This window comes from Hyperolius riggenbachi, chromosome 10 (assembly GCF_040937935.1).
Source record: "Hyperolius riggenbachi isolate aHypRig1 chromosome 10, aHypRig1.pri, whole genome shotgun sequence".
Classification (NCBI taxonomy): Eukaryota; Metazoa; Chordata; class Amphibia; order Anura; family Hyperoliidae; genus Hyperolius; species Hyperolius riggenbachi.
In genome coordinates this window covers 209,933,339-210,077,517 of record NC_090655.1, presented here as the reverse complement: position 1 = coordinate 210,077,517, position 144,179 = coordinate 209,933,339, and the positions used below count along the sequence as shown (strand labels likewise).

General features: G+C 45.5%; 3 protein-coding genes across 6 annotated transcripts in view; all 3 read left to right on the top strand.

The window, feature by feature from the left end:
* Nucleotides 1–7,757, top strand: part of LOC137534333 (zinc finger protein 260-like) — a 21,908-nt gene extending 14,151 nt beyond the window's left edge. The window contains exon 5 of the mRNA XM_068255784.1: nucleotides 3,982–7,757. Within this exon, the coding sequence (XP_068111885.1) occupies nucleotides 3,982–5,702 (1,721 nt within the window). The 3' untranslated portion in view covers nucleotides 5,703–7,757. The remainder of the gene's footprint in view (nucleotides 1–3,981) is intronic.
* A 13,553-nt stretch (nucleotides 7,758–21,310) lies between these two features.
* Nucleotides 21,311–44,525, top strand: LOC137534367 (gastrula zinc finger protein XlCGF57.1-like). 4 transcript variants are annotated; one of them, XM_068255843.1, is made up of 7 exons: nucleotides 21,311–21,395; nucleotides 21,800–21,933; nucleotides 23,538–23,647; nucleotides 24,136–24,269; nucleotides 28,119–28,259; nucleotides 40,631–40,754; nucleotides 43,084–44,525. In XM_068255843.1, the coding sequence occupies exons 4-7, from the start codon at nucleotides 24,201–24,203 to the stop codon at nucleotides 44,106–44,108; spliced, it is 1,359 nt and encodes a 452-aa protein (XP_068111944.1). In that variant the 5' UTR covers nucleotides 21,311–21,395; nucleotides 21,800–21,933; nucleotides 23,538–23,647; nucleotides 24,136–24,200; the 3' UTR covers nucleotides 44,109–44,525. The 4 variants fall into 4 exon arrangements, with proteins under 4 accessions (XP_068111944.1, XP_068111946.1, XP_068111947.1 ...); XM_068255844.1 differs by having other exon boundaries at nucleotides 21,336–21,395; nucleotides 21,805–21,933; XM_068255845.1 differs by lacking the exon at nucleotides 21,800–21,933 and having other exon boundaries at nucleotides 21,312–21,395.
* Nucleotides 44,526–69,690: 25,165 nt separating this feature from the next.
* LOC137536781 (zinc finger protein 658B-like) lies at nucleotides 69,691–142,776 on the top strand. The gene is made up of 10 exons (XM_068258984.1): nucleotides 69,691–69,767; nucleotides 81,900–82,019; nucleotides 86,069–86,251; nucleotides 86,338–86,455; nucleotides 94,532–96,046; nucleotides 108,709–109,322; nucleotides 130,940–131,059; nucleotides 135,424–135,606; nucleotides 135,693–135,810; nucleotides 139,674–142,776. The coding sequence occupies exons 2-10, from the start codon at nucleotides 81,942–81,944 to the stop codon at nucleotides 141,170–141,172; spliced, it is 4,428 nt and encodes a 1,475-aa protein (XP_068115085.1). The 5' UTR covers nucleotides 69,691–69,767; nucleotides 81,900–81,941; the 3' UTR covers nucleotides 141,173–142,776.
* Nucleotides 142,777–144,179: the final 1,403 nt, after the last annotated feature.

Below are 144,179 nucleotides of genomic sequence, written 5' to 3'. Positions count from 1 at the left end.
GAGGAAGTGAGTCACAGTGTTCCAGCAGAGCGGCAGGACAGGGTGCTGTGGACAAGCGCTACTACATCAAGGAGGCCATTCAACTCATCCTAATCGCGGCTGCCAAAGGGGTGAGCAGGGGGAGGGGGTGACATTGGGAAATGTTAAATAGCTCCCACCTGTCCCTCTTTGGGAGTCCTGTCCCTCTTTCCTCCTCATTTGTCCCTCTTTCAGGCCTATATACCTCTCGACTAAAAATGTGTTTGACTGTAAATTTTATTCCCATACTTTAAATTGATATATCACGAACGGTAAAATGTTACTATGAAACATGAGGAACATGAAGGAAAATGAACCAGGATAAAAAGGACCAGGGTGGTTTGAATTATAAAACAACGTATTTTTCTTATGAAATCTTTATAGTATGCATGAATAGGGTTGTGATGGGGTTGTGGCAGGGGCGTGGCTTAAGTGTCCCTCTTCCTCATCTCAAAAAGTTGGGAGGTATGGTTTTGGGGGGTAGGAAGCGGTGCTAAAGTGCAAGCATACTGGATCAGGGCAGAGGGGTACCCTATACTGCAGGGTGTAATAATCATAGAATGGTTGTGTATTTATAAATAGAATGGTTGTAGTAATGCTGCAATGTATGTGCTGTAAGAAGGGTGATGGGATCACTAATAAGCTGTAGGTCGGTGCAATCATGTGGAGTGTGGCGGGTGATGTAAGGGAGCATACTGAAGTGCAGTGATATGTGGAATGTGATAGTGGTACAGTATTGTATGAAATGTGTCAGAGTGCAATAACCTATGTTATAAGGAAATAGTATTGTTTGAGTTGTCTATTGGGAGATAGGTGGAGCTGCAGTAAAGTATTAGGTGAGAGTAATGGGGGTGAAGGGACGCATGGTGATAGGGAGTGCAGTAATGCATGGGATGTGATAGGGGTGCAGGGATGAATGTGATGTGATAGGGGGTGCAGGAATGCATGGGCCGTGATAGGGGTTGCAGAGGACGTGATAGGGGGTACATCCCTGTATGCTGGGTCCTATGCTGTAAGCAGAGTTGCCGGCCCTGCTTTCCCCTGGTTGCAACCCACCCGGCTACCTTTTCATGCCACCCGGCTGGAAAAAAATTCTGGGGAGAACACTGGGGTCGTTTGTAAAAATCCGATGTGTGTATGTACCTTAAAGGTATGTACACACATCTGATATTTCTGAACGACTTGTCGTTTGAACAATGGTTTGACGTGTGTACAAACGATCGTTAGACTGATAGCAGCAGTTTTGACTGATCCGCTTGGCGGATCTGTGAACTAACATTCAAATGACAGTTAGGTCTGTACAAATGACTTGTTGTTTGAAAGTCTATTAGTTTGACACTAAAGGTACATTCACACGTTGGATTTTCGCAAACCCCCCGATGTGTGTATGTACCTTTAAAAGGCATTCAAACAACAAGTTGTTTGATCAGTCATTTAATCTAGTACATTGTTTTATCCAGTCCATTGTCCATTTTCCATTATCAAGTTGGTTAAACGACATGCACATTAGGTAAATTAGCATATCAAACGACTTGTTGTTCAGTATGTACATGATGTCTGAACTACAAGTTGTTCAGAAATATCAGATGTGTGTATGCACCTTCATACACACCTACCAACTATCTGTCCAACTATCTGGCAAACTTGTCCTGTTAAGCCCCATTCACACGCTCAACAGCGGTCTTTTATGCAGCACAACTGTCAAACAGCTTTTGTTGTGAAGCAAGTTGAAACTACTATAACAAGTCTTTTGCTATTGTTCAAAAAGCTGGTAAGACTGATAAGAAGTCAATCCAACTGTTGAACAATAGCAAAAGACTTGTTATAGTAGTTTCAACTTGTTTCACAACAAAAGTTGTATGGGGCTTAACAGACAAGTTTGCCAGATAGTTGGTAGGTGTGTATGAACATTAAGTATTAACTGGTAGGTTAAAGGTAGAACTGATTTTCTTGAAATAGTAGAATTGTCTTTAGTATAATGTGGGTGTTTTGCATCTCTTTAATAAGGCACAGTAGTGACCTATATTAGACTGCATTAAACTATTCAGGATACCCACTTTATTAGTATGTAACCTCGCCTTCCCAGTGAGGTTTAGCCATGTAGAGCCACCTTCCCAGAGCAGTAGGGAGACAGATGAGGTATATTTTAACCAGTTCGGCCTATCTGGACGAGCTTTCTCGTCCAGATAGGCACTGCATCTTCCCCGCGATCGGGCGCGCGCCCGCGCGCGTACCCGCCGCCCCCCGCTAGCCCTCCGATCAGTGAATGGGAATATAATTCCCATTCACCGATCTAACCTCCCCGCAGAAATACCGACGCTTTCTCTCCAGAGAGCGCGGTATTTCTGCCCCCAGGAAACAACTCCTCTGATCTTTAGTTCCTCTATGCGAAATCGTTCGCATCTAGGAATTTTTTCACTGTGGCCATCTTGTGGCCAAATAGTAAACTGCACCCACATACATTTTTAATTAAAGAAAACTATTATTTTACATGTAAAACAAACAGTTTCCCTCCCACACCAAAAATTACCCACATACATTTTTTATTAAAAAAAAAATAAAAAAAAATACAATAAAAAAAACAAAAACAACATAAATAGTTACCCAAGGGTCTGAACTTTTTAAATATGCACGTCAAGAGAGTATGTTATTATATTATTTAAAATTATAAGCTTATAAATAGTGATGGACGCAAATTGAAAAAATGCACCTTTATTTCTAAATGAAATATCGGCACCATAAATTGTGATAGGGACATCGTTTAAACGGTGTAATAACCAAGACAGATGGGCATATAAAATACATGAGTTTTAATTACAGTAGCGTATATTAATTTCAAACTATAATGGCCTAAAACTGAGAAATAATGAATTTTTTTCATTTCTTTCTTAATCTTCCTGTTAAAATGGATTTAGAAAAAAATAATTCTTAGCAAAATGTAGCACCCAAAGAAAGCCTAATTAGTGGCGGAAAAAACAAGATCTAGATCAATTCATTGTGATAAGTAGCAATAAAGTTATAGGCGAATGAATGGGAGGTGAACGTTGCTCGGATGCATGAGATTTTCGGACTGCGGCGCTGAACCGGTTAAACTGGCTTTAGAGCACTCTGTAAACAAACATTCCACAGAAATCTCCTGACAGGACTAAAGATTTTTCCTGTGGAATGTACATTTTAGAATCTAAAGAGGAAAGGGTTTAAAAACAATGCAGTTATACCCGTTATGTAGGCTACCGTTGCTCTTTAAAGTAATCCTAAAGAAAAAACAGGAGTCAGCAGAGACAGATAACCACCCTTCCAGAACCTGTATTCTTCATTATTTACCGTTGTCCTATGAAAATCTTGGTTTTGTGGCTATTCTTGGGCCAAAACAGTTGGTCACTCAGCATGTCACTTTGTGCCATACAGGATTAAGAAAATGTAGTATCTGATGGGGCTGGACAAAGGGTTCAAACACTGGAAATATTTACCCGTATTTTACAGACTATAAGATGCACCTAGGTTTAGAGGACAAAATCAGGGGAAAATCTATACTAAACCTGGTGCATCCATGGTGAAGGGGCATCTTGTGGATTATGCCCCCTTTGTACCTCATGCCCCCTTGTACCTCTCCTGTCTCCCTGTGTCCTCATCTGTCCCCCTTGTCGTCCTGAGTACCCCATATGTATCCCTCTATCCTCCTTGTGTCCTCCTCTATGCCTCTTTGTGCCTCCCTCCCCCCCCCCCCCTCTGCATTGACACAGTACAGAGAGTCCCCGACATTGCAGCAGGTTGGAGGTTCATATTGGCAGGTGTTCACAAGTCAGGAACTCCCTGCATTTGGACTATAAGATGCAGTGACTTTTTTTTTCCCCACTTTTGGGGGAGAAAAGGTGAGTCTTAGTCCAAAAAATACAGTAACTCCACTTTACTTTTAATATCCTATTTATGTGAATTCATAATACTGTATATTTTTTTCAACAGATTGCTCTGTGGCCAGGAGCATGATGCGGTTTCATATTTGCAAAACCTCGGATTGTGTAGACCAAGCTTCAGAAGTCGTCATTGAAGAAGAACTTTCAACTGTATACATATTGAAAAATGGTATCTCAGTGACAGAAACCAATCCCCTAGATTGTGTGGTTTCTAAGTTGTGGAAACAAACTCAGACAGAAAGTGTTGATAGTCTCAGTATAGACAAGTTAAGCTCATATAAAGATGGTTGGACACAGACCGAATGTGAATCTACTTATATTTTACTGTGTGACACCGAGAATCCTGATCTCCTATATGATCAGGCAACAGTGAATACACTAAACACAGCCATTCAAGTTTTTGACAAGACATTGACTAGTCTGTCTGAACAAAAAACACACATTGACTCTACAACTGCTACAATTTTAAATTGTAATTCTGTGCTTGGTAACCACCAAGAAAACATTTCAGCGAAAGTGATAACTTGTAAACCAAGTGTTGAGAAATATATGAGAATAAACCCGGAGGAGAGGCTGAGTAATTTCCAGAGTACAAAATCTCCTGGTTCATCAAATTCTGATATCCATCAGGCAGACAGTCAAGTGAAGATATCTTGTGGTGACTGCGGAAGAAAATTTAGTTGTAAATCACACCTAGTTAAACATCAAAGAACGCACAATGAAAAGGCATTATGTAATTCATCTAGACCTCCAAAAACGTCTTGTTCTACTTTTGAACTTCGGAAGCATCATTTAGACCCCCAAGAACCTCAGGTGGGAAACTGTAATCTTGGTAGCAATCAAGAAAACATTCAAGAAGCTTGTCCTGACTGTGGAAAGAAATTCACCAGGAACTCTGGTTTTGGTGAACATCAGGGAACCAATGGGGTCATGTCTTGTCTTGACTGCAGGAAGAGGCTAAATGATAATCCTAACCATGATGGAGACCAGGAATTGCTGCAGGAAAAGGACTTTGCTTGCGTTGACTGTGGGAAGTTATTTTCTTACAAATCACACCTGGCTAGACATACAAAAATTCACAGTGGTGAAAAACTTTTTCTCTGCTCGGAATGCGGAAAGTGTTTTGGTCTTAAGTCAGCTCTTTTCAGGCACCAGATGATTCACACTGGTGAAAGACCCTTTGTTTGTACCGTATGCGGGAAATGCTTCAATCAACGCTCCCATTACATCAGACACCAAATAAGCCATAATGGTAAAAAGCCATTTTCTTGCTTGGACTGTGGGAAAAGCTTCATTCAGAAATCAGACCTTGTAAAGCATCAGGCAGGTCACAAAGGAGACAAATGGTCTTGTCTAGTGTGTGGCAAAGAATTCTGCTCAAAAACGGTCTTCATCAAACACCGGAAGAGCCATGGGGTGGTTGACAAAGCCATCTGCTCCGAGTGTGGAAAATGCTTTTCACAAAAATCTGCTCTCAGGGTTCACCAAAGGATACACACTGGGGAGAAACCGTTTACCTGCAGAGCTTGTGGGAATGTGTTTAACAGGAAGTCACTTCTGGTGAGACATCAGAGGATTCACACGGGTGAAAAGCCTTTTTCATGCCGGGATTGTGGTAAAAGTTTTACACGCACCACAAATCTCATCATACACCAGAGGACTCACTCGGGAGAGAAGCCTTTCTCTTGCACCACGTGTGCAAAATCGTTCAACAGTAACGCTGCACTGATAAAACATCAGAGAACACATGGACAGGATCCAAAGGTTTAGTTAACTTAAATCAAACCTGGCTTGCAACAAAAGGCAGATGGTAACTGACTCCATGGCGTCCCTAAACATGCTGTTGCTTCATGTGGCTGCCCTCATAATGAGCATTGGTCAGGTGGGAAGAGCGTATTTTAGTATGGCTTTGCCTGTTATAAGTTATACACAACACTATTGTTTTGTGTAAGCCCCTTTAGGTGCATTTATATCAGCTGCAAGCACATTTTTGTGATGACAGGTACAACCATAGATCATAACACGCATTGCGGACAACATCACAAGGCTTTCTCCCACAAATGCAATTACAGGTGGTCCCATTTTACACCTAGCTCATGCTGTCTCTGTCTTAGCAAGTCTCCATATGTACACTCCCTCGGATGAGCACTATACAGTCTAATCTCGTTATAGTAAACTCCAAGGGACCAGGAAAAGTAGTTTACTATATCGGAATTGTTCATACATTGAATATTTATACAAGCGCAGTTGCTGGGACCTGAGAATTGAGTTAACTATATCTAGAGGTTTACTATTTCAGCGTTTACTACAATGAGATTCTACTGTATAGTGCAGAGCACAAGAATGCTGGGATTGATTTAGGAAGGTCCAGCGAGCCATGAAAAAAAAAAAAAATATGCAACTTGGCTTGGATATACTAAACTGTGTCCACTATTGAGTGCCAAATATATAACTACCACTTGAGTCATATCAGACTATTGCAAAGGTTGGTGAACGGATAGTGAACAAATGATTTGTGCAGCTGCAGTAATGTGCACAAGCTTGCATTGAAAACTTTCTGGACTTGCACAGCATGTTCTGGTGTTTTCATGCACTAACTTTTCAGCAACCCTCTCTGTGGTTCATCATAACCTATACAAAGCTTGCTGGATTTTTAGCACTTAACGGTGGATACATTTTAAAGTAATCCTGTAAGTTTGTAAAACCTAAAATGTGGATACTTCAGGAGAGGAAAACCTCTGGATCAGTCAGAAGCTTCCCTTGTCCTCTTCTGCCTGTTCCAGCACTGAGATTCCCGAAGATCACAGGCGCTGTGCTTGCACTGTAGCACAGACCCACTCGGGCTCTGGTAAAAAAAAAAAAAAAAAAAAGCCGACCTGGATTGGGTCCGTGCAGATGGCTCATGCATGCGCAGTAGCACAGGCCTCAGCAGGCTTGCCTTTTCCCATTGAAGCCTGAGTGGATCTGTGCTACTGTCCATGCGCAAGGGTCAACAAGCGGCTTTGCAGAGGGAACAGTGACGGAATGGGCTGGTGGAGGAGGATTGGGGAAGCCTCTGGAGAACCCAGAGGTTACCTTCTCCTCAGGTGAGCAACCATTTGGAGGGTTATTTTCCCTAAAGGTTTGCTTCAATAATTCCAGGAGAGGTTTGCAGGACCTCTTATTTCCCAATGTTTAGAAGCTCAGGCCCTGTATGTTTGCAGAACCAGTTTGTGCCTTCATGAAGTTTACTGAGGCCCACTATGTCATTTGCCTTCTAGTGGATTCTCTGCAGAATTATATGAAGAATTTACTTACACAAGACCTGTGTAGTTAGAACACAGAGCCAACCTCCCCACTCAGTTATGCTACTGTAAGATAGATGCTTGTTTGGCTATTGGGCAGCTGAGATAACCGGGAGCACTACTGACACCGCGCTAGTTTTCTCCACCAGTGACAAACATAGATTTGCTGGAAGTATCTCAGGCATTCTGTTCTTGTATCTGATGGCTATAGCAACACATGAGCCCGCAGCCCAACAAAATGCAGTAAAATCCACAAACTTTATAGTAGCACATCGTCAAAAAGCTATGGACTTTGATTAAAGGGGAACTGAAGAGAGAGGTATATGGAGGCTGTCATGTTTATTTCCTTTTAATCAATACCAGTTGCCTGGCAGCCCTGCTGGTCTATTTCTCTGCAGTAGTATCTGATTAAAACCAGAAACAAGCATGCAGCTAGTCTTGTCAGATCAGACTTATAAGTCTGAACCACTGAAACACCTGATCTGCTGCATGCTTGTTCAGGGGCTATGGCTAATAGTATTAGAGGCAGAGGATCAGCAGGGCTGCCAGGCAACTGGTATTGTCTAAAAGGAAATAAACATGATAGCCTCCAGATACCTCTCTCTTCAGTTCCCCTTTAAGGACCGGCATGTCTGAAATGTGTCAACTGCCTTTCTTGTCTTTGTGGGTGTGCTACAATAAAGTTTTTGATTGTACTTCATTATGGTATGCTGCGGGCTCTTTATGCCGAACATGTGGAGTGATTGCCAGGCACCACCAGTGAGTAAGGTGGATGAAACGGTCAACTTCTGCAAACTTCAGCAATGCATGGGCATGTAAAAATAAAAACATTTACAGACTGCTGCCCTGTGGGCAAGTCATTTGTTTGTTTTGCATAGATTTTAAGTAAACCAAGTTGATTCATTTTGGACGAATGTAATAGAGGTTGTTAATCCAAGACCATGATTAGAACCAGGGCTGTGGAGTCGGTACAAAAATGTTCCGACTCTGACTCCTCAGTTTATGGAACCACGACTCTGACTCCGGGTACCTAAAATGGCTCCGACTCCTTAGTCTAATACTTAACAGGGCTGTGGATTTTTTACAAAAATCATCTGACTCCTCAGTTTTATGAAATCAATGACTCCAACTCCGGGTGCCCAAAATTGCCCTGACTCCGACTCCTCAACTCCGACTCCAACTCCGACTCCACAGCCCTGATTAGAACAAGGGTTTGTAGCAACTCTTCATCTATTAATATACATATTGATCAGTGACAACAACAAACTGAACATTTAATGCACATGAAGATTTACTAATCTGCTCACCTGAATCTCAATTTTCACTTATTAATGTCTCTTGATGGGTGGGGGTCCCTATTTGTGTCTTACTTGTATGGGGAACTCAGTGATGAGATGTCTTACGAGGCTGTCATATCAGTAATACACCCAAGAAGGAGCATGAGCTCTCCATTGAAATGGGTGCAGTAGGCTGTGACATCAGGTAAGTGCAGAGACCTCCGCACTAAAGGAGAGATCACACGCTGCTTAATAATTCAGCCTTATTCTTTCTACTCCCATTAAAAAAATATTGGTGGCCTTATATTGTATGTGCTACAAACAAATATATTTTTGTTTATGTGTTATAACTTATGGATGTGTGTTTTAATAAATTTATTCATTCCACGTACACAGTATAAATGATGCTTTATTAATGTGCCTTTGGGGGAAGAAAGGAGATGATATAGAATTTTTAAAAAGGGTAAAATATAAGGCTGGGTTCACACTGTACCAAAAACTCAACAGTGCGCTCACAGCTTATGTGTGCAGGACACAACGTGAGCCGTGCAGTGTCTGTGCGGGACATGCATCGGTCCGTGCAGTGTCTGTGCGGGACACGCAGTGTTTGCATGCCATCTGTGCGAGACACGCAGTGGTCGCATACTGTGGTTTGTGCAGTGTCTGTGCGGGACACGCAGTGGTCCGTGCAGTGTTTGCACGCCGTGCTCCGTGCAGTGTCTGTGCAGGACATGCCATGGTCTATGCAGTGTCTGAAAGAAAGGTTTAACACAATGCTGGATCATGAATAAGGCATAGTCTTCAGTGTAATAAACCTCAATAAAACCTCAACCCATGTGATTCAAGGCCTGTATCACATAAGTAGTAGCAGTAGAGTGTTGTACCGTGTTAGCCATCAGTAAAAGCAGGACAGCTCTCGGCTAATTTATTTGCAAAAAAAAAAATCTCTGAACATCAGAAGAAGGTACAAATATATATATTATTCAAATATAAGCTGTGTGTTCCATCGTGTCAGTATACAGGATTAAAAGTCTGAGGAAGGCTTATTAGCCAAAAACTTACTTTTTTTTGTTTGTTTTACGTTAGCTAATAAATGGTATCATCCTGTTTTGGCATGGTACAGTAAAGCCCCCATTATGCGGCGATTGGCTGATGCCAGATTAGCGCAGTCTCTGGTTGCTTGAGGGTCCGTGTTAAAATAGGCCTCGCTAAAAAACAGTGCTATACCTCACTCTATATACATACCACAAACTCTGTATTAACCGCCTTAGCGGTATGCCCGACACTGTGTCGGGCATACCGCCGGCTGTCCCCAGGAGTTCCCCATTATAATTTAAAGTGATTGTGTAGTTGTAATATCTTCAGCTAGCACTAGGCTTGCTAGCAATGGTGGCCGGCATCCCCTGATTACTTCTGATTCCCCCCCCCCGATCGCCACTAAATACATTACCCCTGGATCCAGCGATGGCGCAGCCGCCCTGCACATCTCCGGTCATCTCTATGGGGAGGATCTGAGTGCGACATGACGTCATGTTCTCCCCATAGAGAAGAGCGGAGCTGTCCAGGGAGGCTGCGCCATCGCTGGATCCAGGCGGGTAATGTATTTAGTGGCGATCGGGGGGATCAGACGTAATCAGGGGGATGCCGGCCACCATTGCTAGCTAGCCTAGTGCTAGCTGAAGATATTACAACTACACGATCACTTAAAATTATAATGGGGGACTGTCGGCTGCAAACTCTGGCGTGCGTAACGCCCAGGAGGTTAATGTTGAAATGCAGTATTAAAATACAAATTAAGACAAAGAACAGGCTTAAAGTGACACTGAAGTGAAAAAAAACTTACGAGATAATGAATTGTATGTGTAGTACAGAAAATTAATAGAACATTAGTAGCAAAGAAAAGTCTCATTTTTATTTTCAGTTATACAGCTGTTCTATAACATTGCATCATTCTCTAATATTTGCAATTTACAAATTACACTCTGTATTTTAAAGAGACTCTGTATAAAAAAAAAAAGTGCCCCTGGGGGTACTTACCTTGGGAGGGGGAAGCCTCTGGATCCGATTGAGGCTTCCCCTGTCCTCCTCCATCCCACGGTGGTCTTGCTGGACCCCTCCGAAGCCACAGCCAACAATATGTAGTGCCTGCAATATTTACCTTCCCCGGCTCCAGGGCAGGCGCAGTAGCAGCTTCCCGATGGGCTAAGGCGGAAATAGCCGATCCCATTTGGGTCCCGTGTACTGCGCAGGCGACATTTCCTCCTGATACGGAGCCGAGAGCCGCTACTGCGTCTGCATGGAGCGGGAAGGTAAATATTTACATGCCTGCCATTTGGAGGGGCCCAGCGCGACCACCGTGGGATGGAGGAGGACAGGGGAAGCCTCGATAGGATCCAGAGGCTTCCCCATCCCGAGGTAAGTACCCCCCAGGACACTTTTTTTTTTTTTTTTTTTTAACATTACAGGTTTTCTTTAAATGATGAAACAGAGCATGACCCTTTGAACTTCCTGGCAGAAAAAAATCTTTAACAAACAAGAAACAGTGAGAGACAGGTTGAGAAAAGTGCTTCAGAAAACAGCACTGTAGCTGACCCAAGTTGGGTCGGAGAGCTCAGAGAACCGCTTTTGCATAGATAACTGAAGTTTCTTAAAGTGTACCAGAGACATTAAAAAAGAAAGATTACTTACCTAGGGCTTCCTCCAGCCCCTTAAGCACTGCTGAGTCCCTCGCTGTTCTCCCACGGTCTGCCGTTCAGCCGCAATCAGCCCCGGTAACTGGCTAAGTCATGTCAGTCGGGGTCTTCTGTGGAAACGTGGGGGTCCGTGCATGCGCAGAAGACCCCGACTGACATGACTGAGCCAGTTACCGGGGCTGATTGCGGCTAAATGGCAGACTGCAGGATTACAGCGAGAGACTCGCATGCTTATGGGGCTGGAGGAAGCCCTGGGTTAGTATCAAATCTTTATTTTTTTAACATCTCTGGTTTCCTTTAACTCTTCCTGTACTGGAAATAATGTGACTCATATTTGTGCTACTAATGTTCTATTTCTTAGCTTTACTACACATACACACCATTATATCATAAGTTTATTTTCCTTTCAGGTTCCCTTTACCTTAATGTAGGAGAGGTTTACTACTGTAAAAGTAGATTGATACATCATGCAAGGCCAGGATTTTTGTTCTGGTTGCTTAAGAATTCTGGTTAACTGAGTAATGGGGGTTTTACTGTACAATAATACATGGTGACTTTAACATTTTTTCAAGGCACCCACACTGGAGAATGAAGTTGGCAAATTCACTGTCAGCTACCCTGTGCTGAGCTGAACACTTGCTATCCCTTGGCATGGGTGGTGGAGAGGTGGACATTGAAAATGGCCGTTGAAATGCTCACACATGACATGTTACTTCATTTGCCATTGGGTAACCCCACTGTGTGTCAAACCCTGCAAGGTGTGTGGGTGCAAATGTAGCTATTCAGCGGCATTAGGGCCTAGTTCACACTCAGGACCGCAAATCACAATTGCAATTTTGAATTAAAGGATACCCGAAGTGACATGATGAGATAGACATGTGTATGTACAGTGCCAAGCACACAAATAACTAGGCTGTGTTCTTTTTTTTTTCTTTCTCTGCCTGAAAGAGTTAAATATCAGGTATGTAAGTGGCTGACTCAGTCCTAACTCAGACAGGAAGTGACTACAGTGTGACCCTCACTGATAAGCAATTCCAACTATAAAACACTTTCCTAGCAGAAAATGGCTTCTGAGAGCAAGAAAGAGGAAAATAGGGGAATTTCTTATCAGTGAGGGTCACACTATAGTCACTTCTTGTCTGAGTCTGGACTTGGTCAGCTACTTACATACCTGATATTTAACTCTTTTAGGCAGAGAAAAAAAAAAAGGAACACAGCATAGTTATTTGTGTGCTAGGCACTGTACAAACACGTCTATCTCATCATGTCACATGTCAGTTTTGGTATCCTTTAAGTTGTTTGACGCAATTGCATTTGGGATTCCTAGGCAGTGGATAGGTAGAAACCCCTGTTAGGCAGGAAGTGATCTACTTTAAATTGGCAGTTTCCCCCCTTTAGGTAGATAGTATAACCCTTTTGACACGCTTCTATTGCTTAGCTGTGTCCCGATTCGGTGAAGTATTACCTTCAGGTAGACAGTGCAGTGACACCCCCCCTCCCCCAATAAGGAAACACCCCCTCCCTCCTAAGGCCTGGTTCACACTGTAAAAGCTTTTTTTGCGCTAGCGAGTTGAAAAGCTCTTGCTAATCTAAAGCTATTATTAGTTATTTTTTATAAAATCACATTGCTCAAGTGAGAACAAACTCCTAGCATTACTTTAGCAAGAGCTTTTAAAATCACAAGCACTAAGGCCTTGTTCACATTGCGTTCCAATAGCATGTCCGTTCACGTTGGCATTTTTTTTCCTTTCCCGGCGCTTGGGTGGGCAATGCGGTTTTGTTAAAAGCGCTTTTCCAGAGCGGTTTTTAACTGCCTAAGGACTGCTCCATGCCGATTGGCGTGAATGGCCTGGAATGGAGATAGCAGGGGCTCGTGTGCGCATCCCCATTTGAATGACGGAGCTCCGCTCTGCCTTCAGCCTTCCAGCGGTGATCGCCGCTTGGAGACTGTTAGACGGTGAAACTGCTGTCTAATTACTCTGTACAGCGCTGCGAACTAAGGCAGCGCTGTCACACGGCTGTTCCCCAGGGGGACATAGGAGCGATCCGCTGTGATAGGCTGACTGGGGGGGGGAGGGAAAAATAATAAAAATTTATTAAAAGAAAAAAAAAAAGAAAAATATTTGTAAAAAAAAAAACAAAACAAAACAAAAAAAAAACATTGGGAGAGTGATCAGACCCCACCAACAGAAATCTCTGTTGGTGGGGAAAAAAGGGAGGGGGACTCACTTGGGTGCTGAGTTGTGCGGCCCTGCAGCGAGGCCTTGAAGTTGCAGCGGCCCATTTACGAAAAAATGGCCTTGTCACTAGAGGGGTGTAACACTGTGGTCCTCAAAAGGTTAATTCTCCCCGGCACAAGTCAGGAAGTAAACTCTTTGACTTGTGTCAGGAAGTGAAAAAACAAATTGCTCTGCAAATGCCAGCGTTTTGCGATTTCCTGAGTGATTTTTTTTTTCCCGCTCCCAGTGCTTAACTGCGCGCTACAATTTTTTGTAAAGTGCTTTTTTCAAAGCGCTTTACAAAAAATAGAAGTGCGCAGGTAAGATGTGTAAGATGCAGGTTAGATGTGAACAAAGCCTTAGAAAAAGCTTTTGGAATGGGAACCAGCCCTTGAAGAAGAACTTAACAGTTTTTTTTTTCCAACTGCCAAGTGAGCAATATCTCCCTCTGGGCTGGTGCACACCGAGCGGCTTTTTGGGCGTTTTCAGATCCGCTTGCGGCTGCGGATCTGCTTGGTCAATGTATCTCAATGGGGTGGTGCACACCAGAGCGGGAGGCATTTTGCAGAAACGAAAAATGCCTGGGTGAGGCATTTTTTGGATTGTGGATGCGTTTCTGCCTCAATGTTAAGTATAGGAAAAACGCAAACCGCTCTGAAAAACGGCACTTCAGAGCGGTTTGCCAGGCGTTTTTTGTTACAGTAGCTGTTCAGTAACAGCTTTACTGTAAAAATACAGGAAATCTACTACACCAAAACCGCTAGACAAAACCGCAAAATGCTAGCTAAAACGCTACAGAAAAATAAGAAAAAGCGTTTCAAAATCTGCTAGCATTTTGCGGATCTGCTAGCGGTTTTTGGTGTGCACCAGGCCTCTGTGCATAAAACTCTCAGTAACAAACATTCCTTACAGATCACCTGGCAGAACTAAAAATGTCACCACAAGTGATAAATTTCAGTTTGTAAATCAAGAAATATTTTACTATGGGCAAACACTTATCTAAAAATTAATATTGTAAAAAAAAAAAAAAACAACCATTTTATTAATTGTTATTTGCACTACAGTTTCTCTTTAAAGAGAACCTGAACTGAAAATGAGAAGTCAAAATAACCATACATAGGTCATACTTACCTCCTGTGTAATCTACTCCTCAATCCTCTTACTACTCTCCTGCGTCCTGTTTGTCCACTGTGATCAATTGAATTCTCTGTCCTACATTTTCAAAATGGCCATTACCCCATAACCGCTTCCTGGTCAGCACACTGTTAAACTGTAATATCACCCACTTGAGCCATAGGGAAATATGAACATTACCTTGCACAGTCAGTTGTAACTGACAGCTGCTGATATATAACTGACAGCAACTGGTATATTTCAGTTCTGAAAGGGATCGCTGTAAGAAGAAAATGGTGAGCTTCTGAGAGTACCTGATGGTGAGGTTAGTATGTAGTATTCATTTGCAGCTACGTCATGTGTTTATTGTAAATAATTTTACTCACTTCAGGTTCCCTTTAATATAGCCAGTGACTCCCACTGGGTAGCCTCCTCCACTCCAAGTATCCAGTGACCATGGTATACCACACCCATAGCAGCTATCACTTACCAGTACAGACTTTGGGCCTGTTCTTCAGCCACAAAATTGAGCTCCAATCGTCTTCCTCCTGCCACTCTTCTCTTTCCACTGCTCCCTTGTGCCAATCCACCCCTCCCCTGTCCTTCTCATGCCTCTTGACTAATATGTTGTTGGTACCGGCTTCCAGGACTGTGAAACTAATTGCATAAAAGTGCATTAGTAACTAATGCAAAAAAGTGTCATTAGTACTGGTAATATTGCACTCAGCACATGGCAGTTTTACCTGAGCTACGTGAAACGAGGCCAATGTTTCTTGATAATAAGTAATGACCCTTTTGCACCTTATGTGCTTGTCTTTGCAATAGGAATTCGCCAATCGCAGTGACACTTAGGGCTCGTTCACAGTGCAGGCGTTATCTCAATTTTTTGCTCCCGCATGCGCTTTTTAACCACTTTAGCATTTAGGACATAGCTCCTACGTCCAAATATGCATGCTGGACGTAAGAGCTACGTCCACGAAAAAACGGAGCCGCGGGGGTTCACAGGGCCACAACCGCCGGGTTACACTGGCCACCCGGTAGCCCGGACATCAATGAATGGGAACGCAGTTTCCATTTCATTGATCTAAGTCCCGTTAGAAGGATTGCTGGCTTTTATGGAGAAGCTGACATCCTTCTGTTACACATCCCCTCTTTACTTTCTGTAAGTACGCTTACAGGAAGCCAAAAAAAAGACTGTTGCCATCTTGTGGCCAAATAGCAACACTACATCTACATACATTTTTTTTTTTTCAAATGAATAGACATTTTTACATTTAAAATTAACTTTTTATCTCCCACACACCCAAAAATACTCAACATTTTTAATTTAAAAAATTACAATAATAAAAATAAACATAAATAGTTATCTAAGGGTCTGAACTTTTTTTAATATGCATGTCAAGAGGTTATATTGCTAATATATTTTAAATTCTAAGCTTGTAAATAGTGATGGATGCAAAACTGAAAAAAATGCACCTTTATTTCCAAATAAAATATTGGCACCATGCATTGTGATAGGGACATAATTTAAATGGTGTAATAACCAGGACAAATAAAATACGTGGGTTTTAATTATGGTAGCATGTATCATTTTAAAGCTATAATGGACGAAAACTGACAAATAATGATTTTTTTCCCTCTTTTTTCTTAATATTCCCATTAAAATGCATTTAGAATAAAATGGTTCTTAGCAAACTGTACCCCCTAAAGAAGGCCTGATTGGTGGCGGAAAAAACAAGATATAGATAATTTCATTGTGAGTAGTAGTGATAAAGTTATTGGCGAATGAATGGGAGGTGAAAATTGCTTGGATGCATAAAGGTGGCCATACACTCGTTAGATTAGCAGCAGATAGATCATCAGATAGATTTTCTGATCTATCTGATGTGTTTAGGAACATTTTTTTACTAGGAACAGATTTCCAATAGATTTCTGTATGAAATCTATTGAAAATCGATCTGATGGCATTTTTTTGCCAGCAGATTTCCATTAGGTCCAATGCAAATTGATAAGCAATCTCATCAGATCGACCTAGATTTTCCAACATGTCAGATCGATTGAAATCAATCGAAATCGGCCGCTAATCGATCGGGCAATTGATTTGCGATCTTTCGATCGATCAGCCGCCAATCGGCAGAGTGTATGGGCCCCTTAAGGTTTTGAGGCGATTTTGCCGCAATCAAAGGTATAGGAAAATCGCTTTGTGCAGTGATTGCTTTTTTAAGAATAAATACATTGTATTTATTCTTTCTGGGCCAAAGAGTTCACTTCCTGACTTGCATCAAAGAGTGAATTCAAAAAACCCTTGGAAAAACACGTAGAAATGCGCTTTGCACAAAAACGAATCGCCCACCTGAGCGCCAGGAGGAGAAAGAAAAAACCTTCAAAAAACGGCCAATGCGAGTGGCCACGCAAGCGGAACGCAATGTGAACAAAGCATTAAAAAGTGATGAGAATCGCAGTACTCTGTTTCCATCAGTGTGATGTTATTCCTGTGGTGTCACTATTGAACTGCCTGTCGCACTTTTTGATTAATTTCAATTCTGCACCATAAAGGAGTATTTTTCACAATGTTGTTTTTTAGATAATTTAGTCAGTATTTGTCCATTGTAAAATCCGGTACCGCAACGCATGCCTTGCAGATTCCGATGTGAACGTAAGTACGCCACAAACATTCCATAAGGCTACCTTCACAGTAGTCCCTAATGCATGCGCTATAATGAATGCAAACTGCAATGGAGGTGATGTGAGTTAGAATAACGTGATCCCTTGCAACACTGTACAACGCAACACTGCTACTGCGCATGCACAGTGATAGAGTGGTGCAGCGCGGAAGGTCCTTAGATTTGTATGGGCAGTGAGTTGACATGCAATTATTCTGCAACCAACTGAGTACTGTAAACTAGCCCTAAGGCCACATACACACATCAGACCATAGTCTTTTGAAAATGAAAGATCACAGACCAATCTTACCACCCTTCATGTAGTATGAGAGCCACGCCTACACAGTCTATTCTATGGAGCTGAACTCCCCACCAGAAAAAAAATCTTTGCAAGATGCTGCACACACACATGCTGTATAGACACAAAAGATCAGTATCTGCAAAAGATCTGTTCCTGCCAAGAATCCATTCCTGCAAATTGCAATGATAGTCTATGAGATCTGCAGATCATCATACACACATGATTTAACTGACATTCATCTGCAGATCAGATTCACCAGGATGGATTTTCAGATCTGCGGATGATTGCTTGATCTGCAGATGAATGTCAGTTAAATCATGTGTGTATGATGATCTGCAGATCTCATAGACTATCATTGCAATTTGCAGGAACGGATATTTGACAGGAACAGATCTTTTGCAGATACTGATCTTTTGTGTCTGTACAGCATCTGTGTGTGCAGCATCTTGCAAAGATTTTTTTCTGATGTGGAGTTCAGCTCCATAGAAAAGACTGTGTAGAGTATGGCTCTCATACTACATGAAGGGTGGTAAGATTGGTCTGTGATCTTTCATTTTCCAAAGACTATGGTCTGATGTGTGTATGAGCCTTTAGCTTCATTCTTGTTCTCAGGGCCTTTTTCCACTGCAAGTCAGCAAATGCAGAGTGAAAAGACAATCCTCTGTGTTTGTAATGCCTTTTTTCATACCTCCCAACTTTTTCAGATGAAAAAGAGGGACACCTTAAAGAGGAACTCCAGTGAAAATAATGTAATAAAAAAAGTGCTTCATTTTTTACAATAATTATGTATACATGATTTAGTCAGTGTTTGCTCATTGTAAAATCTTTCCTCTCCCAGATTCACATTCTGACTTGTATTACATGGTGACATTGTTACTGTGGGCAGATTATGGAGCTGTTTCTAGCTGGTCTGGCTTTAACAGACAGCTATTTCCTGTCTGAACATTGTTACATTGTGACAGTTTGCCCAGAGTACCGTACGGTACCAGAGCCTCTTGTGGGAGGGGTTTCAGCACAAAATCAGTCATACAGCGCCCCCTGATGGTCTGTTTGTGAAAATCATTATTTTTCTCATGTAAAAGTGGGTATCAGCTACTGATTGGGATAAAGTTCAATTCTTGGTCGGAGTTTCTCTTTAAAGCAGGGATGTCAAACCGGTCTGACGAGGGCCTCACACATTTTTTATACCGCTCAAATTAATTGATTGGTCTGAATCAGGAAAGGTGTGGTCCGTCAGGTAGAACACATTACTCTCTTTGGGCTGGTGCACACCGAGCGGCTTTTTCAGCGTTTCTGCAGCTGCTTGCGGCTGCGGATCTGCTTGGTCAATGTATCTCAATGGGGTGGTGCACACCAGAGCGGGAGGCGTTTTGCAGAAACGAAAAATGCCGGGGTGAGGCATTTTTTGGATTTCGGATGCGTTTCTGCCTCAATGTTAAGTATAGGAAAAACGCAAACCGCTCTGAAAAACGCCTGTTCAGAACGGTTTTGCCGGCGTTTTTGTTACAGAAGCTGTTCAGTAACAGCTTTACTGTAACAATATATGAAATGTACTATACTGAAATCCGCTGCAGCAATCCGCAAAACGCTAGCAAAACGCCATAGAAAAATAAGAAAAAGTGTTTCAAAATCTGCTAGCATTTTGTGGATCTGCTAGCGGTTTTTGGTGTGCACCAGGCTTAACTCAGTCCATCCTAAACACTGACATGAATTTGGCCCTCCAGGCCTGGAGTTCGACACATGTGCCTTAAGGATACCTGAGGTGACGTGACATGATGAGATAGACACAAAAATAACTATGCTGTGTTCCTTTTTTTTTCTTTCTCTGCCTGAAAGAGTTAAACATCAGGTATGAGCAGAAAAGAGATAAAAAAAAGTCAATAGTTCATAGATTTTAGCTTTGGCATACTTCAATGAATGTGTCATTGAGCAAAAACAGTAAAAACTTAAAAAGTATATTTAAATATAATATAAAACTGGAATATCTTAAAAAGTCATTTTTAGGAGAAGGGAGGATAGATACAATTGTTTATTTAATTGGTTAATTTTCACCTCAGATGTCCTTTGAAGAGAATCTGTAAACCAAAAAACAGCCCATGGGGGAATTCTTACCTTGGGAGGGAGAAGCCTCTGGATCCTAATAAAGCTTCCCCGTCCTCTTTATCCTCTGGGATCCTGCGCTGGCAACCCCTGAACAGCAGAAATGTAAATATTAACCTTCCTGGCTCCAGTGCAGGCGCAGTAGCGGCTTTCCAATGGGCTCTGACGTAAATAGCCGAGCCTGATCAGGTTTGCCCCACTGCGTGGGCACAGGCGGCTCGCACCTTCGCAGTAGAGTGAACCCAATTGTGCTTGGCTATTTATGCCGGAACCCATCAGAAAGCCGCTAATGCGTCTGCGCTGGAGCCAGGAAGGTGAATATAGCACCTGCGCCACCGCCAACAAGCTTGTCTGCATTTTCGGGGGCTGCCAGTGCTGAATTCTGGATAGTGAAGAGGATGGAGGAAGCCTCATTAGAATCAGAATCCAGAGGTTTCCCCCTCCCAAGTTAACCTCCTGAGCGATAATCCCGAGCTGAGCTCGGGGTATATCGCGCAGGAGGATTTCTCAGGCCCTGGTGGGCCGATTTGCATAATTTTTTTTTGTTACACGCAGCTAGCACTTTGCTAGCTGCATGTAACTTCTGATCGCCGCCGCTCGCCGCTACCCGCCGTGCCGCGCAGCCCCCCCCCTCCCCGACCCCTTGCGCAGCCTGGCCAATCAGTGCCAGGCAGCGCTGAGGAGTGGATCGGAACTCCCTCTGACGCATGACGTCGGTGACGTCATCCCGCCCCGTCGCCATGGCGACCGGGGAAGCCCAGCAGGAAATCCCGTTCTGAACGGGATTTCCTGCTTACTCTGATCGCCGAAGGCGATCGGAGTGGGTGGGGGGATGCCGCTGCGCTGCGGCTATCATGTAGCGAGCCCTAGGCTCGCTACATGATTTAAAAAATTAAAAATAAAAAAAAAAATAGTGCTGCGCCACCTCCTGGGAGATATAATTGTATCGCCCAGAGGGTTAACTACTCCCCATGGTCTGTTTTGTTACATTTGTATGCCCAGTCAGTCACACCCCCAATCACTCCCCCAGCCATGCATACCACAAAAATGTATAAGTAAAAGCTTTCATTTTATAATTCATACCACACTGGTCCTTTATATCATCTCTTGTTTTGTTTCTTTTTCATATTAACATTTTACATTAATACATCAATTTAAAGGATGGGAACAAGTGTGGCGTCAATTAGGCACATTTTCAGGATAAAAATACACAGATCTGCACGAGTCCTGAAAGAGTGACACATGAGGGAGAAAGTGGGGCAGGAGGTTCTTGTCCCTCAGAAAAAGGGACATTTGGGCGCTGTGCTTTTTATATATTGCACCCCTCCGTTGCACGCAGTCCTGCTTTTCCTGTACAATATCACGCCTCAGAATGAAACTAGCCTAAAATCTCATCATGAAAAAGAAAAAATTCCAAAGACGAGCGTTGTACTTGTGTCTTATAAACACGTAAATATAAGTTTTAAAACGGTAAAATTACACTCTGCACTTCTCATCCTATTAAAATCACGTTATGTCAATTTACTAATATGAAAATATGCATATTAGCGTTGCTTATTAGAAAATGACATAACGTGATTTTAATAGAAGAGAGCCGTCGTGCAATCCAATCTTCTCCATCACTCTCCCGTGCACGCCTCTCGGGAACGCAACGCAGCTGCTCTGAACATTCTGCGCACGCGCCCTCTACAGAATTCCCAGTCTCGGGGACGCGCACGCACGTTGGGTAATCTCTTCCATGGAGAAGTGGTCCAGATTTTCTGCACAACAAAGAGCTGGATCGTGTGCCGAGAGTGCCTGTCGGTGCTGCTGGGTATGTGTATGATGCTGGAGCATGCAGAATCCCTATCTTATGTCCATTACAGCGGTGCTATATATCTGTGAATTCACCAATGTTTTACACTGATGCAGTTTGTATGTAAATGTGATGGAAATGGATGCATCATTCATAGGAGGGCCAGTTTATGCTCCTGTATACAGTATACACAGCTCAGAAGGGTGTCAGTAACCTGTGCCTATGATTGATTCAGATATTGCAGTATTATCCATTTAAATTACACTAACAAGCATTATGGTCATTATCACTTGATCATCATTCTTTGATCTGTTAACTATGTTTGTACTCCATCCTTCAAAACTTTAAGGATCTTCTCATTTTGCATGCTTCCAGATGTAAAACTGCTTAAGTCTAATAAAAGTTTTCTGCACATATCCCAGTGTAGGAGTCGCAGCATTTTGGCAGTGTAGGAGTTGCAGCAGAGAAGGCTAGCAGCTATCTGATATGCTGGCAGAACACAGGCTGCTTCTGGTATTTCTGATACCATCGGAAACAAGTTCCAGCAAGATCACATGTAAGTTGTGAAAAAGAAAAACATGGCTTCACTAGAATCCTGATTATATCAGTGATTAAAATCTAAATTAAACTCTGGGAGCATGCACTGGATTTAATGTCTGGTGCACTATGCAATTTCCCATCAGACAGATATGTCACATGAATTATTTCCAACAGGTCCGATTGACGGGTTGAATCGATTATTTACAACAGGTCCGGTTATTTTTCTGATGGATTCTATACAAAACTGATCAGAAATTAGTTTGGACCTCTTCGAAATGATCGTTCCGACCCGTCTATATGACGGGAAATTGCATGTTGTGTACCAGGCATAAAGGCTCATACACACATCAGACCATAGTCTTTGGATAATGAAAGATCACAGACCAATCTTACCACCCTTCATGTAGTATGAGAGCCACACCTTCAGTCTTTTCTATGGAGCTGAACTCCACATCAGAAAAAAATCTTTGCAAGATGCTGCACACACAGATGCTGTACAGACACAAAAGATCAGTATCTGCAAAAGATCTGTTCCTGCCAAAAATCCGTTCCTGCAAATTGCAATGATAGTCTATGAGATCTGCAGATCATCATACACACATGATTTAACTGACATTCATCTGCAGATCAAGCAATCACCTGCAGATCTGAAAATCCATCCTGGTGGATCTGATCTGCAGATGAATGTCAGTTAAATCATGTGTGTATGATGATCTGCAGAGCTCATAGACTATCATTGCAATTTGCAGGAATGGATTTTTGGCAGGAACAGATCTTTTGCAGATACTGATCTTTTGTGTCTGTACAGCATCTGTGTGTGCAGCATCTTGCAAAGATTTCTATCTGATGGGGAGTTCAGCTCCATAGAAAAGACTGTGTAGACAGAGTATGGCTCTCATACTACATGAAGGGTGGTAAGATTGGTCTGTGATCTTTCATTATCCAAAGACTATAGTCTGATGTGTGTATGCACCTTTAGATTGCATGTGCTCACTGTGCATTGCAGCTAGCACTCATACAGCTACGGCAACCATACATCTACCAATTTTTGGTGGCTGGTCGACTAATAAACAGATCTCTCTCTGTTTAGAGAGAGATCTGTGGCTGCTTTAAAGGGAAGGTCCAAGCAAAATAAAAAAATGAGTTTCACTTACCTGGGGCTTCTCCCAGCCCCCTGCAGCCATCCTGTGCTCTCGTAGTCACTCACTGCTGCTCCAGTCCCCGGCTGGCAGCTTGCCGACCTCGGAGGTCGGCGGGACACATTGCGTACATTTTTACGCATTCCCGCTAGTGCAGGAACATTAACGCATACATTTTTACGCATTACTAGTTCAATGCGTAAATTTTTACGCATTAAGCCAGTAATGCATAAAAATGTATGTGTTAATGTTCCTGCACTAGCGGGAATGCGTAAAAATGTACGCAATGCGTCCTGCCGACCTCCGAGGTCGGCAAGCTGCCAGCCGGGGACTGGAGCAGCAGTGAGTGACTACGACAGCACAGGATGGCTGCAGGAGGCTGGGAGAAGCCCCAGGTAAGTGAAACTCCTTTTTTTATTTTGCTTGAACCTTCCCTTTAAACCGCAGGCTGATTCCTGACCGATTTTTTTTTTTTTTTTAGCATGAAATCTTGCAGCAATCGGCCTTGTGACGTCGCCTTGCTGCCCTTTGAAGCCCAACTCCAGACAAAAGTTTTAAAGGACTGCTAACATGAGAAATTGTAAAATTAATGTAAGTCACTGTTCAGTGGTTTGTTGCATTGCAGAATAATTATGCATGTGAACAATACAGTACTATGGGCCTGTTCACATTTGTGTTATTAGAATAAAAACACAGATGTGAACAGGCCCATAGAACTGTATTGTGAATGTGTATTGCCCATAGCACTGTGAATGTGGCCGTTTTTAATCACTATACATTTTGTCACTATAACTATTATATTGTCTACCATTCTCTATTATGTACCAATCTCTGTATTTTCATGCACCCATGTTTATCTTAGTACAGTTCCTCTAAAGATGATGGTGCCATATATATATCATCAATACTAATAGTTAATGAATTATTACTGTGAGAGTAAATGTGCAACTGCAATTGTACACCTGCTAATTTACTAACCTTTCAGTAACCTCACTATGTTTTGATATGACCAAGGTGAGATTTGAAAAGCTTTCAGGTCTAATATCAGGGGTTTCTTTTCTTTTTCTTTTTTTTTCCAGGTTGCATGTTTTGTGGCCCATAAGTGAGGAGTTCTTTTTTTGGCTGGTATTTTAATAACTATATCATGGAACATCTCTTGCCAGAAAAAATCTTAAATATCACTATGGAGATTGTCTTTCTCCTCACCGGAGAGGTAAGCAGCAGTTCTTTAGGTGTGCTGTTATGCTGCCTGTTATTTGAATGCTATAGAGTAACCACAGAAAGTGCGCGCGCGACGGTCGAGCGGTGCATGCGTGCGGCAGGCGCACGAAGACTAGTAATAAAAACAATAACATAAATATGTCCACAAGTGTATGTAGTGTAGTGGGGGTGTCTCAGCACCTTGCAGGAAAAAAATATAGGAGACAAATACGGGAGACCAATAGTGTAGTATATTAGTATGCAATTGAAAAAAGGAATTTCAATAAATTACTACTCACAAAAGGAGGTTGCAAGGGCAACCAACCGTAGGAAGCAGGTGGAGACCATAAACCCGACTCCACTCGGGGTAGTCCCAGCCGGGACATGGATGTGGTCGCTCTCCTTGAAAAAGTAGGGACAGGTGTCCACTGTGGGGCACCCACAGGTGGTCTGTCACCACCCCTCAAACACAGATTGTTTGGGGGTATAGCTATGCACAATTGAAGGTAAAGAGGCGCCCTGGTTGAAATAAAAGCATCTAAAAACAGCTTAAAATCGAGGAAATAATATGAGGTGGCTTACCTCAATAACGAAATCCTTGTATATGACAAAAGATTTTTATTTAGCACAAGCAACGCGTTTCGCGGGTCCAAGCCCGCTTCATCAGGCCAATAAAAGTGCCTACAATAGTGAAAGAGCTCCTCAGTATAACTGTATCGACAGCGTTATAGGTTAATACAATGAATACTTATGCATTATACATTTATATCCTAATAGTATACATACCATTATGTTTAAATGAAAAACGATCAAATGATTCGATAGATCCATCAATCAGAAAAATGATTTTTCAAAAAAGTAAATATAACCTAATTTAAGGATCTGGACTGCTGATCTAAAATGGGAGATGGTAAATATGCAAATGCAGTGTTCAGCTGCATGTGAAGGTATGTATATAATGTTCAAAAAGGATCAACAGTCCGTGGGCCTGATTCACAAAGCCACGGCAGGCGCACGAAGACTAGTAATAAAAACAATAACATAAATATGTCCACAAGTGCATTAGTAAAGAAGACCTGACTCAGAGCTTCCTCTCTGCTCTAAAAAATACCCAACAGCTTAATAACCTTTAAAGATAAACATTTTTTTGTTACAGCTGATACAAATCCTGCAATAAACCTGCAGTGTGTCTACTTCCTGCTTTCACGGAAGCAGCCATGGGGTTAACATCTTGTGTTTACAAATTACCTGCACACCTACACAGCTGAAAGATCAAATTACACTCTGGATTAGGTACAGATAAGGGGAAATTGGAAAGGCTAAACTCTCTAAATACATACAGGGTGCATTTCTCTGTTTTCCTTCTGTCCTGTGCAAGAGTTCAGGTCCTGTTTTTAAAGGGATCTAAGCAGGGATTTTTGCATTTTAGAAAATGAATCTCCCCATAAGAGAGAGCTTCTGCTTCCTGTGAGCATTTGTACTTCCTGGTTGAGGTCGCACGTACACTGCAATGCATGTCAGATGTAGTCTGGGAGATGCGGCATGCATTGACCCCCGCTGGGAATTATACACTGAAGCGAGAAGAGTATGGAGGCTGCCATATTTATTTCCTTTAAACAATACCTGGCGGCCCTGATGATCTATTTGGCTGCACTAGTGTCTGAATAACACTAGAAATGAGCATGCAAGCTAATCTTGTCAGATCTGACAATATTGTCAGAAACACCTGATCTGCTGCATGCTTGTTCAGGGTCTGTGGCTAAAAGTATTAGAGGCAGAGGATCAGCAGTATGCAGAGAAGCCTCGATATCCATCTAGTTTTGGTTGTCTTTCAGAATGCAAATATCACTGCTCAAATCCCTTTAAAGTGTACCTGAAGTGAATTTCAGCACTGTAAATTTTCTCCTAGGCTTACTCATTGATGTGGTCCAATCTCTTTTGCCCCCAAATGCCATCCATAGATGTCACTGTTCGCCATTATAATAGCAGTAAATATCCTTGTCAATGGTTTGTTGATTCTAAAATAGGAAGAGGAGGCATCAGCTGCAATAAGGATGCTTAGTGCACGCCCACTACAGTCAAAGACACTTCCCCTCAAGCCTGCAACAACATGCACACTCCTGTTTGGGCACCACAAAAAAACCATACTACTGGAATCCTGGTGTCTTCGAGGGATACTCGGGTCTCCCTCTATCCTGTTTTTGCTGCTTACCGGCACTGATTTTATTTTTTTCCTTTCTTTTCTTTCTTTTTTTTTTTTTCTTTTTTTTTTTTTAAAGGATCGCTCCTGCAAAAACAGTAAACAGTTAAAATCTGACAGAACCGACAGGCTTTGGACTGGTCCATCTCCTCATGGGGGGATTCTTAGTATTTTCCTTGTTTTCAAAAGCATTCCCATAACGGCAGTTGTTAAGTCTAACTGACAAAATAGTAAGATATCGGCCAGCCTCTCTACTTACTATTTTGTCAGTTAGACTTGCTTGACATTTAGGAAATGCTTTTGAAAACAAAGAAAACCCTGAGAATCCCCCATGAAGAGATGTACTAGTCCAAAAGCTGTCGGTTTTGTCAAAATTTTAACTGATTTCTTTTTTCAATGGAGTGGTCCTTTAAAGGGACCATGAGCTCTGCATAAAATCGCAATATGGACTTACCTGGGGCTTCCTCCAGCCCCTTGTAGCCCGTGAGGTCCCCGGGCTTCCTCCTGGAAAGACATGGCAAGGCTCATAGGCATCCTCATAGTCACCCTCCCTCCTGTATTGCCCAGTGGAGGAATTGTGGCATTCAGGCAGCCAAGCTCTCATAGAGTCGTAGGCAAATCATTTTTCAACTTCTGTTTAAAGTAAGGTTTCAGCACTCTGCAATTGAAAAAGTTCCATCAAGTAGATTAAAAAAGTAATGACAAATGAAATGTGTTTTCCTGGTTACTGGTGGCTTAAAGGGAAACAGAGACGAAGCACCCTCATGTATTTTACCATATATATCAGTGGGAACATAAGAGAAAACACCTACCCTGCTCCGTTTCATTTTTAACTGTTCAGCTTGCTTCTAATCAGCCCTGATAAAATCCCCGACTGAGCATTCAGTCTGGCTTTGCTCAGGAATTATTATAGCTGAGTCTGTGATCTCTGGTGTCTTTTCAAGCCCAAGCCTGCCCCCTTGTGGCTCTGCTCAGGAGTCATTATAGCTGAGTCATTATAGCAAAGCCAGACTGAATGCTCAGTCGGGGATTTTATCAGGGCTGATTAGAAGCAAGCTGAACCGTTAAAAATGAAACAGACAACAGGGTAGGTGTTCTCTCTAATGTTCCCACTGATATATATGGTAAAATACATGAGGGTGCTTCGTCTCTGGTTCACTTTAAAAGGTATTTTATTGATAAGGAGGAAAAATACCACCTAGGAGAAAAAAGTGAATTGAATAAGATATATATATATATATATATATATATATATATATATATATATATATATATATATATATATATATATATATGTCACACCTGCAGCAAGGATGCAGCCAGTGGAGTCAGACCAGAGTCACAGCACCTGCTCTGCATGCTCATTCTGGGCCAGTGACTTGTAGTATTAGAGGCAGGGGATCGGCACAGAAGTCGGCCAACTGCCATTGTTTATTACAGAATGAAGATGGCAGCCAACGTATTCCTCTCAGGTCAGGTTCCATTTAAAGCCCAGTTCAAGGAGAGCAATAGTATTTTAGTTTTGGATGGTGTCCAGAAATAGGGATCGAGGAGATTGTAATTTGCGGATTGCTATGCAAGCTGGAGAACAGAAAACCAACAAAAACAGTCGTATGAATTGCTTTTGTTCAGCTTGTGCCTTTATTCTTTTGTTAATTCAAGGAATATATTCTGGTGAAGAAGCCAAGTGACCCTGTCAGTTGTGTTCCTGAACATTCCAACATGGATCCACCAATCAAGAAAGACAATGAGATGAAGATTCTAGAGCTCACTAGCAAGCTTGTACAGCTTCTTACGGGAGAGGTGAGGAATGCTGGGGGATTACGGGCAGGTTGGCCACTGACTTATTGCCCTGGGTCTGTGTTTAGTCTCCGCTATGAGCTTCCCATTTCCAATAAAGTTAGAGCAGCAAAAAACAGAATGTTATATATTTGAAAATCATTTAACCACTTCAGGACCACAGGCTTTACCCCCCCCCCCCCGCAAAGACCAGGCTATTTTTTGTCAAATGGGCCACTGCAGCTTTAAGGCCAAGCTGCAGGGCCGCACAACACGGCACACAAGTAATTGCGCAGCCTGCGCACGATCTATTGTAAACTGCAGCCCCAGGACTTTACAGCGATCTGCGTTAGGTGGTCCTGGGGCTGCCTCCCGTGGCCACGCCTATCTCCGTGACGCGGCCGTGAACAAGTTAAGCTCTATATTTAATTGAAAATTAATTACAAATATTGAAACTTGGATTTTCTTATGTTTTCATGTAAACTATGTAATGTATTTTTAATGCCAGCACCACATTTCAAAAAAAGTTGGGACATGGGCCGCAAAAAACTGGGGAAAAAATGACTTATTAAGCATCTTGTAACTAATTAAGCTAACTGGCAAGGGGTAGACGTTTTTGGTAAGATTAGATCCACTATTTGCCAGAGAAGTAGTTTCCTTAAAGTAACATTTCTAAGGCCCCATACACACATCAGACCATAGTCTTTTGAAAATGAAAGATCACAGACCAATCTTACCACCCTTCATGTAGTATGAGAGCCATACTCTACACAGTCTTTTCTATGGAGCTGAACTCCACATCAGAAAAAAATCTTTGCAAGATGCTGCACAGACACAAAAGATCAGTATCTGCAAAAGTCTGTTCCTGCCAAAAATCCATTCCTGCAAATTGCAATGATAGTCTATGAGATCTGCAGATCATCATACACACATGATTTAACTGACATTCATCTGCAGATCAAGCAATCATCCGCAGATCTGAAAATCCATCCTGGTGGATCTGATCTGCAGATGAATGTCAGTTAAATCATGTGTGTATGATGATCTGCAGATCTCATAGACTATCATTGCAATTTGCAGGAATGGATTTTTGGCAGGAACAGATCTTTTGCAGATACTGATCTTTTGTGTCTGTGCAGCATCTTGCAAAGATTTTTTTTCTGATGTGGAGTTCAGCTCCATAGAATACACTGTGTAGAGTATGGCTCTCATACTACATGAAGGGTGGTAAGATTGGTCCGTGATCTTTCATTTTCAAAAGACTATGGTCTGATGTGTGTATGGGGCCTTAGATTCAGAGAACCTGGAGAAATCTCTGCATGCAAGAGACAAGGCTGAAAGCCAATATTGGATGGCCATGATATTTGAGCATTCAGGAATTGCCATATAAATATGTGATTCTGCAGTGAGGTCACTGGGCTTCAGAATACACACAAGTCCAAATTAACTGCACCATGCAGGGAAGATATCCTATATGGCCTGGTGCACACCAAAAACCGCTAGCAGATCCGCAAAATGCTAGCAGATTTTGAAACGCTTTTTCTTCTTTTTCAGCAGCGTTTCAGCTAGCATTTTGCGGTTTTGTGAAGCGTTTTTGATGTAGTAGATTTCATGTATTGTTACAGTAAAGCTGTTACTGAACAGCTACTTTAACAAAAAACGCCTGGCAAACCGCTCTGAAGTGCCGTTTTTCAGAGCGGTTTGCGTTTTTCCTATACTTAACATTGAGGCAGAAACGCATCCGCAATCCAAAATCTGCAGCAGCCCGGGAGTATGCGTTTCTGCAAAACGCCTCCCGCTCTGGTGTGAACCAGCCCATTGTGGGATCGCAAACCGCAGCGGAAACGCTCTGGTGTGCACTAGGCCTATGAACACAATCTCGCCACATTCTCTGGGAAAAAGCTCATTCAAGATGACAGAGGTGAAGTGTCCTGTTATCTGAAGAAACAAAATGTGTAATTTTGGGGAGAAATAATGGATGCAGTGTCCTCCAGGCTAAGAGGGTTAACCATCCAACTTATCTCAGCCAAGGGATTGATGACATGGGTTGCATTAGTACATACTGTATGGCAAATGTAGCTTGCACATTTAATTGAATTAAATGAAGATCTATATATATATTACTAGTAAAAAGGCCCGCCTGTTAAACGAGCGCTAGGTCACAGCCGCTACCCCCCGCAATGCGCGTACATACGCATCCCGCTTGCTCGTTCCCCACCACTGTCTGAAGTATATGCACACAGGGAGCTGCTTGCTTGGCAGTTGGAAAAAGCTGTTATTTCCCACAATGCAATGAGAACCTCCTGTGAACCACACACAGCAAACTGTCAGATCCGGCCCTGTGTCCTAACTGCCCTGGCTGTGCACATGCTAAGTACAAAAAGCCAGGGACACACAACTTATTCAGTTGATGACGCAGTGACACTTGCATTATATTGTATAGGATATATTAGAGCCGTATATGCAGCCACTCAGACTAAATTTCTTTATGAAAGATCAGTAGAATTTTAGTAAGACAATGCTAAACCTCATTCCTCATGTACCACAATCAAGATGCTCTACTGACCAGTCTGTCACCTTTTAACCATTTAAGTCTATCTGGGTGGATATATCCGTTTAGATAGCTTGCCCTGCTGCCGCTGAGCCGGGTGCGCTACCGCCGCCTTCCATTAGCCCGGAGATCAATGAATGGGAACACAGTTCCCATTCATTGATCTAAGTCCCCGTATGAAAGACCGACACCGTCAGCGAGACTGCTCCATCTTTCATAAATGCCCTTCTGCTTGCGTAGTAATACTACGTGTGCAGAAATGAGATCCGGCCAAATAGTAAAATTACATCTGGAAATAAAAATTTCCAAATAATTACATTTTTTTTTTACTGTTAAAATTAGTCCCTTATCTCCTACACTCCCCAATGTCTACACACACACATTTTTGTTAAAAAAAAAACTACACTTTTCTAATATGTATGTCAGCCTTTCTCAACCTTTTTACCTTGGAGGAACCCTGTAAATAACTTTTGGATCTCAAGAAACCCCTGCAAACAATTTTTTGGTCTCGAGGAACCCCTACATTTATTTTTCAGGAGGCATGGTCTTTAAATAGGTTAGGCTGCTAATTTCACTATCTCCTATCACACTGCCACTCATTATACTGTCTCCTGACCCCCCAATTTAGTGCTTCTTGTTACAGTACCACCTATTATAGTGTGCTCTATTATACTTCCCCAACGATGGGGGAAAATGCCAAGGAACCCCTGCCGAGTCCTCAAGGAACCCTGGGGTTCCAGGGTACCCTGGTTGAGAAAGCCTGATGTATGTAGTAAGGTATATTGCTTGTAATAAGTGATGGACGCAAAACTGAAAAAATGCACTTTTATTTCCAAAATAAAATATCGGCGCCATACATTGTGATAGGGACATAATTTAAACGGTGTAATAACCGGGACAAATGGGCAAATAAAATACATGGGTTTTATTTACTGTAGCATGTATTAAATTCAAACTATAATGGCCAAAAACTGGGAAAAAATGAATTTTTTCCATTTCTTTCTCAATCTTCCTGTTAACATGGATTTAGAATAAAATAATTCTTAGCAAAATGTACCACCCAAAGAAAGCCTAATTGGTGGCGGAAAAAACAAGATATAGATCATTTCAGTGTGATAAGTAGTGATAAAGTTATTGGCGAATGAATGGGAGGTGAAAGTTGCTCAGATGCATAAGGGGAAACACTGTAGGCTGAAGTGGTTAAAGGACTTCCAAGGTGACAAAAGAAATGCAGTTTTACCAGTGGGGTACCTACTATAGGTCTGCAGGTGCTCACAGCACCGGGTGTAGCCATGGCTAGGGGTACTGCTGAAAAGCGGAAATTTATTTTAAAGTGTCACTTTCCGCTAACTTGTGACAAAAAATTAAATCTTCTATGAACTCACCGTACTCCTAACAGAATACCTTGGGGTGTCTTCTTTCTAAAATGGGGTCATTTGTGGGGTTCCTATACTGTCCTGGCATTTTAGGGGCCCTAAACCGTGAGGAGTTGTCTGGAAATCAAATGCCGCAAAATGACCTGTGAAATCCTAAAGGTACTCATTGGACTTTGGGCCCCTTAGAACAGTTAGGGTGCAAAAAAGTGCCACACGTGGTATCGCCGTACTCGGGAGAAGTAGTATAATGTGTTTTGGGGTGTATTTGTACATATACTCATGCTGGGTGGGAGAAATATCTCTTGGGTGTAAAAAAATCAATAAAATTGTCATTTAGAGATATTTCTCCCACCCAGCATGGGTATGTGTAAAAATACACCCCAAAACAAATTATACTACTTCTCCTGAGTACGGCGATACCACATGTGTGGCATTTTTTTGCACCCTAACTGCGCTAAGGGGCCCAAAGTCCAAGGAGTACCTTTAGGATTTCAAGGGTCATTTTGCGGCATTTGGTTTCCAGACTACTCCTCACGGTTTAGGGCCCCTAAAATGCCAGGGCAGTATAGGAACGCCACCTGCGGTCTAACGACATAGGGTCTGGTACGCCTGGCTCTAGCCGGGACCAAAACCTCGTCATCACTTTCGGTCAGAGAACCACTGCTTTCCACAGGTTCAAATTCGGACCCGGATGATTCGTCGGCTGAGTCTTCCCAAACGCTCTCATCCGACTGGTCCATGTACTGTATATTCCTGCGTATAAGACTACTTTTTAACCCTTGAAAATCTTCTGAAAAGTTGGGGGTCGTCTTATACGCCGGGTATCATTGATGCTGGGTGATACCCCCTATCCTGTTACCGTCTCTCAGATCTTGCTGCTGAGGACTGTAGTAAAGCGGCGCAGGCGCATATGTGTGAGATCTGAGAGGCAGAGAGGGAGGTAAATAGGATACAAGGGTGGGCCAGAGGGGTGAAAGAGGCGTATTTTATGGGCACAGCGCGATCTATTCTTCCATACTGCTCTGATAAACAAGGAGACAGGGAGAGCTGACCAATCCACTTAGGGAGAGGGAGAGTTGACCAGTCCAACTAATCAATTGACTATATACTGTTATATACTGGGTACCACATACAGTACAGCACCAGTATATGATTTTTTTCAAATTTGGTGTACGTTGGAAGAGGGGTAGTCTTATATGGTGAGTATATCACAAACTCTATATTTTAACTGAAAAAGTTGGGGGGTCGTCTTATACGCCGGAATATACGGTACCTGTATACCTCCCTCATTGGAAATCTCCCTTCTTGCCATTGTGGACTGCTAAATTTATGGAGAAAAAGAGCACCTACCTAGCAAAAGGGAGTATTTGAGAGGTAGAAAGCTGTGGTCACTGAGTTTTGATAAAAAAAAAAAAAAAATCAAAACTGATCTTTACAGCGCCACAGCTTGTGTACAGTGTTTTTGCAGTGATCAGAAAAAAAATCTGTCACTACAGTGGGGCTGCTGAACGCAAGTGCGGACGAACGATCAGGCCAGATTGGGTAAACACTGCATTTTTAGTGGAGCCTACACTAAGGTGACCCTAATGTACTGCTATAGATCTGTCTGCGATCAACAACAACAACAACAAATAACATTTGTAGAGCGCTTTTCTCCCATAGGACTCAAAGAGCCTAAGCATGGCTCAGACCATTGTGGTACAGAGGAAGAATTTTATAAGTCCGGAAATGCCAGGCTAAACAGGTGGCTTTTCAGTCTGGATTTGAATAGCTCCAGGGATGGTGCTGTCTTTACTGGGTGTGGCAGGGAGTTCCAAAGAGTAGGGGCAGCATGACAGAAGGCTCTATCTCCAGATTTTTTGAGGTGCACTCTGAGAGTGACCAAGTTTATAGAACTAGCTGATCTGAGGTTGTGAGAGGTGTGGTACAGCTTCAGCAAGTCCTTCATGTATCCAGGGCCCAGATTGTGCAGGGATTTGAATGTCAGCAGTCCAATCTTGAAGAGTATTCTCCATTCTACTGGTAGCCAGTGCAGTGAGCGAAGGATCGGTGTAATGTGACAGTGGCGAGGCTGGTTTGTTAGCAATCTGGCAGCAGCATTCTGCACTAATTGCAGGCGACGCAGGTCCTTTTTGGGGAGGCCTGCATAAAGGGCATTGCAGTAGTCCAGCCGTGATGTGATGAAGGCGTGAATTAGGGTTGGAAGATCCTCTGGGGGAATCAGATGTTTAATCTTTGCAATGTTCTTCAGATGAAAGTAGGAAGATTTAACTACAGATGAAATTTGGTTTTTGAAACTTAAATCCCCATCGATTAGTACGCCAAGGCTGCGCACAAGGTTGGAGCTGTTTATGTCTGAATTCCCAATCCTGATTGGTGTTGCTTTAGGATAGGGCTGTTTTGATGGTGAGCACTGGCTTTGGACAAAGAGGACCTCAGTTTTGTCAGCATTCAGTTTCAACCAGTTATCATTCATCCATGCCTGTAGCTCAGCTAAGCAATAGTTTATTTTTGGAGTAGGGTCTGTTCCTCCAGGTTTGAAGGACAGGTATAGCTGTGTGTCATCGGCGTAGCAGTGGTACGTCAGGCCATGTCGTTGGATAAGTGTACCGAGTGGCAACATGTAGATTGTAAACAGCAGAGGGGATAGGATTGATCCTTGTGGCACTCCGAATTGTAGAGGTGCAGATTTGGACATTATAAGTCCTAGGGATACTCTCTGTGTTCTGTCAGTCAGGAATGATCTGAAACACTGGAGGACTGATCCACTGATGCCACAGTACTCCTGCAGTCTGTTAAGCAGGATTTCATGGTCAACTGTATCAAAAGCCGCTGAGACATCCAACAGGATTAGGATGGAACATTCCCCTCTGTCCCTTGCCATGAGCAGATTGTTGCAGACTTGGATGAGAGCTGTTTCACAGCTGTGGTGTTTCTTAAAGCCAGATTGTAGAGGGTCCAGGATGTTGTTTACTGACAGCCTGGTTTCAAGTAGCAGATAGACAGCCTTTTCAATAACTTTACCTAAGAAGGGGAGGTTGGAGACAGGTCTGTAGCTGCTCATTGCATCTGGATCCATGGAAGGTTTTTTAAGAAGGGGCTTGATGATTCCTTCTTTTAAAGAGGTAGGAAACCTCCCTGCTTGCAGAGAGCAATTTACTATTTTGTGAAATGCTGGACCAAGCAGGTCAGGACATTCAGCATATGTTTAGTTGGTCCAGGGTCCAGGTCGCAGGTTGTCTGGCGGAGGCGGCGGAGGATGTCTGAGATCTCTTCCTCACTAATACTTTTGAAGTCAGTCCAGGGTGTTAGGTTATTTTTGCAGCTATTTCCAGGAGTTGCATGAGTCTTGGGTGCTGTGGACTGAATGAGAGACCGAATAGAGGATACTTTGTCAGCAAAGTAGCACGCAAATTTCTCACATAGCTCCTTTGAGGAAGTTATAGTAGGCTTTAGGCAGGATGGGTTACATAGTCTATCAACTGTGAGGAATAGCTGGGCTGGTCTGTTGGCGGCCTTTGCGATCAGGAATGATCACTAGATATTATATAGTACCAATGCTGATTAGCGACAGTGATGGCACTAATCGGCGACTAATCGGTGAATGCGGTGCAGTGGGCTGGGCACTAACTGACCCTAACAAAGGGGCCTAGCTAACTGGCCTAACTGCTAACACTAGTGATACTAAAAAAGTGTCAGTTTTTACTGATCACTGTTTTTAGATCACTAGGATAGTAACAGGGGGATGATCTGGGGTGGGGGGGTTTGGGAGTGGCGGGGGTTTGGGGGTGTTGGCGAGTGGGGTCTCAGAGGCAATCAAACAATCCCGGGACAATCAAAGCTGATCACAGGACAATCAAATACAATTACAGCACAATCGAATCCAATCACAGCACAAGCAAATCTGATGCACTCGGAAGGTGGTGGTTGGAGGTGGTGGGGGGGAGGGTGGGGTTGGGGGTGGCGGGAAGTGGGGTCTCAGAGGCATTCAAACAATCACGGGACAATTGAAGCAGATCACGGGACAATCAAATACAATTGCAGCACAATCGAATACAATCACAGCACAGTCAAATACAATGCACTCGGAAGGTGATTAGGGGGGGGGGGGGGTCTGAGGGCAATTTGAGGGGATGGGGGGTTGATCAGGAGCCCGCACGGGGCAGACTGAGTCTTGATCTGATGAGAGGCAGACACAGGGGGTTACTGATCGAAGATCAGTTAGTGATTGCTGGGGAGGACAGATGTAAACAATGCGCAGGGGATGTAATCAGGAGGGGGGTCTGAGGGCAATCGAGGGTCTGGGCAGGTGATCGGTTGCCTCCGCGGGGCAGTTAGGGTCTGCTCTGATGGGTGGGGGTGATGGACAGGTGATAGAAAGGTGATCAGAGGGGGATCAGGGGGTAAGCTAGCTGTATACAGTATACAGGGGGGTAGTCTGGGATGGGGTCTGGGGGTGATCTAAAGGTAGGGAGACCTAATCTAGGGGATAGCGTCGATAGTTAGTGACAGGGAGGGGGGGGGGGGGGGGGGTTAGAGGGGTGCAAGGGTGCTGGCAGGGGTCTGCTGGGGTGATCAGGGGGGATCTGAAGGCTGGGGTGGGAGATCAGGGGGGCTGTGTGGGGAAAAAAAGTGTGGTGTATACTTACTAGTGCTTCCTCCTCGCTGGTGGTCTCTGGAACAAAGAGACCACGAGGCGAGGAGGAAGCGTGTATAAGGCACTTTGTTTACCTAACATAGTGCCTTATACACTTTCATTGGCGGAATTTGTGTATTCCTCCGCCCACCGGCGCTGCTAATTGGCCGGGGGGCTGGAGTCTAAGTGCCCGGCCATCGATCCCCGGCGGAGTATCGCGTCACGGATGACGCGATTGCTCCGCCCATGCCCCTAAAAGGACCACCGCCTCTGTGCGTTAGCCGGTCCTTAGGGCTTCCACTTTCCGACCGCCCCTGTGCAGTGGGCGGTCGTTAAGTGGTTAAAGGGGTTCTGTGGAGTCCTGCAATAAACAAAAACTGACACTTACCTGAGGCTTCTGTCAGCCCCCTTTAGCTGTAATGTCCCGCGCCGTCCTCCTCCGATCACTCGCTCCCCGCCGTCGGTCCCGGTCTAATTACGCGTGTCACGCAGCTGCGCGGCTCTGGCCGCTCATGTCTCCGGGAGCTTACTGCACGGGCACAGTACAAGAAAAACTTGTACCGCGGCTTCGCAGTAAGCTCCCGGAGACGCGAGCGGGAGCACGCATTATTCGTCTTGTTAGACGAATAATTGACTGGTGCCGGCGGCGGGGAATGGGTGATCAGAAGAGGATGGCGCGGGACATTACGACTACAGGGGACTGATAGAAGCCCCAGGTAAGTGTCTGTTTTTGTTTATTGCGGGACTCCACAGAACTAATTTAAGCAACATTTGGGAAAATTGCAGCAGGCAGTGCAGAGGACTGTACTACTTCCTGCACTAGATGTAGCACCCCTCCTCTTCCTGTCCCGTGGGCAATGTGTCTCCTCGCTCTCTAAACACAACCTGCAGATTGAGAGGTGGTAGGATGTGTTTAGTGCTTCAGAAGTTGCCTATCCTTAGTAGCCATGTCCACTGGCTGCTGTAATATCAGAGTGCCCTGGACTATTGATTATTTATCCTGATCAGAGTAATTAACCAATAATGCAGGGCAATCTACTGAAGCCAGTGATACATGTGTGGACAGGCGACTTCTGTAGTGAGCAGAAAAGCAAGCTCCAGGCAACTTAGATTAGCTTGATTGCAGGTAATCTTGTCTCTTTTCCTAGCTCCCCCTCCCACCCTGTTGTCTTCCCCCATGACCCTTTCCACTTTTCAGATTTTTGTGGCTTCTTTTAATAGCATGTCCCTGCCAAACAGCTCTGGAGATGTCTGCAGTCCTGGTGAGAGGTCTTTCTGCCATTAATCCTCTCCCACCATGCGCTCTGTCTTGTGCCTCAAACTCTTTATCCCCCCTCCTCCTATGCATCCCCTCTTACATTTGTCCTTCTTGTCTGACTGTCCTCAGAGGAGCTCACAATCTAATCGTACCATAGTCGTAGTCTAATGTCCTACCATATTATTTTTGTGTATTTATATAGCACTGACATCTTCTGCACCACTGTATAGAGTACAGAGTTTCATAACGCCTAGCTCCGTCCACATCCTGACGACTCCCATTCCCCAAAAATCCCCCAAAATTTGCAGCGGCACGCTCTGCGTCCCCCTACCTGTCAACCCTTCCACAAAAAAAATAAATTGGTTGTTTTTGTTGGGGGGGGGGGGGGTGTTATATGGCAGAGGAAGGGTGTGCCTGTAAATATTCAGCACCAGGTGTCAAATTCCCTAGGCACGCCACTGAGTTTTACTTACCTGGGACTTTTTCCAGCCCCTAGAAGGTATTTGTGTCCCTCGCCACAGCTTTAGTCTTCTCCGAAGTCCTGCTGGCAATCTCTAAGGATTGCTGACCGCAGCTGGGTCGTTGTCTTCAGCCCATGTGTAGGCGCTTGCAAATAAGTTCACAGGCACAGTATACTCCCGGTGTCGTGGGCACATTCTCACACGGGGCGGGTGCACGTCCGCACATGCGCAGAAGACGTAGACCTGTCGGGGTTGCTGAACCATAGAGGCTGCAGTGGGACCCAGAAGAAGACTGGAGCTGTGGCGAGGGACACACATGGCTTCTACGGGCTGGAAGAAGCTTCAGGTAAGTAAAACTACATTTATTTTTTCGCCTTGGAAATCCTTTAGGGCTATGTCTCCTTATATTTCATGATGTCCTGTGGACACACTCATAAACTGGTAACATTCCTTTTACATACATATCTTACAAAGAAGAAAAGGGAGGTGAATGTGTGAAAACACTGGGAGCCAATATAGTGTAGTATGTTAATGAACCACAGGTCTTACCTCCTCTCAGGGAAAACACTCAAGAGTGAAATAAATAATTATAGCTTTAATATTCAGAAAAACAACTCTCATAGAATGCAACACATTTCTCAGGGCTAGGTTCCTGCTTCGTCAGGCAAATATTGAGAGCAAAATCTCAAAAAGAGCTGTAAGCAAGCCCAGCGGCTCAGTCCGAGGTGCTGGGTTTGCTAACAGATATTTTTGAGATTATGCTCTCAATATTTGCCTCACACTTGAGACTTTTACATATATAACTTTGCAAGATGCTATAAACTGTTAAGATGTAGATAATGATATACCACAAATGAATGCATCTGCGTATACAGTATGTCACAAGACTTTGTCAAGATCTGTTGTTCCACACTATGGCTGATAATGGTATTTTGGGCTTTTCTGAGTAATAAGTGTTTAGTGTCTTTGTGTCTTTGTGCCCATACATTCTCCTGTCACATCTGCTTTCTGCAGTGAGGCGGCAGGGAATTTTCTGGGAGCTTCCTATTGGTCACTCTGCATTATGTGAAGTAAGCAAACCTCTAATAATTCAGAGTAAATCAGCTGTAATGAAACATGCACCATGCTACACAGTGCTATGCACAGTTGATGCATTATGACTGTATTGTGGAGTCCTGCAGCAGGCACCAGTTTGTGTACTGTAAGTATCTCTCTGAAGTTATGTACAGACCCTCGAAGGAACACGGCCATTTAGGTCATCTCTGCACAAATTCTGGCATGTGCACAGGTGTTCCTGATGGGCTGTAAACATACCTGACGCTGGAATATAATATATGAAGATAGATACGGTACTTAACATCAGTCTCTCGATAGTCCAGAGCAGGGATGTCAAACCGGTCCTTCGAGGGCTGAGGTCCTCACACATTTTTGACACAGCTCAAATTTATCGATGGGTCTGAATCAGGAAAGGGGTGGTCCATCAGGTAGAACACATTCCTCTTTCTCAGTCCATTCTAAACACTGGCATGTATCTGGCCCTCCAGGCCTGGAGTTCGACACCTGTGGTCCAGAGGTTTTCAAGATCCCCATAGTGCCCACCGTTCCAGCCCTGGAACCCTCTGAGCATATTCCACAAGAGTTTGTTGAATATGTTCTCGTGGTCGTGCTTCTGTCTGTGTAGAAGCATGGCCTACTGCACATGTCTGAGTAAGGTCCGTGTAATATTGCGCTCACTCTATAAAAATGTATTGGGCACACTGGTAAAAACCCTTATAGACGCTTCTTATTTATTTTGCTTATTACTGTAAATGCCGATCCTGCAGACATAGGTTCAGTAAGTCTTGCCACATCCCTATGTTCACCAGTGTAGTTTCACAGCGTCTTTCACACTTACATTCTGCCCTACGAGTTTCATCACCGGATGTGACTCCTCAGGGGTTGACCAAGTGCCATACAAACTTTTTATGTAAGCTAAGGGCCAAAGGAATGATTGTAATGTGAATTGTATTGGTAATCCTGCTACAACATTGCACAGTAACTGTACAATTAGATTAAGTGTCTGAGCAGGTAAAGCCGTAGTTTACCTTTATAGTAACTGTTCTTAATGCTTTAGGTCCCAGTTAAATATGGTGATGTCGCAGTTTACCTTACTACAGATGAATGGGAGTATTATAAAGAACACGAACATCTCTACACTGAAAAGCCAGACCTAACGCCAAGATCTATGCGATTACAGCGTAAGTTTGCACCTATTTACTGCTGTGTCCACTGCAAGGTGAAAATCACAGTAAACATATCTGAGAAGTAGTATGCTACTGATGTGTGACGTAATTTTCAAATGTAGTGGTTTACTGAAAGGCATGCAGCAAATCGTAATAAAAGGTATAATAGGTTAATTGAAACATCTGGTAAAAAGCAATGGTTGGATTGGCTTTCCTGGATGAACATATCATTCAGGCTGAGAAGGAAAAGATTAAACAACACACAATGCTCCACCATGGCGTAGTATCCTAATTGATATTTCGCCATGGTGTCGCGCTATGTGATTATTTTTTTTTTGTAATCTAATGTTTTATTAGTCGCCTGCCAGTTTCTAACGCTGCCGCCTGGCTGGTAATGAAGGGCTGTGACATCAGCTGTAACTTTATTTAGTGGCCGTGATTTAGTCCTGTTGTGGCTGTAGGAACTCTGGTGGGTGAACTCTAGCGCTGGTTGGTTGGTTAAAAATGTTTGAGAATTTAAAGAGAACATGAGGTGTCAAATGTAAAAAAATTTTTTTTAAAAAAAGTACTTGCCTAAGGTGTTAGGCGACTTGCTTGAACTTTGCCCCGGATATTTGTGCTGCGTGTGAGCTCCATTACACCAAGCGTCACATGATTAGCATGTGACGCTCTGTGAAATGGAGCGCACACGCAGCACAGAGGGGATAGCGTGCTTCTGAGCCTCGCATTATGCGCCGGCCAGAAGTGAAGGGGGGAAGGACATACGGCGCGCACAGGGCGCAGTATGTCCGGGGCAAAGTTCAAGCAAGTCGCACAACACCGGCATGTATAGAGTGAGAACGGCACAAGACGGAGGGGGGCTGGAGGGACAGGAGGTATGTGCTGCTTACTACCAACACGGTGATGCAATCATTTTTACCACAACCCTTCGGTTGTGGTATCCTTTTAAATCAAGGTGGTTTATTCAAATCTTCCTTGAAAAATTTTGGAATATCTGTGTCCCTTTCTCAAGGAAATGCAATAGTGATCCGGAATGTAAATCTGACACACAGTAGAGTACTTGCCAACAGTCAATGTATACGCTTCTAGAGCTGTAAACCGCACTGGGAGCATGTATATCGCCTGTTGGCGAGTGCTATACTGTATGTCTGATTCACATTCCGAGTCACTTTTGCATTTCCTCGAAAAAGGAGGCATAGACATTCCGAAACGTTGGATTATTTAGAAAGGGGTTCTTTACAATAAGAGTGGCTGAAATGGGGAATACAGTATCTTACAACAGTGGCTTTAGCAACTTTATATCTGCATTTTAAAGGGGGCTTGGATGCTTTCCTTGCATTGAAGGACATCCATGGCTTTAGTTACTAGGTAATTCCTGCAGGCATTTATTTTATTTTATTTTTCAACCGAACAAGAACACATCAAGTTTTAATTGGCCACGAGAGGTGCATACACACACCCAATTTTAATTGGACAATGTTAACATTTGCATGCTGTACGAGGGTTTACCCACACAATCTGTCCATAGTATTCAAAACCTATTGGCCCTCATATTGCATGGAAATGCCAAACTTGAGCCTGGTACACACCATACAATTTCTCTTTAGATAGATAGATCATTTCCAACCGGTCCAATATGAATTCCGATCGTTTTTCTGATCCATTTTGATAGAGGTGATCAGAAAAACGATCGGAAATCAGATCGGACTTGTTGGAAATTATCTGTTCGACCCATCTATCTGAAGAGAAATTTTATGGTGTGTACCAGGCTTTGGCCAGTGATTGACCAATCAAATGTAGATGTATGTACCAAGCTTCACTATGTATGGTGATCAATGAGCAGGGTGTAGTTGGCAGTAGAAGGATTACAGATAACGCTTATCAGACCTGATTAGAATATAACTATTCACAAATGCCAGTAATCCTGTCATATATTATATTCCCACAATGGAAATTGTAATGCTAGGTACACACCATAAGATAGTTTGGCAGATAGATGGTTTGATAAATAATTTCCCTCACGTCCGATCTTATTTTGGATCGTTTTTCTGATCGATTTCTCATAGAAGTGAATGGAAATTGATAAGATAAGAAAATCATTTGGAAAATCGAAATTGGCTGAAAAATCTCATTGTGTGTACCTAGCATAAGGCATGGCAGTGGAGACGGTGAGACAGGCAAGAGTGCAATTTATTATTTAGGGGCAATATGGAGTTGATATGGCTTATCTATAAATAAGTTTCGATGATTTTTTTCCATTGCACTTAGGCATTGACAAAATGCCACCATAGGCTTTACTGTGTTCCATAACCTTTACTAATTTTTTTGAACTGTGACTTTTTAGGTCGAACAGTACTCAAAGAAGCTGCCAAGGATCAATCAAAGCTCCCAAAGGTGAAAAAAACTAAGCTCCCAAAAGCTCCAAAAGTGAAAAAACCACGGAAAAGCCGATATGTGCGGAAGAAAGACAGGATTGCTGGAGATGGTGGCCCTGAAGCCAACAAGTTGCAGAACGATAGTCAGGAAAGTTTTGATGGCCCATTTACCATGAAATGCAAAGAGTGCGGCAGAAAGTGCCAAAACAAGGCAGCATACATATCTCACCTCAAGGCTCATGCGCGGGTGTATAAATGTAATATCTGCAACACGTTTTTATTGAACAAATCCCTTCTTATCCAACACAAGAAAAAACACATTGAATCCAAGCCGTTTATTTGTGCCCAGTGCGGCAGACGCTTTGAGCGCTTGGTCAACCTGGAAATACACAAACGATTGCATAGCGGGGAGCGTCCCTTTCCATGCACTGAATGCGGAAAACGTTTTGCCTGCGATGCAAACCTTATTAAACACAGACGGATCCACACAGGAGAAAAACCGTTCACGTGCACCGAGTGCGGCAAATCATTCACCAAGAGCTCGCACCTGTCACGGCATAAGCGCATCCACACTGGAGAAAAACCATATACGTGTGAACAGTGTGGCAAGCCATTTACAAACAAGGAGAATTTGGTGACGCATCGGCGGTATCATACTGGAGAGAAGCCTTTTTCGTGTGGCGAATGTGACAAAAGGTTCTCCTTTAAATCGCACCTCACTATCCACCAGCGCATGCATACAGGTGAAAAGCCATTCTCATGTGCTGATTGCAGTCGGAGCTTTGCTGACCGCTCTCACCTGCTGAAACACACACTTTGTCACACAGGGGAAAAGCCTTATCCTTGTAAACACTGCGGCAAATGCTTCTCCCGGAGCTCGCACTGCGCAAACCATGAAAAGACTCACCTGCGCGAAAAGAAATTCAAGTGCCCTGATTGTGGCAAGAGTTTTGGCCTGAAGAGCCAGTTGAACAAGCATTGGAAAACCCACTGAAAGGAAAAACATATTTAGATCATTTCTACAGGACTTTATAGGAGCTGGACTGTAATTTTTCAGGAAGTTGTAGATAAAATATCTAGCTGGTTGGACTGTGGCAAAACTGATAGTATAAGGCAGGGATGTGGAATTGCTTTGGCTCTCCGACTTCACAGCCTTTGCAAGGCTATGGAGAGGGTACAAAAATAAATCATCCGACAACTCAGTTTATGAAACCACCGACTCCTGGTACCCAAAAATTGCTCCGACTCCTCAACTCCACACCCCTGGTATAAAAACAGACCCCTATAAAACGTCTGGTTTGGTTTCAGTAGAGACTAATGCTGTAGATGTGATCCTTTTTATCAAGTGTCTCCCTCTTATAATGTTTTGCTGCATTACTCCTACAGGATCTTCTAAAAAAAATTAGCATATTGTGATAAAGTTCATTATTTTCTGTAATGTACTGATAAACATTAGACTTTCATATATTTTAGATTGATTACACACAACTGAAGTAGTTCAAGCCTTTTATTGTTTTAGTATTGATGATTTTGGCATACAGCTCATGAAAACCCAACATTCCTATCTCAAAAAATTAGCATATTTCATCCGACCAATAAAAGAAAAGTGTTTTTAAAACAAAAAGTCAACCTTTAAATAATTATGTTCAGTTATGCACTCAATACTTGGTCGGGAATCCTTTTGCAGAAATGACTGCTTCAATGCGGCGTGGCATGGAGGCAATCAGCCTGTGGCACTGCTCAGGTGTTATAGAGGCCCAGGATGCTTCGATAGAGGCCTTAAGCTCATCCAGAGTGTTGGGTCTTGCATCTCTCAACTTTCTCTTCACAATATCCCACAGATTCTCTATGGGGTTCCGGTCAGGAGAGTTGGCAGGCCAATTGAGCACAGTAATACCATGGTCAGTAAACCATTTGCCAGTGGTTTTGGCACTGTGAGCAGGTGCCAGGTCGTGCTGAAAAATGAAATCTTCATCTCCATAAAGCTTTTCAGCAGATGGAAGCATTAACCCACTTTTGAACCAGAAACAGCGGCAGAAGCGCCTGACCTGGGCTACAGAGAAGCAGCACTGGACTGTTGCATAACACCTGAGCAGTGCCACAGGCTGATTGCCTCCATGCCACGCCGCATTGAAGCAGTAATTTCTGCAAAAGGATTCCCGACCAAGTATTGAGTGCATAACTGAAAATAATTATTTGAAGGTTGACTTTTTTTGTTTTAAAAACACTTTTTTCTTTTTTTGGTCGGATGAAATATGCTAATTTTTTGAGATAGAAATTTGGGGTTTTCATGAGCTGTATGCCAAAATCATCAATATTAAAACAGTAAAAGGCTTGAACTACTTCAGTTGTGTGTATTTGAATCTAAAATATATGAAAGTCTAATGTTTATCAGTACATTACAGAAAATAATGAACTTTATTACAATATGCTAATTTTTTGAGAAGATCCTGTATATCTCCCCCAAAAGCTATGAGGGCCACCTACAGTGATGGAAAGTAGTACAGTTGAACTCTTATACCAAAGTGAATTTCCCCATAAGAATTAATGGAAATTCAGATGATTCATTCCACAATCCAAAAACATTTATAGAAAAATATTTAATAGAAAGTGCTGTACTGTATAAAGACATTTTTTTAAAAAAGACTTTTACTATAACAGAATAATTGCTATCTGTTGGTTCACTCCAGTGTGTGTGTGTGTGTGTGTGTGTGTGTGTGTGTGTGTGTGTGTGTGTGTGTGTGTGTGTGTGTGTGTGTGTGTGTGTGTGTGTGTGTGTGTGTGTGTGTGTGTGTGTGTGTGTGTGTGTGTGTGTGTGTGTGTGTGTGTGTGTGTGTGTGTGTGTTTTTAAGGGGAAACTTATCCAATGTTGATTGCTTTTGCCTACTTTTCAGGATTTCACGGAAATGTGATATTGTACAGTCTCTACACAACAAATACAATTAAAAAGAATCCTGCCGTGTGAGCGGCAGAAGAGCCATCGGCTCAGTTGTGATGATGTGATGCCCGTATACATTCTGTGCTGGTATATCAAGGCATTGCTTGCTTATCAAGTCAAATTTTTTATAAAAATGTTTGCTTGCCTTGCAAAGCGCTCTTAAACCAACTTCCTTGCAATCCAAGCTTTTACTGTATTTGATCCCCTGGTGATTTTTCAGCACAGCGACATAATGCGGCAAGTGTGACAGGGTCTTTAAAAACCCAGTGCCTTGCCCTGTATACCGTCTGATATTTTTGCATCCTTGTGTGAAAGCTTTACTTGCATAGATCAGGATTGATCATTGCTCAGTGCAATCCTTCCTGTTCCTTTGCATGCTCCTCCTGCTTCCGGAGCATGGACTGCAACAAGGAAGGATGTGTAGAAACACTGAATAGATGTCAGCACAGATATAAGAATGGGAAGAAGTGTGTGACGATGGATGTTCTGGGCCGAGACAGGAGCAGCGATTGTGTTGCATTAAGCAGTGCAACAGTGTATCGATTTTTCAAAAATCTATTAAAAATGATGTGCTGTGTATAGAAGGAAGCAATCCCTCTCTGATGAGATTTTGATTAGAGAATGGACTAATTGTCTTGCTACATCAGGTGGCAGACTACAAGTGTAAAGCTAGCTTGACAGTTGGCGGTGGAAAGCACTTAAAGAGAAACTCCAACCAAGAATTGAACTTTATCCCAATCAGTAACTGTTACCCCCTTTTACATGAAAAATCTATTCCTTTTCACAAACAGACCATCAGGGGGCGCTGTATGACTGATATTGTGGTGAAACCCCTCTCACAAGAAACTCTGAGGACCGTGGTACTCCTGGCAGTTTCCTGTCTGTGAACCCTGTTACATTGTGGAAAATAGCTGTTTACAGCTGTTTCCAACTGCTAAAAAAGCATGCAGCAGCTACATTACCTGCCAACAGTAAAAATGTCACCATGTAATAAATGTCAGAATGTAAATCAGGGATTTAAAAGATTTTACAATGGGCAAACGCTGACTAAATCATTTATACATAATTATTGTAAAAATGAAGCACTTTTTCCATTACATTATTTTCACTGGAGTTCCTCTTTAAGGTGGCTATATATCTAGCGGTTTGGCTGTACAATAGACCATTCAGTTCAATCATTTCATTGAATTGAGAGAGAATTGAGTGTGTTGCAGTATGCCCAGTCGATTAAAAGTTGCTGATATATCAAATCGACCAGCTTAGTCGCTTGAGCAGGATGCAAGATATCTGTCAATTGCACAGGCATCGGCTACAGTTTACTTATCATTCCATCAACACTGAATCAATTCAGAGTATGGAGACACAACATTGGTTATATCGATTAGTGATGGTGAATCTCATAGGATATTGCTTGTAGTGTGTGGGCCACTTGTTCATTGACTTTTTTTCAACCATACTGAAGTTGGTTGCCTAGTAAAGTCAATTGCTTAGTCGATTGGATCAGAATCGTTAGATGAAGGACTAGCTTTAGAGACAGTCAATTGATCCTTCCTAGTGTCACAAAATGGCATGTTATTATTATTAAACTGTATTTATGAAGCGCTAACATATTACGCAGTGCTGTACAATACATAGGGGAGACATAACATTAAACAATGTTACACGGGGACATTATGATGTTCAACAATGGTACACAACATAGTGATGTAACAAGGTAGGGATAAATATAGCACACTAGTCACTGAGTCCATTTGGTGGTAGGGAAGAGCACATGGGGGGTGGCCCTGCCAAATAGGCTAACAATCTAAGGGGTGAGGGAGGCAGGGTTTTTCTGAGGGACTGATTGTAACGAATGTGGAACTTTCTCCGTGATCAGCGCACAATGCGTGCGCTGATACGGCGGAAATCCTCCACCAGCGTATATTTGCAGGAACCCAGCAAAAGGTGCTACGCACCCGTAGAGGGCAATTCCCACTGGCAGATGGCGCTGTGGAGTGCAGGCGAACACGGCCGCTGCACAGCCACAGATGCCAAATGGGAATTGTACAGATCCAGGACAAGGTACAATCAGGCAGGGCTGGATAGCCCACAGGGAACAGAGCAAAGGGACAGAACCAATGTGTGCCCACCAAACTAGTCGCCAGCCAGCAACGGCGAACACACAACGGCGGAAACGAAGTAGGAAACGCAATCGCAAGAATGGCGATTGCCAATAGCGACACAAGACTGAGCAGGACAGAGCACCAGGGTAGCAAAGGCACAGCAAATAATACAATGAGAATAACAAGGAAAATAACAAACGCTAACTGAACACGAACACCGCACTCATTCGCAACAGTGCACGCTTCGTTCGCGGTCTCCACGTGATAAGCACAATAGAGACAAGCACGCCTAACTAACCAACACAAGACAGACACCACACAAACGCGCTTGCTACACGGTTGCCTTACCACAGGCACCAGCAAGCGCACGCAAACAGACAGACAACGAGAATCGATCAAACAGGAACCACTGCTCTTACCGTCAGAGCCAGTGCGAACCAGGTATCAGAAGGATCCACTGCTCTTGCTGTCAGAGCAGTGTGATCCAAGCACACGACAAACAGGAGTAACCAGTAGCGACCGCAGCCGAGGTTAGCTCCAAGATCCAGACCAGAGGAATCCACTGCCTCTAACGCTAGGGCAAGTGCGATTCAGACAGACAGAACAGAAGGATCCACAGCACTAGCGAAAGTGGCTAGCGCGATCCAGGAACAGAGTAGCAGAACAGAAGGATCCACAGCGCTAGCGCAGGATGCTAGTACGATCCAGGGAGGCAGAACAGAAGGATCCACCGCACTAGCGAAAGTGGCTAGTACGATCCAGGGAAACAGATCAGAAGGGGCTACCAGCAACAACCGCTGTTGCGGTTAGCACCCAGACACACAGAACGATTTCCTGTCGCTGGGACAGGACAATCGCAACAGACAAACAAAACAGATAAACAATCCTAACTGCACTAGGGGAACCTGCCTAGTGCAAGTTCCAGGAATAACTCTAAGCTGATCTTCAAACAGAGAGCATGGCTGACACTCCTCCAGGAGTGTTTCACAGGAAGGAGTCCTTATGACCAGCCAAGCATTGTGGGAAACACATAGTACTTATAGAGCAAGCCTACAATGGATGTGGCTAGGCAATTTGCATGATAAACGTATGCAAATTCCTCAGCAGCAAGCTTCAGAACTGACAAAAGGTCTCTCTTAAAGAGACCTGCAGAATGCAGACCTGAACAGTGATCAAAAAGCTAAGCAGATTCTCACACTATGTTTTTTTTTTTTTTTTTAAACCATTGACATCGAGGCACCAAAATGGGTGTTTATTTTTAGTGTAGGTGTAGTATAAAGTACAGCACATTAACCACTTCAGGACCACAGTCTTTCTACCCCTTAAGGACCAGGCACTTTTTTTCCATTCAGACCACTGCAGCTTTCACGGTTTATTGCTCGGTCATACAACCTACCACCTAAATGAATTTTACCTCCTTTTCTTGTCACTAATAAAGCTTTCTTTTGATGCTATTTGATTGCTCCTGCGATTTTTACTTTTTATTATTTTCATCAAAAAAGACATGAATTTTGGCAAAAAAATGATTTTTTTAACTTTCTGTGCTGACATTTTTCAAATAAAGTAAAATTTCTGTATACATGCAGCGCGAAAAATGTGGACAAACATGTTTTTGATTTAAAAAAACCCATTCAGTGTATATTTATTGGTTTGGGTAAAAGTTATAGCGTTTACAAACTATGGTGCCAAAAGTGAATTTTCCCATTTTCAAGCATCTCTGACTTTTCTGCGCACCTGTCAGGTTTCATGAGGGGCTAAAATTCCAGGATAGTACAAATACCCCCCAAATGACCCCATTTTGGAAAGAAGACATCCCAAAGTATTCAGTGAGAGGCATGGTGAGTTCATAGAAAATTTTATTTTTTGTCACAAGTTAGCGGAAAATGACACTTTCTGACAAAAAAAAGAAAAAAAAAAAGTTTCCATTTCTTCTAACTTGCAACAAAAAAAAATGAAATCTGCCACGGACTCACTATGCTCCTCTCTGAATACCTTGAAGTGTCTACTTTCCAAAATGGGGTCATTTGTGGGGTGTGTTCACTGTCCTGGCATTTTGGGGGGTGCCTAATTGTAAGCACCCCTGTAAAGCCTAAAGATGCTCATTGGACTTTTGGCCCCTTAGCGCAGTTAGGCTGCAAAAAAGTGCCACACATGTGGTATTGCCGTACTCAGGAGAAGTAGTATAATGTGTTTTGGGGTGTATTTTTACACATACCCATGCTGGGTGGGAGAAATATCTCCATAAATGACAATTGTTTTATTTTTTTTACACACAATTGTCTATTTATAGAAATATTTCTGCCACTCAGCATGGGTATGTGGAAAAATACACCCCAAAACACATTATACTACTTCTCCTGAGTACGGCGATACCACATGTGTGGCACTTTTTTGCACCCTAACTGCGCTAAGGGGCCCAAAGTTCAATGAGTACCTTTAGGATTTCACAGGTCATTTTGAGAAATTTCGTTTCAAGACTACTCCTCGCGGTTTAGGGCCCCTAAAATGCCAGGACAGTATAGGAACCCCACAAATTACCCCATTTTAGAAAGAAGACACCCCAAGGTATTCCGTTAGGAGGATGGTGAGTTCATAGAAGATTTTTTTTTTTGTCACAAGTTAGCGGAAATTGATTTTAATTGTTTTTTTTCACAAAGTGTCATTTTCCGCTAACTTATGACAAAAAATTAAATCTTCTATGAACTCACCATACTCCTAACGGAATACCTTGGGGTGTCTTCTTTCTAAAATGGGGTCATTTGTGGGGTTCCTATACTGCCCTGGCATTTTAGGGGCCCTAAACCGTGAGGAGTAGTCTTGAAACCAAATGTCGCAAAATGACCTGTGAAATCCTAAAGGTACTCATTGGACTTTGGGCCTCTTAGCGCACTTAGGGTGCAAAAAAGTGCCACACATGTGGTACCGCCGTACTCAGGAGAAGTAGTATAATGTGTTTTGGGGTGTATTTTTACACATACCCATGCTGGGTGGGAGAAATATCTCTGTAAATGACAATTGTTTGATTTTTTTTTTACACACAATTGTCCTTTTACAGAGAGATTTCTCCCACCCAGCATGGGTATGTGTAAAAATACACCCCAAAACACAATATACTACTTCTTCTGAGTACGGCGATACCACATGTGTGACACTTTTTTGCAACCTAGGTGCGCTAAGGGGCCTAACGTCCTATTCACAGGTCATTTTGAGGCCTTTGGATTCTAGACTACTGCTCACGGTTTAGGGCCCCTTAAATGCCAGGGCAGTATAGGAAGAAGACACCGCAAGGTATTCTGTTAGGAGTATGGTGAGTTCATAGAAGATTTTTTTTTTTTGTCACAAGTTAGCGGAAAATGACACTTTGTGAAAAAAAAACAATACATATCAATTTCCGCTAACTTGTGACAAAAAATAAAATCTTCTATGAACTCATCATACACCTAACAGAATACCTTGGGGTGTCTTCTTTCTAAAATGGGGTCACTTGTGGGGTTCCTATACTGCCCTGGCATTTTACGGGCCCAAAACTGTGAGTAGTCTGGAAACCAAATTTCTCAAAATGACTGATCAGGGGTATAAGCATCTGCAAATTTTGATGACAGGTGGTCTATGAGGGGGCAAATTTTGTGGAACCGGTCATAAGCAGGGTGGCCTCTTAGATGACAGGATGTTTTGGGCCTGATCTGATGGATAGGAGTGCTAGGGGGTGACAGGAGGTGATTGATGGGTGTCTCAGGGGGCGGTTAGAAGGGAAAATAGATGCAATCAATGCACTGGGGAGGTGATCGGAAGGGGGTCTGAGGGGGACCTGAGGGTTTGGCCGAGTGATCAGGAGCCCACACGGGGCAAATTAGGGCCTGATCTGATGGGTAGGTGTGCTAGGGGGTGACAGGAGGTGATTGATGGGTGTCTCAAGGTGTGATTAGAGGGGGGAAATAGATGCAAGCAATGCACTAGCGAGGTGATCAGGGCTGGGGTCTGAGGACGTTCTGAGGTGTGGGCGGGTTATTGGGTGCCCGCAAGGGGCAGATTAGGGTCTAATCTGATGGGTAACCGTGACAGGTGGTGATTGATAGGTGATTGATGGGTAATTAGTGGGTGTTTAGAGGAGAGAATAGATGTAAACAATGGATTTGGGAGGTGATCTGATGTCGGATCTGCGGGCGATCTATTGGTGTGGGTGGGTGATCAGATTGCCCGCAAGGGGCAGGTTAGGGGCTGATTGATGGGTGGCAGTGACAGGGGGTGATTGATGGGTGGCAGTGACAGGGGGTGATTGATAGGTGATTGACAGGTGATCAGTGGGTTATTACAGGGAATAACAGATGTAAATATTGCACTGGCGAATTGATAAAGGGGGGTCTGAGGGCAATCTGAGCGTGTGGGCGGGTGATTGGGTGCCCGCAAGGGGTAGATTAGGGTCTAATCTGATGGGTAACAGTGACAGGTGGTGATAGGGGGTGATTGATAGGTGATTGATGGGTAATTAGTGGGTGTTTAGAGGAGAGAATAGATGTAAACAATGGATTTGGGAGGTGATCTGATGTCGGATCTGCGGGCGATCTATTGGTGTGGGTGGGTGATCAGATTGCCCGCAAGGGGCAGGTTAGGGGCTGATTGATGGGTGGCAGTGACAGGGGGTGATTGATGGGTGGCAGTGACAGGGGGTGATTGATAGGTGATTGACAGGTGATCAGTGGGTTATTACAGGGAATAACAGATGTAAATATTGCACTGGCGAATTGATAAAGGGGGGTCTGAGGGCAATCTGAGCGTGTGGACGGGTGATTGGGTGCCCGCAAGGGGTAGATTAGGGTCTAATCTGATGGGTAACAGTGACAGGTGGTGATAGGGGGTGATTGATAGGTGATTGATGGGTAATTAGTGGGTGTTTAGAGGAGAGAATAGATGTAAACAATGGATTTGGGAGGTGATCTGATGTCGGATCTGCGGGCGATCTATTGGTGTGGGTGGGTGATCAGATTGCCCGCAAGGGGCAGGTTAGGGGCTGATTGATGGGTGGCAGTGACAGGGGGTGATTGATGGGTGGCAGTGACAGGGGGTGATTGATAGGTGATTGACAGGTGATCAGTGGGTTATTACAGGGAATAACAGATGTAAATATTGCACTGGCGAATTGATAAAGGGGGGTCTGAGGGCAATCTGAGCGTGTGGGCGGGTGATTGGGTGCCCGCAAGGGGTAGATTAGGGTCTAATCTGATGGGTAACAGTGACAGGTGGTGATAGGGGGTGATTGATAGGTGATTGATGGGTAATTAGTGGGTGTTTAAAGGAGAGAATAGATGTAAACAATGGATTTGGGAGGTGATCTGATGTCGGATCTGCGGGCGATCTATTGGTGTGGGTGGGTGATCAGATTGCCCGCAAGGGGCAGGTTAGGGGCTGATTGATGGGTAGCAGAGACAGGGGGTGATTGACTGGTGATTGACTGGTGATTGACGGGTGATTGACGGGTGATTGACAGGTGATTGACAGGTGATCAGGGGGGATAGATGCATACAGTACACGGGGGGAGGGGTCTGGGGAGAATCTGAGGGGTGGGGGGGTGATCAGGAGGGAGCAGTGGGCAGGGGGGGGGGGATAAAAAAAAAAATAGCGTTGACAGATAGTGACAGGGAGTGATTGATGGGTGATTAGGGGGGTGACTGGGTGCAAACAGTGGTCTGGGGGGTGGGCAGGGGGGGGTCTGAGGGGTGCTGTGGGCGATCAGGGGGCAGGGGGAGGGAAATCAGTGTGCTTGGGTGCAGACTAGGGTGGCTGCAGCCTGCCCTGGTGGTCCCTCGGACACTGGGACCACCAGGGCAGGAGGCAGCCAGTATAATAGGCTTTGTATACATTACAAAGCCTATTATACAATGTAAGTGCGGCGATCCGGGTGCTAGTAACCCGCCGGCGCTTCCGAACGGCCGGCGGGTTACTACGAGCGGTGGGCGGAGCCAGTCCCCGGCGGCTGATCGCGTCACGAATGACGCGATCGCCGCATAACCACTCCCGCAGCCGCCCCCGCCGATGGGCGTATTGCGGTCGTTTGGGCCCGGATTTTGCCGCCGCCCATCGGCTGGGGGCGGTCCTTAAGTGGTTAAGGAAAACTCTAGCTTTGCCAAATTTATAATGCATCACATAAAATTAACATACATGCCATTTTAGCCTTTAAAGTATACCAGAGCAGAAACAAACAAAAAGTATAAACGGAGGAGAGCAGGCATATACAGTATAAGAAGTAGCCGCTATGCCCGCTGCACCACCATTCTCCTCTATCCCCCTCCTTTCTTGCGCAAATGCTCTCGGCAGCTATTTCTTGGTTGGCTGGGTCGGGCATTAGTGTGCAGGTGCTTTTCCAGCTGCGCATGTCCTTGATCGTGCGCCCGTGGCTGGGAGTGGTCTGCGCATGTGCACAATATAGTCATGATGTCATGTGCAGAGCACTGCTGTCCATGGGAGTGCAATGAAGGCTGCGCACAGGCCAGCGCCTGCGCCCTAATAACTGACCCAGCCAACCAGGAAGTAGCTCCTCATGGTGTTTGCGCAGAAAGGAGGGAGGCAAAGGAGAACAGGAGGAACGGTGGGCATGAAGACTACTTCATATACATTCCTGCTCCCCCCCGTTTTTACTTTTTGTTTCAGCTCTGATGTTCTTTAAAGGGGGGGTTGAAAATATAAACAGACACTTACCTGGGGCTTCTAATGGCCCCCTGTGGCAGTAATGTCCCACGCCAGCCTCCAATGATCTGCCGTGCCCGGTCGAGCGTGGCATCTCACCCGACTGCGGCTGCGTGGCCGTGCGCGTCATCGGAAGCTTACTGTGCAGGTGCAGTACAAGAAAACTTTGTACGGCGCCTGCGCAGTAAGCTCCCGATGACGCTAACGGGAACATGCATTATTCATCTTGTTAGACGAATAATTGCCCAGTGCAATGCACCTTTAATGTTAAAATGTAAATGCAATGACAAAAATACAGTACACTGTGAGAATGTGATGAAACTCACCTTGTCTTAAATAATGTAAATAACCCCCATGGCTGAAGCTGGACCTGACTCTGCACTTTCTTTCATTGTTATCAGGTGGAGATGCTGATGCTAATTTTATGCTGTGGCAGCTGCATGCAGCAGGTTGCACATAAGCACCATTCATATATACCAGTCCCTAACCTGTTTTGCTGCTGCTGTTCCACTTTTTAAAAATATAGGTAGGGTTCCTAGATTACTCACTGGGTAACCGAGCATCCATTTGCTCAGTGATCTCATGCTATGTCTTGCCACTCCATGCTGTTTTACCTTTCTCAGGAATATAAGTGGCAGACTGCACTAGCAGAGCACCAGGTAGGATGGATGCCTCATAAGCCATGAGTAATCTATGCAGTTTCTGTGCTGCCTCCTGCATGTAAACAATGAGAAGTGCTCTATCCTATTCCAGAAATCAATAATGCAGTGTAACTGTACAGCAGTTTAGGAGGTGATTTTTACACATTATATTTGACAAGTTGCAGTTACATTTTAAAGTGAAATTTAATCCTCATAAAAATAATAAGACCTGAGTTTACCATATCAAGAGATTTGATATTTCAAAGTTTACTATAGAGAGTTTTGCAATGGATCTGCCTCCTACAAGCTACTGCCCAGGTGTTAGACCCCTTGCAACAACGTTTCCATCACTTTTGTGACCACAAACAGTCCCTATAGGTTTTAGAATTCTTCTGCCCATTGAGGTCTATGGAGGTTCGCAAATTTGATGTTCACAACATCACTAGGATCTGACTGTGCTCCTCCTGTTGCTCACTGCACAAAGGCAGAGGTAGTAGTACTGATGCTGGGTTGTTGCCCTCCTACGGCCTCCTCCACATGTCCTGATGTATTTGCCTGTCTCATGGTAGCGCCTCCATGTTTTGGAAACAACGCTGACAGACACAGCAAACCACCTTGCCACAGCTCGCATTGATGTGCCATCCTGGATGAGTTGCACTACCTGAGCCACTTGTGTGGGTTGTAGACTGTCTCATGCTACCACTAGAGTTAAAGCACCGCCGGCATTCAAAAGTGTCCAAAGCATCAGCCAGAAAGCACAAGAACTGAGAAGTGGTCTGTAGTCACCACCTGCAGAACCACTCCTTTATTGGTAGAGGTCTTGCTAATTGCCTATAATTTCCACCTGCTATCTATTTTATTTACACAACAGCATGTGAAATGGATTGTCAATGTCAGTGTTGCTATTTATTTATTTACAAAAGTGTAATTGACTTGGAGTTAAATTGTGTTGTTCAACCGCTTCACGGACGCCCAATGCAGACCACCACGCATGCGTAGCAGACCACAACTGACGCAACTGAGACTATTACAGGGGCTGATCGCAGCTTCAGACCGCGGAATAACGACGAGGGGCTCACATGTGCTTATGAGGCTGGAGGAAGCCCCAGATAAGTATCAATTCTTGAAATGCTGTGGTCTCTGGTATACTTTAAAGTTGCAAATTGCCAAATTATAAAAAATGGCCTATTCACTAGGGGGGTATAAAACTTTGGGGCTCAAGAGATAAAATGTTCCATTTATTTTTTTTAAATAGTGTATGCATATATTTACGGTACACACACATACATATAAACCAGCATTTAAATAGCGGTTTTTAACCTGACGAGATATGTGGCCAGTCCTGTGATGAGAGACAACACTGGAGCCATGGAGACCGGAACTCCTAGAAGACGGATCATTGGTGGAGCCCGGGGAGGCGAGTTACTTCTCTGCTCACCACTCTGCACTGTAGGGGGCCTGTGGTGGGTCTCTGTGAGGCACGCTGCAGAGTGTACATGTAATTATGTCACCAGGAAATTTGGGCACAAGGTGAAGCTGGAAAACCTCTCACCCAGCTCCTGCAAAAGTCCCGACGGCGAATATTACTATTTCCTCTTCAGGTCGCTGTGGACTGTGTGGTAAGACGTAATGTGGCTGCTAGCCATTGCTGTCGGCCAAATTATGCTTGTTTTATCATAATTTGCGATTCAAGATACTGAGCCCAAATTACTGACTGAGCTCAGCTAAAAAATGCCCAAATCGACCCATGGGAACAATCAATAATTACCATCCAATTATTTTTGATTGTAAAAATGACTTCAAAAGATCGCATCTGATGAAAAAAATTGCACTGTTAATGGGCACCTTAAGAAGAATATGTAGACTTCAAATTTAGAAATGGAAAAAAACAAGTAAGCAAACGGATAATACCAATAACAAGCAGATATAGATCAGAAATAATCAATGACAATCTATCAACTATAGGCTAAACACACGCATACAATACCAAACATAAGTAGATCATATCAATGCTAATCTATCAATGATAAAATATGAGAAATTCTCCATTACGTGAGCCATGGACAATAAGTGGGCATGGTCACAACGAATTATAGGTGGGGGTAGTTTTTATGCTACATAGCACCCAGGACGAGGGTGCCCTAGCAGCAGCAGGTGTCCCCCAATACTAGGCTTTGCCCCCCAGTAGCAGCAGCAGCAGGTGTGCCCTAATAGTAGGCTTTGTTCCTCAGTGGCAACAGGTGTTCCCCAATAGTAGGCTTTGTCATCCCAGCAGGAGTCCCCCAATAGTAGTCTTTGTCCCCCGTAGCAGCAGGTGTCCCACAATAGTAGTCTTTGTCCCCCAATAGCAGCAGGTGTCCCCCAATAGTAGGCTTTGTCCCCAAGCAGGAGTCCCCCAATAGTAGGTTTTTCCTCCAGCAGCATTGCCGCCCTTGCGCAGATGCAGAAGATGCCAAACCTGGCGAGGTCGACATCTGCAACGGAGGGGATGCCCAGACACCGGAGCTGCGGCGAGGGACATAGCAGCTGCCTGGGGCTGGAGGAAGCCCTGGGTAAGTAGATTTTTTTTTCTCAGAACGGCCCTTTAACCTCCTTGCCATTTATCCCGAGCTCAGCTAGGGGTAACCTGCGCAGGAGGATTTCTCAGGCCCCGCTGGGCTGATTTGCATAATTTATTTTCCCTTCACGCAGCTAGCACCTTGCTAGCTGCGTGTGGTACGCGATCGCCGCCGCTACCCGCCAATTCGCCGCTACCCGCCGCGCCGAGCCGCCCCCCCCCCCCCCCAGACCCCTGCACAGCCTGGCCAATCAGTGCCAGGCAGCGCTGAGGGGTGGATCGGGATTCCCTCTGACGTCCATGACGACATCCCGCCATGGCGACCGGGGAAGCCCTACAGGAAATCCCGTTCTGAACGGGATTTCCTGCTTACTCTGATCGCCGGAGGCGATCGACCGGAGTGGGCGGGGGGATGCCGCCGCTCAGCGGCTATCTCGCTACATGATTTGAAAAAAAAAAAGTGCTGCGCTGCCCCCTTGCTGGCGGGAATTGGACCGGCAAGGAGGTTAAAGAGGAGTCTCTTTCTGTTACCTACAAGTCTCTGCTGCCCTCTGGTGGCTAAACTTACAGCTCCCTGGCCAATATGCAATTCCTTTTTTCTCCTAGGTGATATTTTCACACCTTGTCAATAAAATGCCTTTGAACAGGGTCGGAGAGGGTCGGCGTAGGCTCAGGATTTTCCCCGGTGACGTGACGTCAGTGGCCCTGGGGGCCCCCGAGCGCTACCGCCAGGAACAGGACGGGGAACAAGGCAGGAAGAAGGAGCAGCAGCGGTGAGGGGGGGGGAAGCCTCCTCCCTCACCTGCCCCCCCCCCATTCCACGTTCCCTCCCCTCCAGAATGTATCGCAGGGGCAACTTACTACTTCCTAGTTCCGGCTCTGCGTGCCGCTGCTCTGGCCTTCTCTGACTGTTGTCCAATCGCGCTTTCACTGTGCTTCCTGTGAAGAGCGTGATTGTACAACAGTCATAGAAGACCAGAGCAGCCACATGCAGAGCCGGAACTAGGAGGAAGTAAGTTGCTCCCCGCTAGCTGCCGCGTGCCACTGTGATACATGCTTAAGGGGGGGCCCCCAGCTGAGGGTGGGGGAGGCTTCCCCCCCCTCCCCACTACTGTATGCCTGCCGCTGCTCTTCCTTCCTGCGCTGTGCCCTCTCCTGCTGCTGAAACCAGGGACACCTGTAGACCTGGCTAACTAAATTGGGGACAGCTATAGACCTGGCTACCTAATCTGGGGACAGCTATAGACCTGTCTACCTATATTGAGGACACCTATAGACCTGGCTAACTACTGTAAACTGGGGATACCTATAGTTCTGGCTACCTAATCTGGGGACACCTATAGAACTGGCTACCTAATTTGGGGACACCTATAGACCTGGCTTCCTATACTGAGGACACCTGTAGAGCTAGCTACCTAAACTGGGACACCTATAGACCTGGCTACCTATACTGGGGGCACCTATAGCTAACTTCTTATACTGGGGACACATATAACTTGCTACCTAAACTGGGGACATCTATGACTTTCTATCTATACTGGGGACACCTGGAGCTAACTACCTATACTGGGAATGCCTTTAGCTAACTACCTATACTGAGGACACCTATAACTTGCTATCTATACTGGGGGTGCCTATAGCTAACTACCTATAACAGGGACACCAATAGCTTGCTACCTGTACTGGGAGCACCTATAGCTAACTACCTATACTGGGGACACCTATAGTTGGCTACCTATACTGGGGGCAGCTATACTCAGGCTGTAGGCCTGTCATGTGATGCATGCCTTAGGCCCTGCATACTCTCCACTAACTAACTCCAATAAGGCTACCCAGCATTGTAGGCAGTAGCACCCAGCCCTTCCCAGTCAGCACTGACTACCTAATACTGATGTATATGGGCACATGGCTACTTAATTCTGTTTTCTGGGAAACATGGCTACTTAATTTATGTATACAGGGCCAATTTGGCTACAAAATTATTTTATTTTGGTGCACCTGGCTATTTATTGTAAGGCGCTTACATTGTAAGGCACTTGACTACATAATTATTTTATCATAATTATTTACACCGCCTCCATCGGAAAACTCCTCTCCTCTCTGGGTTTCAACTATCACCTATATGCAGATGATACCCAAATTTACCTCCATACCACTGACCTCTCCACCACCACCATGGAGAAGGTATCCTCTGGTCTCTCAGCTATTTCATCCTGGATATCGGCCAGGTTCCTAAAATTAAACTTGGATAAGGCTGAACTCCTAATCTTCCCGCCACGTGCTGCTTCACCCCCCACTGACCTCTATGTCACTGTCAATCATGGCACAATCATTTATCCAACCACACAAGCCCGCTGCCTGGGTGTCACCCTGGACTCAGCCCTCTCCTTCACCTCCCACATCCAAACTGTAGCTAGAGCCTGCTATTTCCACTTACGCAACATCTCCAAGATCCAGCCTTTCCTGACCCCAGACACTACCAAACTCCTTGTCCATGCCCTCATCATCTCCCGCCTGGACTACTGCAACTCCCTCTTGTCAGGCCTTCCTCAAAACCGCATCGCCCCCCTAAAATCCATCATGAACACAGCAGCCAGACTCATCTACTCCTCCCACCGCTCTGTCTCCACGACTCCCCTACGCAAATCCCTTCATTGGCTTCCAATTCACTTCAGAATCAGCTTCAAGATCCTATGTTTGGCATACAAATCCATACACAAGTCCTGCCCAACCTACATCTCTGACCTGGTCAGCAGATATACACCTGGCCGTCCACTTCGCTCCTCCAACGACCTCCTCTTAACCACCCCACGCATCTCGCACTCCCATGCCAGACTGCAGGACTTCACTAGAGCTGCCCCCATCCTGTGGAACTCTCTCCCAGTGCCCATCAGGCTCGCTCCCACCTTCAACACCTTCAAAAAAACACTCAAAACTCACTTCTTCAAGGAGGCCTACATCAACTCAACACTACCCTAATCCTTTCTGCCAATAACTTCTTGATGCACCCCCTCCTTTCGTGTCACCAACCCCTCCATCTAGATTGTAAGCCTTTGGCAGGGCCCTCTCCCCTTGCGTATCATACTTGACTGTGTGCACTTTACCCAGAATTTGGAACTGGTAATTTTTACCACTACCATTCCAGTTTATGATCTGGCATTGTACTACTATCTGCATTGTGTTGTGTATCTTATTGCTATTACATGTATTGTTGTATCTATGGTCTGTTACCTGTATTATTCTGTCACTAATGTTACCATTGTCTGTAATCCTATTTATTGTACAGTGCTGCGTAATATGTTGGAGCTAATCTGGAGGTGTGTGACTACTTAAAGAGAACCTGTAAAAAAAGGTTCCCCTGAGGGGTACTTGCCTCGGGAGGGGGAAGCCTCAGGGTCCCAATGATGCTTCCCCCTCTGCTGTAGCTGCAGGCAATCCAGTGCTGGCTCCCCCGAAGTCTCCAGCAATTCAGGCTCGACAAGCCTGGCAAGCTACATTTATTTACCTTCCCTGGCTACAGCTGGGGCGCTGTTGCGGCTCTCAGCACGGAGATAGGCGGAAATAGCCAATCTCCATCGTGTCCACTCTACTACAGTTGAGTGGCCCAACAGCGATCGGCTATTTCCGACCTATCTCCGAGCGGAGAGCCGATACTGCGCTGGAGCCGGGAAGGTAAATATTTACATCCGCACCGTTCGGAGGGCCAGAGCGAGACCGCCGTGGGACACAGGAGGACGGGGAATCTTCGATAGGTTCCAGAGGCTTCCCCCTACTGAGGTGAGTACCCCCCAGGGGAACTTTTTGTCATTACAGGTTTTCTTTAATATTTTTATTTAGTGGCATTTGACTACTTGATGAATAATCACAATGCATGTAACTACTTTATTATTTTATCTAAAGTTTATCTGGTCAGACCCACTCTCTGTGAATAATGCCACTACCTATTTTGTGTATTTTTAGGTCTGCCCATGACCCATCATAACCACGTCCATGTTCCAGTGCATGGCCACACCTGCATGTAGCCACCTCCCTATCATGGACTGTCCTCAGAAGAGCTCACAATCTATTCCCTACCATAGTCATAGTCTATTATTCTGCGCAGAATTTCTTGAGTACATGCGTATGTGAGCCCAAAAGGTGGTGGTGGGGGGGAGGGCATTGTGGGGGGGGGGGGCAGGGCCGGCCTTAGGTTTCACAGCGCCCTGAGCGTAATCAGATATTGCCCCCCCCCCTCCCCATTCATCCTCTTCACGTGCATATAATAGGCAGATCCCCCCCTTAGTGTATATAGGTTACTTGTCTTGCATATGTAGGCAGATCCCCCTTTAATGTATATATAGGCAGATCCCCCCTTAGTGTATATAGGCTTAGGCTACTAGTCTTGCAGTTGCAGATCCCCTTTTAGTGTATTTAGGCAGCCAATCCCCCCCCCCCCTCCCCTCTTAGTGTATCTAGCATAGGCATATTCTCCCTTTTGCGTAGGGAGGTTGGGGATGGGGAGCCTTACTTTTTTGCTGGTCTTCTATTCTTACTGTCTGCAGAGCAGTGCCAGTGTAGCTGCCGGAATTCTGGGAGCAGGAGAGAAGGACTTGTCGTCACTCAGGACACTGTCACAGGGCTGGTGGCACATGTACTGCGTGCTTCTCTGCAGCAGCCCGAGCCTCAGGGCGGCTCCGCTAATGCTGATTCCTGACATATCGCGGGGCCTGGCAGAGTCTCGCACTCCATGAGGCAGCCAGAGGCGTATCTGGGTAATACGGCGCCTATGGCAAACACTGAAATTTCTCCGCCCCCCCCCCCCCCCCCCCCCAACACATCACAGTCACATGCCATCAGATAATTCATCTAGTAATCCTATGCCATCAGATAATTCATCAAGCAGTCTCATGCCATCAGAAAATTTATCAAGCAGTCTCATGTTATCAGATAACTCATCAAGCAGTCTCATGTTATCAGATAAATTATCAAGCAGTCTCATGTTATCAGATAATTCATCAAGTAGTCTCATGCCATCAGATAATTCATCAAGCAGTCACATGCCATCAGATAATTCATCAAGTAAGCACATGCCATCAGATAATTCATCAAGCAGTCACATGCCATCAGATAATTCATCAAGTAAGCACATGCCATCAGATAATTCATCAAGCAGTCACATGCCATCAGATAATTCATCAAGCAGTCACATGCCATCAGATAATTCATCAAGCAGTCACATGCCATCAGATAATTCATCAAGCAGTCACATGCCATCAGATAATTCATCAAGTAAGCACATGCCATCAGACAATTCATCAAGTAATCACATGCCATCAGATAATTCGTCAAGTAATCACATGCCATCAGATAATTCATCAAGTAGTCACATGCCATCAGATAATTCATCAAGTAGTCACATGCTGCCCAATAAAAATAAAGTTGCAACAGTCAACCAGATAAAATAATTACGGTAAGTAGCCAGGTACCTCACAATAAAAACATTACATAGACAGATGCCTCAAGATAAAACAATTTAGTAGCCAAGTCCACCCTGGATACATAAATTAAACAGCCATGTTCACAAAATAAAAGCATTAGATAGCTATGTGCCCATACATATCAGTAGGTAGAAAAATGTGCCCCTAGATGTTAGGTAGCCATAGCGGACCCCCAATTGCTGGCTGGGTGCAGGGTATTTGCTGGGTGCTGGTTAGGGCAGTGTGCAGGCTAGTGGCTGGGTGCAGGTTAGGGCGGTGTGCAGGATGGGTGCAGGGGCAGGGTGCTGGTTAGGGCAGTGTGCAGGCTGGTGGCTGGGTGCAGGGTGGGCAGTTGTGGCTGAGGCAGGGTGGGCAGTTGTGGCTGAGGCAGTTTGGGCAGTTGTGGCTGAGTGGGCAGTTTGGGTGGGTAGTTGTGGCTGGGTGGGTAGTTGTGGGTGGGCAGTTGTGGCTGGGTGAGTAGTTGTGGCTGGGTGGGCAGTTTGGGTGAGTAGTTGTGGCTGGGTGGGCAGTTTTGGCTGGGTGGGCAGTTGTTGTGGCTGGGTGGGCAGTTTGGGTGAGTAGTTGTGGCTGGTTTGGCAGTTTGGGTGAGTAGTTGTGGCTGGGTGGGCAGTTGTTGTGGCTGGGTGGGCAGTTTGGGTGGGTAGTTGTGGCTGGGTGGGTAGTTGTGGCTGGGTGGGCAGTTTGGGTGAGTAGTTGTGGCTGGGTGGGCAGTTGTTGTGGCTGGGTGGGCAGTTGTTGTGGCTGGGTGGGCAGTTTGGGTGAGTAGTTGTGGCTGGGTGGGCAGTTGTGGCTGGGTGGGCAGTTGTTGTGGCTGGGTGGGCAGTTGTGGCTGGGTGGGCAGTTGTGGCTGGGTGGGCAGTTGTTGTGGCTGGGTGGGCAGTTGTTGTGGCTGGGTGGGCAGTTTGGGTGAGTAGTTGTGGCTGGGTGGGCAGTTGTGGCTGGGTGGGCAGTTGTTGTGGCTGGGTGGGCAGTTGTTGTGGCTGGGTGGGCAGTTGTGGCTGGGTGGGCAGTTGTTGTGGCTGGGTGGGCAGTTGTTGTGGCTGGGTGGGCAGTTTGGGTGAGTAGTTGTGGCTGGGTGGGCAGTTGTGGCTGGGTGGGCAGTTGTTGTGGCTGGGTGGGCAGTTGTGGCTGGGTGGGCAGTTGTGGCTGGGTGGGCAGTTTGGGTGAGTAGTTGTGGCTGGGTGGGCAGTTGTGGCTGGGTGGGCAGTTGTTGTGGCTGGGTGGGCAGTTGTGGCGAGTAGTTGTGGCTGGGTGGGCAGTTTGGTTGAGTAGTTGTGGCTGGGTGGGCAGTTGTGGCTGGGTGGGCAGTTGTTGTGGCTGGGTGGGCAGTTGTTGTGGCTGGGTGGGCAGTTTGGGTGAGCAGTTGTGGCTGGGTGGGCAGTTTGGGTGAGTAGTTGTAGATGGGTGGGCAGTTGTGGCTGGGTGGGCAGTTGTTGTGGCTGGGTGAGTAGTTGTGGCTGGGTGGGCAGTTTGGGTGGGTAGTTGTGGCTGGGTGGGTAGTTGTGGCTGGGTGGGCAGTTGTGGCTGGGTGGGCAGTTGTGGCTGGGGCAAGTTACAGACCTCAGATCTCACGGCGACCGGTCCCCGCAGCCTGTCCCCGACAGACCTGTCTGGCAGTCCAGACCTCAGATGCGGCGACAGCAGAGTCATAGGCCGTGCACGCTACCCGCGCTCAATGTATTCCAAATGTGGAAGTGACGTCAGCGGTCAATGACGTCACTTCCGCATTTGGAATACCTTCAGTGTGGATAGCCTGCGCAGCCAGCCACTCTGCTGTCGCCGCGATCTGAGGTCTGTCGGGGACAGGCAGCGGATGCAGAGGCGGCAACGGGAGGGGAGGCTCAGTGGCAAAGGTGCAGCTGAAACGCCAGCAGTTTGCTGGTCTTCGCCCCCAGCGGCACCAGGGGGTGGAGCAAGACGCACAGCAAGACGGACCCATCTGGAGCCCGCAGCAGCCAGATAATGCATGCGGCCAGGCGGCAGGAGCGCCCCCTGGAGGCCGGCGCCCAGAGCGATCGCTCTGGTCGCTCAGGTCAAAGGCCGGCCCTGGGGGGGGGGGGGGGTGATACTTATCTGGTGGGCCCTTAAGTGTCCTAGTCCAATCCTGCCTTTGAAACCGCCAGCAAGCAAGAAAAGAATAATTTTGAAAATACTTTTTCACCTACTTTTTGGTACTTTTCAATTGTAAAGTGCTAAAAAATTATGAAAATGAAAAATGATATGCTAGGAGAAAACTCAGGAGAAAAAGATAATTGCATATGGGCCCATATGTTTTTGATGCCTCAGGGTAGGAACACAGAATCGCATATGCGTTTTCCACTACTGCGATTCTGCCTAGTGTATTCCTACCCTCAGATACGACAGCAGCTTTTTAATGTTTATTTAGCTTCTGTACAGACAAATCATGACCTGTTCAGTTTTTTACCTGTTCCTTGCACACACTAAGGTTTTTTTATACTACATCTGATTTTCTTCGGTTTTCCAATCATGTGCACAGTGCAAAATGCAAGGACATCAGCAAAATAATACTTAATACTCAGCAATAATGATGTTTGTTTTTTTCAGTGACACTGAAGCAAAAAAAAACCCAAAAAACTTATGATATAATGAATTATATGTGTAGTACGGATATTTAATAGAACATTAGTAGCAAAGAAAATAGTCTCATAATTTTAGTTATAATTATTTAATAATTAATTTTCAGTTATATAGCTTTTTCGTTAATATTGCATCATTCTATAATATTTGTATTTTAAACACTATACTCAGCATTTTAAATGATTTCACAAAGCAGAGCTAATGACCTTTTCAAATTTCCTCTGCAGTAAAACCTTCAACAAACAAGATACAGTGAGAGACAGTTGAAATAAGTGCTTCAGAAGACAGAGCGCTCAGAGAAGCTCTTTTGCGTAGATAACAACTGAAGTTTCTTAACTCTTCTTGTACTGGAAACAATATGAGTCTCATATCTGTGCTGCTAATGTTTTATTACTTAGCTGTACTACACATACACATCATTATATCATAAGTTTATTTTCACTTCAGATTCCCTTTAATTTTAATACCCACCTCACGAGGCAGGAAGTTGGATCAAGCATTTCTCGATCCATCTTCTGGTGGCAGGTATATGGTGGGCACGAACCAGAGTTCAAGCAATTACGGTACTTTGTGCAGGAGCCATCAAGGATCTTTCAATCTGCCGTGATGGTCATTGTCAACACGCGTCGCCAACCATCGTGTGTGTAATTGCACGCCTATACCCACATTGTGAGATTGCAGAAACAATCGCTCGTCGCTCAAAAAATCTCCGGTCATTGGAAAAATCATGTAGTGGGTAGTAGGTACAGGCCTTACAGTGAGTTGGTTCAGTCTGTCGTCCCCCAGACACAATTGCAGTGGCTGACCCAGGCTATGTTCTTAGAACACAAAGGCTAGGATGTCCCCTTTCCCTTCCCTCTGCATTTTCTGTTATTTTGTTGATGGAGCTCTGCACTGCAGGCCCACTACTGGCCACTGGTCCTTACTTGCAGTCCTGGACAATGTTAACCTCCTTGCCGGTTATCCCGAGCTGAGCTCAGGGTAACCTGCGCAGGATTGCTCTGGCCCTGCTGTGCCGATTTTCGCAATTTTTTTTTCTACACGCAGCTAGAACTTTGCTAGCTGCATGCAGTACGCGATTGCCGCCGCTATTAGCCGATTCGCCGCTACCCGCCCCCCATCCCCCCCCATACCCCTTGCGCAGCCTGGCCAATTAGTGCCAGGCAGCGCTGAGGGGTGGATCGGGATTCCCTCTGACGTCAATGACGTTGGTGACGTCATCGCGATTGTCGCCATGGCGACGGGGGAAGCCAAGCAGGAAATCCCATTCTGAATGGGATTTCCTGCTTGCGCAGATCGCCAGAGGCGATCGGAGGGGGTGGGGGGATGCCGCTGCTGAGCGGCTATCATGTAAAATATTTTTTTTAAAAGTGCTGCGCCGCCCCCTTGCCGATATCATTTGAACGGCAAGGAGGTAACATGCATATTGCTTAGTGAACAATGAATGCGTTACTCGCTTCTAATTTTCTGCGTGCAATTGTATGCTTACAAATTTACGCATTGGAAATGGGAATGTACGCATAGAAGAGTTCCCGTGAAGAGGAATTAATGCATACATTTTCTGCATGCGGGCATAAGCATCAGCATACACTACGCTTTGCACTACGCGTAATTGCGTAGTCTACGAAATGCATACGAAGCGAATATTTGATTTCAAAGCCGTAGTTTGGCGAAGCGTAATTGCGTAAAACTATGCGTAGCTCCAGCGTAGTAAAGTTGGCTGACTATGACCATCCCTGGGGGGAATAGTATTTAACGCCGCCGGCAGTAGGAGAACCGTCATTCAGCTCACCCTGCGCTGAACTGCCCGGCACCGTAACAATATGTACTCCAATCTTAGACCAGTAATTGTGCTCCTGAATAGAGCAGTGCTTAATTTTGTATTGCATAATGCACATTGTCTCTGTGACGGATGATAAGAAAACACTTTTTTTGCTGTTTTATGCTTGGTATTGGTTTTTATTGAAAACAGTGTGTACGTGTTGAAACGTTAAACTCATTGAGAAAAAATGGAACACGGGCTAGTTCCCAGGGGGATTGGCTCGGTACGTATACATTTAGGCCTTGTTTCCACTTGTGCGTTTTGTGTCAGATTTTTCTTTCAGAAAATTCGTATTGATTTTGCAACTAATGGTAGTGAATGGGGCTGTTTCCATTCAATGCGAATTTTCGTTAGCGTTCGTATGCGTGAAAAAAAATCTGAGGTCCTGTATCATTTTTTCGGACATCTCGTACGATTCGCGTACAATGCTTTGTAAAGGCAATGCGAATTTTTGCGTTATTTGCCCAAAAATTCGCATTAGATCCATGGTTACAGAAAGTTGTCAGCAGGCATTAGTAAGCTGTTACTAGGCAGATTATGTATATTTCACTAATGTGTACGAAAATTCGCATTAAAAACGCATAACAATTTACATGCGAGTTTTCACCAATCTGAAAAATCTTATACAATTTTTTGCAAGCGAAAATGTCACGCTACAGTGGAAACGTAGCCTTATTCATCTTGTTACAGGTCCAGTGGCGTAACTAAGGAGTTTGGGGCCCCAGTGGACAGTTGATTTTGCTCCACTGAGAATACTATGCTGGGACCCTGGGGGGCTGCAATTCACTCAAGGGGAGACCTGGGGAGGGGACAATCGGCTGCTTCTGTCCCACTTTGCCCGTGTAGGCACCAGCTTTGCGTGTTTTGTAGGTACAACTCGCTCCCCCAGATATTAATGCCACCAGGAGGTACAATAAGCGTGATTCACAAAGCTTTTTCACCTGTTTTCCTCTGTTTTCACCTTATCTATGTTACTTTTTAAAGCTCCCAAAGAGCAAAATATAATGAAGGTAAGAAAAGTAATATTGAAATGCAGATCACCAGGAACAACTTACTTTGAGTGATTATTTTGCTGGTAAATGTGCTGAAAGGTTATTTTTATTAATTAGGTGATAAATAGTAATAGCCTAAAGATTGTCTTTTTTTTTTTTTTGCCTTTTTGTTTTTTTTAGCGCTGGCAATTTTGAAAATCGCCCTAAAAGCGCTGGTGCAATGATTCCCTATGAGAGTGTTCACATGTGAGCGGTTTGACTCCGATCCACTCACCATTACCATTTTTGGGGCGATTTCCCTATAATGGCAGGTATAGGGAAATCGCAAAACGCTTGAAAAAAAGCTTGGTATAGCTATTTCCTCAGCGTTTTTAAGAATAAATACATTGTATTTATTCTTTTCTGGGTCAAAGAGTTCACTTCCTGACTTGCATCAGGAAGTGAACAAACAAATCGCTTTGCAAAAGCGCTTAGAAAAGCATGTTACAAAAAAAAAAATCGAAGCGCGCAGGAGAGGGGGAAAAAAATCACTCACAAAATCGAAAATCGCTGGCGTCAGCTATTTCGATTTTAGACGTGAACAAAGCCTCAGAGACATGGAGGTCTCCTTATTCCACTTTGGATGAGTATAGCACATCAGACACCCCAGAGTGCAGGCAGAGACCTCTCTGCACACTTATAGCAGCAGCAGCTATTACACTCTGCCTTCCTTCTGATCTGATGCCAAAGGGGGCGGGAGAGAGTGGGGGAGGGATCTCACTTCCTTCTCAGTGCACTGACTGAAGAGAGGCTCCATAGTATTAGTGCTGGATCCGAGGCCTGGCTGAGCTCTGCATGCCTGTGCTGTGAGTATCTGCTCCTGACTCCTGTGCCCAATCCAAACCTGGAAGCAGCATTAGTGGTGGCTAATTTGTCTAATCCCCCACTATAGAGGCACCACAGTTCCCAGCATGCCCTTTATAGAAGCACCACAGCACGTTCCTTCCATTCCATAGAGGCACCACAGCTCCCAGCATGCCCCTTGATAGAAGCACCACAGCTCCCAGCATGCCCTTCTGTAGAAGCACCACAGCTCCCAGCATGCCCCTCCCTAGAAGCACCACAGCTCCCAGCATGCCCCTCCATAGGAACACTACAGCTCCTAGCATGCTCCATAGAGGCACCACAGCTCCCAGCATGCCCCTCCCTATAGGCACCACAGTTCCCAGCATGCCCCTCCATAGAAGCACCACAGCTCCCAACAGGCCCTTCCGTAGAAGCACCACAGCTCCCAGCATGCCCTTCCGTGGAAGCATCACAGCTCCTAGCATGCCCTTCCGTAGAAGCACTACAGCTCCTAGCATGCCCCTCCATAGAAGCACCACAGCTCCCAGCATGCCCTTCCGTAGAAGCACTACAGCTCCCAGCATGCCCCTCCGTGAAAGCACCACAGCTCCCAGCATGCCCTTCCATAGAAGCACCACAGCTCCTAGCATGCCCCTCCCTAGAAGCACCACAGCTCCCAGCATGCCCTTCCGTAGAAGCACCACAGCTCCCAGCATGCCCCTCCGTGAAAGCACCACAGCTCCCAGCATGCCCCTTCCTAGAAGCACCACAGCTCCCAGCATGCCCCTCCGTGAAAGCACCACAGCTCCCAGCATGCCCCTTCCTAGAAGCACCACAGCTCCTAGCATGCCCCTTCCTAGAAGCACCACAGCTCCTAGCATGCCCCTCCCTAGAAGCACCACAGCTCCCAGCATGCCCTTCCGTAGAAGCACCACAGCTCCCAGCATGCCCTTCCGTAGAAGCACCACAGCTCCCAGCATGCCCTTCCGTAGAAGCACCACAGCTCCCAGCAGGCCCCTCCTTAGAAGGACCACAGCTCCTAGCATGCCCCTCCCTAGAAGCACCACAGCTCCCAGCATGCCCCTCCTTAGAAGCACCCCTACTTCCTCTATGGAAATATGGGCCCTAGCTAGACCCTTAATTCCTACCTTTCCCTACCCTGGCTGACTTATTTTCCTTGAACACCCCCTCTGTTCTGTGTGCCCCTCCATCCTTTCCTCACTGCAACCTGTCTGCTCTCACCCTGACCACCCCCTCTGTTCTGTGTGCCCCTCCTTTCTTTCCTCACTGCAACCTGTCTGCTCTCACCCTGTGACCACCTCCTCAGTTCTAACTGCCCTTCTCCTTCCTCACACCCACCCAACCCCAATTTCCAGTTCACTTCTTTATCCTGACTGCCCCTCAGTTCCAACTGCCCCTCTGCATGCCACTCGCATATCTCTCGTAGTTGACCTGCCTCAGTTCTAACTGCCGTCTCATATATCCCATCTCTATATATAATTTCCTTGTGTCTCTGCGTCCTGTTTTGTCCCTGTGTCAGTGTTGTTTTGCACTGCGCATGTGCAGGGAGGGACGCAGAGACACTCAAGAGAGCTGGGCGGCAGAGGAGGACGGGTCCCGAAGGGGGGCTGGCCTGTAACCGGCGGGTGCGCGCATATGCAGCGTGCGCTGTATGCGCGCAGCAAAAGAGAGAGGGGGGCCAGTGTGGGGACGTGGCCACAGCCTAGCGCCCGTTTCTAAACGGGCCTTAGGCCTAGTACCTGTGTAATAATTTGCCTGTCAATGCGACACATACACTCACACTCTTCTGGTGGAATAACACACAGCATGCCATTTACAGTGGCATTGAAACACATGTTCAGCGCACTGTATTTTTCACTATATGCATTGCACACTTATGCTCCTTGCACACCATGTACATTGCTTTCGATGCAATAAAATTGCAACGCTCCTGAAAAAGGACGGCTGAACTGAGCGCTTGCAGAGCAGAGCAGTGTGGTCTCCTGTCTGCTGCCCGCCAGTGCAATTCAGGTGCAATTTAAATGCACCCAAATTGCAGTGGTTGTAACATCACGTGTGTCAAGCGGTGGAATTACTGGGCGGCAGAGCAACCCCACATGTCGAGTCTGAGCATGGCAGCGAGAGCGCTCCTATCTCACTCTGTGGGGGGGGGGCTGCCTGAACAGTGCTGGTACCGCGCGCTGACAAGTGCCCAGCCTGTGCAGGGGAGCAGCAGACAGGCGGTGACTTCACCGCTTGTCAGCTGCCCATGTGAAAGGGCCCTTGCTTCCTTTGCAACATTCATATATTTTGGGGGGGTATTCCCTTTTAAAGCTATTCATGTGTTTTGCTCAGCCAATTAAAGCAGGATGCCAGCTAATAAAGTCACAGCAGGTGATTTCAGAAATGATAAATGGACTGAATTCTGGAGCAGTACCTGTCCTATATGGAAAGGATCAGATCACGCTGGTTTTGGAGATTTAGACTTCAAGGTCCTTGTAATACAAGTATGACAGCAATAAGACACAGAGCAGCGAGGTAAACTCTATAGAAAGAGTTTCTCTCTGATCTGAGAACCTCTGCAGGGCTGCCACCTTATCCCTTTAAACCTGATGCAGTTTAGGGCCAGTTCACGTGGATGATTACCGGTGACGCATTTAAACCCTTTTTTGTAACTGAGCAGAAATCATTAGGCATCAGTTTCTGTCGCTGCATCGGGTATTGAGCCCCTGGGGAGACATAAACCAGAAATGCAACCAACGCTAGATGCAATGTGCAGCATCTCAGAAAATTTGATTGACCATGGTGCTCGCGTTAATGGTGGTTACACTGACCACATAGGGCGACACAGGAAAACCATTGGCTGTCCCTGTGCCCACCTATGTGATCCATGTGATGATTGGTTGTTCTTGTGCCCCCCTATGTGGTCAGTGTAATGATGGTAAATGCATTGAGATCACCACTCCCATTCATTTCAATGCAGGGTGCGGTAGATCCTAGCGGTAAAAGTGGCTGGTAGTCGCCTGTGTGAAGCAGCCTTTAGGGCTCGTTCACACTGGAGGTGTTTTTGGATTTGTTTAAGCGCCTGCGATTTTTTTCAAAATCACCCTGAAAGTGCTCACACCATGCTAACCTATGCGCTAGTTCAGATTAGGGCATCTGTCCAAGCGCTGCATGGACTATTTTCGGGGCGATTTTGCTACAATGGAAGGTATAGAAAAAATGCTAAATGCTTACAGAATCGCTTTGTGCAGCGATTGCATTCGCGTTTTTTAAAAATAAATACATTGTATTTTTTTTTTTTTTCCGGATCAAAGAGTTCACTTCCTGACTGACGTCAGGAAGTGAAAAAACGGAATCGCTCTGCAAAAACGCCTACAAAAACACTTACCAAAAACGTTCAACGAACAAAAATTGCCAGGAAGGGAAAAAAAGTCGCTTTAAAAAACATCCAATAGTAACGCGATCGGAACACAATGTGAACAAGGTCTTAAGGTGCCCATACACTCGTCAGATTTGCAGCAGATAGATAAGAAATGCATCTGATGATCTATCTGATGCGTTTTTAGAACATTTTTTACCAGGATAGAATTCCAATAGATTTCAGTTTGAAATCTATTGAAATTCGATCTGATGGCATTTTTTTGCCATCAGATTTCCATTAAGGCCAATGCAAACTGATAAGCAATCTCATCAGATCGACCTAAATTTTCCACCTCGATCGAAATCGGCCGTCGATCGGTCGATTGGCCAACCGATTTGCAATCGATTGATCGATCGGGATCGATCGGTCGGCCAGAAAATCGGCTGAGTGTATGGGCTGCTTTATTGTAGTCTGCCTTAGCTGTTTAACCCCCTTGGCGGTATGAAAAATACCGCCAGGGGGAAGCGCAACAGTTTTTTAAAAAAATTTTTTTTTTTTATCATGTAGCGAGCCGAGGGCTCGCTACATGATAGCCGCTGCTCAGCGGCATCCCCCCAGCCCCGCCGATCGCCTCCGGCGATAGGCGATCAGGAAATCCCGTTCAAAGAACGGGATTTCCTGGAGGGCTTCCCCCGTCGCCATGGCGACGGGGCGGGATGACGTCAGCGACGTCGGGACGTCATTGGGAGACCCGATCCACCCCTCGGCGCTGCCTGGCACTGATTGGCCAGGCAGCGCTCGGGGTCTGGGGGGGGGGGGCGCGCGCCGCACCGGATAGCGGCGATCGGGCGCGCGGCGGCGGCGGCGATCGGGGTGCTGGCGCAGCTAGCAAAGTGCTAGCTGCGTCCAGCAAAAAAAAAATTAAGTAAATCGGCCCAGCAGGGCCTGAGCGGCACCCTCCGGCGGCTTACCCCGTGTCACACACGGGGTTACCGCCAAGGAGGTTAACCCTCTGGGAGATACAATTACATCGCCCAGAAGGGGGCGCAGCACTTTTAAAAAAAAAATTTTTTCTTTTAAATCATGTAGCTAGCCTAGCTCTAGCTACATGATAGCCGTTGTGCAGCAGCATCCCCCCACCCCCTCCGATCGCCTCCGGCGATCAGCGCAAGCAGGAGATTCCGTTCAGAACGGGATCTCCTGCTTGGCTTCCCCCGTCGCCATGGCGACACTGACGTCGTGAGGGAGTCCCGATCCACCCCTCAGCGCTGCCTGGCACTGATTGGCCAGGCTGCGCAAGGGGTCTGGGGGGGGGCTGCACGGCGGGTAGCGGCGGATCAGCGGCGAGCGGAAGTTACACGCAGCTAGCAAAGTGATAGCTGCGTGTAACAAAAAAAAATTATGCAAATCAGCCCACCAGGGCCTGAGAAATCCTCGTGCGCGACATACCCCGAGCTCACCTCGGGATTATCGCCCAGGAGGTTAAGCCACAAAACGTGCAGTTGAGCTCTGTCAAGTTTTAAATAAATTAGGCGGCAATTGTAGGATACAGTGAGGAAGTGAGTTTTTTTTGTCATTGTACAACCTAGACTACATGTCAGTCAGTGAACAGCTGCTGATACTGATCATGCATGTGTGATAGAGGAATCTGACTGAGCAATGTGGAGAGGGTGCCTTTGCTGACTAGGGATGATCGATGAGATGCAAATCTTTCTGAGTTCATGCAGGATGATGTAAATGTGTATGCAAATATATGCAGCTTGAAAATGAACCAATCAAGTCCCACCAAGGTTTAAAGGGATACTTAAGTCAAAAAAATTAAAAATAAAAGTTTTACTCACCTGGAGCATCCCTCAGCCCCCTGAAGCTGTCCGGTGGCCTCGCTCCGATCCTCCGGTCCCCGCCGGCAGCTTCTTTCCGGTTTCGGCGACAGCCGCCGACCACATTGGGAACGCGAGTGATTCTCCGCGTTCCCAGCCACTATATCACCCTCTATGCTGCTATAGCGTATATGTATATAGCTGCGAAACCGGAAGGAGCCGCCGGCGGGGACAGGAGGATCGGAGCGATGCTGCGAGGGCACTGGACAGCTTCAGGGGGCTGAGGGATGCCCCAGGTGAGTAAAACTTTTTTTTTTTTTTGACTGCAGTATCCCTTTAAATTGACTAGTCCAGTGATGGCTAACTTTGGCACTCCAGCTGTGACAAAACTACAAATCACATCATGCTTCTGCCTCCCCAAGTTATGCTTAAAACTGTCAGAGTATTGCAATGCCTCATGGGACTTGTAGTTCCACCACAGCTGGAATGCCAAGGTTAGCCATCACTGGACTAGTCCATTTTCAAACTGCATGTACGGTATTTGCATACAAACTTACCTAATTCTGCATGATATTGGAAAAATTGGTATCTCATTGATCATCCCTTTTGCTGGCCCCCTTCTGTAAATCCTTCTTCTCTGACTGTTGGGCGGCGTTCAGTGTCTGGCAACGTATACTGTAATGGTACATTCACATCAGCGTGTTAAAGGGATCCTGAGCAGTGGGTTACATTTTAAAATTGGTACTTACCTGGGGCTTCCTCCAGCCCACCATAGGCTGTGAGGTCCACCGGTGTCCTCCTGGCTCCGTTCCGGGTCCCGCTAGCGGCTCCGCTACTGGCGACACTCCGGCTGAGTGTCAGCCCAACGCCTCCTGAACCGTGACACTATTCGTCATCACACCGGCCGGCGTGAGAGTCCTGCGCATGCGCGATTCATAGTTAGAAAACTGTGCATGCGCAGGACTGTCCCGCCGACCACCATGATGATGCGGAGAATCACGGTTCAGGAAGCGTTGGGCCGACACTCAGCGGGAGTGTCACCGGTAACGGAGCCAGGAGGATGCTGGGGGACCTCGCAGCCTACGGTGGGTTGGAGGAAGCCCCAGGTAAGTACCAATTTTAAATGTAACCCACTGCTCAAGGTCTCTTTAAAGAGAACCGGGGGTGGGGTTCTAACAATGATATCTGCACACAGAGGCTGGGTCTGCCTATACTGCCCAGCCTCTGTTGCTATCTCAATCCCCCCTAAGTTCCCTCTGCGCTCTGCTATGCCCCCATAAATCACAGCCGCGCTGTCGACACGCAGCGGGCTGTGTTTACCTATTCAGTGTCACTCTCGCCGCTCCCCCCACCTCCTTCATAGCTCCGGTCCCCGCCCGCGTCCCTTCCCTCCAATCAGCGGGGAGGGAAGAGACACGGTCAGGGACCGGAGCTATGCGGGAGGCGGGGGGAGCGGCGAGAGTGACACTGAATAGGTAAACACAGCGCTGTGACACGCTGTGTGTCGACAGCGCGGCTGTGATTTCAGGGACATAGCAGAGCGCAGGGGGAACATAGGGGGGATTGAGATAACAGGGCTGGGTAGTATAAGCAGACCCAGCCTCTGTGTGCAGATATCATTGTCAGAACCCCACCTCGGGTTCTCTTTAAGGTGGCCATACATCAGGCGACTTGGCGGCCGATCGACCATCCATTTCGATTATTATAATCGAATTGGATGAAAATCGGTGCCACCAAGTGCATGACAAAATGACCAATTTTGGAATGGAAATTGGTTGCATTGTCGATCGCGCATGGTGCAAGATGTTGGGCCGAAGTTGGTTGTTCAGGTGCGTGGTGGGAACGGTGTGCAATTTCCCGATGATCGATTAAACCATTCGCCGCTATGTAATGTCCCCCCCCTGTGTAAAGTATACAGTACATTACCTGTCTGGCCTCTGCTTGTCCCCCGCAGGCTTCTGGGATTCCTCTTCCGCATACACGCACGCCCCATGTGGTTTCCTGTTAAGGGTGCACATGTGACGTCACTCGCGTGCCCTTACTATGAAACCACGTAGGGCGCTTGCATGCGGAAGAGGAATCCCAGAAGCCTGCGGGGGATAAGTGGAGGCCGCGGAGAGGGAATGTATACACTTTGGCACCAGGGGGACATTACATTAGGTGACACAGCCGTGATTCCGGATCGATTTCATGCTGAAATTGATTGGGAATCGGCCTGTGGTGTATGGGCAGCTGACAGATAGCTCTCTTTTCAAATTTGATTAGAGAAAGAATGTCTCTTGGTGGAATCTGCCCATCATTGCTAGATCTATGAGCATCTTCAGCAGTGTGGTGGTATCTGTTGCCATGTGTGCAGTGTGTTACCACATAACGTGCATGCTAACAGTTACAGGGAAGCATGCATTGTATATACTGGGCGTCACACATTGCACAATGTGACTTCTGTGTTACAATCAAGCTTCTGCAGGATGTGCAATGCCTCACTGGGAACATGGCCTGCTGTTTCATTGTCGGTCATGCCCGGTACACACAAAGCAATTTCCCAACAGACTGAAGTCGAATAGATAATTTCCGACAAGTCCGATTTGTTTTCTGATCACTTCTATACAAAATGATTGGCATTTAGATTGGACCTTTCGAAAATTGATTCGACTGTCAATCTGGCGGGAAATTGCATTGTGTGTACCAGGCATAAGATTAAGTTTCCAATGCTGCGATTCCCGTCTGTTTTCCTGCACATAAATTTACTCAGAGAAAAAAATCAGCAGCATAAAATCGCATCACGAATGCAAATCCCTGTAGATGTGCATGACAGATGTCTTCTCGCCTTATAACAAGTGCCGGTGTCATTGTGTCTCGTAGATGCATGCCGGCTCAGTGGAAACTCAGCCTTAAAGTGGCCATACACTTATAGATTTGCAGCAGATTCGACCATCAGATGCCTGTCAAGTTAAATCTGACAGGAATTTATCTGATGTGTGCCACACACTAGGAATAGATTTCAGAATGAAATCTATTGAAAATCGATCTAAATGCATTATTGGACCATTAGATCCAATGCAACTCTATGGGCCATCGATCTGCTGCCAGCAGCAGATCGACCTACATTTTCCATCCAGTCAGATAGATCAAATCAATCGAAATCGGACACAAATCGATCGATCAGCTGATTTGATAGAAATTATTTTCAGATTGATTCAATAGAATGAATTGATCGATGGCTGAAATCGACCAGTGTATGGGCCCCTTTAAAGGGAAGATCCAAGGTGTAAAAAAAAAAAAAACTACTTGCCTGGTGTTTCCTCCGGCCCCTGGCAGCCGTCCTGTGCCCTCGCTGCAGCTCCACTCCGTGAGCGCCACTCGCGACCATGCTTACGAAGCCTGGAGCTCTGTCTGTAACCTCTATTGTCTGTAACCTTAACTAATGTGCAGGGCTGCGTAATATGTTGGCGCTTTATAAATAAATAAATAAAATTGAGAGACAAATATCTTTAGTCTGTAGGTTTTGAGGTCTTTTCTGACCTTTTTTTTTTTTACAAAGAGTATCTGCAGATTATCTTCGATGTTTCATTTTTCAAAGACTTTTATCTTGTGTGTACCCAGTGTCAGGAACTGGCCCGCGGGACGCCTGCGTATACGGTTCCCGACTGCGGGTTTGACCAGATCAAGCGGGGAGCAGCCTTATTCGAGCTAAAACAAGGCTGGGACCCCTCAGAACACCTCTCACTGCCACCACTAGCGGTTCGCTAGACACTTCCACTCTGCTGTCGAGTCCTCAGCGCGCAATCCGCGTTTTCATATTCGGGTCAGCTTTGCGCTTAGGCCGAATACGGGAACGCCACGCTCCCACACACACACACACAGTTGCAATCTTACACTGTAGTGAAGCAAAACCTGTGACGAACATTACGGAAAAGTCGTGCGCTAGCGCCATCGACTTTCGCATGGTCGTGCACAGTTCCTGTCAGTCTTGGGTAAATGCACAATAGATGTCAATTTCCCTCTCTCTTACTGAGAGAGGGCAGCCCTCCCCCACATCCTGTTCAGGTCAGGAAAGAATTCACAAGTGGCCAGACCACCTGGGGAGCAGCCATTTGGTTACATAGCTCATCTTTCCCCAAAAGGAAAACCAGCTCAAACTGGTTGAACTTCAAATTTCCCTCCAAGCTCATAGCTTCACACAATGGGAACATTTACTTTATTAATAATTCAAAATAGGTTTGGCACAGCAAGACCAAAATCACATTTCCTGATACCCAGAAATCAGTTCTATCACTCACCTGAAGTATAATTTTCTAGCTATCAGGGATCCATGTAGAAACCACTTTATCCGGCCTGCGTAGAGCGAATGCGACAGACTAGGCATACATAGCCTCGTTTAATAGAGGGTCGCGAGCAGTTTACGAATATAGTCTCGGATTTGCGATACGCCACTCCTGGGCCGAGTCACACAAATTATTAATAAATGGGTACATTCCTTGCTCTGAGTCTGTGGGTGGCAACCTGCCTGCCAGGAGGTAACCCTGCCTCAAACACACCTACTTTCCAGGTAGTGACCGCCCCAAAACTCTGGTCAGTAAAAAGCGTTTGCAAGGAACTCCTCCCAGTTCTTCAATTCCCATCTACCAGGAAGGTCTAGACATGTGCTCAAGGAGAACCGGGCGCATGTTGTGTACAAAGACTTTAACCTGAATGCCTACTTTAAACTGGACTATTTTCTTCATTTTTCAAATGGACTGCTCAGCTAACGAAGTAAGAATTTTCTGATTTTATTCCTTTTATTTTTAAGCTCTGTGTTTTATATGTTAATAGGTGTATATAACTGTATGTAATGCATTTGTGTTATTAAACGTTTAAAAATCGTTTAGCGGTTATGACCTGTTGCTGAACATACACAATCGTACCTATTCTCCTGAACTCGCTACCCTGTGTTTAATAGAAGTATACATTTATAACCCGTATGCGAGAACCCGGCCCAGATATAACGATCTGACCCAGGTTCCTGCATACTGCTAAGGGTTAATAGAGCGTTCTCGAAGTCCTAGTAAAATTACAGTAGCGGGCTGTGTAACTCGCTTGGTGGCAGATCTTTGAATTGTATATGTGTGTGGAGTGATTCGGTTGGTATCAGAACGCTCCCTTCGCGAGTCAGTTCATCAAATTGCGAACGCGGGTTACCCTTCGTGATGAACAAATGACCGTGTGAGAGGATTTCTGACGCTGATCGATTTACCCCATCCGCAGACCGGCCTAGCGGTCTGTGACAAAACCACTAACAGTCGTTCCGAACGATACTGTTAGCCACTCAGCTGCTGAGCTACTCGCACTGGCGTTTTCGTACGTTGGGTCAGCTGCGCGCTTTAGGCCAACGTATGACACACAATGCAATTACAATCTTATACGGTAGTGTTGCTTAATCATAGAATCAGGCACGGACTTATACACACTTCAATCTCTTCTAAGCTATGAGTGTTAGTTTAGTACAGCAGAAGTCAAGCTTATTAAATAATAATTTAATATTCCAGGGAAAAAAGTGGAACAATACAGAACAGAATATATACAAAAGATTACAAAAACAAAGTAAAAAGTTACAAAGGTAAGTTACAAAAATACACACAAAGCGATTTGCTTACCAAAATAAACGGGGAAATAAACGTACCAGCGTATCGATCTGGCGTGGTTGCGGGAGTACGCACTTTCTGGTCAGGAACCAGGTTAGTTCTAGCCGTGTGTGCTATCTCCAAGAACTACAAGTTGTGGCTATCCTAGCTGCTGTTTTATACTGTGAGATACGCCTGGAGGCTGCAACGTCCTTGGGGAGGGGAGGAACTAGTTTTTAATTAAATCTCAGACATAATTCTATTTCCAGGTAAAAGTCTATACATCAAAAGATTGTGAAGTGAGGTTTTTCAACTCCAGGTGAAAACTTGATTAAGGCATTTTCCTGTCTCAGTTTTTAAAGTCTGCAGAGATTTCCAACCCCTTCCAATAGATGTAATTTACAGGGTATAGTTTGCACCTCCACCAATAATTTAATTTCACAATGAAATAGTGTTTAACACACATGTCAACTTTTGGTGAAGAGACTCTTCCTGACTAGTCTAGAGTTCTTCACAATGCTTTAACAGCCTTCCTCAACAGAAGTGTAAATGTTTCAAGTGTCAATGACTTCAACACTTCACTTCTGCCATTGTCTGATTACCCCAGCTCTATTCACTGAAGTCCTCTTTAGATGCAAATGTAGGTCTATTGACCCACACACACAATCACATGAACAGTCCATGAATCTAGCCTGGCATATCTACACCTTTGACATAACATAGCAGATATAAAAATGGGAAAATGAAAGAAATATGTTCCTGTATTCCTAACATCATCAGCCTCATAACTAGCAGCTATATTCCTGACACCTAGCTTTAGGCCTGGAACCCACTAGGAATCGTTGCAGTGCTGTCACTGTGTGCAGCGACTGCTACGGTGTTTGCGATGGCGGCGATTACCCGACACTTGGAATTTTTTTTTAATTATAAAACTATATATACTTACCAGGCGTCCTCCTTCTGTCTGTAACGCTTATAGCGCACACACCTGTTCAAAACTGCACAAAAGTACAGGGGAAGAACAGTCCCCATTCAGGGTAATAGCTATTCGCCCCTTTCTCATAGCAATTGCTAGCTGATCGGAGAGGCACCACAAAATGTGCTGTTTATTTTGTGCAATCTAAAAGAAAGAAAATGGAGTTAAACAGACAAACCTCATTTGGTGTTTGTCTTGAATGTTGACCAACAATTGCCTACCTTTTCCAAGCTGTTTTTAGATACGGTATTTTACCTGATTTGGGGATCCACTAATTTTTACTTGTTTCCGCTAATCAATGATGATTTTTAGAATTTACCTTCTAATGTGGGTTTGGTTAGTATTGTGAACTAACTATAAAATGTTAATTCATATCACCATATCTTTCACAGTCCAGGATCCGATCTCGGGAGCTGCTGCTTGACCTCTACAAGATGGACGAGGACAAAAATGAAATGAATTCAGGGATGCTCCGTCTTGCCTTTGAGATTGTCTATTTGTTGACAGGAGAGGTGAGATATTGTACAGATAAGTATACAGTTATGAGATGAAAACCTGTGACAGCTTTTGAGTGCCAGGACCTCCCCCAGCCAGGATCATTTTCTTGGTTCAGAATTGGAGCTTTTGCATGTGATGCGTTGCAGAATAATTCTGCATGGCAACTCGCTGGCCATACAATTCTATGAGGTTGTCACGTTTGCAGACAGATGCATTGCACCATAGGTGGCTATGGGCAATCATCACTCCTTTGGAAAATCGGAGCAGGTCTTTTTAACAAGTGAAAGCGGATCCTATTTTTTAACATTAGCATCCCTTTCCTTGTTACAGCTTCAGTGTTCTCCCCAGAAATTTCTTCCACCCCGGTGGCATGAAAAAGTAGCCGGGTGGGGCGAGATGAGAGAATGCAGGGCGGGTGCTTCTGTGAGCAGCTATGCTTACATCATAGGAGGTGAGCTAATGGCAGCCGGGTGCTCACCAAAACTAGCCGGGTGGAGCACTCGGCTAAAAGAGCCTGGGGAGAACACTGAGCTTGTAGAGCTCCTTCAGAGATGCTGCAGTGTATTTACTTCCTGGTTTGCTGGGAGCACATACATGGTTAAATTCCTGTGCGTACATCTTGTCTGTCTGAACAGTATGCTGCAGCACAGTTCAGACAGAATTGACAGCTCAAATTACACTGGCTCATTACTAGCAGATAAGGGAGTATTAAGCCCCATACACACATTTAACAGCGGTTAGGCTCTTACAACTTTTCTTGTGAAACACCTAAAAAAAAATCTCTCGCTATTGTTCAAGCAGCTGATAAGTCAATTCATCAATATGATTGACTTCTTATCAGCTGCTTGAACAATAGCAAGAGATTTTTTTTTTTTTTTTATTAAGGTGTTTCTCAAGAAAAGTTGTGAGAGCCTAAAAGACTGCTGTTGAGTGTGTGTGTGGGGCTTTAGACAGGCTGTTATCTCTAAGTACACACAGGGTGGGTTTCTCTGTGTTTTCCTTCTCTCTTGTGGAAGAGTTTAGGTCCTCTTTAGTCCTAAGGGGGTATTCACTTCCCAGAAAAACCCAGGGTTATAGTGCCACCCGGAGTACGGAGGGAGAACTGCACCGCTGGATCCCATGGAGGTGAGTCAGGCTTGGTTCACTTTTTTTTTTTTTTTTTTTTTTTTTTTGCACGGATTTGCAGGGTTTTCACGGACCCTGGATACACTAAGGGATAGTGTAAGGCAATGCAAAACAGATCTCCCTCTTCACAGGCTATTTGCATACAAAAAACGGAGGGAGATCCGGATTGCCATGCTGGAGGGGGTAGAGTCAGGAAGGGGGCCACCGGGCACAGCGGTCGGGAGGAGACTTGGACCCCCCTCACCTGGGTGCCCCCTTCCGCGCTCCCCCTCCAGCTATCATTGCCTGCGGGAACTCGCTCACCTCCTTGTTCCACCACTCACCGCATCACTTCCTGCAATGCTGCCTTCTGAAGTACAGAGGGCAGTATTGCAGGAAGTGACACAGCGAGCGGTGGAACTCAAGGAAGTGAGTGAGTTCCCTGCTCGATGATTTTAGCAAAAGTACCTGGAGGGGGGCACCAGATGAGGGAGGGGGGGTCCAACCTTCCCTCCCCAATGCCACCCACCTCTGTGCCCGCTGGCCCCCTTTGTGGCTGCTACCCCCTCTAGCATGGCGGCCCCACCCACGGCCAGGGCTGGGGCTAGGTTTTTAAAATGCAAATGGATCAGAAACTTATGCTGCAAAAGGGCAGCATGGATCTGTTTGCATACCGGTTTTTGAAAACTGAATAACTGATTGCATTCTGCAACTGTGCCTAGTGTGGACCGAGCCTAAGTGCTGGGGCTGCTGCAAGCTCTCTGCAGTTTCATCGCACGCACGCACACTTTTAGGGACTAGAAGCCTGCAAAGAAATGACACCGCTTTTAGACCCTTAAATCTGGAAAGACTGCTGGGGGGTTAATTACATCAGAAATCGGAATTCCGTGTAAAATCGTAATCGCATGTAGTATACAAGAGCCCTGACAAAAAGAAACGTGAATTTTGAAAGAAGTGCAATTCAGCATTGCCTGACTTTGGATATGCAGCCACCACGATTTCGCGCATTCGCAACACCTGCTAATTTTAAGTGTGAAACTTGTCTTAAAGGCCACTAACGATACAATTAGCCGAACAATCATTTACTTAAGATTCTTCGTATGAATGATCGGAAAGGATCATTTGGAACCACTAATGGACAAAAATCTCCAAACTAATCTGATCAGATTCATGAAATCGATCCGATTGGTTTGTCCGCTGCTGGCTCTAGGCTCCTCCGAAAAAGATAAAGTTGGGAGCTAAGGCTGTCTGTATAAACCGATGTGTGGCATATTAGTGTAACCTACAGGTTTCTGATATGGAAATCTTGGCCTAAAGGATGTGGTTGTGAAGGTCTCGTTTATACGGCTGTCATTTGATTTCTGATTTGGGGAAGCTTTTATTCGTTTTAAAAGACACCTGAACAAGGAGGGATACGCAGGCTGCTTTATTTCCTGCTGATCGTCTGCTTCTAATATTTTAGCCATTCACCCTGAACAAGCATGCAAATCAGATGTTTGACTAAAGTCTGATGAGATTATCTGAATGCTTGTTTTTAAAGGGACCCTCAGTAGTCAATAAAAATCAAATTGGTACTTACCTGGGGCTTCCTCCAGCCCACTGTAAGCCGCGATGTCCCTCGGCATCCTCCTGACTCCTCTGCTGGTCCTGCTGGCGGCTCCGTTACCGGTGACTTTCGGGCTGGCCGGTTAGAAAACCGCACATGCGCAGGACTGTCGTGTCGCGTAGCGGCCGGCATGATGGCGCATAGCGTGCCCATCCAGGAATTGTACTGCCAACCTTCAGCCCAAAAGTCGCTGGTAACTAAGCCGCCAGTGGGACGGGGAGAGGTCGCCGGGGGACCTCACGGCCTACGGCGGGCTGGAGGAAGCCCCTGGTAAGTACAAATTTCATTTTTATTGACTGTTCATGGTCCCTTTAAGTGTGTGATTCATAAGGTGCCCATACGTCAGACTTTGGCCTCAATTCACTAAGCTTTATCAAACACTTTACCGAACGTTTGATAATTTATCTCATGGGTAAAATCTAATTTTTAATTCACTAAGGCATTATATATTTATCGAGTGTTTTATCGATAAAACATTCAATAAATCTGTAACACCTTAGTGAATTCAAAATTAGATTTTGCCCATGAGGTAAATTATTAAACGTTCGGTAAAGTGTTTGATAAAGCTTAGTGAATTTAGGCCTATGTATGGGCAGATCGAATAAGAAACAGATTTCGCTCTGATCAAATCTGATCGGAGAGAGATCTGTTGACTGCCCATACATCACAGGCTGATTCCCAATTCATTTCATGCTAAAATCAATCTGGAATTGGCCTTGTGGTGATGCACCCGCTGGTCCAATGCTGCCCCCCCTAATGGTCAATGTGCAGTCCCCCCTTCCCCTGGTGCCCAGTGTACTATCCATTACCTGTCTGTGGCTTGTCCGCTGCTGGCTCTGGGCTCCTCCATCCATACACACCCCACGTGGTTACTGGAGTAATGTGGCACCTGTGTGACATCACACATGCGCCCACGTGGAAGCCGACAACCACATGGGGTGCGTGTGGATGGAGGACAGCGTCCGGAGCCAGGTAATATGGCTCTGGGCGCTGTCACCTGACCAACCACAACAGCCCGACGTCTCGCAGCATGTGTGACCGATTAATGTGACCAATTTCTGCCTGAAATTAGTCGCATCGTCGATCTTGCATGCATTTGGCGGCATTGTTTGTTTTTCATCTGGTTTGATTATAATTGAATCAGATGGTGGATTAGCTGCCGAGTCGCCTGATGTATGGTCACCTATACGCTATTGCAGCCAAAGACACCAGCAGGACAGCCAGGCAACTGGTCTTGTCTAAAAGGCAATAAATATGACAGCCTCCATATCCTGCTCACTACAGGTGTCATGTAAGCCCCTTCTATTGCTTAATGGATGATTGAGGAGGAAATGTGATGTATTTCTCCTCCAGGACTATATTGTAGTAAAGAAGTCTGAGCATGGAAAATCCAGCAAGGATTCCCCTGACCCTGGAGGATGGAGTGAGGACAAGATCTCCACTGCAGAGCTTCTGTCTGCTTCCTTGGCAGCTATGATAAACCACGAGAAGATATTAGAAGTCGCCAATAAGATGATTGAGATGCTGACGGGAGAGGTGAGCAGTGCTGGGAATTCTGGGATGTTATCCTGTAATGCAAGTGATTGGTCTGGATGTTGGCTGTATCCTTATGTGTGCTTCAGGTTCCTATAAGGTGCCAGGACGTCGCCGTGTATCTCTCCATGGAGGAGTGGCAGTATGTGGAGGGACACAGAGACCTATACAAGGAAGTCATGGTGGACGATGAGGACTACATAGCGGGTAAGGATGTTTTAAAAGGCAAATTCATAATTCTCTACGAATTCATCCCCGTTTAGAGTTAGAGGAGGCTGACACGATGCTGAAGATGCTAAAAACTAGGGATGGGACGAATCCACAATTTCTTTGAATCTGAATCTAGAAAGGTTCTCGAATATCTCCAACCTTTCGAATCACTAATCTAACAAATCATGCACATAAGAATTGCATGATCTGTGGTATAGGTGCCTTCAGTATAGCTAGAAAATATGTGTGCCTTCAGTTATAGCTAGCTAGGTATAGGAGCCTTCAGTATAGCTAGCTAGCTATATGTACCTTCAGTATAGGTAGCTAGGTATATGTGCCTTCAGGATAGGTAGCTAGGTATATGTGCCTTCAGTAAAGGTAGCATGGTATATGTGCCTTCAGGATAGGTAGCTAGGCATATGTGCCTTCAGTATAGGTAGCGGGGTATAGGAGCGTCAGTATAGGTAGCTAGTTATATGTACCCTCAGTATAGGTAACAGGGTATAGGAGCCTTCAGTATAGGTAGCCCTGTGCTTCCCCGCCCCCCTGCAGCCTCCTCTTCTTACACCCCCTGCATAAATAAGTACCTGCTCACCTCCAGTGTGGAGCACAGAGCGGCAGGCCTCTCCTTTACTTCCCTGTTCCCCCTAGTGGCCGGACCAGCTTTTACTGCTGGCGCGATTAGTAAAAGTCAGTCACTAGGGGGAACAAGGAAGTCAGCGTGAGGTCTGCCGCTACACTCTGGATAGGCAAGTGGATACTTTTAACCATGCAGGGGGCAAGCGAGTGGAGGCCTGCGGGGGGGGGGGGGGGGGGGGATAAAGGATGATGAGGGCGAGCAGCGGCTGCGCAGGGACGAAGCGTCAGGATTCGGCAAGCGGTAAATGGCGTCAGGATTTGAATCCCGAGTATTTCCCAATATTCGAGGGATTTTTGGATTCATCGTCCCAGCCCTATTAAAACTACCTCTCAATGAGACAGGGCATGAGCCTTCACAGGCTGATTCATGAACCGTTATCATTTAGGGCTGGTGCACACCGAGCGGCTTTTTCAGCGTTTCTGCAGCCGCTTGCGGCTGCGGAACCACTTGGTCAATGTATCTCAATGGGGTGGTGCACACCAGAGTGGGAGGCGTTTTGCAGAAACGAATCCTCCCGGGGTGAGGCATGTTTTGGATTTCGGATGCGTTTCTGTCTCAATGTTAAGTATAGGAAAAACGCAAACCGCTCTGAAAAAGGCCTGTTCAGAGTGGTTTTGCCGGCGTTTTTGTTACAGAAGCTGTTTAGTAACAGCTTTACTGTAACAATATCAGAAATCTACTACAACAAAAACGCTTCACAAAACCGCAAAATGCTAGCTGAAACGCTACAGAAAAAGAAGAAAAAGCATTTCAAAATCTGCTAGCATTTTGCGGATCTGCTAGCGGTTTTTGGTTTGCACCAGGCCTTACTGTGGGCTCAACTGACGAAGCATCTGCAGTGGCGATTTTATCATTTCCTGTGCTATTTGATCAATTGCATATGGTTTTTCACTAAGGTGTATTAACTAAGCAGTTTGATTTCATTTTGCTGACTGAAGTGTTAAAATAAAAATAATTCTTAAAATACAAATAAAATTAATAAAAGTCAATTTACAAATGCTATGTAACGTGGTCTTAAAGTGGAACTAAACTCAGAACTTCCTCTCTGCTCTAAAAGTTTAGATACAGCATAGTGAAACCAAGTAAAAAAAATTTTTTAGGATTTCCATAACTTGTAATGAACATTTATTTCCCATAAAGGTCAACATTTCCCATAAAGGTCAATAACATTTATTTCCCTTTATGGGAAATAAATGTTCATTACAAGTTCTGGAAATCCTAACAAAAAATGTTTTACTTGGTTTCACTTTTGTAGAAGGGCACTGTAAGGGTTAATACTCAATGTTTACTATACAGTGGTTTGCAAAAGTATTCTGCCCGCTTGAAGTTTTCCACATTTTGTCATATTACCACAAACCTGAATCCATTTTTATTGGAATTCCACGTGAAAGACCAATACAAACTGGTGTACACGTGAGAAGTGGAATGAAAATCATACATGATTCCAAGCATTTAAAAACAAAAAAACAACAACAAAAAAAGTGGGGGTGTGCGTAATATTTCAGCCCCCTGAGTCAATACTTTGTAGAACCACATTTTGCTGCAATTACAGCTGCCAGTCTTTTAGGGTATGTCTCTACCAGCTTTGCACATCTAGAGGCTGAAATCCTTGCCCATTCTTCTTTGCAAAACAGCTCCAGCTCAGTCAGATTAGATGGACAGCATTTGTGAACAGCAGTTTTCAGATCTTGCCACAGATTCTCGATTGGATTTAGATCTGGGCTTTGACTGGGCCATTCTAGCACATGGATATGTTTTGTTATAAACCATTCCATTGTTGCCCTGGCTTTATGTTTAGGGTAGTTGTCCTGCTGGAAGGTGAACCTCCGCCCCAGTCTCAAGTCTTTTGCAGACTCCAAGAGGTTTTTTTTCCAAGATTGCCCTGTATTTGGTTCCATCCATCTTCCCATCAACTCTGACCAGCTTTCCTGTCCATGCTGAAGAGAAGCACCCCCAGAGCATGATGCTGCCACCACCATATTTGATTGTGTGGATGGTGTGTTCAGAGTGATGTGTAGTGTTAGTTTTCCGCCACACATAGCGTTTTGCATTTTGGCCAAAAAGTTCAATTTTGGTCTCATCTGACCAGAGCACCTTCTGTCACAAGCCCCCTAGTGGCCGGACCGCACAATGCCTTCCAATCTGTTTCAGCACACAGACCATGCAATATGTGATCGCAATCGGTGCGCAGAAACCGCTGGGAATTTGGCAGCAGACCGACTAGAAGGGAGCTTGTGAGTTACGGTAATACAAATGACACTATTTCGGGGTATAACTGCCACCACTCCTACAGAAGGGTAGGAGTCCTAACTATACTGACACTAATACCTGAAAATAAAATGGTTAAACACACTCTATTTTATCTAGCTATCAACAAGAGTAACGACTCTTCAGAAGCTAGAGCTCAGTTTGTGCGGCTGAATAGCAGGTGTAGCTGAACAAATAAAATGACTTTTTATAAAGTCTTTATTATAAATGCAATATAAATAATTTATACAGAAAATCATTAAATTCAACAATTATAGAGACCTTAGTAGCCAGTATGAAAATAAAAATGGAAGAAAATACGTATACTTAAGGTCAGGTGAAATATGTCCTTTCTGGGAAAAGAAATGCTAAGTCCTTGGTTTCAGAGTGGAGAACTCAGTGTCAAAGTCCAAACAAGCCGGACACCAGCATGTCCTCAAGCTGGCAAGGCTGTAACCGGGATGTTTCAAAGTGGAGGACATTGATTTTGGGTCCTTTGCTATTTTTATACCCCTGACACAGTAGGAGGGAATGAGGACGGGAACCACACACCCCCTTAGAACATGAGATGAGCCCTCCCCCTTCTACTGGGAACCAAAAATCTTATCTAACCGTATATGGAACCGTACAGGTCAGGGCAGATTTAATAGCATTTTCAGGTCAGTCTGCATTTATTTAGCACAATGATACCAAACACGAGGGGTAGGACCCCGGTGGTATCACCAGGTCACTTTCGAACTGCCTGACAGCCCATAACTCAGAATGTTCTGAAACCTTCTCTGTACCAGCGCCAGGCAAGGTCCGACACACTCTGTGAGTTTGGAGGGCCTGGCATCCTTGCAACAAAGGAAATATGACAAATATAGCAGTTTATGATTTATCTTATAACTAACAGTTCAGCAGGAGTTTCAAGTTGCCAACTGGAGAGCTTACTGGTCCTTTGAACTCCCAAGCTCAGAGCTCATGTGACAATTCCTGCTGAGGAAGGTGCCAGCTTGGCTACAGCAGGATCCACTTGATGAGTTTCTGTCAAACCTGAGGTGTGAAAACTTAATTTAGGAGGGCCCTGAACACAGCTGGGTGCCTGGGCACTTCCTCTGAGAAAGTGCCTGAATGGCCCTGCCATTTGGTGTTAGGAAAACAAGCTGTCTTAAAAGAAGGAATGTCATTCTGACTGCTGCAGTGACTGCTCAGTCTAATCAGGAAGCAATCAGAAAATCGACTGTGCGAATCTTCCCGATTCGCCTGCGTTTCTCACGGCTGTTCCATGATACCTTCTTCCACATGTTTGCGGTGTCTCCCACATGGCTTGTGGCAAACTGCAAACGGGACTTCTTATGCTTTTCTGTTAACAATGTCTTTCTTCTTGCTACTCTTCCATAAAGGCCAACTTTGTACAGTGCATGACTAATAGTTGTCCTATGGACAGAGTCTCCCACCTGAGCTGTAGATGTCTGCAGCTCGTCCAGAGTCACCATGGGCCTCTTGACTGCATTTCTGATCAGCGCTCTCCTTGCTTGGCCTGTGCGTTTAGGTGGACAGCCTTGTCTTGGTAGGTAGTTTACAGTTGTGCCATACTCCTTTCATTTCTGAATGATCGCTTGAACAGTGCTCCGTGGGATGTTCAAGGCTTTGGAAATCTTTTTGTAGCATAAGCCTAATTTCTCAATTTCTCAATAGCTTTATCCCTGACCTGTCTGGTGTGTTCTCTGAGCTTCATGGTGGTGTTGCTCCCAATATTCTCTTAGACAACCTCTGAGGCCGTCACAGAGCAGCTGTATTTGCACTGACATTGGATTACACACAGGTGCACTCTATTTAGTCATTAGCACTCATCAGGCAACTGGGCTATGGGCAACTGAATGCACTCAGACCAAAGGGGGCTGAATAATTACGCACATCCCACTTTGCAGTTATTTATTTGTAAAAAATGTCTGAATCATGTATGATTTTTGTTCCACTTCTCATGTGTACACCACTTTGTATTGGTCTTTCACGTGGAATTCCAATAAAATTCCAATAAAATTGATTAATGTTTGTGGCAGTAATGTGACAAAATGTGGAAAACTTCAAGAGGGCCGAAAACTTTTGCAAACCACTGTATGTAGAGCTGTCTTGGCAAAGCTCTTCTGCAGTCTATTCAGTTACTCATAAGAACAGGGGCGTAGGGCCTGTGGTCGCAACGGTCGCCTCGGCGACCGGGCCCGGCTCCTGAAGAGGCGGGGGAGGGGCCCGGGGGGCCCATGTCCGTTTGGACTCGGAGATGGGATCCCTGCCTGCGTTATTGGGAGGGGGGAGCTGCAGCCGTGGGGAGGGCAGTCCGACCTCTCCCCGGGCCCCCCCCTCCCCCTCAGATGCAGAGTGCGCAGCGCACGGAAGCGCTGTAGGCAGAACTCACCTGCCTGCGTTCCAAGCGCCGCTGGTCTCCTCCCGCTCTGCATAGATCTGCTGTTACACACTGCTTCCGGCTAAACAGGAAGCAGTGTGTAACAACATCTATACAGAGCGGGAGGAGACCAGCGGCGCAGGGACGGAGGTGAGTTCCGCCTACAGCGCTTCCGTGCCTATCCGGGGGGGCAGCTACCTACTCTAACCTATCCTGGGGGGCCAGCTACCTACCTAACCTATCCTGGGGGGCCAGCTACCTACCTAACCTATCCTGGGGGGCCAGCTACCTACCTAACCTATCCTGGGGGGCCAGCTACCTACCTAACCTATCCTGGGGGGCCAGCTACCTACCTAACCTATCCTGGGGGGCCAGCTACCTACCTAACCTATCCTGGGGGGCCAGCTACCTACCTAACCTATCCTGGGGGGCCAGCTACCTACCTAACCTATCCTGGGGGGCCAGCTACCTACCTAACCTATCCTGGGGGGCCAGCTACCTACCTAACCTATCCTGGGGGGCCAGCTACCTACCTAACCTATCCTGGGGGGCCAGCAACCTACCTAACCTATCCTGGGGGGCAGCTACCTACTCTAACCTATCCGGGGGGGGCAGCTACCTACTCTAACCTATCCTGGGGGCCAGCTACCTACCTAACCTATCCTGGGGAGCCAGCTACCTACCTAACCTATCCAGGGGGGCCAGCTACATACCTAACCCATCCTGGGGGGCCAGCTACCTACCTAATCTATCCTGGGGGGCAGCTACCTACCTAAGCTATCCTGGGGGGGCAGCTACCTAACCTATCCTGGGGGGCAGCTACCTAACCTATCCTGGGGGGGCAGCTACCTACTTAACCTACCCTGGGGGGCCAGCTACCTACCTAACCTATCCTGGGGGGGCCAGCTACCTACCTAACCTATCCTGGGGGGCCAGCTACCTACCTAACCTATCCTGGGGGAAAGCTACCTAATCTATCCTGGGGGGCAGCTACCTAACCTATCCTGGGGGGCACCTACCTCATCTAACCTATACTGGGGGGCAGCTACCTAATCTAACCTATACTGGGGGGCACCTACCTATCTAACCTGGGGGCACTTAATTGTCTAACCTGTATTCGGGGCACCTAGCTAGCCTATACAGGTGGCAACTATACTGGCTACCTATATTGGAGGCACCTACCTAACTAACCTATACTGGGGGCACCTACCTATCTAACCTATGCTGGGGGCAACTATTCTGGCTACCTATATTAGAGGCACCCACCTAGCTAACCTGTACTGGCGGCGCCTGCCTATCTAACCTATACTGGGGGCAACTATACTGGCTACCTATGCTGGAGGCACCTACCTGGCTAACCTATACCGGGGGCAACTATACTGGCGTACCTATGCCTGGCTACCTATACTGGGGGGACCTATAGCTGGCTATAGGGATTCGGATATGTGTGTGCGTCGGGTGTTGCCGGGGGAGGGGGGCTGTTGTTGCCGTGGGGGGGGGGGGCCCACATCCAGATTCCGCATCGGGGCCCAGAGGTTTGTAGCTACGCCACTGCATAAGAACTAATTAGATACAGTACATTGATGTGCTTAAAGAGAGTCTGAAGCAAGAATAGATCTCGCTTCAGACCTCATATATAGCAGGGGCACGTGGGCACTGCTAAAACGCCGCTATCCCGCGGCTTAACGGGGGTCCCTGTCCCCCCAAACCCCCTCCGTAATGCGGGGGAGCGCTTCCTGGTTGGGGCAGGGCTATCCGCCGCAGCCCTGCCCCACGCGCGTCTGTCAGCGCGTATCTCCGCCTCTCCCCCGCCCCTCTCAGTCTTCCTTCACTGAGAGGGGCGGGGGAGAGGAGGCGATGCGCGTCTGATAGACGCGACTGGAGGCAGGGCTGCAGCTGTTAGCCCTGCCTCCAGGAAGAATATTACCAGCGACCATTTTCCGACCAACTTTTGCGGGGGGTGGGTTGGGGGTGATGGGACCCCCGTTAAGCCGCGAGATAGCGGCGTTTTAGCAGGGGCACACGTGCCCCTGCTATATATGAGAGCTGAAGCGAGATTTAGTCTCGCTTCAGTGTCTCTTTAAGGCCACTAATGCTATTACTACTTATGCCTAGTACACACAAAGAGATTTTCAGGCAGATTTTCTGCCAGATTATTTTCAACAAGTCTGATCTAATTTCGATAGATTTTGGGATAAATTTTCCATAGAAGTGAATGGAACAGCTATTCACTTCTTTGGAAAATTGACCGAAATCGGATTGGACATGTTGAAAATAATCAGTCTGGCAGGAAATCTGCCTGAAAATCTCATTGTGCGTACTAGGCATTACACTAATACTGCTTGTACTAACACTACTATTACAATACTATAAATACAACTAATACTACACTACTAATACTACAAATTCTAATGGTAATACTACAATAATACCAATACTAATGTTAGTACTAATTCTACTAAAATGAATACTACTAAAACTACAATATTATTATTAATAATACTACTAATAATAATAATACTAATGCTAGTAAAAATACTACAGGAATACTTATAATTCTTATTTCACTAATACTGCTCATACTACCAATACTAAAATATTACTAATGCTCCCAATACTACCATTACTAATGCTACATTACTACAATACTGATATTACCACAACTGCTAACATTACTAATCTTACAATACTAATACTGATGCTATTAATACTTATATGAAGAATATTACTAACGACCAATACTACTAGTATGCTACTACTAGTACTGCTGCTAACTATCTGCTTACTGCTAACTTTCTAGATGGATCTTACAATAGAATTTCTTCAGACAAAGGTCGCATAGTAGTCTGTGAAGATGAAAGGAAATATTCTTCTCTAATCTCAGCTAAGTCAAAGTCCCGTTCCAAGAGGAAACCAGCAGGCGGGGGTGATAAACGGCCAGTTAATGGCTCTAAGTATGTGCAGCGTAAAGCGAAAGCCACAAAGGGATGGCGTCAGTGTGATGTAGATTCCATTGGCAATAACGTCTATACGGAACGTGAGCTCCCTTCCCGTGCATCAGTCAGATATGTTGATCAAATGCAACAAACTACATCCGGTACTGCAGTTGAAATCTATAAGAAAGACCAAACTGCAAATACTACAGAACAAGACAAAGACACACATTCCAATCAACGCAAAAAAACTTCACTTATCAATCAACGCAAAACAACTTCACTTATCAAGTGTGATAAGTGTTGTAGAGAGTTTGAAAGAAAATCTGCATTTATTGCTCACTATAAAACACATTCTGCCCCCAGCAGTTATCAGTGTGCAGAGTGTGGAAGAGGGTTTTCTAATCGGTACAAATTAGCTGTCCATAGCAGAATGCACACAGGAGAGAAAAAATTTACCTGTTCAGAATGCAAAAAGTCTTTTGCTTGCCAATCCTACCTCAGCAAACACCAAAGAATCCACACTGGGCACAGGCCTTATACCTGCAGAGAGTGTGGCAGGAGGTTTTTTGGCAGCACCCACCTGGCGAGACACATGAGACTTCACACTGGCGAAAAGCCGTTCTCTTGCAACGAATGTGGCAGGAGGTTCATCGACAAGATCTGTGCTGAAGCCCATCGGCTAGTTCACACAGGGGAAAAGCCGTTTTCTTGTTCAGAGTGTGGGAAACTATTTTCCAGCAAAAGCTCCTGTGCAGCCCACCAGCGTACTCACACAGGAGAGCGTCCATTCCCATGCTCGGAGTGTGGTCGCTGTTTCTCTAGTAAAAGCCGTCTTCGAATACACCAGAGCATACATGTTGGGAAGAAGCCCTATTTGTGCTCTGAGTGTGGGAAATCCTTTTCAAGGAAAGCCCACCTCGTTAATCACCAACGCACGCACACAGGTGAGCAGCCGTTTTCCTGTCAGCAATGCCAACGGCGATTCACCAACAAGGTCAATCTGGACAGCCACATGCGTTTGCACACAGGAGAAAAGCCATTTTCTTGCAGTGAATGTGACAAAAGGTTTGTCTTAAAAGCCCATCTCCTCGACCATCAGAGATCTCATACGGGTGAAAAACCCTTTGCCTGCACGGACTGTTCTAAATGTTTCACCAGTAAAGTGAACCTGAAGAAACATCTGCGGATTCATACTGGAGAAAAGCCATATTCCTGTGTACAATGTGGCAAGTGCTTTGCTCGGGGACACCATCTTAATTTACACCTAAAGACTCACTCAAAGGCTCCGGCTCCAGTATTCACCTGTAAGAATTGTGGGAAGAACTTAAAGAGCAAGGGTTTCCTGAACAGACACATGAAAATTCATGATAGATCGGGAAGTTGAAGGACCTATCAAATGTAGTATTTTGTCAAAGTCCACTTTCAGTGTGATACCTGCTCTAGAATTCACACCCTTTTGCTCAATGGTTTTTAATAGTTTGGTTTAGGTGTAGGGTTTGGGTTGAGGGTCAACTTGTATATAGATATCTGATCATTGTCACCCAGGTAAAGCAAACCTGAAGTGTAAAAAACAAACTTATGATATAATGAATTGTATGCATAGTACGGATAATGAATAGAACATTTATTTTCAGTTTTATAAAGGTGTTTTTTTTGTTTTGTTAAATAACTGCATCATACTGTCAGGGCCTATTTCCACTACACATGGATTCTGGATGCAAAAAACGATGAATGCCTATAGGCCTGTTTCCACTAAATGTGATTTTTCTGATGCAGATTTCCCATAGCCCTTCTTTGGAGTCAGTTTTCTGCATCCAGAATCCGCATGTAGTGGAAACAAGCCCTCATAGTTGCAGTTTTAAAACCACACACTGTCTTTTAAGCTATAAAACAAAGCAGAAATAGTGACCCATTGGACTTTCCTGCAGTAAAACCTTATCCCAAGCTGTCTCACTTTTTCTTGGCTGTTTAAGTGCTGCAGAAAACAGGACTGTAGTCACCTAAGCTGGTCAAATAGCTCAGTTAAGCTCTTTGCATAGATAACTTCTTCCTGTACTGGAAAAACACTGAGACTCTTTTTTCTTTGCTACTCATGTTGTATTTCTTAGCTGTACTACACATACAATTCATTATCTAATTAGTTTATATTCGCTTCAGATCTGCTTTAAAATGTTCAGTCTCTTAGAAGCTTTTCTTATTATCATCTTGACATACAATCCTTGTCCAGCCAACACCATCAGCCCGTTCTAGTGAGTCTTTCCAGGGTCTGTACACATACATAGGCTGGGTGGCTGTACACATACACAGGCTGGGCAGCTGTACACATACACAGGCTGGGCGGCTGTTACACAGACACAGGCTGGGCGGCTGTTACACAGACACAGGCTGGGCGGCTGTTACACAGACACAGGCTGGGCGGCTGTACACAGACACAGGCTGGGCGGCTGTTACACAGACACGGGCTGGGCGGCTGTACACGGGCTGGGCGGCTGTACACAGACATAGGCTGGCCGGCTGTACACAGACACAGGCTGGCCGGCTGTACACAGGCTGGCCGGCTGTACACAGACACAGGCTGGCCGGCTGTACACAGACACAGGCTGGCCGGCTGTACACAGACACAGGCTGGCCGGCTGTACACAGACACAGGCTGGCCGGCTGTACACAGACACAGGCTGGGCTGAAGAAAGTAATAAAGGCCAATGTTAGTGGCAACAAGTGTCTGGCATATACAGCTTGCCTCTGGCTTCATGTAAGACATTCCTACTACTGTTCTGTTTCCTTTTCACAGATCAATAAAGCAACTAATTGAATTATTGATAAACAAGCACATTTTTTGAAACGGAGATGAAGTATCCTCATGTATTTTATTACATTTATCAGTGGGAACATGACAGTAAACACCTACCGTGCTTTTAGTTTCATTCTTATCTGCTTAATTAGTCTATTAGCAGCTGTGATAAGAATCCCTGACTGGCTCAGTCTAGGTTTGACCTGGAATCATTATAGCTGAGTCACTCTTCTGTGGAGTCTTTTCAAGCCCAAGCCTTCCCCCTCCTGGCTTAGATTTCCTGCTTTGCATACTGAGAGCTGTGATGACGTGGGAGGGGCTGCTCCTGCTGAGAGAGAAGCTCTGTGGCTGCAATATGATCCCTGTGTGCACTAGATACTGATGACTGCAGTTTCATTCCTATGAGAGACACTTCCTACATGCAGATATCATACCAAAATGAAAGCACACAGATGAAAGGCTGCATTTAGCCTAGATAGCAGCCTAGTCTTATATAGCCTAGACAGCACATCCAGAACAACTCATAACCCGGAAGCAGAAGGAATATGAGCCGGCGGCCATATTGGATATTTCCTGGAGCAATAATGGATAAAAAACACTAAAAAAAAGGCACACCAGTGCGGCGAAATTATCAGGTAGAGCATTTGTTCTTTACAAGCTATCAACTGATATGTTTATTTTGTGTGAAACGTTCATCTCTGGTTCCTTTTAAGAAGCTTAAAGAGACGCTGAAGCAAAAAAAAAAAAATTATGATATTATGATTTGTATGTGTAGTACAGCTAAAAAATAAAACATTAAGATCAGATACATCACTCTAATTGTTTCCAGTACAGGAAGAGTTAAGAAACTCCAGTCATCTCTGTGCAAAAAAGCCATTAAGCTCTAAAGGTAGCCATACACTGGTCGATTTGCCATCAGATTCGACCAACAGATAGATCCCTCTCTGATCGAATCTGATCAGAGAGGGATTGTATGGCCACCTTTACTGCAAACAGATCGTGAACCGATTTCAGCCTGAAACCGTTCACAATCTGTGGTGGTGGTGCTGCTGCTCCGACGCAATAGAGCCCGCATACATTACCTGCTCCGCCGGCGCGACTGCCCCGGTCACCGCTGCTCCGGTCTGGTCTGGTCTCCGGCATGCTTCACTTCTTCCTGCCCGGCAGGAAGTTTAAACAGTAGAGCGCCCTCTACTGTTTAAACTTCCTGCCGGGCAGGAGGAAGTGAAGCATGCCAAACCCGGAGACCAGAGCGGAGACGGAGCAGCGGTGACCAGGGGCAGTCTCGCCGGCGGAGCAGGTAATGTATGCGGGCTCTATTGCGTCGGTCGTCGGGCACTCGAACGCCGCTAGCGACGCACTCCCTACCCGCGGGCGATCGACAGTAATTTTCCGCACGAAGCGATCGACGGGATCGGACGGGCTAGATCAAAATTTAGCGTGTAGCGGGAACGATGTGACAGCAGATTCGATCCCAGTGATCGAATCTGCTGTCGATCGGCTGGGAATCGGCCTAGTGTATGGCCAGCTTAAGACTTTCAAAGTCCTGGAGAGGGCTGTCTTCTGACTTTTTATTATCTCAACTGTAAGTAAACAAATGTATTTTTATCTGCCAGAGGAGAGGTCATTAGTTCACAGACTGCTCTGAAAGAATCATTTTTGAATGCTGAGTGTTGTGTAATCTGCACATATTATAGAATGATGCAATGTTAGAAAAAACACTATATACCTGAAAATAAAAATATGAGAATATTTTCTTTGCTGCTAATCTTCTAGTAATTATTTATAGTACACAACCAATTCATTATATCATATATTTTTTTTCGCTTCAGTGTCTCTTTAATTTGTAGATGCACTTTATGTTATACATTTCTGAACTAGATTTGTTTTTCAATGAAATCGAGGGTAACTCCTTTTTTTTATTTGAGTTACTTGATTTATTTTGTATGTTAAGAGGTGCGCTGGATGTAATAATCAATGCCTATTTTGAAAAATCATGATTCTATATCTATTTGTTACATAAAACAATTACACTTGAAAACCTTTAATTGTTTTTCATTCATTCACTATTCACACACATACAAACATACCAGAGCGTACTGGTTCCCCCTAAAAAGAAAAATGTAATTAAAATTCCTTTTATTAAAAAATTCCAAGCTAAAAATAAAAATTGAAAATATAAAAAAATCACAAAAAGAGGCCTAGAGTTCTGAGCAAAAATGTTTCCATACAATTCGTTCACATCTCCTGCGATCCACCAGATATCTAGATGATGGAAGTAATGTGTATTCCTTAGCAATAAGTTCCTATTTCAATGATCAATCAATCTCTTCCAAATAGGTAATCTCACATACTGGTCTGGGATCAGCTATGGGTCGTATCTCACCTTCCGTGGCCTTTCTCAGTAGACCGATCCCGGTAGTTAAGTCCCGGATGCCGTGGGTCCCGTTCAATACTCTCCGAAATACCCAATCCGGGTGGCCATTCAGTAGTGTTAGCAGCGGTGAGTCGTCCTTATACAGACGTCTCCGCTCCGGCATCAACTTCTGGTCCTTCGCTCCTGGGTGATGACGTAACTTCCTCCAGTGCGTCTCACTTACACTGCTCTAGCCACTTCCCTGCGTTCCACTCGTGCTGGCACTCCGCCGTCCGCACTTCTCAGCGGGGGGAAAAGGTGGACTAGTAGGTAGATAGAATTGGGGCGCCCCTCCACTTCTACTGCAGTATTAGATTGTTTCAATGGTAGCGACCGTCTTCATCAGAGTCTCTCAGGGTCTCTGGACCGGGTGCCATACTTATATACTGACGTTCAAACCAAAGCTCCTCCCTCTTCCTCTCTATTAACCACTTAACGACCGCCTAACGCCGGCTGGTCGTAAGTGGTTTTACATGGAACTGGCCGCTTGTACGAGCGGCCATTCCATGTCATTTCACGGAGGGTGTCTCCGTGAACAGTCTGCGAGCCGCCGGTCGCGGCTCGCAGGCTAAATGTAAACACGCGGGGAAGACATCCCCGCTGTTTACATCATACGGAGCTGCTGCGCATCAGCGCAGTATCGGCGATCCCCGGCCTCTGATTGGCTGGCGATCGCCGCATTCTGATAGGCTGAAGCCTATCCTACACGGCGCAGGACGGATATCCGTCCTGCGCAGCCCATAGCCTGCGGGAGAAGCAGGTAAGGGCAGAGAGGGCGGAAATCGCTGCGGAGGGGGGCTTTGATCCCCTCCCCCAGCAGGACATCCCCCTAGCGGGGAAAAAAGGGGGAAGTCTGATTGCTATGCTGCAAACCTGATCTGTGCTGTGGGCTGGAGAGCCCACGCTGCACAGATCAGGCAAAAAGCCCGGTCCTTAATTAAAGCGGTATTTCCACTAATATCTTCACACTTTCTGCATTCACAAATTAGTCCAAATATATATATCCGGAATCCACCTCTAGGGTGTGCGCTTATACAGTATATATTTGTGGAGATCTTGATTGTCACGTTAACCTCCCTGGCGGTCTATTAAGATCGCCAGGGCGGCTGCGGGAGGGTTTTTTTTTAATTAAAAAAAAAACTGTTTCATGCAGCCAACTGAAAGTTGGCTGCATGAAAGCCCACTAGAGGGCGCTCCGGAAGCGTCATTCTGATCGCCTCCGGCGACCAGAATAAACAAGGAAGGCCGCAATGAGCAGCCTTCCTTGTTTTGCTTACATCGTCGCCATAGCGACGAGCGGAGTGACGTCATGGACGTCAGCCGCCTCCGATCCAGCCCTTAGCGCTGGCGTTCCGGCTGCGCAGGGCTCGGGCGGCTGGGGGGACCCTCTTTCGCCGCTACTCGCGGCGGATCGCCGCAGAGCGTCGGCGATCAGGCAGCACACGCGGCTGGCAAAGTGCCGGCTGCATGTGCTGCTTTTTATTTCGCTCAAATCGGCCCAGCAGGGCCTGAGCGGCGACCTCCGGCGGTGATGGACGTGTATAGTCGTTCATACCGCTGAGGAGGTTAACCGTCATCTCCAGCAACACTTCCCGCCGTAGTATACGTTCTATAATCTCCATCCCCATATCTACTGATTTCAAAATATAACAATACATATTCCAGACATATTAACCCCCAAATCTGTACATATCAAAAATTACAATCAATATATTACAATTATATGCTGTATTGGCTTTAAAATTATTTAAACTTCAACTTTCCACACTTTACTTCTTGACAGCTGGAAGATGTTAAACCTGTTAGAAAAAAAATATACTTACTCTTCATGCTTTCATGTCAAATACTCCCATAGATGCTCTATTTGTGTTGGTCAAACAGACCTCTCAAAAGTAAAGGACACCTCAACTGAGAGGGAGATGGAGGCTGCCATATATATTTCCTCTTAAAGGTGTGTAACGATCTGATTGTTTGTTATCAACCGATCCGGAACAACGTCACATACTGTACCTGGAAGTGACATCATAGCAAGTTCAGCCCGCACGTAACGAATGGTTCAAAACGTACATTACACTGTAAAGTAAACGTTAAGTATATTACATTACAGTACAAGATTTCATACTGTAGGTATGTAGGTAGAGCATTTACATAATATAGCGTTGACAAAACATACAAAAATACACTCTGTCCTGTTAAATTGACAATTATGGTATAATCATGTAGCAATTAACATGTCACAGGACACATTAATGGAACGAACGTTACATCACGAAAAGCAACCTTGTGCTTGCACATAAAAATGAAAGGTTCTATGGAGATATAACAAAATGCGCACGTCAAGCTTAGTACGAACGACTGTTTTCTAATGATGTACTACTTTTGCAAACGATCGTCGTTTAAAAAAAATCTGCCAAGGCAGATCTTTTGTTTTTAGCGATCTAGCTCGTCCATCGTTGACTTAATGATCATTGGATGTTGTTTTTTAAACGATCGGCGTTTGAAATGATCGGGGATCGATCGTTTCAAACGACTATAGTCGCATGTGTGTACGCACCTAAACTCAGGGGTTGCAGCATTTTTTTTAGATTTCTGAGGCATTTCTGCCTCAATGTTAAAGTATAGGAAAGTGGAAAACAGCTTTGAAAAATGCTAGATCAGGGCGGTTTTCCTGGCGTTTTTGTTACAGTAGCTATTCAGTTACAGCTTTACTGTAACTATTTGTAATCTGATATACAAAAACCTTGAAGGCCAGTAATTCTGCTTCTAAATACAGCAGTACATTGCCACTGTGACGGATTTTTCTGTTTTATGCTTGTTTTTGGTTTTCATTGAAAACAGCGTGTACGTGTTGAAACAAACTCATTAGACTAAATTCACTAAGCAGTTTAGACTAGTCTACTGATGGTTTTTAGTCTACTGATGGTTTGGTCAGTTGCATCAAAGGGGAATTCACTATTACCAAATGTTTTAGGCCTGTCTGTAGACCTGGTCTAAACCAGGCATGGGCAAACTTGGCCCTCCAGCTGTTAAAGGGGCACTACAGCGACAAACTGTAAAATTTAAAATATGTGCAAACATATACAAATAAGAAATACGTTTTTTCCAGAGTAAAACGAGCCATAAATTACTTTTCTCCTATGTTGCTGTCACTTACAGTAGGTAGTAGAAATCTGACAGAAGCAACAGGTTTTGGACTAGTCCGTCTCTTCGTAGGGGATTCTCAGGGATATATTTATTTTCAAAAGCACTTAGTGAATGGCAGTTGCTTTGTCCAACTGCCAAAAAACTGTGTAGGGAACGGAAGCTGGACAGCATCACTGTTTAAATCCTTTTTAGGGAATATCTTTATAAAGAATAAAATCCTTGCTGTGAATCCCCTATGAAGAGATGGACTAGTCCAAAACCTGTCACTTCTGTCAGATTTCTACTGCCTACTGTAAGTGACAGCAACATAGGAGAAAAGTAATTTATGGCTCATTTTACTCTGGAAGAAATGTACTTCTTATTTGTATATGTTTGCACATATTTTACAGTTTTTCGTTGTAGTGCCCCTTTAAGGAACTACAAGTCCCACAATGCATTGCAGGAGTCTTACAGCCACAGTCATGACTCATAAAGACAAATGCATTGTGGGACTTGTAGTTCCTTAACAGCTGGAGGGCTAAGTTTGCCCATGCCTGGTCTAAACCATTTAGTAATTAGGTGGGTAAAGCAGGGGAAATGATCAAAAGATGCAATTCACAAACAAGTAGCTATGACTGACATCCTTCTCCTTTGATGAGCTCTTCCCTGCATGCAATTAAACTCCTGCATAATTCAAAAAGTTCCATCCTCGCATCTAAAATACCTCACAGAATTACTTTACTGACAAGAAATCAGCTGGTCTAATCTCTGTCAGAAGAAGTGGGCGTGGTTACTCCTTGTTTGCCTTTGTGAATTGTCATTTCTGAATGTTAGACCAGGTCTGAATGCAGGTCTACAACCCAATCTACACGATACAATTCTTTGTGCGATTTGATTACGATTCTATTTACGATCCAATTAAATCCGACATGTCTGAATGGGATTTGATTCGATTTGCCATTGCAAAACAATGGTAAATTGAATTGAATCAAATCGAATCCCGATCGGACATGTCGGATTTAATCGATCCTAAATAGAATCGTAATCGAATCGCACAAAGAATCGTATTGTGTAGATGGGGCTTAAAACATTACACCAAACCATCAGTAGACTAAAAACCATCTGTAGACTAGACTCAATTGCTTAGTGAATTGAGGTCATTAAGGAAAAATGGAACACAAGCTAGTTCCCAGTAGGACAGAAGTCTCACACGCCCACTATCACTGCTGGCCATGTGTCCTCACACACCCACTATCACTGCTGGCCACACCCACTATCACTGCTGGCCATGTGTCCTCACACACCCACTATCACTGCTGGCAAGGTGAGAGGTATTTGGAGGCTGCCATATTTATTTGCTTTTAAACAATACCAGTTGCCTGGCAGCCCTGCTGACCTTGTGTCTCTAATACTTTTAGTCATAGACCTTGAACAAGCATGCAGCAGATCAGGTACTCTGACTCAGGTTTTACTGAATTTGCCATATGCTTGTTCCTGGGTTTTGACTCAGACACTACTTATGCCAGATGATTAGCAGGGCTGCCAGGTAACTGGCATGGTTTACAAGGAAATAAATATGGCAGCTTCCATATCCTTCTCACCTCAGGTTCTCTTTAAAGGTTTTCCGAGGACAAATAAAAAAAAAAAAGTTAAATACCGGCATTATATTTGAAGGCACGGACGCCGCCGTCCGCGCCCTCCGTGCCATTCCGTCGGGTCCCCGCCGCTCAATAGCCCCCCGGGCCGGCTTCCTGTAGCATGGATGGGGAGGAGGGGTTGGCCCTAGAGCTGCGCAGCCGCACTCACGGCTATACGGACTGCACAAGCGCGGCCAGCTCATGCAGCCATGTTTGTAGAGGCAGGAGAGCCTGACCTGTGCCGTGAGGTCGGGAGCCGGCCCGGGGGGCTATTGAGTGGCGGGGACCCGGCGGACCGGCATGGAGGGCGCGGACGGCGTCCTTCGTGCCTTCAAATATGATGCAGGTATTTAACTTTTTTTTTATTTGGCCTCGGAAGTCCTTTAAAGGCGTACTGTGGGGTTTTTTAAAAACAAGATAGGACACTAACGCCGATCAACAGCAGATTCAATCACTGGGATCGAATCTGCTGTCACATCGTTCACGCTACACGCAAAATTTCGATCTATTTTGTCCCGAAGTAGATCGATCGCTCCGTGCGGAAAATTACCGTCCATCGCCCGCAGGTAGGGAGCGTGTCGCTAGAGGCGTTCGTGTGCCCGACGACCGACGCAATACAGCTGCAATACATTACCTGCTCCGCCGGCACGACTCCCCAGCACTCCGCTGTCTTCTTCTCCGCTCTGGTCTGGTCTCCGGCATGCTTCACTTCTTCCAGTCCCGGCAGGAAGTTTAAACAGTAGAGGGCGCTCTACTGTTTAAACTTCCCCCAGACAGGAAGAAGTGACCGGACCCGGAGACCAGACCAGGGCGGAGAAGAAGACAGCGGAGACCTGGGGAGTCGCGCCGGCGGAGCAGGTAATGTATGGGGGGGGGGCAGCGGCAGTACCACCACAGGTTGTGAACGGTTTCAGGCTGAAATCGATTCACAATCTGTTTGCAGTAAAGGCAGCCATATGATCCCTCTCTGCAGGGTCGGACTGGGACACTAAGGGCCCACCGAGGGAGTTTCAGCCTGGGCCCCCCCCTCATTTTGGGCTCGCATACACATGTACTCCCGAAATTTTGCATGATTTTATGGTAAGGAGTAGATTGTAAGCACTTCTGAGGACAGTCTCCAATAGGGATATGTCCACATGCGGCAGCAAAAATAAATAGGCATCACCACGCACTGGAACATCGGCGTGGTCATGATGAGTCATGGGCAAACTTTAAAAAAAAAAAAAAAAACACAAAATAAGTAGCGGTGTTATTCACAGAGATTAGGTCTGACCAGATACATTTTAGATAAAATAATCAAGTAGTTACATGCCTCATGATAACTTATCAAGTAGTCAAATGGCAGCAGATTTTCCGACAAAATGCAATCAGATTGGCGGCAGATATCCCCACAAAATGCAAATAGATTGGCGGCAGATATCCCCACAAAATGCTATCAAATTGGCAGCAGATTTCCCAACAAAATACAATCAGATTGGTGGCAGATATCCCCACAACGCAATTAGATTGGCGGCAGATATCCCCACAAAATGCAATTAGATTGGCAGCAGATATCCCCACAAAATGCAATCAAATTGGGGCAGATTTCTCAACAAAATACAATCAGATTGGTGGCAGATATCCCCACAAAATGCAATTAGATTGGCGGCAGATATCCCCACAAAATGCAAATAGATTGGCGGCAGATATTCCCACAAAATGCAATCATATTGGCGGCATTTTTCCAAACAAAATACAATCAGATTGGTGGCAGATATCCCCACAAAATGCAATTAGATTGGTAGCAGATATCCCCACAAAATACAATCTGTTTGGCAGCAGATATCCCCACAAAATACAATTAGATTGGCGGCAGATATCCCCACAAAGGCAGGTCCCCAGTTAGTGAGGGCCCCCATGCTGAAAGGGGGTGCAGTGGGCACAGAGGAGCCCCCCCGTTTAGGTAGGCAGGTCACAGGTGTCCCAGTTAGGTAGGCAGCAGCCAGGTCTAAGTCCCCCCCCCCCAGCTTGGAAGGGGGGGCAGTGGGCACAGAGCGGCAGGAAGGGGGGAAGCTTCCCCCCTCCCTCACCTAGGGGCCCCCCTTCCGTGCTCCCCCTTCCGCACTCCCCCTCCCTCCAAAATTGCAGCCAGCGGCAGCAAGCGGGGAATAGCTTACTGGCATGATGAGATGAGAAGATCCATCGCTCTGCATGCCTGCTGGCTGGTCTGGTCTGCAATGCACTGTGTCCAATCCCGCTCTCACAGGAAGTACTGCGAGAGTGTGATTGGATACAGTGCATTGCAGGAGACCAGACCAGCCAGCGGCACGCAGAGCGATGGATCTCATCTTATCATGCTGATAAAGCTATTCCTCGCTCGCTGCCGCTGGCTGCAATTTTTAAGGGAGGGGGAGTGCGGAAGGGGGAGCGCGGAAGGTAGGCCCCTAGGTGAGGGAGGGGGGGGAAGCTTCCCCCCCTCCCGGCCGCTCTGTGTGCCCAATTTCCCCCCTTCCTGCGCTGTGCCCGCTCTGGGGCCACCAGGAGGAGGGGCCCACCAAACTTTTCATCTGCAGTTCGGTGGGTCAGTACGAGCCTGCCTCTCTGATCAGATTCGATCAGAGAGGAATCTATCTGTTGGTCGAATCTGATGGCAAATCGACCAGTGTATGGCTACCTTTACCTGGGGCTTCTACCAGCCCCCTGAAGACATCAACTCCCGCGTCGTCCCTGCAGGATCTTGCGCTTGTCATGGTGTCATTATCACTGCATGTCCTTGCTCCCGATCGTGTCATCGGAAGCTTACTGCGCAGGAGCAGTTTGAGAAAGCTTTGTACTGTGCAGTATGTCCCGATGACACGATCATGAGCGAGGACACACACACACGGCCCTGGCTGCGCAGCCGCAGTGATATTCGTCTAGTTAGACGACTAATGACACCATGACCGGTGTCGGGGAATGGAAGATCCTGCAGGGACGGCACGGAACTTAATGTCTTCAGGGGGTCGGTAGATGCCCCAAGTAAGTGTCAGTTTTTCTTTTTAAAAACCCCCACAGTACTCCTTTAATAGATCCTGTGTGTTGCTGTGCTGCATACAGTACACACCACAGAAGGAGAGGGAGACAGGAGGAGTAATGATAGATGTATGGGTCAACACACATACAACTACGAAAATAATGACACATTACAGAGTTGGATTTAAATAACGTTTTAATTAACACAATAATAAAATAACAATGTGAAAGTACAAAAATGCAAAAAGGTTTTTTTTCTTCAACATGAACATACTATTCTATAAAGGGAACCTAAACTGAGAAGTATAGACTAACCAGCAAGCTCATGGTGAACCAGAACTCGTTGGAGTGTATGGTGGCCCACACGCGTGAAGATTCCAATTAAGGCGTCTTCTACTGTCTCAGATCTAAGGGAAGACAGTGCCACTGCCAGACATGCTAGCGGGCATACGAGAAGTGGCTGACGACTTGAATGTCAACCCCCATCTTTCACACTCCCAGCAAGCCCAGCTGGCCAAAGTGCTAAACACCTATAGGCACACATTGGGCTCTATTCTCAATGACTTCCCGCATGCGGTAAAGTCAGTGTGGGAAATTTGCGACCAAAATATTGCCATGTTGAGATTCACAAAATTTTCCGCATGTTGTTTCCGCATGCGGTAAATGTGCGGTAGTAATGCGGAAAAAGTTCCGTAAAAGTCGGTATTTTCGCCAAAAAACCACATTCACAAAATATTTCAGACGCATTATTTCAGCGTTAATTACCGATTTTTTTTTATCACCTACAAGTAGTAGGTGATATATTTCGCATCCCATTGATCTGGAGGCTTAAGTGCTGTGCTTGGTGCACTTTGAATTTTCTATTTTTAAACTATTTTTCATGCAACCTTTTTACCGCATGTTTAATTGCCGTTTCCGCACTCTTTTTACCGCATGCGGCAAACATGTGGAAAATTTTAGTGAAGGCAGAAAAAATGCGGAGATTACCGCTGGCGGTAATTTTGCGATAATATTTTGCGGTGATTTGGCCTCTTTGAGAATAGAGCCCATTCTCGGGAACCCCTGGGCAAACCACTTTAGCAGTCCACAGGGTAGATATGGGGACCCACAAGCTTATACGGCAAATCCCCTATTGGACCTCTCCGGAGGTGCAGGCACAAATGAAGCAAGAGATTGAGGAGATGCTGCAGTTAGGAGTCATACAGAAATCCTCTAGTCCATGGGCTGCACCGGTCGTCCTGGTTCCCAAGAAGGACAAGACCACGCGGTTCTGTGTTGACTACAGGAGGCTGAATGACATCACCACAACCGATGTGTATCCCATGCCTCGAATCGATGAACTGCTAGATCAGCTGGCCTCTGCCAGCTACCTAACAATCATGGACTTGAGCCGTGGATACTGGCAGATTCCCTTCGTGCCTAACGCACGAGGGAAATCGGCATTCATCACACCCTTTGGCCTCTATGAACTTACTGTGATGCCTTTCAGTATGAAGAATGTTCCGGCCACCTTTCAGTGGGCTATGAATGACCTGCTGGAAGGAATGCACGGTTTTGCGGTTGCATATCTGGATGATATCGCCGTATTCAGCCCAACCTGGGAGGACCACCTTCACCACCTAGCACAGGTATTAGAAAAACTGTGCACTGCCAATCTGACCGTAAAGCCCAGCAAATGTCAAATTGGCATGACCGAAGTACAGTACCTTGGACACCGAATTGGAAATCAGCAACTGAGGCCTGAGACAGGAAAGATTGATGCCATCCTGTCATGGCCACGACCTGTCACCAAGAAACAGGTGTAGGCTTTCTTGGGGACGGCAGGATACTATAGGAAGTTTGTTCCAAACTATAGTACCCTGGCCAAACCCCTGACTGAAGCGATGGGTAAGAACAGGGCCGGGCCGAGGCAGAGGCTGGAGAGGCTCCAGCCTCAGGGCGCAGTGTAGGAGGGGGCGCACAATTCATTCAGCTGTCATTCCCAATTGTGTTTGAAGCAGAAAGAAATAAGAAAAGGGTATACATGACAGTGACTGCAAGCCAGATAACTAGAGATTAAGGTGTTGGGGAGGTTGGGGGCCTTGGGGCACCTACTAGTCTAATAGCAATCAGTGTGTGACGGCTAGGGTGGGTGGGATGGGGGGGCGCACTTTGCTGTCTCAGCCTTGGGTGCTGGAGGACCTTGTCCCGCCTCTGGGTAAGAAACAACCCCAAACTGTACAGTGGACCCCACACTGCGAAGAGGCCTTTCGGGCCTTGAATGAGGCACTGGCTAGCGCTCCCATCCTTCAAGCCCCAGACTTTAGCCGTCGGTTTATCGTACAAACCGATGCATCTGACTTTGGTTTAGGAGCCGTTCTCAGCCAGGTGGACGCGACAGGAAACGAACACCCTGTCGTCTACCTGAGCCGCAAGTTACTCCCCAGGGAAGTAGCGTACGCTACAACTGAGAAAGTGTGCCTGGCGATTGTGTGGGCCCTCCAGAAGTTACAATCGTACCTTTATGGACGGACCTTTACGGTCATCACTGATTGGCTGAATCGCACTGCGGGTAGCAACGGGAAACTCCTACGTTGGAGCCTGGCACTACAGCAGTACGATTTCACAATCCAGCATAAGGCTGAGAGTCGCCACCAAAACGCAGATGGCCTTTCTCGCTGTGGCGAACCCTACAACACCAAAGGAGTAAGTTGCTCAGTTCAAGGCATTGTGGGAATGCCTAGCCCTACCGCAAAAAGTTCGGGGGGAGGTGTCACGATTTCGCGAACGCCATTGCAGCAAGCGCATCTAAATGCGCCCAAAGTATGATCTGGAGCACCCCTTTAAATTCATTAGCCTGTTTATAGAAAAAAACAGTGTTGATTTCAGCCCAGACTTCTGCTGCACTGCACAGGGAAGAGATGTATATCTCTCCCTAGCAAGGGAGCCATAAAGCAACAGATCCACTTTACACAGTCATTGTTCCCTAGAGGGAGCCCCAATAAACAAAAAAAACCAAAACAGAGCATTTACATAGCTCACAAATCTACTTCAAAGGTATTGATAAAAAGAGATATGGACAAGAAAACATTCTGCATGTTCAAGCCAGCCACACATTAGAGGAAATGATGTGGTGTTTATGCCTCCCTAGCTAGGGGTCCATAAACCATGATGGCAGAGTCACTGGTTCCTACTACAAAGAACTTCTGATAAGAAGCAGGATATAGGAACGCATCGTAAAATCATTAGGTGACATTCCTGCCTGTAGCCTGTCCTGCAGATACCCAGATACATGTCCCTTAATGAACTTTTGATATCTTATTTCACAGTAGTCCATAATTCGATGGATATTGCGGAACTGTTTGGGCTCAGCGGTCCACAACTCGCAGTGCGTCATGCGACCAGCGCAGCACACCTCCTGAGACGTTAATCGATCACATAGTTGCCTGACAGCCTGAGATATCGATTACATAGGCAGGGAAGGTGTTACTCCTAGAGATGTCCCGAACGGTTCGCTGGCGAACTTCGGGTGGTTCGCCTTCGCAGAGAACAGGGAACCTTTTTTCAAAGTTCGGTTCGCCCATAGACTTTAATGGCCGCCGACTTTAGCGGTTAATAGCAAAGTCCCCTTACATAGTAAAAACACCAAAATTGTTGGGAATGTTAATTGGCATAGTGGGAACAAGAGGAATATTTTTTTTTTCCAAAAAAACCTTATACTTTTTGAGAAAATCAATTTTAAAATTTCAAAGTAAAATGAGCCGATTCATAAAAAAAAGAACCGATTCATTAAAAAGAAGCGGATGATTCATGAACTGTTAGTATAGCAGAGAATGCGTCCTGAGCAGGACGTGAAGCTGCCTGCACCGCTGCTGTCTCTCCCCACCTGCCTGCACCTGTCACATTCACCTAGCCTGGCACCCAGTGCACCGGGTGCCAGGCTAGGTGAGGGTGACAGGTGAGGAGGTGGGGAGAGACAGCAGGAGCCGGCAGCTATGCGTCAGAAAGGACGCATTCTCTGGTATGTGGGAAGCGTCAGAGATCTTCAATCAACTTAATTGAAGATCGCAACATAAGAGGATACATTGTTCGTTGGATCATTTACCGTGGATATTGGCGTGGGAATTTTTTTTAAAGGTACAGGTAAGTATTTATGGTTCATTTAGAATAATAAAATACATTTCTCATGGTTGTGTTTTTATTTCATTTAACCCTATGTGGAAATGGGTAAGGGCTACTGTGTACCCCTATACTCATTTCTCCTGGGAGGGGGGTGGGCATCTGGGGTCCCCTTCATAAAGGGGACTCCCAGATGCCACCATGAACCCCCCCCAGGGAGTTGTCGCCCCCCACCTCCTCCTGGGGCACCGGAGGTGGGGAAGAGCCCCTTGTCCATGGATTGGACAAAGGCTCCGAGGGGGAAAAGAAGGCTTGGCCGCCCCTCCCCCCCGGAGCCCCTCCATACCATGGACCATGTGGGCTGGTATAGCTCAGGGTGCGAAGCCCCAGTCGGCCGGGGCTCCGCATTCTGGCTATCCCAGCCTGCATGGGGGACAAGGGGTTACAGAGGCTCGGGAAAGGGGACCCCACACCATTTTTTTTAGATTTCCCACGCACAGCACATAAAAATAATAAAAAAAAAAAAATTCAAAGGACTTCCGAGGCCACAAACGTGAAAAAAAGTTAAATACCTTTTCATAATCCAGATCCATTGAGGATGCCATCCACGCCCTCCTGTTCATTCCGCCATGGTAGCGGCAATCTGTGGCGGCCATATTGAGGGGGGAATGAGAACCCGACCCGTTTGGGGCCGGTATTACTGCGGGAGCCATGGCGGAATGAACGGGAGGGCGGGGATGGCGTCCTCCATGGATCTGGATTATGAAAAGGTATTTAACTTTTTTCACATTTGTGGCCTCGGAAGTCCGTTAAATATTGCTTCCTACTATCCTTTTAACATATCCTGCAAATTTGGTGTTGCTAGGATGTAAGGGGCCTTTGCTATTAACCTCTAAAGTTGGCGGGTGATGATAACCAACCAGAATGATAGGGGCAAAAGTGCTGAATTCCATTAGGCTCCCTATCTTACTTTCAAAAATCTTAAATCCTTTCAAAGGGCGATGGCCCAGCAGTGGCAAATTTTCTAGTATTGTAGGAACTCTTAGGGGGATCATGACTGGTGAGTTTCGGGCCCCTAGGCCAAAGAGGTCATAGCCTAGGGTCACATAAACCTGTTTATTTGGGCTATGTCAATGGTGCAGATTCTGACGAACATAAACCGCTGCCATGGCCGTTAGCAACGTCTGAATCTCACGACATGTCTCATGCAGGTAGAAGGCATATTGTTAGAATTTTACTCCTAAGTTGGGTTCTCTACATCTCTGCAAACCAGAGTTACAGGGGTGCAAAAGTGGTAAAATCCCTCATAGGCTTTCATTGGGCCTCCTATTTAACTTTACAAAATCTCACACCATTTCAAAAGGCAATGAATGGCTCAGCAGTGGCAAATTTTCTAGCATTGTAGGAACTCTTAGGGGGATCATGACTGGTGAGTTTCGGCCCCTAGGCCAAAGAGGTCATAACCTAGGGTCACAAAAACCTGTTTATTTGGGCAATGTCAATGGTGGAGATTCTGACGAACATAAATTGCAGCCATGGCCGTTAGCAACGTCTGAATCTCACGACATGTCTCATGCAGATAGAAGGCATATTGTTATACTTTTATTTCAAAGTTGGGTTCCCTACATCTCTGAAAACCAGAGTTACAGGGGTGCAAAAGTGGTAAAATCCCCCATAGGCTTTCATTGGGCCTCCTATTTCACTTTCAAAAATCTCAAATCTTTTCAAAGGGCAATGGCTCAGCAGTGGCAAATTTTCTAGCATTGTAGGAACTCTTAGGGGGGTCATGACTGGTAAGTTTTGCCACTGCTGACCCATTGCCCTTTGAAAAGATTTGAGATTTTACCACTTTTGCACCCCTGTAACTCTGATTTGCAGAGATGTAGGGAACCCAACTTTGGAGTAAAAGTATAACAATATGTCTTCTATCTGCATGAGACATGTCGTGAGATTCAAACGTTGCTAACAGCCATGGCTGCGATTTATGTTCGTCAGAATCTCCACCATTGACATTGCCCAAATAAACAGGTTTTTGTGACCCTAGGCTATGACCTCTTTGGCCTAGGGGCCCCAAACTCACCAGTCCTGAGCCCCCGAAAAGTCCCTACAATGCTACAAAATTTGCCACTGCTGAGCCATTGCCCTTTGAAAAGATTTGAAATTTTTGAAAGTGAATTAGGGAGCCCAATGAAAGCCAATGGCAAACTTCAGCACTTTTGCAGTGCACCCCCATAACCATAACAACACCAAATTTGCAGCATATGTTAAAAAGATAGCAGGAAACAATATTTAAAGGACTTCCGAGGCCACAAATATGAAAAAGTTAAATACCTTTTCATAATCCAGATCCATGGAGGACGCCATCTGCGCCCTCCCATTCATTCTGCCATGGCTGCCGCAGTAATACCGGCCCCGGTCGGGTCCGACTCCCGACTCTCCGAACGGGTCGGGTTCTCATTCCCCACTCAATATGGCCACCACAGATTGCCGCGGCTGCGCAGTCCGCAAAGACTCATTTGCGGCTGCGCAGCTCTAGTTCCTCCTCCTGCGGCGTCATCAATATGCGTGCATACATTGAAAACATCAGGAGGAGGCCCTAGAGCTGCGCAGCCGCAATTGCGTCTATGCGGACTGCGCAGCCGCGGCAATCTGTGGCAGCCATATTGAGGGGGGAATGAGAACCCGACCCGTTTGGAGAGGTCGGGACCCGACCGGGGCCGGTATTACTGCGGGTGCCATGGCGGAATGAACGGGAGGGCGCAGATGGCGTCCTCCATGGATCTGGATTATGAAATGGTATTTAACTTTTTTCATACTTGTGGCCTCGTAAGTCCTTTAAAAAAAATGTATGTGCTGAGTGTGGGAAATCTGAAAAAAAAAATGACGTGGGGTCCCCCCTTCCGAGCATCTGTAACCCTTTTCCCCATGCAGGCTGGGATAGCCAGAATGCGGAGCCCCGGCCGACTGGGGCTTCGCACCCTGAGCTATACCAGCCCGCATGGTCCATGGTATGGGGGGCTCCGGGGGGGGGGGAGGGGCGGCCAAGCCTTCCCCCCCCCCCCCCGGAGCCCTTGTCCAATCCATGGACAAGGGGCTCTTCCCCACCTCCGGTGCCCCAGGAGGAGGTGGGGGCGACGACTCCCTGGGGGGGAGGGTTCATGGTGGCATCTGGGAGTCCCTTTAAGAAGGGGACCCCAGATGCCCACCCCCCTCCTAGGAGAAATGAGTATAGGGGTACAAAATACCACTTAACCATTTCCACAAAGGGTTAAATAAAATAAAAACACAACCACGAAAAAAGTCCTTTAATTTTCTTAATTAACCAGAAATACTTACCTGTACCTTTAAAAAAAATTCCCACACCAATATCCTCAGTCAGGGCTCGTTTCCACTATCGCGAATCTGCATGCGTCCAACGCATGCAGATCCGCACATGTAATACAAGTGGATGGGCCTGTTTCCACTGTAGCGTTGTTGAGGTGCGGTTTTTTCAGCGTGAAAAAATCGCACAAAAGAGCCAACGATTTTTGCCTGCGTCGGGAATCCGTGCGAATCGCCGCTAATGTATTTAATAGTAAAAACGCATGCGTTTGTTACATGCGTTTTTACCCGCGATTTCGCGTGCGATTTCGCACCTTTTTCAATTTTATTTAGCCCTGGCAGTGTCATGGTTAATTTCGCATGGCACCCTGCCATGCGAAATCGCATGCGAAATCGCGGGTAAAAAACGCATGTGGAAACGCATCCGCATGCGTTTTTACAAGCGTCGGAATGCGGCCGAAATCGCGTCGCAACAGTGGAAACAAGCCCTCAATGATCCAATGAATTATAGTATCCTCTTATGTTGCGATCTTCTATTAAGTTGATTGAAGATCTCTAAAGCCCCCCACCCACATAGCAGAGAATGCATCCTTTCTTACGCATAGCTGCTAGCTCCCGCTGTCTCTCCCCACCTGGGGGGGGTGCCAGCCTAGGTGGGGGTTGACAGGTGCAGGCAGGTGGAGAGAGACAGCAGCGGGAGCCAGCAGCTTCACATCCTGCCGAGGACGCATTCTCTGCTATACTAACGGCTCATGAATAAGCCGGATCTTTTTAATGAATCGGTTCTTTTTTAATGAATCGACTCTTTTTTAACTTTAAAATCGATTTTCTCAAAAACTATAAGGTCTTTTTGAAAAAAAAAAGGTTCCTCTTGTTCCACTGTTCTTCTTAACATTCCCAGTAATTTTGGTGTTGCTAGCTCTTAAAGAGGGCTTTGCTATTAACCGTTAAAGTCGGTGGGCGGTTAATTTTCCCACAATCAGAAGGAGTTATTTTAAAATTATTTTCTCAAAATCTATAAGGTATTTTTGAGAAAAAAATTCCCCTCTTGTAGTCACTGAAAGATCTCAGGTGTTAGACACCTTGAAACATCTTTTCCATCACTTTCTGGTTCGCCTCCCCATGAAGTCTATTGCGGTTCGCGGAAGTTCGTGCCAACCGAACCTTCCGCGGCAGTTCGCAAACAGGGTTCGCAAACCGAAAATCGGAGGTTTGGCGACATCTCTAGTCACGCCAAGCGAGTTTGATATCGATTGGTTCAGCGCATGATGACGGAATGTAAAATGTTGGCTTTTATATGATTTGTCAGATATCCGCTGAGTTATGGCATAATTAGAGAAACTGCCAATTCTGTCCCTCAGACAATAGGGGCGGACTTCAGCAGCCTGAGGTCAGATTGCTAAGGGTGGAGAAACCTCTCTTGTTACCATCCACACACCCTCTGGCAGAGAGATGGTTAAAAACCGACTGACACTCAGCCTGAGGGGAGACTCCAGCCATCCTTTACCATCATGGATTTGGCTGGATTATAAAAGGACTAATATCTAACCCAAAGAACTTTCCAGAATTGGACTTTATATCTTCTGTTGGACTTCATATCACAAAGGACACGGTAACTTGACAAATTGCTCAGACTATCAATAGCTATTTTCCCATTTAATCCTTATTATTTCTGTATCGATTTGTTTCTATTGCTATATTTTTGCTTTGCATTATTTCTTTAAATAAACGATTAAAAATCGTTCGTCTAAGTGCTGTTCTGAAAAATCTCCGTAAACGGATTCATATCTCCGTAGAGACGTTACTATAACTGGTTTGATATTAAGGCTGCTTTCACAGTGGGACGTTACAGCCGCACGTTACAGCAGCCCCTAACGCAGAACAACTCACAGTAATGAAAAATCAATGGGCTGTTCACAGTGCCCATGTTGCTTTGGAGTATAACGCTGCATGTTAAATGAAAGTGCAGCATGCTGTGCGTTATACTCGTATTTAGCTGTGTTAGACTGTTTGCACATGCTCAGTAATGGTTTTTTTTTTATTTGACGCATGCGCCTTTTTCGTTCGATCACTATGCGTCAAAAAGTATGCATCAAGAGATGCATAACGCAGTTCAATATAACGTCCAACTTCAATACTAACATACGTTGCGTTAGGGGTACGTTATGCGACCTTAACGTCGCATCAAACGCAACGTCTTAGTGTGAAAGAGCCCTAATTATTGTTAGTTTAGCTATCTCCCTTTTTCCTATAGGATTTAGCTAGAGTTAGACTTAGCGCATTCGCACGCTTTATTGCGGATTGGTGGCAGCGACCTGGCCTCTATATGAGAGCCCAGATTGTATCGATTGTATATACAATCGAAATTGGACTGTGTGTGGACTCACCAACCAATCCAAAAGGTTACTTTGCCTGCAGTTCTGACTGCCTTCAGGGTTCCCTCAGGGTCTGAGGCTTTATGGTAAACTGCAGCAAAGGGAACAGGAATTGTGGGTGACTGCGCATACGTCACATTGGTGACATATTGGTGTTTTCCTTAGTATTTTAGTAAGGGGGCTTTTAGGACCATTGTAGCCCCTCACACACTCCAATGAGTTCTGGTTCACCATGAGCTTGCTGGTTAGTCTGTACCTCTCGGTGTTACAAGTCCTACTCCATAGAGGCAAATTAATCCATGCCACGCACTGATGAGGATCAAACAATCCGAAACAGTCTTTATGCATGTTGGATTATTATGTCTCTGTACATATTAACAAGCTGAAAGATCATTGCATTCTAGCTGTTCTGGTCTGGAGGTGTGTTTAGCTTCTAAGGGCAACAATGGTTAATTTGCATATATTCAGCAGTGATGCACTGGGAGACATCTCAAGCTCACTCCAACCTGAATTATCGCAAATTCTTTCTGTTTTAAGAAAGCAAACTCTTGTTTTCCTTAAACTGAGAAGGATATGGATTTCTCCTTTTAAAATAATACCAGTTGCCTGACTCTCCTGCTGCGCCTGTGTATCTAAAGGTGCATACACACATCAGACTATAGTCTTTGGAAAATGAAAGATCACAGACCAATCTTACCACCCTTCATGTAGTATGAGAGCCATACTCTACACAGTCTTTTCTATGGAGCTGAACTCCACATCAGAAAAAAATCTTTGCAAGATGCTGCACACACAGATGCTGTGCAGACACAAAAGATCAGTATCTGCAAAAGATCTGTTCCTGCCAAAAATCCATTCCTGCAAAATGCAATGATAGTCTATGGGATCTGCAGATCATCATACACACATGATTTAACTGACATTCATCTGCAGATCAAGCAATCATCCGCAGATCTGAAAATCCATCCTGGTGGATCTGATCTGCAGATGAATGTCAGTTAAATCATGTGTGTATGAGGATCTGCAGATCCCATAGACTATCATTGCATTTTGCAGGAATGGATTTTTGGCAGGAACAGATCTTTTGCAGCTACAGATCTTTTGAGTGTGTGCAGCATGTTTGTGTGCAGCATCTTGCAAAGATTTTTTTCTGATGGGGAGTTCAGCTCCATAGAATAGACTGTGAAGGTATGGCTCTCATACTACATGAAGGGTGGTAAGATTGGTCTGTGATCTTTCATTTTCCAAAGACTATAGTCTGATGTGTGTATGCACCTTAATACTTTTAAGCCTAGTACACACTAGCAATTTTGATAGGCCAGTCATTGGTCACTTTTACCACCTCCATGTAGTATGACCATTTACCTATATAATCTGCATAAAATTGAAACTCTGTTTGGCCCTCATACTGCATGGAGGTGGTAAAATTGACTAATCATTGGCCAATCAAAATTGCTTGTGTGTACTAGCCTTATGGCGTGTACACACTTGAAAGATAAATGAAAGATCTTCGACCAATTTTACCACCTTCCATGTAGTATGAGAGCCATACCTACACAGTCTATTTTATTGAGCTGATCTCCCCATCAGACAGAAATCTTTGCAAGATGCTGCACACAAAGATGCTGTAGACATTCAAAAGATCCGTATTTGCAAAAGATCAGTTCCTGCAAAAGATCCGTTCCTGCAAAACGCATTCATAGTCTATCATTCATGAACAGGCTGTCGGTAAAGAGAATCAGTGCGGGAAAACACCGCTGGCGGATTTTTAGACTTCCGGGTGGGCATTCATGAAAACGTATCCAGTTGCGGTAGCAGTGCGGAGATTCCCCGCACTAGGTTGGCGGTAGGCAGGCGGTAGGCTTGCGGAGACACGGAAGCTGCCGAGTTAATACATTTCTCCGTGTTCCGCTCTGCTGAAGCTGCCTGGGAGGTCTGTGTGTCTCCATTCATTTACATTGGTATCGCCACATCAGAGGGAGCGGAACTTCCCGACCTCACACCGCTTGCGGTGATCTTCATGAATGAACATTTTGCTACAGTTGTACCGATAATCACCGCACAAGGCGGTGATTTATCACTCTGCTCGGTAGTGTTATTTTTCCATGCGGAAAGAGCCTTTATGAATGCTGACTTTGCTAAGTGGTCGGTAAAGTCAGCTGTTTTAAGCATTTCCGCATGCGTAAATGCTTTATGAATGATAGCCAAAGTCTATAAGATCTGCAGATCTCATACCCACCTAGTTTAACAGACATTCATCTGCAGATCAGATCCACCAGGATGGATTTTCAGATCTGTAGATGATTGTCAGATATGCAGATGAATGTCTGTTAAACAAGGTGTGTATGAGATCTGCAGATATCGTAGACTATAAATGCATTTTGCAGGAACGGATCTTTTTCAGGAACAGATCTTTTTCAGGTACTGATCTTTTGAATGTGTGCAGCATCTTGCAAAGAATGTTATCTGATGGGGAGGTCAGCTCAATAGAATACTTATCCGTTAGCCCGGCGCATCCTCTAGGTGGCGACAAAACTACACCTGAGTTACATCTTTCCCTACTATCTATGTCGGCCTGGAGGGGGAATAGTAATTAGCGCCACCTGCCGGATGTGCCCGGCTAACGGATAAGTACCGAATAGACTGTGTAGAGTATGGCTCTCATACTACATTGAAGGTGGTAAAATTGGTCTAAGATCTTTCATTTATCTTTCAAGTGTGTACGCACCATTAGCCACAGCCCTTCAACAAGCATGCAGATCAGGTGCTCAACTGAAGTGTGACTGGGTTAGCTTCATGCTTGTTTCAGGTGTGTGATTCAGATACTGCTGCAGCCAAAGAGATTAGCAGGACTGACAAGCAACTTGTATTGTATAAAAGGAAATATCCATATCCCTCTCAGTTAAAGTGGATCCGAGATGAAAAGCTAAATATAACAAGTAACTTGTCTATATATCTTATCTAAAGTTTAGATCGTTTACACAGCAAATCTAGCTGAAGTTGACACACAGCTTGCTATACTAGCAGCCAGGCTTGAATAGAATGTACAGTGCAGGGAAAGTCCTGTCCTGCTAGTCATTTCACCCCCAGTCTGCTTCCCTAGTAAAATGATTCAAAGATTCGGTTCAAAAATCTGGATCTTTTCTTGAAAAGATCGGGACTTCTCATCACTATCAGAGACCTCCCCGCACCCATTGGTCAGCAGCTATTACACTCTGCCTCCCTTCTGATCTGATACCAAAGCACAGGGGAGGGGACGGGAGAGAGTGGGGGAGGGATCTCACTTCTCAGTGCACAGCCACAGAAGAGAGGCTCCATACTAGTACTGGATCCGAGGCCTGGCTGAGCTCTGCATGCCTGTGCTGTGAGTATCTGCTCCTGACTCCTGTGCCCAATCCACACCTGGAAGCAGCATTAGTGGTGGCTCATTTGTCTAATCCCCTACTATAGAGGCACCACAGTTCCCAGCATGCCCTCCTATAGAAGCACCACGCCTCCCAGCATGTTCCTTCCATTCCATGGCGGCACCACAGTTCCCAACATGCCCTTCTATAGAAGCACCACACATTCCAGCATGCTCCTTCCCTTCCATAGAGGCACCACAGTTCCCAGCATGCCCTTCTATAGAAGCATCACACATTCCAGCATGCTCCTTCCATTCCATAGAGGCATAACAGTTCCCAACATGCCCTTCTATAGAAGAACACAGCATTCTCCTTCCATTCCATAGAGGCACCACAGTTTCCAGCATGCCCCTTTATAGAAGCACCACAGCTCCCAGCATGCCCTTCTGTAGAAGCACCACAGCTCAGCTCCCAGCATGTCCCTCCATAGAAGCACTACAGCTCCTAGCATGCTCCATAGAAGCACTACAGCTCCTAGCATGCCCCTCTATAGAAGCACTACAGCTCCTAGCATGCCCCTCTATAGAAGCACTACAGCTCCTAGCATGCCCCTCTATAGAAGCACTACAGCTCCTAGCATGCCCCTCCATAGAAGCACTACAGCTCCTAGCATGCCCCTCCATAGAAGCACTACAGCTCCTAGCATGCTCCCCTGCTCCATAGAAGCACCACAGCTCCCAGCATGCCCCTCCATAGAAGCACCACAGCTCCCAGCATGCCCCTCCATAGAAGCACCACAGCTCCCAGCATGCCCCTCCATAGAAGCACCACAGCTCCCAGCATGCCCCTCCATAGAAGCACCACAGCTCCCAGCATGCCCCTCCATAGAAGCACCACAGCTCCCAGCATGCTCCTCTGCTCCATAGAAGCACCACAGCTCCCAGCATGCTCCTCTGCTCCATAGAAGCACCACAGCTCCCAGCATGCTCCTCTGCTCCATAGAAGCACCACAGCTCCCAGCATGCCCCTCCATAGAAGCACCACAGCTCCCAGCATGGCACTCCATAGAAGCACCACAGCTCCCAGGCTGCCCCTCTGTAGAAGCACCTATTTCCCCTCAATTATTATAGTTACATAGTTACTTTGGTTGAAAAAAGACATACGTCCATCGAGTTCAACCAGTACAAAGTACAACTCCAGCCTGCTCCCTCACATATCCCTGTTGATCATAAAATCCCTGGATTAACATCATTGGCATTACCTAGTAATTGTAGCCATGGATGTCATTCAACGCAAGGAAAGCATCTAAGCCCCCTTTAAATGCAGGTATAGAGTTTGCCATAACGACTTCCTGTGGCAATGCATTCCACATCTTAATCACTCTTACTGTAAAGAACCCTTTCCTAAATAAATGGCTAAAACGTTTTTCCTCCATGCGCAGATCATGTCCTCTAGTCCTTTGAGAAGGCCTAGGGACAAAAAGCTCATCCGCCAAGCTATTATATTGCCCTCTGATGTATTTATACATGTTAATTAGATCTCCTCTAAGGCGTCTTTTCTCTAGACTAAATAAACCCAGTTTATCTAACCTTTCTTGGTAAGTGAGACCCTCCATCCCACGTATCAATTTTGTTGCTCGTCTCTGCACCTGCTCTAAAACTGCAATATCTTTTTTGTAATGTGGTGCCCAGAACTGAATTCCATATTCCAGATGTGGCCTTACTAGAGAGTTAAACAGGGGCAATATTATGCTAGCATCTCGAGTTTTTATTTCCCTTTTAATGCATCCCAAAATTTTGTTAGCTTTAGCTGCAGCGGCTTGGCATTGAGTACGATTATTTAACTTGTTGTCGATGAGTACTCCTAAGTCCTTCTCCAAGTTTGATGTCCCCAACTGTATCCCATTTATTTTGTATGGTGTTAGACCATTGGTACGACCAAAATGCATGACTTTACATTTGTCAACATTGAATTTCATCTGCCATGTATGTGCCCATATAGCCATCCTATCCAGATCCTGTTGCAATATAACACTATCTTCCTTAGAGTTGATGATTCTGCACAATTTTGTATCATCTGCAAAAATAGCAACATTGCTCACTACTGTATCCACTAGGTCATTAATAAATAAATTGAAGAGCACTGGACCCAGTACAGACCCCTGTGGGACCCCACTGCTAACAGTCTCCCATTTTGAGTATGATCCATTGACCACAACTCTTTGTTTTCTGTCCATTAGCCAGTTCCCTATCCAAGCACACAGACTCTTCCCCAGTCCTTGCATCCTCATCTTTTGCACCAGACTTTTGTGGGGAACAGTGTCGAATGCCTTAGCAAAGTCTAAGTATATCACATCTACAGCATTCCCAATATCCATATTAGCATTCACTACCTCATAAAAGCTGAGCATGTTAGTCAAACAGGACCTGTCTTTAGTAAACCCATGTTGATGCTGAGAAATAAGATTATTTTCTACTATGAAGTCATGTATAGTATCTCTTAGTAACCCCTCAAATAGTTTGCATACAACTGATGTTAAGCTTACAGGTCTATAATTTCCTGGATCTGATTTTTTGCCCTTCTTAAATAATGGGAAAACGTGGGCTGTACGCCAATCCACTGGGACTCTGCCAGTTGCAAGAGAGTCACAAAAGATAAGATAAAGGGGTTTATCTATAACTGAACTTAATTCCCTTAGGACCCGAGGATGCATGCCATCCGGGCCAGGTGCCTTGTCTATTTTTAATTTATTTAGTCTTGCCTTTACTTCTTCCTGCGTTAAGTATTTAATATTACAGTTAGAAGATTGAGACTCTTCCGCCTCTGTAATTTGCAACAGTGCTGTTTCCTTTGTAAAGACAGAAGCAAAGAAAGCATTTAATAACTCTGCCTTACCTTGGTCATCCACCATTGAGTTCCCACCCTCATCCTTTAGGAGTCCTATACAGTCAACCTTTCTTTTTTTAGAGTTGATGTACTTGTAAAACTTTTTTGGGTTAGATTTGATATCCCTAGCGATTTGATTTTCAGCTTCGATCTTTGCCAGCCTAATTTCTTTTTTACAATTTTTATTGCACTCCTTATAATTGCTTAGTGCAGCCTCGGTCCCCTCCTGTTTTAGGACCTTATAGGCATTCTTTTTCCTCTTCATTTTATCTTTAACCTTTCTATTCATCCATAGAGGCCTTTTTTTATTCCTAGACATTTTGTTTCCATATGGGATATACATACTACAATATTGATTGAGAATACGTTTAAAAGCTTGCCATTTCCCTTCAGTGTCCTCCCCTTGTAGTATATTATCCCAGTTCACCAAACTTAGTGCCTGCCTGATTTGATTGAACTTTGCTTTTCTAAAATTCATAGTTTTAGTGGTCCCGCTGCCCCGTGGCCTATCAGTCACCAGATCAAACGTTATCATGTTGTGATCACTATTTCCCAAATGTTCTTGAACCTGCACATTTGATACATTATCTGGTTATAAATATTATTATTATTATTATTGATCTCACCTTCCCCTACCCTGGCTGACTTCTTCACCCTGAACACCTCCTCTGTTCTGTGTGCCCCTCCATCCTTTCCTTACTGCAACCTGTCTGCTCTCACCCTGACCACCTCCTCAGTTCTTACTGCCCTTCTCCATCCTCACACCCACCCAACCCCAATTTCCAGTTCACTTCTTTACCCTGACTGCCCCTCAGTTCCAACTGCCCCTCTGCATGCCACTTGCATATCTCTCGTAGTTGACCTCTCTCAGTTCTAACTGCCTTCTCATATATCCCATACCTGTATAATAATTTGCCTGTCAATGCGTCCTCCTGTGTCCCTGTGTTGTGCTACACAAACTCACACTCTCTCTTCTGGTGGAATAACACACAGCATGCCATTTACAGTGGCATTGAAGCACATGTTCAGCGCACTGTATTTTTCACTATATGCATTGCACACTTATGCTCCTTGCACACCATGTACGTTGCTTGCGATACAATAAAATTGCTACGCTCCTGAAAAAGATGGACGGCTGAACTGAGCGCTTGCCGAGCAGTGTAGTCTCCTGTCTGCTGCCCACCAGTGCAATTCAAGTGCAATTTAAATGCACCCAAATTGCAGTGGTTGTAACCTCACGTGTGTCAAGCGCTGACACGTGGTGGTGTTACTGGGCGGCAGAGCAACCCCACATGTCGAGTCTGAGCGTGGCAGCGACAGCGCTCCTATCTCACTCCATGGGGGGGGGGGGCTGCCTGAACAGTGCTGGTACCAAGAGCTGACAAGTGCCAGCCTGTGCAGGGGAGCAGCAGACAGGTGGTGACTTCACCGCTTGTCAGCTGTCCATGTACAAGGGCCCTTGCTCCCTTTGCAACATTCATATATATATATTTTTTTTTTGGGGGGGGGGGGGGGGGTATTCCCTTTTAAAGCTATTCCTGTGTTTGCTCGGTCAATTAAAGCAGGATGCCAGCTAATGAAGTCACAGCAGGTGATTTCAGGAATGATAAATGGACTGTATTCTGGAGCAGTACGTGTCCTATATGGAAAGGATCAGATCACGCTGGTTTTGGAGATTTAGATGCTGTAAATGGAATTCTTATAACTAGGTACTGCAAGGTCCTTGTAATACAAGTATGACAGCAATAAGACACAGAGCAGCGAGGTAAACTTTATAGAAAGAGTTTCTCTCTGATCTGAGAACCTCTGCAGGGCTGCCACCTTATCCCTTTGAACCTGGTGCGGTTTAGGGCCAGTTCACATGGATGATTACCGGTGACGCATTTAAACGCAGTGTAGTCTGCCTTAGCTGGTTAAGCCACAAAACATGCAGTTGAGCTCTGTCGAGTTTTAAATAAATTAGGCGGCAATTGTAGGATACAGTGAGGAATTGTGTTTTTCGTGATTGTACAACCTCGACTACATGTCAGTCACTGAACAGCTGCTGACTATTAATACTGATCATGTGTGTAGCCATGTGATAGAGGAATCTGAGGGCTGGTGCACACCAAGCGTGTTTGGTAGCGTTTCAAAACCGCTGCCGCCTGTGAAAACGCTTGGCTAATGTATCTCAATGGGATGGTGCACACCAGCGGTTTGAGATTTTTAGCAAACCTCAAACGTGGCTCCTGCAGCATTTTTGCGGTTTGCAGATGCGTTTCTGCCTCAATGTAAAGTATAGGAAAAGCTCAAACTGCTCTGAAAAACGCTAGATCAGAGCGATTTTCCAGGCGTTTTTGTTACAGTAGCTGGTCAGTAACAGCTTTACTGTAACAATATATGAAATCTGCTACACAAAAACGCTCCAAAAAACGCCAGGCATGTTTAGAGAACCTCTCTAAACATGCCTAAAATCGCTCTGAAAATCTGCTTCAAAAACCTCTAGCGTTTTGTGGATCTGCTAGAGGTTTTTGGTGTGCACTGGCCCTAAATGAGCAATAAGGAGAGGGTGACTTTGCTGACTAGAGCTGATCAATGAGATGCAATTATTTCTGAGTTCATGCAGTATGATGTACATTTGTATGCAGCTTGGAAATAGACCAATCAAGCCCCACCCAGGTTTAAATTGACTGGTCCATTTTCAAACTGCATGTATTTGCATACAAACTTGCCTAATTCTGCATGAATTCGGAAATAGTTGTATCTCATTAATGATTCTTATTGTTGGACTCCTCCTATAAATGCTTCTTCTCTGACTGTTGGGCTGCATTCAGTGTCTGACTATGTATACTGTAATGGTACATTCACATCAGCGTGTTAAGGTGGCCAGGGCTGTGGAGTCGGTACAAAAATCTTCCGACTCCTCAGTTTATGAAACCACCGACTCCAGGTACCCAAAATGACTCAGACTCCTTAGTCTAATACTTACCAGGGCTGTGGATTTTGTTCAAAAATCATCCGACTTCGACTCCTTAGTTTATGAAATCTCCGACTCCGGGTACCCAAAATTGCTCAGACTCCACAGCCCTGAAGGTGGCCATACATTAGGCGACTTGGCGGCCGATCGACCATCCAAATTGGATGAAAATCGGTACTGCCAAGTGCATGCCAGATCAGGACGGAAATTGGTTGCCTTGTCGATCGTGCATGCTGCAAGATGTTGGGCCAAAGTTGGTTGTTCGGGTGCACGGCGGGAACGGCGCCTAAACCGATTAAACTATCCGCCGCCTCGCCGCTGTTTAATGCAATGTGCCCCATGTAAAGTATACATTACCTGTCCGCTGCCTCTGCTTGTCCCCCGCAGGCGTCCTGGATTCCTCTTCCGCATACTCGCACGCCCCACGTGGTTTCCTGGTAAGGGCGCACTTGTGGCGTTGCACACGCTCGCGCCCTTACTTGGAAACCACGTGGGGTACGTGTATGTGGGGGAAAAGAGGCTGTGGAGAGATAATGTATACACTTTGGCTCCAGGGAGACATTACATTAGGGGAGCACAACAGCAAGGCGGCGCACAGGGCCGATTCCAGATCGATTTCATGCTGAAATTGATTGGGAATCGGCCTGTGGTGTATGGGCAGCTGACAGATAGCTCTCTTTTCAAATTTTATTAGAGAAATAATGTTTCTTGGTCAAATCTGCCCATCATCGCTAGATCTATGAGCATCTTCAGCAGTGTGGTGGTATCTGTTGCCATGTGTGCAGTGTGTTACCACCTCGTAACATGCATGCTAACAGTTACAGGGAAGCATGCATTGTACATACTGGGCGTCACACATTGCACAATGTGACTTCTGTGTTACAATCAAGCTTCTGCAGGCTGTGCAATGCCTCACTGGGAACATGGCCTGCTGTTTCATTGTCAGTCATGCCCGGTACACACAAAGCAATTTCCCAACAGACTGAAGTCGAATAGATAATTTCCGACAAGTCCAATTTATTTTCCCATCACTTCTATACAAAATGATTGGCATCTAGATTGGACCTTTCGAAAATTGAATAGACTGTCAATCTGACGGGAAATTGCATTGTGTGTACCAGGCATAAGATTAGAGGGAAGGTTCAGGGAGGGGATTAAAAAAATAAATTTCCACTTACCTGGGGCTTCCTCCAGCCCGTGGCAGGCAGGAGGTGCCCTCGCCGCCGCTCCGCAGGCTCCCGGTGGTCTCCGGTGCCCGACCCGACCTGGCCAGGCCGGCTGCCAAGTCGGGCTCTTCTGCGCTCCATTTCCTGGCACTTCTGTGTCCCACGCCGGCGCGCTGACGTCATCGGACGTCCGCCGGGCTGTACTGCGCAGGCGCAGTAGTTCTGAGCATGCGCAGTACAGCACGGCGGCCGTCCGATGACGTCAGCGCGCCGGCGTGGGACGCAGAAGTGCCAGGAAATGGAGCGCAGAAGAGCCCGACCTGGCAGCCGGCCTGGCCAGGTCGGGCACCGGAGACCACCGGGAGCCTGCGGAGCGGCGGCGAGGGCACCTCCTGCCTGCCACGGGCTGGAGGAAGCCCCAGGTAAGTGGAAATTTATTATTTTTTTTAATCCCCTCCCTGAACCTTCCCTTTAAGTTTCCAATGCTGCGATTCCCGTCTGTTTTCCTGCACATTTACAGTCAGGAAAAAAAATCAGCAGCATAAAATCGCATCACCAATGCAAATCCCTGTAGATGTGCATGACAGATGCGTTCTCGCCTTACAAGTGCCGGCGTCATTGTGTCTCGCAGACACCTGCCGGCTCAGTGGAAACTCAGCCTTAAAGGGAAGCTCCGGGGTGTAATAAAAAAGATCTACTTACCTGGGGTTTCCTCCAGCCCCTGGCAGCCGTCCTGTGGCATCTACTGCGCATGTGCGCCGCTCGTGACCGCTCTTACGTAGCCTGGAGCGTTCTGCATGCACAACTACTGCACCTGCGCAGAACACTCCAGACCAAAAGAGTGCAATCGGTGCTGGCGCAGAAGATGCCGAACTGGCAGGGTTGGCATCTGCAATGAAGGGGACCCCGGGCCACCGGCTGGAAGCGGAGCTGTGGCGAGGGCACAGAATGGCTGACAGGGGCTGAAGGAGGCCCCAGGCAAGTAAATTTTCTTTTATTATTTTACTCGGACCTTCCCTTTAAGCGGAGTACACACATGACATATAAAAATCTTTGCAAACTGGGGAATTTGTTGCATAGGTTTGAAAGACTGATCAATCTAGAGATTTTGTACACATGCAAAGATCAGTTTATGCAAAACACCCGAAAAATGCATTCATAGTCTACTTCCTTCCTTTTTTCATGCATGTGTGTGCACACAAAATTTACGAAATATCTGCAGATCTCACACACGCCTTGTTTAATGGACAGTCATCTGCAGATCAAATCCACCAGCATTAATCTGAAAGATTGAGAGATAAATATCTTCAGTCTGTAGGTTTGGAGGTCTTTTGTGAACTCTTTTTTTTTTTTTTTTTTTTTTTTTTACGAAGAATATGTGCAGATTATCTTTGATCTTTCATTTTTCAAAGACTCTTTTTTTTTTTTTTTTTAATCTTGTGCTTTAGGTCTGGAACCCACTAGGAATTGCTGCAGCGACTCCTAGGGTGTTTGCGACGGCGATTGCCAGACACTTGGAAGCGCTGTACAGTAACCCATACAGCTCTTCCGATTTGCGATTCACTTTTTTTTTTTTTTTTTTGTGTGTAAAACTTTATTATACTTACCAGGCATCCTTCTTCCGTCCATAGCCCCGCCCCCTAAAGGAAGAGGTCATCGGTGCTTTTCAATGACTAATCAGAGATACGCCTGTGACCTTCCTTTAGGGGCGGGGCTATGGATGGATGAAGGAAATACAGTGACCCTATAAGTATAATAACATGGTGTGTTTTTTTTAAAAAAAAAAGCTAATTGCTCAGCCCCCTAAAATGCTGCATGTCCTGCAATTTGTGATTATCGCTAATCGCAATTGCCAAAAACTCCCTAGTGGGATCCTACCCTCATAGTCTGAGCCCATGACAAGTGAGCAGATTAGCTTTTCTGAGATCACTGGCAGTATATACAGTACTTGTCATGGGTGTGTTCACACATTGCTGCTTGTGAACTCACTACCCATATGGGCATGTTCACATCTCTGCAATGTCACCTATCATCAATCCCTTTATGATCAGAATCTGACCAGAGAGGAATTGGTTTTTACTACACAGTATTTTTTGTCCTGATAGCTTTCATCGAATGAAAATATATATATATATACACGCAACATACACAGTTACTCGTGTGTCACCTTGATTGGGCCCACTGTACCGCGTTCAATGTAATGGCCCCATAGAACCAGCACTACTTATGCGCCGGGATGCGACGCAACGCGGAAAGAGTGAAGGGGTACTTGAGGTCAGTGATTCAAACTACTGAAACAAAAAAAACAGTACTAGAGAGGGCTGAAAAATTGGACTTTGGGTCATTTTCTTCCCACACAGGAAATGGAATGTGCATGTTGCCCGGTTAATGCCCAGCATGCTGTGCGTTACTGCATTGGAGCCTACTGCTGCGTCACGCTCAGTGTGAAAGCCCCGTAGTAGTATCAGTGCATTGCGATGTGATATTATCAGTAGTACATTGGGTTTGGCGCATTGTCAGGATAGTGTTTACAGGGCAATGCATGTGGTTAGTGACAGAAGCAGGCATTGTACTGTATCGTCCAGGGCTGTGGAGTCGGTACAGAAATCTTACGATTCCTCAGCTCATGAAACCTCTGACTCCGGGTACCCAAAATGACTCTGACTCCTTAGTCTAATACTTACCAGGGCTGTGGATCACACAGGGAACCACCTGGAAAGCATAGGAAGAGGTACAGTCCCCATTCAGGGTAATAGCTATTCACACCTTTCTCATAGCAATTGCTAGCTGATTGCAGAGGTACCACAAAATGTGCTGTCTATTTTGTGCAATCTAAAATAAAACTTTAATCCTCTGTTTTCTCTTCAGAATGTACAAATCTTTCGCCATTTACTAGATTTCCATGGAGAGAAAGAAAACAGTTAAATAAAACAAAACCAAAAAAAAAAACCCACCTCATTTGGTGTTTATCTTGAGTGTTGACCAACAATTGCCTACCTTTCCAAGCTGTTTTTAAATACGGTATTTTACCTGATTTGGGGAGCCACTAATTTTTTACTTGTTTCCGCTAATCAATGATGATTTTTAGAATTTACCTTCTAATGTGGGTTTGGTTAGTATTGTGAACTAAGTATAAAATGTAAATTCATATCACCATATCTTTCACAGTCCAGGATCCTATCTCGGGAGCTGCTGCTTGACCTCTACAAGATGGACGAGAACAAAAATGAAATAAATTCAGGGATGCTCCGTCTTGCCTTTGAGATTGTCTATTTGTTGACCGGAGAGGTGAGATATTGTACAGATATGTATACAGTTATGAGATGAAAACCTGTAGCAGCTGGTAAGGTACCTTTTGAGTGCCAGGATGTCCCCCAGCTAGGAACATTTTCTTGGTTCGGAAATTGGAGCTCTTGCATGATATGTCCGTTGTGTAGCAGAATAATTCTGCATGCCAACTCGCTGGCCATACAATTCTATGGGGCTGCAGGCAGATTCGTTATACTATAGGTGGCTATGGGCAATCACTCCTCTGGAAAAAATGAGCAGGTCTTTTTAACAAGTGGCAGCTGATCCTATTTTTAACATTAGGATCCCTTTCCTTGTTACAGCTTATATATCCTTCAGGGCTTGTTTCCACTGTAGCGGTGCGGAATCGCCTGGATTCCACCGCTGAAGAAATCGCATGCGGCTGCGTTTCCGCATGCAGATTTACCCGCGATTTTGCATGCGATTTCGCATGGCAAGGAGCCATGCGAATTTAACCATGTCACTGCCTGTGTTAAGTTCCATTGGCTTTCATGCGAAATCGCATGCGAAATCGCGGGGAAATCCGCATGACAAAGCCGCATGCGATTTCCCTATTGAATACATTAGCGGCGATTCGCCCGCATTCCTGCCGCACGCAAATCTGCACGACCGTCGTGCAGATTTTCCCCGCACCGAAAAACGCCGCCGCACACGTGGAAACAGCCCCATCCACTAACATTAAGTATGCGAATCCGCATGCAGTGCCCGCATGCGGATTCGCTATAGTGGAAACGAGCCCTCGGAGATGCTGCAGTGTAGTTACTTCCTGGTTTGCTGGGAGCACATAAAAGGTTAAATTCCTGTGTTTACACAGTCTAAGGGCTCGTTTCCACTGTTGCGACGCGATTTCGCCGGCATTCCGACGCTTGTAAAAAAACGCATGCGGATGCGTTTCCGCATGCGTTTTTACCCGCGATTTCGCATGGCAGGGTGCCATGCGAAATTAACCATGACACTGCCAGGGCAAAATAAAATTGAAAAAGGTGCGAAATCGCGGGTAAAAACTCATGTAACAAACGCATGCGTTTTTACTATTAAATACATTAGCGGCGATTCGCATGCATTCCACTCGCAGGCGAATTCGTTGGCTCTTTTGTGCGTTTTTTTACCGCTTAAAAAAACGCACCTCAACAACGCTACAGTGGAAACAGGCCCATCCACTTGCATTACATGTGCGAATCTGCATGCGTTGGACGCATGCAGATTCGCGATAGTGGAAACGAGCCCTAAGTGGCACACTGCAGACAGAAATGACATCTTAAATTACAGTGGCTCATTACTAGCAGATAAGGCAGTATTAGACAGGCTTTGATCTTTAAATACACACAGGGTGGGTTTCTCAGTGTTTTCCTTCTCTCCCGTGGAGAGTGTAGGTCCTCCTAATTAGTCCTAAGGGGGTATTCACCTCCCAGAAAATTGGTGTGGCTGATTGCACCAGGGAGGAAAAATTCACCAACCATTCAGTATACCCTGATGTGACTCAGGAGCCACTTTATGGCAAACAATTTTTAACAACTCATTCAGGTTTGTTTGTTTTTATCTTGTCCAGAACGGCTAATGAAAGTCAGTGCAGTGCAAATTCGCAATTCCAATTTTCACTGGATGCAACAGAAGAATAAAAACACAGAAAAAAATGCAGCGTGCTGAAAACATAAACCTGAATTTTGAAAGAAGTGCGATTCATCATTGACTGTGGATGTGCAGCCACCACGATTTCGCGCTTATCCAAAACTCCTGCATACTGTCATTAAGTTACATTAGTTGTGTTATTAAAATATATAGGTAATATAATCTCTTACCCACCCTGTTTTAAAAGAACAGACAAATGTTTGTGATTTCATGGGGGCAGCCATCTTTAGGTTGAAAGGAGGCGACAGGGAGCATGAGACCCAGTTCCAAGTGTCCTGATCACCCCTGCTAGCTGCACGCGCTAGGCTTTAAATCTCAAATTCAAAATGTAAAACAATCAAAACAGCAGAAGGAGAACATCAGAAATCCCATCATGCTTTGCACAGCATCAGGGGAAAAATACTCGGGCAGATTTCTTCTGTGCAGTTAAAAATGAGGCTTGGGTAAGAAAAACTAATTCTGATGCTGTGAAACTTAAAAAAAAAAAAAAAAAACCAAGCCTTTTCAGTGCTGCTGTGTAGATTTTTAGTCTGGAGGTTCACTTTAAGTGTGAACCCTTTCTTAACCTCCCTGGCGGTAAGCCCGAGCTGAGCTCGGGCTATGCCGCGCAGGAGGATTTTTCCGGCTCTATTGGGGCGATTCGCCCCATTCAAAGTGCTGTGCGCGCAGCCAGCACTTTGCTAGCCACGCGCACAGCTTGATCGCCGCCGCTCTGCGGCGAAAGAGGGCCCCCGCCAGAGCCCTGCGCTGCCCGGACCAATGAGTTCCGGGCAGCGCTATGGGCTGGATCGGGTGCGCCTGACGTCAGGACGTCGGCTGACATCCATGACGTCGTCCCGATCGTCGCCATGGCGACAGGAGAAGCCAAACAGGGGAACGCGTTATATACGCGCTCCCCTGTTTGCTATTAGTGCCGGCGACGATCGCACTAGAGGGACACATGCGCCCTCTAGTGGTGTTTCATGTAGCTACCACTCTGGTAGCTTTACATGAAACAAAACAAAAAAATAAAAAAATAAAGGATTTTTGCCCATTTGGCAAAAAAAAAAATTAACCGCCAGGGAGGTTAAAGTGGCCACTAACAATACAACTAGCCGAATAATTGTTTACATTTCATATGAACGATCGGAAATGATCATTTGGGACCACTAATGGACAAAAATCTCCTAACCAATCCGATCGGATTAATGAAATCGATCTAAAAAAGATAAAGTTGGGAGCTAAGGCTGTCTGTATAAACTGATGTGTGGCATATTAGTGTAACCTACAGGTTTCTGATATGGAAATCTGGGCCTAAAGGATGTGGTTGTAAAGGTCTCCTTTATACTGCTGTCATTTGATTTCTGTTCTGGGGAAGCTTTTATTAGTTTTAAGACACCTGAACAAGGAGGGATACGCAGGCTGCTTTATTTCCTGCTGATCGTCTGCTCCTAATATTTTAGCCATTCACCCTGAACAAGCATGCAAATCAGATGTTTGACTAAAGTCTGATGAGATTATCTGAATGCTTGTTTTTAAAGGGACCCTGAGTAGTCAATAAAAATCAAATTGGTACTTACCTGGGGCTTCCTCCAGCCCACTGTAAGCCGCGATGTCCCTCGGCATCCTCCTGACTCCTCTGCTGGTCCTGCTGGCGGCTCCGTTACCGGTGACTTTAGGGCTGGCTGGTGTGACAGTCCTGCGCATGCGTATTTCAGAGTTAGAAAACCGCGCATGCGCAGGACTATCGTGCTGCGTAGCGGCCGGCATGATGCCGCATAGCGTGCCCATCCAGGAAGCCTGAAAGTCGCCGCCAGCGGGACGGGGAGAGTGGGTCAGGAGGACGCCGGGGGACCTTTCGGCCTATGGTGGGCTGGAGGAAGCCCCAGGTAATTACCAATTTCATTTTTGACTGTTCAGGGTCCCTTTTAAGTGTGTGATTCATAAGGTGCCCATACATCAGACTATGTATGGGCAGATCGAATAAGAAACAGATCTCGCTCTGATCAAATCTGATCGGAGAGAGATCTGTTGACTGCCCATACATCACAGGCTAATTCCAGATTCATTTCATGCTAAAATCAATCTGGAATTGACCTTGTGATGATGCACCCGCCGGTCCAATGCTGTCCCCCCTAATGGTCAATGTGCAGTCCCCCCTTCCCCCGGTGCCCAGTGTACTATCCATTACCTGTCTGTGGCTTGTCCGCTGCTGGCTCCAGGCTCCTCTGTCCATACACACCCCACGTGGTTGCTGGAGTAATGTGGCACCTGTGTGACATCATACATGCGCCCACGTGGAAGCAGACAACCACATGGGGTGCGTGTGGATGGAGGACAGCGCCCGGAGCCAGGTAATATGGCTCTGGGCGCTGTCACCTGACCAACCACAACAGCCCGACGTCTCGCAGCATGTGTGACCGATTAATGTGACCAATTTCTGCCTGATAAGAGTCGCATCGTCGATCTGGCATACATTTGGCGGCATTGTTTTTTTATCCGATTTGATTATAATAATCGAATCAGATGGTCGATTAGCTGACGAGTCACCTGATGTATGGTCACCTATACGCTATTGCAGCCAAAGACACCAGCAGAACAACCAGGCAACTGGTCTTGTCTAAAAGGCAATAAATATGACAGCCTCCATATCCTGCTCACTACAGGTGCCATGTAAGCCCCTTCTATTGCTTGATGGATGATTGAGGAGGAAATGTGATGTATTTCTCCTCCAGGACTATATTGTAGTAAAGAAGTCTGAGCATGGAAAATCCAGCAAGGATTCCCCTGACCCTGGAGGATGGAGTGAGGACAAGATCTCCACTGCAGAGCTTCTGTCTGCTTCCTTGGCAGCTACGATAAACTCCGAGAAGATATTAGAAGTCACCAATAAGATGATTGAGATGCTGACGGGAGAGGTGAGCAGTGCTGGGAATTCTGGGATGTTATCCTGTAATGCAAGTGATTGGTCTGGATGTTGGCTGTATCCTTATGTGTGCTTCAGGTTCCTATAAGGTGCCAGGACGTCGCCGTGTATCTCTCCATGGAGGAGTGGCAGTATCTGGAGGGACACAGAGACCTATACAAGGAAGTCATGGTGGACGATGAGGACTACATAGCAGGTAAGGATGTTTTAAAAGGCTACTTCATAATTTTCTACAAACCTATCCCCGTTTAGAGTTAGAGGAGGCTGACACAATGCTGAAGATGCTAAAAACTAGGGCTGGGACGAATCCACAATTTCTTTGAATCTAAATCTAGAAAGGTTCTCGAGGGTGTATGTGCCTTCAGTATAGGTAGCAAGGTATATGTGCCTTCAGTATAGGGGCCTTGAGTACAGGTAGCAGGGTGTATGTGCCTTCAGTATACAATGGTGTGAAAAACGATTTGCCCCCTTCCTGATTTCTTATTCTTTTGCATGTTTGTCACACTTAAATGTTTCTGCTCATCAAAAACCGTTAACTATTAGTCAAAGATAACATAATTGAACTCAAAATGCAGTTTTAAATAATGGTTTTTATTTAGTGAGAAAAAAACCCTCAAAACCTACATGGCCCTGTGTGAAAAAGAAATTGCCCCCTGAACCTAATAACTGGTTGGGCCACCCTTAGCAGCAATAACTGCAATCAAGGGTTTGCGATAACTTGCAACAAGTCTTTTACAGCGCTCTGGAGGAATTTTGGCCCACTCATCTTTGCAGAATTGTTGTAATTCAGCTTTATTTGAGGGTTTTCTAGCATGAACAGCCTTTTTAAGGTCATGCCACAACATCTCAATAGGATTCAGGTCAGAACTTTGACTAGACCACTCCAAAGTCTTCATTTTTGTTTTTCTTCAGCCATTCAGAGGTGGATTTGCTGGTGTGTTTTGGGTCATTGTCCTGCTGCAGCACCCAAGATCGCTTCAGCTTGAGTTGATGAACAGATGGCCAGACATTCTCCTTCAGGATTTTTTGGTAGACAGTAGAATTCATGGTTCCATCTATCACAGCAAGCCTTCCAGGTCCTGAAGCAGCAAAACAACCCCAGACCATCACACTACCACCACCATATTTTACTGTTGGTATGATGTTCTTTTGCTGAAATGCTGTGTTACTTCTACGCCAGATGTAACGGGACGCGCACCTTCCAAACAGTTCAACTTTTGTCTCGTCGGTCCACAAGGTATTTTCCCCAAAGTCTTGGCAATCATTGAGATGTTTTTTTTTAGCAAAATTGAGAGAAGCCTTAATGTTCTTTTTGCTTAAAAGTGGTTTGCGCCTTGGATATCTGCCATGCAGGCCATTTTTGCCCAGTCTCTTTCTTATGGTGGAGTCGTGAACACTGACCTTAATTGAGGCAAGTGAGGCCTGCAGTTCTTTAGATGTTGTCCTGGGGTCTTTTGTGGCCTCTCGGATGAGTTTTCTCTGCGCTCTTGGTGTAATTTTGGTTGGCTGGCAAGGTTCATCACTGTTCCATGTTTTTACCATTTGTGGATAATGGCTCTCACTGTGGTTCGCTGGAGTCCCAAAGCTTTAGAAATGGCTTTATAACATTTACCAGACTGATATATCTCAATTACAGTACTTTTGTTCTCATTTGTTCCTGAATTTCTTTGGATCTTGGCATGATGTCTAGCTTTTGAGGTGCTTTTGGTCTACTTCTGTGTCAGATAGCTCCTATTTAAGTGATTTCTTGATTGAAACAGGTGTGGCAGTAATCAGGCCTGGGGGTGACTACAGAAATTGAACTCAGGTGTGATAAACTACAGTTAAGTTATTTTTTAACAAGGGGGGCAATCACTTTTTCACACAGGACCATGTAGGTTTTGAGTTTTTTTTTCTCACTAAATAATAAAAACCTTCATTTAAAACTGCATTTTGTGTTCAATTATGTTATCTTTGACTAATAGTTAACGTTTTTTGAAGAGCAGAAACATTTAAGTGTGACAAACATGCAAAAGAAGAAGAAATCAGGAAGGGGGCAAATAGTTTTTCACACTACTGTAGGTAGCGGGATATAGGAGCCTCAGTATAGGTAGCCCTGTGTGCTCCCCCAATATTCTAGGGATTTTCGGATTCATCGTCCCAGCCCTATTAAAAACTACCTCTCAATGAGACAGGGCATGAGCCTTCACAGGCTGATTCATAAACCGTTATCATTTACTGTGGGCTCAACTGACGAAGCATCTGCAGTGGCGATTTTATCATTTCCTGTGCTATTTGATCAATTGCATGTGGCTTTTCACTAAGCAGTTTGATCTCATTTTGCTGACTGAAGTGTTAAAATAAAAATAATTCTTAAAATACAAATAAAATTCATAACATAAAGTCCATGTGCTTTATTTTAAAGTCAATTTACAAATGCTATGTAATGTGGTCTTAAAGTGGAACTAAACTCAGAACTTCCTCTCTGCTCTAAAAGTTCAAATACAGCATAGTGACCTTTATGGGAAATAAATGTTCATTACAATTTATGGAAATCCTAAAAAGAGAAAAAAAAAAGTACTTTATTTCACTTTTGTAGAAGGCACTGTAAAGGTAGCCATACTCTGGTCGATTTGCCATCAGATTCGACCAACAGACAGATCCCTATCTGATCGAATCTGATCAGAGAGGGATCGTATGGCTACCTTTACTGCAAACAGATTGTGAACCGATTTCAGCCTGAAACCGTTCACAATCTGTGGTGCTGCCGCCGCTTCCCCCCCATCCCGCATACATTACCTGCTCCGCCGGCACGACTCCCGGGTTTCCGCTCTTCTTCTCCGCTCTGGTCTGCTCTGGTCTCCGGCATGCTTCCCTTCTTCTTGTCTGGGGGAAGTTTAAACAGTAGAGCGCCCTCTACTGTTTAAACTTCCTGCCGGGACAGGAAGAAAGGAAGCATGCCGGAGACGGAGAAGAAGAGCGGAGATACAGGAGTCGCGCCGGCGGAGCAGGTAATGTATGCGGCTCTATTGCGTCGGTCGTCGGGCACTCGAACGCCGCTAGCGATGCGCTCTTTACCCGCGGGCGATCGACGGTTATTTTCCGCACGGCGCGATCGACGGGATCGGACGGAATGGATCGAAATTCGGCGTGTAGCGTGAACGATTGGCATCAGATTCGATCCCAGTGATCGAATCTGCTTTCGAAACGGCGGCAAATCGGACCAGTGTATGGCCAGCTTAAGGGTTAATCAATGTTTATTATATGTAGATCTGTCTTGGCAAAGCTCTCCTGCAGTCTATTCAGTTACTCAAAAAACTAATTAGATACAGTACATTGATGTGCTTAATGCTATTACTACTTATGCCTAGTACACACAATGGGCTCGATTCACAAAGCGGTGCTAACAGTTAGCACCCTGGTGAAAAAACCCTTATCATGCCTAAATTCAGTTGTAGGCGTGATAAGTTTAAGCACCAACTGGGTTAGCACCGCAGTGCACAGCTGATCAAAAGTTTTGCGCTAGCAAAGTCTGGTGCACTTCGCATGGAGTTTAATGGCGCTGCTTTGCGCGTGATCTAAACTTATCACGCCTAAACTGTCTTTTCACCAGCGTAGTGCATTGGTTATTACGCCTAAAGTCTTTTACTGGGTTAGCACCGCTTTGTGAATCAAGCCCAATGAGATTTTCAGGCAGATTTTCTGCCAGATTGATTACTTTCAACAAGTCCAATTTGATTTTGTGATCAATTTTCCATAGAAGTGAATGGAACATCGATCGGAAAATCATTTTCTATTCACTTCTTTGGAAAATTGATCGAAAATGGGTTGGACATGTTGAAAATAATCAGTCTGGCAGGAAATCTGCCTGAAAATCTCATTGTGCGTACTAGACATTACACTAATACTGCTAATACTAAAAGTACTAACAATACTGATATTAACACAACTGCTAACATTACTAATCTTACAATACTGATGTTATTAATACTTATATGAAGAATATTACTAACGACCAATACTACTAATATGCTACTACTAGTACTGCTGCTAACTATCTGCTTACTGCTAACTTTCTAGATGGATCTTCCAATAGAATTTCTTCAGACAAAGGTCGCATAGTCGTCTGTGAAGATGAAAGGAAATATTCTTCTCTAATCTCAGCTAAGTCAAAGTCCCGTTCTAAGAGGAAACCAGCAGGCGGGGGTGATAAACGGCCAGTTAATGGCTCTAAGTATGTGCAGCGTAAAGCGAAAGCCACAAAGGGATGGCGTCAGTGTGATGTAGATTCCATTGGCAATAACGTCTATACGGAACATGAGCTCCCTTCCCGTGCACCAGTCAGATATGTTGATCAAATGCAACAAACTACATCCGGTACTGCAGTTGAAATCTATAAGAAAGACCAAACTTCAAATACTACAGAAGAAGACAAAGACACACATTCCAATCAACGCAAAAAAACTTCACTTATCAAGTGTGATAAATGTTGTAGAGAGTTTGAAAGAAAATCTGCATTTATTGCTCACTATAAAACACATTCTGCCCCCAGCAGTTATCAGTGTGCAGAGTGTGGAAGAGGGTTTTCTAATCGGTACAAATTAGCTGTCCATAGCAGAATGCACACAGGAGAGAAAAAATTTACCTGTTCAGAATGCAAAAAGTCTTTTGCTTGCCAATCCTACCTCAGCAAACACCAAAGAATCCACACTGGGCACAGGCCTTATACCTGCAGAGAGTGTGGCAGGAGGTTTTTTGGCAGCACCCACCTGGCGAGACACATGAGACTTCACACTGGCGAAAAGCCGTTCTCTTGCAACGAATGTGGCAGGAGGTTCACCGACAAGATATGTGCTGTTGCCCATCGGCTAGTTCACACAGGGGAAAAGCCGTTTTCTTGTTCAGAGTGTGGGAAACGATTTTCCAGCAAAAGCTCCTGTGCCGCCCACCAGCGTACTCACACAGGAGAGCGTCCATTTCCATGCTCGGAGTGTGGTCGCTGTTTCTCTAGTAGAGGCCATCTTCGAATACACCAGAGCATACATGTTGGGAAGAAGCCCTATTTGTGCTCTGAGTGTGGGAAATCCTTTTCAAGGAAAGCCCACCTCGTTAATCACCAACGTACGCACACAGGTGAGCAGCCGTTTTCCTGTCAGCAATGCCAACGGCGATTCACCAACAAGGTCAATCTGAACATTCACATGCGTTTGCACACAGGAGAAAAGCCATTTTCTTGCAGTGAATGCGACAAAAGGTTTGTCTTAAAAGCCCAACTCCTTGTTCATGAGAGATCTCATACGGGGGAAAAACCCTTTGCCTGCACAGACTGTTCTAAATGTTTCCTCAGTAAATCGCACTTGAAGGTACATCTGCGGATTCATACTGGAGAGAAGCCATATTCCTGTGTACAATGTGGCAAGTGCTTTGGTCGGGGACACCATCTTAATTTACACCTAAAGACTCACTCTAAGGCTAAGGCTCCGGCTCCAGTATTCACCTGTAAGAATTGTGGGAAGAACTTAAAGAGCAAGGGTTTCCTGAACAGACACATGAAAATTCATGATAGATCGGGAAGTTGAAGGTCCTATCAAATGTATTATTTTGTCAAAGTCCACTTTCAGTGCAATACCTGCTCTAGAATATTCACACCCTTTTGCTCAATGGTTTTTAATAGTTTGGTTTGGGTTGAGGGTCAACTTGTATATAGATATCTGATCATTGTCACCCAGTTAAAGCAAACCTGAATGCGTAGTATGGATAATGAATACATCATTAGTAGCAAAGAAGTCTAAATATTTTGTTTTATATAGTTTTGTTTTTTTTTCTTTTTTTCTTTAAATAACATTGCATCATACTATCAGGGTCTATTTCCACTACACACGGATTCTGGATGCAAAAAAACGGGACTCCAATGGGCCTGTTTCCTATGGGCCTGATTTTTCTGATGCAGATTTCCCATAGGCATTCATTGGAGTCAGTTTTCTGCACCCAGAATCCGCATGTAGTGGAAACAGGCCCTCATAGTTGAAGTTTTAAAACCACACACTGTCTTTTATAAAACAAAGCAGAAATAATGACCCATTGACCAGTGGCGTAGCTAAGGAGCTGTGGGCCCCGATGCAAGTTTTACAATGGGGCCCCCCCAAGCACTCTATACATAACAATTGATACGGCACACCAAAACCTGGCAATGGCAACTACAGTGTCAGAGGTGCAAGAAGGGGATGGGGAACAGTTTGTTAATGATCCCTACTATTCAAATTATCTATAGAAGTGATTATTATGAGCACAGGACCAATAGAGAGCTAAAACTGTAATTGAGGGAGGGCCCTTCGGGGCCCCTTTGGCCCAAGGGCCCCGATGCGGTGGCTACCTCTGCACCCCCTATTGCTACGCCCCTGCCATTGCCCCAGAAAACAGGACTGTAGTCACCTAAGTTGGTCAAGCTCAGAATAGCTCTTTGCATAGATAACTTCTTCCTGTACTGGAAAAACACTGAGACTCTCTTCTTTGCTACTCGTGTTCTATTTCTTAGTTGTACTACTACTACACATACAATTCATTATCTAATTTAGTTTATATTCGCTTCAGATTTGCTTTAAAATGTTCATGGTCTCTTAAAAGCTTTTCTTATTATCTTGACATAAAATCCTTGTCCAGCCACCACCATCAGCCTGTTCTGGTGAGTCTTTCCAGGAGCTGTACACATACATAGGCTGGGCGGCTGTACACATACATAGGCTGGGCAGCTGTACACATACATAGGCTGGGCGGCTGTATACATACATAGGCTGGGCGGCTGTACACATACACAGGTTGGGCGGCTGTACACCTACATAGGCCGGGCGGCTGTACACCTACATAGGCCGGGCGGCTGTACACCTACATAGGCCGAGCGGCTGTACACCTACATAGGCAGGGCGGCTGTACACCTACATAGGCAGGGCGGCTGTACGCCTACGTAGGCAGGGCGGCTGTACGCCTACGTAGGCCGGGGGCGGCTGTACGCCTACGTAGGCCGGGGGCGGCTGTACGCCTACGTAGGCTGGGCAGAAGAAAGTAATAAAGGCCAATGTTGGTGGCAACAAGTGTCTGGCATATACAGCTTACCTCTGGCTTCATGTAAGACATTCCTACTACTGTTCTGTTTCCTTTTCACAGATCAATAAAGCAACTAATTGAATTATTGATAAACAAGCAAATTTTTTTTTAAGAAGCTTAATGTGTAAATGCACTTTATATTCTACATTTATGAACTAGATTTGTTTTTCAATGAAATCGGGGGTAACTCCTTTTTTTATGAGTTACTTGATTTATTTTGTCATGCAAGTCTTGTTGGATTGAGTTTAAAGGAGAACTGAAGTGAGAGAGCTATAAAGGCTGACATATTTGCCTTTTAAACAATGCACATTGCCTGGCTGTCTTGCTCATCCCTTGCCTCTGATACTGTATTTTTAGCCATAAACCCTGAACAAGCATGCAGTGTCTGACAAGATTATCCGCATGCTTATTTCAGGCATGTGATTGTCACTATTGCAGCAAAAGATGAGCAGGACAGCCAGGTAACTGGTATTGTGTAAAAGGAAAGAATTATGGCAACCTTCATATCCCTCTCATGTTAGGTGTCCTTTAAGTGATTGGCAGTACAGTGAAGTAGCCATGTTTACAATAAATCAGTCCAAGCAGTAAGCTGCATAATTGCCTGTGTTTTTTTTTGTTTTTTGTTTTTTTTAAGCTTGATATCTATAATCTTTCCTAGATTTCTATATTTCTGTAAGATATTTCTTGGTTGGGAATAAATTTGAAATTCTTTCCTAAGAGATTACTTTGGAGAAAAGATGCTTTTTCTTGCCTAACTTTTTTGGACATTGCGAATGCAACATTGCAATTGCTAAAGCAACGTGCCCAGCCGCTGAGCCACAGACACTAGCCTCATGTGTCCCTGTCCAAGCGAGTGAGCAGCAATGCTGGAGGCTGCTGGTGATAGGCGCTGATGGTCTATGGATGGGACCATGGCTCCCATTGGGGCCAGTCACTGCACTGACTGCTAGTTAGTGAGTGCAGTGATTGGCCCCAATGATGGAGCTGTGGTCCCGTCCATAGACCATCGGCACCTATTACCAGCAGGCTCCAGCTTTGCTGCTCACTCGATTGGACAGGGGCACGTGACGCTAGCGTCAGTGGTTGGACACGCTGCTTTGGCTGGATATTAAGAAGGGATGGGGTTTGGACATTGAGAGAATCTGATGAGTGGAAGCCCTGTCAGTGAGCAGCCTTCTCTACAGCTCCACTGGCAGGGCCACTGTCTTCAGTTATGTTCACCACTACCCCAAGCCATGATCGCCATCGCCTCCATCCATAAACTTCACTGGCACATTCCGTCCATCCAGAGGGCTGGAAGCAGCATGGTGGCCTCTCAGCCCCTGACTCTTGTAATCCCTAGAGCAGACTTAATTCAGCTAAGGGTGCCACACACATCAAATGTTGAGCTTTTAGCAGAGGGGATACAGGGGGAGGGGGGTATATACAGAGGAGATAGTGTGTGTGTGTGTGACAGTTGGCTACATACAGAGGGGATAGTCTGTG

Coding starts and splice junctions, on each gene's coding strand:
- LOC137534367 (XM_068255843.1), top strand. CDS start 24,201: ATGGAACATCTCTTGCCAGAAAAAATCTTAAATATCACTATGGAGATT. Junction 24,270..28,118: donor TCTTTCTCCTCACCGGAGAG/GTAAGCAGCAGT, acceptor TGTTAATTCAAG/GAATATATTCTGGTGAAGAA. Junction 40,755..43,083: donor AAGATCTATGCGATTACAGC/GTAAGTTTGCAC, acceptor GTGACTTTTTAG/GTCGAACAGTACTCAAAGAA.
- LOC137536781 (XM_068258984.1), top strand. CDS start 81,942: ATGGACGAGGACAAAAATGAAATGAATTCAGGGATGCTCCGTCTTGCC. Junction 82,020..86,068: donor TCTATTTGTTGACAGGAGAG/GTGAGATATTGT, acceptor TTTCTCCTCCAG/GACTATATTGTAGTAAAGAA. Junction 131,060..135,423: donor TCTATTTGTTGACCGGAGAG/GTGAGATATTGT, acceptor TTTCTCCTCCAG/GACTATATTGTAGTAAAGAA.